Source organism: Zophobas morio, unplaced genomic scaffold (assembly GCF_036711695.1).
Source record: "Zophobas morio isolate AGI-343-1 ecotype UQ-CSIRO unplaced genomic scaffold, CSIRO_AGI_Zmor_V1 ptg000030l, whole genome shotgun sequence".
In the NCBI taxonomy this organism is placed as follows: domain Eukaryota; kingdom Metazoa; phylum Arthropoda; class Insecta; order Coleoptera; family Tenebrionidae; genus Zophobas; species Zophobas morio.
In genome coordinates this window covers 14,076,664-14,220,275 of record NW_026972135.1, presented here as the reverse complement: position 1 = coordinate 14,220,275, position 143,612 = coordinate 14,076,664, and the positions used below count along the sequence as shown (strand labels likewise).

Here is a 143,612-nt window from a genome sequence, read left to right as displayed (position 1 = left end):
TTGCTGAAAATTACTGACTGTTCATATGCCTTCTTAGCTTTCTGTAATTTGATAGATAGTTCGTTTGAGAAAAGCCTGTGAGCTACGTAGTCATTATTGCATTTTGTTCTCCGAAATTTTTTCCAAAGGGCTTTCTTTTTTGATAATTCTTTTATAAGGTTACGATTTATCCAAGGTTTATTTTTCGCTCGTTTGATAACCATCGTCTTAGTATATTTTGCTTTGAGTGATGTAATGATCGCTGTCAGGTATTTCCATTGCTCATTTGGATCTAAGTTACGGAGACAGGAGTGCCAATCAATTTGATTAATATCGCTGTTGACTAAATTGTAGTTAATACGCTTAACCACCGTTGAGTCAACGCGATTGGGGTGAGTCGAAACAAAAAATTGAATTTGGCTGCTTAACACTGCGTGGTCAGATATGCCAATTGGTGGTTCATGTTGAATATTTGACAAGAGCTGACGATCGTTTACAATAATCCAGTCTAGGAGTGAGGGGTTTGTGTTTTCTCTGAAGCGAGTTGGTTCATTGACAAGCTGTGTGAGGCCAAGGTCTATTAAGAAATTGTGATAAAGAGCTTCTGTACTGTTAGGATGATCGAGGGATACAATATGTTTGAAGTCTGGCAGATTGAAATCGCCAGTGACGATTACTTGAGAGTATTGGGTTATTAGCTCAGTCAAGACTGTAATGATATTATTGTCTGTGGTTGCGGGAGTGTCTGGTGGCCTGTAGATACATAATAATAAGAGACTGAAGGATTGTAAAGAGATGTGAAGAACAAGGGTTTCCACTGAATTAATTTCAGTGTCAATAGTTTTAATTTGGAAATTCGAAAAACAGTTTTTATTGAGGAAAATTGCGACACCTCCTCCTCGTGTGTGGACTCTATCGTTACGGTGTATGTTATAGTCGGGCGGACAAATCATTGAGTTGGGAATCGCGTTATGTAACCAGGTTTCTGTTATACAAAAAATGGAGGGTTTAGAGGTTTGCACGAAAAGAAAGAAGTCATTTAATTTTGCAGGAAGTGATGCAATATTGGTTGACATCAATGATAAATTAACGAAGTTGCCTAATTGATTCTGGGTGGGAGGTTTTTTGTGATTTTTGCGATACCGTGTATATATTTAATTGTCAGATTATCTTCAGTTAAAGATCTCTGGGCTAGTTCCGCTCGTAAATCTCGTAAATATTGTTGCTGGGTGGGTGTTTTGTCGTCTTGAATTTTGAGCTGTTCGAAACGTGATCCGCTTAGTTTGGTTTTATTTCGTAAAATGGATTTAGCCGTGAATGAGCTTGAAAATATGACTTTCGTCGGGCGAGTACGAGTAGCATTGAATTTGCCCAATCGAATGACCGAAATTATCTGAATATCATCATCAGGTGGTAAAATTGTGGACGCGACATTTTTTACTGTATCGAGATCTGATTGCTTACGATGGTCACTATCACCTGTGGGTTCCGGTATTCCACGGATAATCACGTTGTTACTCCGGCGAATGCGTTCTACTGCTTCGGCGGTGGCTTCTTCGAATGTAGTTTGGTGAATGTCCGGTGGATGAGTACTTTTTAAGTTTTCGATATCTTTCCGAAGTTTTTTATTTTCAGTAATCAGTTCATCAATACATTTCTTCATGTCAGCGACCGTGGATGTCAGGGAGCTGATAGTGGCAACTAGGTTTTTCATGGCATTGGGAACATCGGTATCTGTAGGAATCTCAGAAGAACTGGTACAACAGCAATTTTTCTTCTCGGCACAGCTTCTGTGGGACCACAACTTGCAGTCCCCACAATAAATTCTTTTTCTGACCGCAGGGGCATTGCACACAAAGCACATCACTCGTTGCACGTCAACTTCGGCGTCGGCTATTTTTCTCTCTCATCATTTTTAATATCTCGTAACCTTCTCAAGCTGTTTTTTTTTTGTTGCCTTACCCTACCTTGAATGGAAATTTGAGGAAGCATTATCATGACTAATTCAAACTCAAATAAAAGTAGAAAACCAAGCTTTACACTTAAAATGTGTTTCAAAGTAACTGAAACATTGTTCCTATTTGACCTGTGGTTAGTGTATCTTTAGATTCGGCATGCTGTAATTAGTACATGAATATAAATTTCATTATCATTGTGTTAAAGAGTTTCCCTTACCTACGCTAACTACAGATCTAAACTGAAATATTACTATGATAAATGCAAACACAATCCCTAAAATATGAAAAATTGTAGACCTTTCAATGTGACAAAATCTAGCAGCGGAGAATTTTGGAAGTAAATCTCTAGCTACCAATATTTGTCTTCTAATATTCTCATTCAATAATGTCAAAAGTTTTATTTTGCCGTATCAATACGATTATCGGCTTTCGACAAGATCCAACACAGTGTTCTATTAGAAGAATTTGACAATTTTGGCTACATCACAAAGCCTTGAATTCAGTATGGTCTTATGTGCAAAATAGTACTTAGGTATTGTTTTTGTACAGTAAAAGACCTACACACAAAAACGACCATTTTTGATCTTCGCAGTCTTTTAAAATCTCTCAGTTGTCTGCTCGAATTTGAACATTGCTGTAGACTAGAGGTTGACGTTAAAACTTGGAATAATACAGAATTAACAAATGACAAAAAATTTTCGTTAGTTAGCAAGTTTAAGCTTCCGCAGTGTTTGTCTCCTCAACTGAACGACCAAAGTTGGCTTTCTTTTCCAGCTGTGCAGTGTTAAAAAGGACGATGTGCGACAAATCTGGTTTACGTGACTATAAAAATGTTTTATTTAAACTGTATAATAAAAAGCAGTGAATTTATAACTGAGTAAACAATTTTAAGTAAGTTATTTCTGTCGAGTGCAAAAAATCCCGCAGCTCTAAACTTGGGTTTGTTCTTAGCGATCACACAAATGAATGTTCGTAATTTCCTGGTTGGTAGTGCACTATTTCGACATTCCAGGCTATACAGTAAAATTAATAGTTTTTCGTATTCTTTCAGAACTAGATCGCATAAGACGTCAGTAGTGATAATACCAACCTAAAATATGTTGTAGGTGTATAGATGCGTCATGAAAGTAAAAATAAAAAAGTTTTATAATTCTCACCCAATATGATGCCAATAGGAAGCTCCGGAATAGAATATTTATTAAATTTTCCACAGTATTTTGCAGGTAAAGGAGAGCATTACTTTTTATAAATATGTCCACCGTACTTAATGCTCTTGAAAATCCAGAAATAGTATTTAAGAGTATACTCCACCCAAATAAATAATTAAAAGCGATAACCACACTTTTTAGAGCCAAACAATTATACTTTACTTTTTTAAGAAAAGTTGAAAATTCTTCTATCGATATGTTCTGATTCATTTTATGCATGATAATGTTATTCTGGTATTGATCGCGTGACTTTATTATTTGTAAAAGTATGCACCAAACTGACGTATAGAATATATGAAGATAAGTTTCTACATACAAAAATATAACAAAAATTCCCGCCTTAACACCAAAATTTTTCAGACTGATGAAACTTCCACAAAATCCGAAAATAATTGCCCAAACTTGTGTTGTAATAAACTGATAGTAGTATCGTTTTACTTTATTTCCTCTATTTCCATACGTGGTTTTCTTTATGTTGCTCAGCAAAGTATTCCAGTGGAAATTTTTATAGGACTTTAAGATAATAAACATATAAAAATCATGAGCGTAATACACTAAAATTAAAAAAAGAAACAAAGTACACTGTATTGGTGTTAGTTTTGTACAGATCAAGCTGCTTGTATAAATATTATAAACAAAAAACATAGTCATGATAACATACATAATGTATCCAGACACTTTATGACAACGATTTTCGTTTTCATTTGGATTTGTAGCTGGAGGTGTGAGACACAAAACATTACCGCAGCTGAAATAGTAATTTCTAAGAAATTGTACTTAAACGGAACCAGCAATTCTTCCTAAAATATCTATACTACGTCTATACCTGCCGCACCGGGATAGACGATTACCGGACATGGTCATAAAAACATTGTAAGCCGATATTGAAGAATAATAATTTATGACAGGTTGCCGACAACAGACCTTCAGCACAGAATAATCATTTCCCGTATTCTTTTGAAATATTAATTTTAATGCTGGAGATAATTATTAGATATACTCAAACACAATTTGGACACTGTAGTATGGGAATAAAAACAAAAAAAATATTCTTTTTAAGCGTACATAATAAATACTGCACAATTTGCGACACATCAAACAGCGAAGCGATGGCCTATTTGCAGGAAAAAAGAAAAGATTTTTCAGTCTCGAATAACTATGCTACAGTAAAATGTTTATGTTTTAAATTTAATACCACAATCCCTTCTTCTGCACCTGTGGAAGGGGTGTTTAGTAGCGGAAACCAAACTCTGACACCAAGAAGAAATAATTTAGGTGACAATACGTTCGAAATGTTGTTAATTTTAAAAAATTCATTAAACAAAACATACAAAAATACATAAACATGTTTTCAGTTATTTTATTCGCCAAAGCTTCAAAAAGTATCTGTTTTCTTGTATCTGTATCTAGATACATTTCGAAAAAATCGAAAACAATCTGTATCTAGATACTTTTATCTTCCATCTGTATCTAGATACTTTTAAAAGTATCTGTCCCCAACACTGACTATAGGTGTAGTCATCAGGGACATCTCAAAACGTGATTGCCATGTTGGTCACCAGTTCCTACAAGAAGCACACAACAGAGATCTCACCTAGATGTAAAAGGGGCCAGTACTCTGGGGAAGGGGTTCGCTGGCAAGAATAAGGCCGTCAGCGTAGTGAAAATAAGAAGTTTTACCAGAGGTTCAACTATTTGGTGTAGCTTTATAACCTTCGAGGAAGGAAAGATCGTTGCCCGAATTTATCAGCATGCGGTCGTGACGAGGATTAACGATGTCTTTTACAGGATTCGACAAGGGTCGGAGAGGCAAATGAAGATTATGGCACTTAGGCCGCCTCATGAAGTACAACAGAGACACCGTTGGTGTTTCTGATTGGCGCGATCGGAACTAAGGAGGGGGCAGTACCGGCCCGGTACGACGCCTATGGGTTTTCTAGTATATGTGACGAAGATAGGTGACTCATCGCCGGTGACGACGGCCAGACGATGTTCGCTAAACGATGGGTGCTCCAAAACAACCCTATAAGCGGTGGGTGGGCGGGGCTTATATTTTGTCCGTTTGTTCTTAATATACGAAGTCTTCCTTTTCCAACAAGAAACTGAAAACAAGTTTAACTATCGTGTTGTTCAAGGAAAACTATACATATTGTGACTTATTTAAATAATCTTCTTTCGTTTGCCGTAAATATTGTCCAATTACGGTATTATTTACTATGCTAATCTATACATTCAATTTAATTTTCGATTTAGAAAAATGAAGTTGGTGTCATTTCCTGTTTTACTGGAAGTGATAATATGATGGTGTGCTTACTATCAGACAGATATTTTAAAATGATACATACAAATCTGTTCAAAGAACAGGTTTTTCTTGAAAAATGAAAAAATGCACGAGTTGGCTCAAATAACAAATATATCCTGTAGAAATGTATTTAAATGAATGTCATATCGTATCTCTTCCTTCTCCTTCTTTTTTCTCTGTGTTCTGTCGCCTTTCTGAAGTAACATTCAGTTGTCTGAGTATAACGTATATGAGAATATGAGAACCCCCCCCCCCACTTCCCATATATAACAAATATTAAACGTGCTTACGGGGCTTTATTTTGGCAAAATATTCTATGCCGTTTTCAACTTTTGCCGTATTTAAAGGAGTTGTAGAAGAAAAGTATATGTTTTAAGTTGATTACTAAAAAAAATTACTATTTTAGACATGTTTTAAGTTTCTTGTTGTCGAAATAAGTCTACACACACTAAAAAAAAAAGGCAAATTGAAGCCCCGCCCACCCACCCCATCTCAATTGTGATGATTTTTTTTATGCATCGAGAGCCAGGGGACTGAGCTTAACTGCAAAATTTATTTCTCTACGAGAAATCAAAAACATGTTTTAGAGTATCGTGTTGTTCAAAGAATACTCTATATGTTAAGGAAAAAATAAAGCCGAAGATTAGGCCCGCCCCGATCTCAATTCTCAACTGTGATGAATTTTTCATTCGTTATCAGATCGAGGGGCGGGGCTAAATTGCAAAATCGATATTTGTCTACAAGAATTTACCATTTTAAATATGTTTCTTATTCTGAAAAGACAACTACGTACGTATATTAAGAAAAAAGGCAACATATACGGTCGGGAGCAATCCAGGTAATGGGAGAAGTGGAGTCTAGTCAAATCCAATCCGTCCAGTCAGAGTTATTCTGTATATAATCGCTGTGTAATTCGTCGTGTAAATTTGAGTTTCTAAGAAATAAATTGTTGAGTTTTACCCACGCCGATTTTTCAATTACCGGTCATCTTAACAATGACGTAAAATATTTAATTCCTTTCCATCTGTAAGGACATGGCAGACAGATATATCAGTCTTTGTACTTCTGCTTAAAGATGCACTCCTGTGGTCCAGTTTATATTATAAGATATTTATCTCCATAACAATGGGACCCTGCTATATAATGTTAAACCTATGGAAGTCTGTATGTATAGGCACTCTCAAGTAGACCAATCACTTTATATTTTATAATATTCTATACAAAAATTTCAATATCTTCCTAAATTTTTCTTTAGTAATTTGTATGCTGTCTTTGCAAGACTGATATCTATACAGCTGATGCCTGCTATAGGGATCGAATTGAAGAGTCCCTTCAGTTGAACTCAAAGGAAGTATTTGAAATGCATTCGAAAAAATTTCCGGAAATAATCAATGCACTCGGGGTATTACAAGTGAAAATTTTATTTAATTGTTTGACACTTTTAGTGCTTATCGCCCTAAAGATCTTGTTAAACTAAACCTGGGTAGTATTAAAGACAAAGGACAGTTTGTAAAGGTAACATTAGAATATACAAAAAATTAATCATCAAGAAAATTTTTAAAAACAATGATGTGTCATGATTTTAGAAGGTCCTCTACAATTATGTTCGTGAAAAATAGAGACGACTTCTTCACATTACGAAATTTGGAGACTGAAAATCTTCAGCATTTATTTACTAAACAATATGATGAAAAATCAACGATTTCGTGAAAGCTCTCGACCTCAGCGAGAAGATTGTATTGTTTTGATTTCGCCATATGAGCTTCAATACAATGTCTATGCAGCATGGGTTACTTCAGAATTGCCAAATATTGGGCATATCTCTTGCTTGTTTACATGTGCATCTCTGAATTTTACATCTCCTGCCTTCCACTGTTCTCTAATTTCCAACTTTTCTATTTCTTTCCTTGCGTATTCACTTCCATCGCAATAATATTCTATGTCACTTTGTACACTTATATAATTTTTTTATTTTAACTTTTTATTTATAACGTTTATTTAAAAGTCTGTACTCACCCCTCTCTTTCATTTTCTCTTCATACGTTACCTCTCCTATTCATGCATCCATTCTTAATTTACTCTTTTTCGTTTCCTCTCGCCACTCTCTGTTTCTTCATATTCTTTCTAACTCCATACCTCCGCTCCATATAGCAGCACGCCTTTTACTAAACCATTAGAAAGATTCTTTCGCCTTCTAATGTCTCAGCCGAATTTTTTCTCACGCATACTTGAAACCTTTTTTTTTACATTTTTTTTCCACTCATTTTGTCATTACATTCGCACTCGTAAACACAAACCTGAAATACATAAGTACTTGAAATCTTACACTTCGTCTATCACATTCTCTTTCCAGGGATATTTGCTCGTTTCCTCTTCTTCCTCTATTCATATGGATCATAACTTTAATTTTAGCTGCATTCTTCTCTAGGCCCTTTCTATTCACATACTACTTTCCTAATACTTTCATCATTTCTCTCAATTCTCTTTCATCCTCATCGCACTATGATTCCCTCTTCCTCGTTTTCCTCTGTGAACCTCTTCCGTTTCCGGAACGTCTTTTTGTACTCTTGTTATAATATCGTTATAGATTTCCCCATTCTCTTCACCTTTCTACTGCTTGGCATTTCCATATAAACTCTCCTAGTAATCCCTCATTTTCTCGAAATCCTTATCATCTAGCCACTATTCTGCAAAACCTATACAGGGTGACTGCGAAATATGTGCAAATATTTTAACTACGGCATCCCCCACCCTAGTAGAGCCGAAATATAGAAAAAACAAATTAAAAATCGAATGGGGCAAAACCTCCATGAACCACCCTCGATACGAAGGCACTGAGCCACCTTGTAAACAGAGTTGGAAAAACGTTCGAATAAAAACGACCTAAACACTTTCAGTTTCAATTAAAAGTAAAACCGACTTTTTGCTGCTTATCATTCGTTCATTCATTTACTCATTCATCGTTAAAGGTCAGTGTGAAAGTTTTTTGGTAATTTTGATTCTGACGGATGTTTGGTCCTTGTCACAACGATTTTACATTGTTTATTGGAACAGAAATAAGAGCAACTTAGAATGCTAGTACCTTTTTACAAGAAATGTTGAAAATGTTGTCCTTGACTAGCAATACAGGCGTCAGAGCGTCGCAAGAGGTTTGTTGATAGGTAAGAAAACACCGGAGTAGCGGCTGCCACTTTCACTTGTTGAAGCTCTTCGATAATTTCTGAACACTGTTGATTTCCACAAACGTACTGTTTCATCCAACCAATACACGTTTCTCGAAAACCGTCTCTTGACATCGTACTTGTTGACGAGTATGTGGAGTTCCATCGGACAACAAGTGAGTTACACAACGTGGACAATCAGCGGGCTCCAACCGTGCACTTTGTCAACATGGTATGGATGTGACCGTGTTCTTTGTTTTAATGTAGGATGCACTACAAGCTGCGAAAATCCAATTTCTTCTTTCTGTCCCATCACGACCACGATCGTGAGTTTGAAGTTGAATATACCATGATCTCGGAGATGCTGTACCACTGATGCAAATGTTCGCCCACACAAATTACCACATCGACACGCTCTGCATTGGAAAACTCATACACCGATTTCAACGACCGCTCGATAATCACTGGCCCTTTTCGTGTTTTTCACGTTGCGATTAAAAAAGTGCCTGATAAAGTTACTTTTTTGGTTCTTAAACCGAGCCGCCTGCCATTCATTGCAGTAATTATGTAGATCACGAAACATTACCAGCGGCGAGTAATACCAATTTACATTTAATTTCAAATAATTTTTTCTAGACACTGCTACCACTTAGGACCGTGAATTTTTGCCAGTGATATAATCATATTGTGACCTATTCCCCATTTTTTTTTTGCATGTATTTCGCAGTCAGCCTGTATGAATCCTTTTTGTATACCTAATTTTTATTCTTTGTTCTCCATCCACACATTCCAACAGAAAAGTATAATATGATCCTGTTCCAAAATGTTTTCTTTTTTTTCTGCTTTTTACTTCCCGAGCGTATGCAAAGGAATTATTGTAATCGAGTCCGTCGGCAGACTCTCCACTTTTACGTTTTCTCGATCTTTCATGACCCCTAGAAGACGAAGAAATAGGTCTCCCATTTCCGTCTGTCTGTCCGTCTGTCCGTCTGTCCGTCTGTCTGCCGTCCCGGATTTTTATTAGACAGATAATCTCCGAAAGTACTGGACCAATTATTGTGAAATTTTGTACTTATATTAGGAATATCAAGTAGATGGTGAAACGCTAACCAAAATTTGTCTAATCATCCCCACCACTAATGCGATGACGTCACTTCAAAATTGTACATAGTAAATGGGTTTTAAATTGTATAAAATAACATAGTCCTACACATGTAGTTTACGACTCCGAATTGAGTTTTTACCCGAAACGTCCAGATTTTTGGAAAAAAAATCCAAATTATAAAACAACATTTTGCAATTTAATTTTGAATCTGCTAACCCGAATGTTTTGAAATGTTGCAGATGTTTTAAAGCTATAAAGAGCATCATAAATCGTTAGTCAACTTGATGACGTCAGCTCAAAAGTTTGCCGAATAAATCCTATCTAAAATGTACAAAATATGATGAGTCTGTACTTGTGATCTATCACTCCATTCATATTTTTTGGATTTGCATATACAGGGTGACTCAAAAAAAATTAATAAATGAGTAAATTTATTTTACTGATTTACTCAGGAACTGCAAAACCGAATGCTTTGAAATCTTACAGATGTCTTAAGGTTATAAAGAGCATAATAAGTGTTTAATCAAAATATATTTGCTTATCCCCTCCAAAAAATTGATGACGTCAGCTCGAAAGTTTGCTGAATAAATCCTATCTAAACTGTACAAAATATGATGAGTCTGTACTTGTGATTTATCACTCCATTCATATTTTTTGGATTTGCATATACAGGGGCCTCAAAAAAATTAATGAATGCGTAAATTTATTTTATTGATTTACTCAGGAACTACAAAACCGAATGCTTTGAAATCTTGAAGGTGTTTTAAAATTATCATAAGCATGGTAAATTTTTGATCGAAATGTATTTGGTCATCCCCCCTAAAAAATTTATGACGTCACCACAAAATTTTGCTGAATAAATCCTATCTAAAATGTACAAAATATGATGAGTCTCTTCTTGCGATTTACCATTCGATTCATATTTTTTGGATTTGCATATACAAGGTGACCCAAAAAAATTAATGGAACTACAGAACCGAATATTTTGAAATCCTGCAGATGTTTTAAGGTTATAAAGAGCATAATAAATTTAGTCAAAATATATTTGGTTATCTTCTTCAAAAAACTGATGACGTCAGCTCAAAAGTTTGCCGAATAAATCTTATCTAGAATTTACAAAATATGATGAGTCTGTACTTGTAATTTATCATTCCATTCATATTTTTTGAATTTGCATATACCAGGTGACTCAAAAAAAATAATGAATGCGGAAATTTATTTTATTGGTTTACTCAGGAACTACAAAACCGAATTCTTTGAAATCTACTGTGAAAGAAAAAAACATAATAGGCATGCAGTCATCACGTTTCCGACAGCGAGGAAAGTACTGTCTAAACTCTTTAGACCAATTTTTAATATCTCGTAACCTTCTCAAGCCGTATTCCTTTGTTGATTTACCATTCGTTGAATCGAAATTTGGCGAAGTATCACCATGACAGATTCAAACACTAATAAAAGTGGAAAATTAAACTTCTTATTAACTAGATTAAAATCTGACTGCCGAGTAATTAAAAAAAGGATTAAATTGGAAAGCAAATTTTTTATTTCCTCAAAACACAATCAGTCTTCGTAACAGAAATTTGTTTGAATTTATGGAAAAATATGTGTTATTGTATCTTTAGATTCTGCGTGCTATGATTTAACACATGAATATCAATTTTATTTTCATTGTATTAAAGAGTCTCCCCTAAACTAACTACAAACCTAAACTGAAATATTACTATAATACACATAATCAATAATCACAATCCCTAAAATATGAAAAATTGTAGACTTTTCAATGTCAAAAAAACTAGCAGCAGAGAATTTTGAAGTAAATCTCTAGCTACCAATATTACTCCTCTAATATTCTAATTCATAATAGTGTTAAAATTTTATTAAAAGACCTACACACCGAAACGATCATATTTGATCATCGCAGTCTTTTAAAATCTTTCAGTTCTCAGCTCGAATTTGAACATTGCTGTAGACTAGAGGTTGACGTTAAAACTTGAAGTACCACAGAATTAACAATGTAAAAAATCTTCATTAGTTAGCAAGTTTAAGCTTTCGCAGTGTGTTTTTTTCCTGGACTGAACAACCAAAGTTGCCTGTCTTTTCCAGCCGTGCCCTAAAAAAATAATCAAATATAATTTCATAATCAATATTGTCATTCGTGTTATTAAATAGACAAAAATACAAATATTTGTTGTTTACGAATATGATTAATTTTTGTACTGAAAACATTTTTATCTCTAGCTTTGGAAACGCAACTCGTTTAATTTTATCCTGGAAGCGGCATCACAAGATATGGAAAAAATATCAAGATTTGTCTTTAAGGTGGAAAAGCAAAAAGAGAAATATGAGGAGAAATTAGCGAACAAGAAAATTGTATTGTTTTTATTCCCAACAAAATAGACTGCCATTACAATAAAATCAATAAGTACATAATATATGACATTTTTTCCTTATCTGGGCTGAGCCTTTTTCCTGTCCGTCCCTCCTTCACCCAAATTTTTTAACCACTCTATTCCTCCTCCATCTTCATTCAAAATTTCCGTTTAATCTTTCTCATGCCCTATCAACTTCGTACGTTCTTTCAAGTCATCTACAGTTTCTCTTTCTTCCATTTACAACCTACACAGTCTATCGTTCTCATTCAACAAGAACTTGTATTCTCTTTCTTCATTTCCACACCGGACTCTCCACCTGTTTACTGCTATTTCCAAGAGAATTCTTCCTTCCTAATTTTCTTTTGCGTCTTTTTGATTTTCTTTTTATATTGTGACCATCTTCAGTCCTCGTTCATTATCTTTCGTTATAAAATCTCTTTTTCCATATTTTCTCCTTAAGTACTTTTTTCTTTCATAATACCCTCCTCCTCCTCGTCTTCTATGTGAACCTCTTATTTTGGAATGTCGTTTTATACCCCTGTTAAAATATCCCCACAGATTTCGCCTTTTTCTTCACTTTTTACTGTATGACATTTCTGAAATCTCCGGGTACTTCCTCATTTTCTCCCAAACCTTATCATCTAGCCACGATTCTGTAAAGCTTAAACTCAAAAATTTGTATTCTTTTTTTATTCCAATATAAAAGTATGACATTATCTATTTTCAAAATCTACTTTTTTTCTGCTTTTTAACATCTCGAAACTTTTCAACCCGTTTCTTTTGTTGCTTTACCGTTCGACGAACCGGCGACGTTATCTAAAAATCCTTTGTACCCTTCATCGTCTTATAGTCTACATCACACAACAAAATCTCTTCTTTATTCTCTTCCTTCTTTGATTTTCTTTTGCATTTACCGTTTTCTTTTTGTTAAATCGTCGTGAATAAATATATTACACCACGTGTACTATTATACTACAACCATAATATTATGGATAGTTTGGAATGGTAACATTAGAAAACACAAAAAATAAATCGTCCAGAAAATTAATGAAAGTTACATGGGTCAACAATATGTGAAAAAATCAGCAAACAAAAAAAATCCGGTTTTCGTGAAAATCCTTGAACTGCATGCAGTCTTTGAGAAAACCAACTTTCAACATCAAGTCTAACGAAATTAATAGTGGTTTATTGGCTATCCAAAGATCTTCATCTTCTTTTAACAGTATTGTAAATTGCTTTTGTCTGTCAGTGTAAGACTGGTCATATTTAAATTAACAAACTATAAAATTTCATCAGCATAAAAATATATTCGGCGAGAAAGCATACCCATGGAAGTTTTCACTCAGAATTTTGACATGTTGAACAACTGTCGCTTGAGGAATGTTTAATGTGATTTTTACATTGATTGTGAAATATAGATAACTTTTAATGTGTGTATATGTATCAATTATTTTTCCATTAAATAAAAAACAAAGCGTTTGAAAAGCTTCAAGGTTGACAGACAAACACAAACTTAATAAACATTATTTACAGCGACGCGTCAATAGCGCTATAGCAATGGGAATGTCCACATTAATTACACTTTTGAAAATAGAAAATTTTTTAGGGATAGCACCATTTTCAGTAATTGGAAAAACCTCGTCTCACAAGCAGCAACTTTATACGTTACTTGTTCTAAATCTGTTTACAGTCGGAGTTTTGTACACATTTTACAGCAGAACTGATTTTTATAAACAAATCAACGTGATGAAGCTAATAATCCGAATGTTGGCAGATATTGATTTGTGTTCTATGAATTACTATGTTATCTTCGTCGCATATCTTAAAAGAAAACAGTGGGTTAAACTCTATCACAATTTGAAGAAACTCGAGAGCATAAACTCAAACGATAAAAATTCTTATTACACGTCTGTCATTATTTCCCACTCGATCTACTTTCCTGTTGTGGGCTATGCTGTTTGTTTATGGTACAAATTGTTGAAAATACGCTTTTTACAAATGTTTGGATTTGAAATGATACAATATTATCTGAAATTTGTATATAACGTTAAAATTTACGTTGTGCTAAAAATGATTCTCGCAAGATACAATATCGTGAAACTAATGCTGTCTAGAAGAGACCTCAACGTAAATATTGTGAAAAAGTGTAAACATAACATTTTCTATCTTAAAGAGACCGTAGAGATTTTTAACGAAATTTTCGGCTGGCCGATACTTTTGATTATATCTTACGCAATCGTGAGAATATTGTACTGCTTTGAATCTTTGCTTAGGAATGTCACACTTAAATCTGTCCAGTTTCTTGTGGCGGATATTGGCTTAATCGGTGTTAACTTTGTATGAGTATTTATTAAATAAAAGGACAACTTTCAAAGATTCAGTTTTCAGATCGGTGCAGTCGCTATTGTTTTTTTATGTGACGCGGTAATGAAAGAGGCGGAAGAAATTTTACAATTTTGTCATAAATTGGAGGAAAAGAATAAGGATATTAGAAGAGTAATGTTGGTATCCAAAGATTTACTTCCAAAATTTTCCGCTGCTAGGTTTTTTGACATTGAAAAGTCTACAATTTTTCATATTTTAGGGATTGTGATTACTTTTATTATAGTAATATTTCAGTTTAAATCTGTAGTTAATTTAGGTAAGGCAGACACTTTAACACAATGATAATAAAATTTGTATTTATGTACTAATTATAACATGCATAACCTGAAGATACATTATCTAACACATATTTTGTTATAAACGACAAATAAAGATTTTGTTTGGGAGACTAATTGTGTTTAGAGGAAATAAAAAATTTGCTTTCCAATTTAATCCTTTTACTTTCTGAACGTAAGCTAATGAAGTATAGTAATCGAGTCCACCGGACGAATGGCTACTTTTACGTTTCCTTGATGTTTCGTGACTCTTAGAGTATGAAAAAAGTAGTCTCCCGTTTGTCTATCTGTCTGTTGTCTTTGACAAATTTTATACGTTTGACACAAATATCATGTAGATGGTTAAACGATAACCAAACTTTGTCTAATTATCCCAACCAACAGTGTGATGACATCATCTCAAATGGGTTTTAAATTGTAATTATAAAATAACATTCTCTTACAGATGTGGTTTATGAATACGTGTTAAGTTTTTATCCAAGAATTTTGGAAAATAATCAAAACCGTATAACAATAGTTTGCCATTTAATTTTGAATCTGCAAAACCGAATGTTTTGAAATTTTGCAGACGTTGTAAGCTTATAAAGTAATAATAATATTAATAATAATAATATAATAACTATCCAACGGACAAAAGCTGGACATTTACAGGTAGAAAACAAATATTTCTTACATCGGTTAGTGAAAGATTTGAAAATATTTATAAAAATGTCAACTTCATGTTGAATCTAATGGTAGGTAGAACATGTATAATTAATCGGACAGTGCATGTGATAATTCGTTCTCGCAAATGGTGCATTAAAAGTCAACGAATTTCTCGAACTTAAGCGAGGAACGTTAAAATAAAGTCTACTTAACAATTGTGGACAATGAACGAAACCATGAACTAGCTTAAACAAAAATACAAGAGCTATATAATGACGCCTATTATACAATGTTGTTAATTCAAACTCTGTAAGAAGTTCGTTGTTAGGGTAACCCTGTGGTGGATAGTGTCTGTGCTTAATGTAATAAAGATATTTACAGACTTTTCTCTGAACTTTTTCTAAGGTATTTACATGAATTGAGTAATAAGGTTTCCATACCAGGCAACAATGCTCTAATTTACATCTAACATATGCGTTATAAAGTGCCATCAGGCAACTAATGTTTTGAAAGTCATTCGTGTTACGCACTGTGAAACCTAAAAGCTTAATTGATTGATCACAGATATAATTTATATGCGGAATAAATGATAATTCTGAATCCACTAAAACACCAAGGTCTTTAACCACAGTTTTTCTTAAGAGAATAATGTTATTTATATGGTATTCGTTTTGTCTATTATATAATTTTCGAAAAAAAGAAACAATACAACATTTACTAATATTTAGAACTAACTTATTATTCAGACACCACCTATATAATCTATCTAATATCTCTTGCAGCAGAAGACAGTCCTTAGGCTCTGATATGATTTGTACAATTTTCAAGTCATCCGCATATACATATGTATGACTAGAAGAACTAAAGCTACAAATCTCTACTATATCATTAATGAAAATAAGAAATATCAGCGGCCCAAGATTCGAACCTTGCGCGACACCGCTGAAACACTTAAAATCGGAGTGCGTAAACTCAACAATTTGTTTCTTACTAATTCAAATTTACACGACCAATCACACAGCAATTATGTATACACAATAATTTCTACTGGAATGGATTTGACTAGACTCTACTTCTCCAATTGTCTGGACTACACTGCCCCCTCCCGACGGTGGTTCCCATTTAAACAGGCGCGCGGTCCGCCTGAAAAGGTCTCCGTCACCGCTTCTAGGCTTGTTCTCCCGTAGTTATAATTTTCAGAACTACCAACTGCATAGTGATATGGCTTCCATCTGGACTTTCCCAAGCTCGCTTAAGCAATCTGTTCTCGACATGCAAGGAGTCCCATTGACCCCATAACACCTTGAGAGAAAGTGCTCGTGTGATAACTCCGATCAGCCAGGCAGTTCAATCCCATCTTCTTTCCATTTGGGGAGCGGTCCAATGACTGTACACGTCTTCCTCCTAGTCTTTTCTAAATTGAACTGTAGTCTATTCATCATCTTCTACAACCGCTTTCTTCCTGCGGTTGAACCGTGTTTTGCGTTGATCAACTTCGTCGCAGTGTTTGCAGTTCTGATAAGCGATCAATTTTGCAGGCTTCGCGTCAATACAACGCTGATTATTCAGCTTGAACTCTTCATTTCCAAGACGTAGAACTTATTTCATTGGATCAATTGCCAATCCATGGCTGCTAATCAAATCCATTTTCAAAATGAAAACATCTTTCATGCTAGCCACGAGAACCGAATGTCTAATTCTCAGCTGACCAATACAGATTTCTACCCATGTTTCACCCATGATCGGCGTCGATCCTCCAGTTACAGTTTTCAATCTGATCGTTTCGGGTATAGGTTCTACATCTTCAGCTCCTACGAGTCCCTTACGACAGTTGGACCACTACCTCTGGTGACATTTCTTATTTTCACTTCGCTGGCACCCTTATTCTCACCAGCGAACCCATTCCCCAGAGTAGTGGCTCCTTTTAGATATCGGTAAGGTCTCTATTGTGTGCTTCTTCTTGGAAGTGGTGATCGAGCATGACAATCGCGTTTGATATGTCTTTGGTGTCCACACCTACAGCATTCCACGCTATGGTTACGAAACACTTCATTGTCCCGTCTTCGAAAGAGGCCATCTATTTGCTGTAACAATTTTTCTAGCAGCTTCTCTATCTTGTCGTTTTCTTCTTTCTCTGTTTCTGCTACGCTGACTTTGTTGCACGTTCTTGAGGAACTGTACGCCGCCTCCACTATTTTGATAGTTGTAAGACCTTCTTAACTGCAACGTCGCGAAAGCCATCTACGAAGGTTTTGTCGCACTATGCTAGACGCACCATTTTTTTGACATCTGCTGCAAATTCTTGTAGAGATTCTCCAACTCTCTGTGTTCTTGTTTTTAATCGGGCAGCAAAAACTTGCTTTAAATGTTCATTCCCAAACCGCAGTTCTAGAGCAGTAGTTAAGGCACTATTTTTGCTTATATCTTTGTCAGATAAGGTTTGAAGTATCTCTAGCGCTGCACCTCGCAAAGCTGTCACCAAGGCTGTAGGTAGCTTTTTGCTCTTTTTTTCAGAGATTTTTGCTGCTTCGAACTGCTTCTTGTAAGATGGCCAAGGCGCCTGACCATAATAGGTGGGTGATTGAATTGTTCTGGGGTCGACACCACATTGTATGGACCAGATGTTGCTGCATTTTTTTATTATTTTTTCATCATTTTACTCTCCATCCGATTTTCCATAGATTGCATTCGATCTTCCATTTTGTTCTCCATTCGTTCTTCCACACATTCCACTGATTTTTCTGACTCACTCTTTAACTGATGCTTCATTGAGTCCATATTTCGTCCGACCATATTTTCCATAATTTTCATTTGTTCTTTAATACTATTTCAACCTTGTTTGCTTCCACTTCCATTTGGAATATCTCAGTTGGGCTGATTTTCTTATTTATTTCATCGTCCATCACTCCCATTTTTCCGTTCATTCTTTCCTCTCTTGATTTTATCTTTTCGTTCAATTCTTCTATTTTTGCGTTCATTTTGCGTCAATTTTTTTGTCTATTACCATTCTTGTGCCAATTTCTTTCATTTTTTTTATTTCTTGGGTCCATCTGTGCGAGCATAGCCATGATCTTTTCCTACATTGCTGAAGTCTGAGTGTCTGAGCTCTAGTCTCGATAGACATAAATCTTCCCAATTCTTGACCAAACTGCCCAGAAATCCCAGGCCTTTCAGATCCCACTTCTGACACAGAATAATTCCGGCTCGTCTGGAATGGACTTGACTAGATTTCTCCCAATGTCTCGACTACTCTAACTGCTCCCGACGGTGGTTCCCCATTTAAACAGCCGCGCGGTCTTTCTCGACGATCTCCATCACCGCTCCTAGGCTTCTTCTGGAACACCCATCGCAACATCCGCTTACAGGCTTTTCTCCGGCCGGCGTCTCCGACAATGAGTCATCATCTCCGTACATACTAGAACCCATAGACGTCGTACCGGGGTGGTGTATGGGTTTATTTCGGAACAATATTTTTAGAATTTCTTTGAATAGAGTTTGTCTCAAAAAGTTAATGAATAAGTAAATTTAATTTATGGAGTAAATTAGAAACTACAACATCGAATAATTTGAAATCTGGCATACGTTTCGAAGTTATCGCAAGTACGGTAAATTTTTATTGAATATATATCTGTTTATCCCTCCAAAAAAATCAATCCTATCGCAAATGTGGAATGTGTGCTGAGGAAAAAACCCCTGTTTACCTTATCAAATTGAAGGCGAACCCTTAAGAGAGGTCGAAAAATACGTGGATCTGGGTGTCACTATCCAAAATGATCTCAAGTGGTCAGAACACACTTCAGTAATTGTAAAAAAAGCTAACTCCTTAATATTTTTGTTATCGAAGTGTTTTCAGACTTTAACTAAAGATTCATTCTTAATTCTTTACAAATCTCACGTCAGACCCTTGTTGGAATACGCTGCCGTCATTTGGTGTCCATACTTTCAAAAAGATATTGCCCTACTGGAACGGACTCAACGACGAGCCACTAAGATGGTTAAAAGTATTCGTGACCTCCCATATTCTCAACGGCTTCAAGAACTATCGCTCAACAGCCTTTCGGAAAGACGTTTAAGAAACGATATAGTATGGACGTTTAAAATATTAAAAGGCTACCTGAAAATAGATTTGTCCACCTTATTTCACATTAGCTGCGAAGATCGCCTGCGTGGTCACCGTTTGAAATTGAAACACGAGAAGTACAAATCCAGATCCCGAGAACATTTTTTAAATAACCGAGTGTTTAATGCTTGGAATGCGTTGCCGGCTAATATTATTGATTCTGAAAGTGTCAATATCTTTAAATCAAAGCTTCTTCTGGTTTAAGCATACGTCAGCCTTATCTCTTTTTTTTTACTTAAGCATCTGAAGAACCTTTCGTGAGCCCAATAGGCGCTAGCCTCCGCTCAAATAATAATAATAATATTAATAATAATATAATGAGTGTATACTTGTGATTTGCCTTCATATTCTTAGAAGTTCTTCACACTCTAAAACTGTAAAATTACCTCGTAAGATTCTTGTAACTTTTGTACCCTTCATCTTTTTGCACAACTTTTCATATCGTATACACAACAAATTTCCTATTTTCTTCTCTTCCTTCTCTAATTTTCTTTTGCATTTCGCGTTCTCTGTTTGTCAAATCATCGTCAATAGACATATTACACTGCGTATACTAATCTTATGCTATAAATATAATACTAAAAATAAAGGACAGTATAATTAATGGCAACATTAGAAGACACAAAAAATAAATCATCCAGAAAATTAATGAAAGTTATATGGGTCATTATTTTAGAAGGTCTTTTACCATTATTCTCGTGGAAAATGGTGGCGACGTCCTCAGATTACGACATTTCGAGGTCGGAAAACTTCAGCAGTTACTTACTAAACAATATGTCGAAGAATTAGCAAGCAAAAGAAAAATCACGATTTCGTGAAAGTCCTTGAACTTCTGAAGTTTTCAAACTCCAGTCTAACGAAATTGAGAAAAAGAACAAATTTACGCCAAAGACACTTAGAAACTATAGAATGTCATTATGATTAGCATACAGATATACTGCGCGAGGAACTATATCTATGGTTTTCCCTCAGAATTTTAACATGTCTCTTGAGGCATGTTTAATACAACTTTAATGTGAGTTTTACATTGATGGTGAAATGTAAATAGCCTTTGATGTGTGTCTACGTATCAATTATTTTTTCCATTAAATCAAAAACAAAACATTTGAAACGTTCCAACACTGCCAGACAAACACAAATTTCATAAACATATTTACACCGACGCGTCAATAGCTCTATAGCAATGGCAATGTCCACATTAATTACACTTTTAACAATAGGAAATTTTTTAGGAATAGCACCATTTTCAGCAGTTGCAAAAACCTCGTCTCAAAAGCAGCAATTTTTTACTTTACTTGTCCTAAATCTGTTTACAATCGGAGTTTTGTACTCATTTTACAGCAGAACTGACTTTTATAAAAATATTAACGTGATTAAGCTAATAATTCGAATGTTGGCAGACGTTAATTTGTGTTCTCTGAATTACTATGTTATCTTCGTTGCGTATCTTGAAAGAAAACAGTGGATTAAACTCTGTCATAATTTGAAGAAACTGGAGAGCATAAACTCAAACGATAAAAATTCTTATTACACGTCTGTGATTGTTTCCCACTCGATCTACTTTCCTGTTGTGGGTTATGCTTCTTGTTTATGGTACAACTTGATGAAAACACGCTATTTACAAATGTTCGCATTTGAACTGATACAGTTTTATATAAAATTTTTATATAACGTTAAAATTTACGTGGTTCTAAGAATGATTTTAGCAAGATATAAGGTCGTGAAAATAATGTTGTTTAAAAGAAACCTTAGCGTCAATGTTGTGAAAAAATGTAAACATAATATTTTTTATCTTAAAGAGACTGTAGAGATTTTTAACGAAATTTTCGGCTGGCCGATACTTTTGATTATATCTTACGCAACTCTAAGAATATTATACTGCTTTGAATCTTTGTTGAGGGATGCCACTTCTAAATCTGTTCAGTTTCTTGTGGCTGATATTAGCCAAATCGGTATTTACTTGGTATGAGTATTTATAAAATGAAAGGACAACTTTAAGGGATTTGGGTTTCAGGTCGGTACTGTAGCTATTGTTCTTTTATGTGACGCCGTAATGAAAGAAGCGGAAGAAATTTTACAATTTTGTCACAACTTGGAGGAAAAAAATGAGGATATTAGAAGAGTAATATTAGTAACTAAAGACTTACTTCCAAAATTTTCTGCTGCTAGGTTTTTTGACGTTGAAAAGTCTACAATTTTTCATATTTTAGGGATTGTAATTACATTTATTATAGTAATATTTCAGTTTAGGTCTATAGTTAATGTGAGGGAGAATTTTTAACACAATAATAATAATAATATTTATATTTATGTATTAATCATAACATGTAAAACGTGAAAATACATTAACACATATTTTGTCATAAACAGCCAACAAAGATTTTGTTTGGGAGATTGTGTTTTGAGGAAATAAAAATTTGCTTTCCAATTTAACCCTGTTTTTAATTTCTCGGCAGTCAGATTTTTAAACTTCAGAAATGGTTGAAATTACCTGAGTCAAATAGAGACCATGCTTCAAATACTTTCAAATACCTTTTAACTGTACTAGACACGAGTTTAATTTTCCACTTTTATCAGATCATGCTAATGCCGCCAAATTTCGATGCTAATTTCTGGTAATTTCTCATTTTTTAACACTCTGAAAACTCTCGAAATGTTTCCAGGTTTGTTTTTGTTGTTTTGTTAATAAAATGAAATGGAAGTGAAAATCAATATCTCGAAGAGATAAAAAATCAAGCGAGTGGTTTTGGATGTTGACATTGTCGTGTTGCCCGGAAATAATATATTGTTTATCCATGTGATTTTTTTTATTTTGTACTTTTATTTGAACAAAGAGAATCAAATATTCCAACTACGGCGAAAGAAATGACTAATAACAATGTTTACGATTGGAAAATTTTTGGGTGTAGCACCTTTTTCAATCCACATCAAGAAAGCTAGCTCAAAACAACATGTTTACACTTTAATTATCGCAAACTTGTTTACGATCTCTATGTTATATTGTTTGTGTAACAGAACTGTGTTTTACAAAAGACTTAATGTGATGAAAAATTAATACTGCCATGACTAACAGAAGGTAGTTTGTATTCTGTAAATTACTATGCGATTTTAGCTGTATGTTTCAAGAGACAACAATTTTTTAAATTATATTATAATTAGGCTTCGTATCTTAAGTTTTTTGCCTTTTTCTACTTCAGGCATTGCAGCGAAATTTATATATTTATCCGAATTTAAAAAATTCGTCAATTTTGGGACCTAAAAATTTCTCCTTTTATTTATTTTTTAACGACCCAAAATCCGAAGCTTAATTATAATTTAAAACAATTAAATAGTATTCATTCAAATAACCAACATTCTCTTTTTTTAACGACTCACTTAATTTACGTTCTTGTGGTCGCTTTTACCGCCTGGCGATGGTTCAAAGTAATAGAAATGGAATACATTTTAAAGGGGGTACATTATGGTACTAATCTGGTATTCATGACTACAAAAATGTTTACTCTTTAAATTGTAAAATAACTATAAGAACATTTATCAAAGAGAAAGATATTTTCAGTAAGTTAGTTCTGTCAACCGCAAAAAATCTCGCAGCTCTAACCTCAGGCTTGTTATTAGTAACTACATAAATTATCCTTCGTACTTTCCTAACTGATGGTGTATTACTTCGACATTCCAGATTACATAGTGAAATTAAAAGTTTTTCATATTCTTCCAAAACTATATCGCATAAGACATCAGTAGTAATAACGACGATCTAAAATAGTAGCTATATAAATATCATACGAAAACAAAAAAAAATGTCATACCCACCCAAAGTATCAGTAAAACGAAGCCCTGAGAGAACATACCTATTAAGTGTTCTATACTCTTATGGTATAGAGAACCATCATTTCTTATAATAATGTCTAGAGTAGTTAATGCCTTGGAAAAAGCAGTAATGGTACCTAACAGAATGTTCCAGCCAAATAAGTCGTTAAAAGCGTTAACCACAGTTTTAAGATTCAAAGAATTAGACTTGACTTTTTTAAGAAATGTTGAAAATTCTCGTAGCGATATATTGTGCCACATTTTATCTTTAATAATTTTATTTTGGTATTGATACCGCGATTTTATTATTTGTAATAGTGTGCACCAAATTAATGTATAGAATATTTGAAAATACATTTCTATGTACATAATTAGAAGCATTATTCCTATTGTCACACCAAAATTTTTGATACAGGGGAATCCTCCGCAAAGTCCTAAAATAATTACCACTGCCTGGGTTGCAATAATTTGACTGTAGTATATTTTTAGTGTATTCCCTTTGTGTCTATATGTGGACTTCCTTATGTTGCTCATGAGTGAAATCCAATGAAATTGTTTATAGGACTTTAAAATTACAAATATATAAAGTTCATGAGCGTAATATGTAACAATTGAAAATAATCCCAAATTACACTGCACTAGCGTCAGCTTTGTACACAGCAGTGTGCTGGCATAAACATTATAAAGAAGAATCATAGTTATAATGAAAAACGTAAGAAAAGCAGACACTTTGTGGGAACAACTTTTTTTTTCAGTCCGATTTATTGATAAAGGTGTGAGGTACAAAATATCACCGCAGCTGAACACAAAATCGATTATTTCTAAATCCATAGCTTTCTAGCAATTGCTAATTTTTATTTGCAAAATTGACTTCTATCTGAGATATTATTCTTGTGTAGTACAAAATTGGACAGTATTATGGAATTAATAAAAGAATCAAATGTAATGTCATAATCAATATGGTCATTTCCGTTCATAAGTTAGTAAACAAAACACATTCATTTGTTGTTTATCATTCTTAACTTCCTGTGGAACTGTTCTGAAAACAATTTTATTGCTAGCTGTTGAAAGCAAACACGTTTAATTTTATTTTGGAAACGTCATCCCTAAATACGAAAAACATATCAACGTCTTTCTTATTATTGACGTCAATATGATAATTGATAATATGGTATGTGAAACTGCGATTAAAAATGCTGAGTTGATGTTACACTTTTGTTATAATTTAGAAAAATGCTAAACTCAGGAAGCTGCACTTGTTTTTGAGGGTCTTCTTGCATTCATTTAAAAAAGTCTACATGTTAGACCATGAGAGATTCAAGATGACAAGTAGTCCTAGATCGAAATAAAATTCAGATTTGCTCAATTCAACGTTTTTTTATTAAAAACGTTCTGATTATCAAAACTCCATCCATTGACTGCTAAAAGATTATGCGTCAATATGTGTGAAGTACTGCTAACATTATATAGTTTAATATTATCCGCGTACATGGCAAACGAGGACTTAATAATTTTCTTTAAATCGGCGGTATAAACTATAAATAAAGAACAAAGGTCCGAGGACGAACCCCTGTGGCACATCAGTCAAAATTTGCATCCAATTACTCAAAGCACCAACAACTTTTACTTTAAACCTACATTTTGATAGGAAAACATCAACCCACGAAGCGGATTTCCGCGGATTGGAAACCGGGACGCGTATCGCGAGAGCCGGAGGTAAAGCCGCGATCACCGCGCCCCTCGGCGGAAGAGGATTCGATCTCGAAGCTTCGAGGAGGAAGGAAGAAATGCTGTGGCTGTTTTCTTGTGTAAAAAGTGTTCTTAGTGGAGAATACAGAAGACGGGAAGGAACCGACCACCGTAAGTACCGTCTTGGGTTTTCTGCTCGTTTGTGATCGGTTTTTGAATCGCCGCCCCCGAACAAGAAACTGTACCACCGTCACCGGTTTTTTTATCGTCACCGTCACAAGTCGAAACCGTCGTGAATGCGTCGTGTGCCGTAAGATCTATATTGTCTTGTTTTCGCAGGCATTCACCACCTGAAATCCATGTCTCCGGCTTGAGAGTAATCCCGGCGCTCCCTCCCCCGGAGCGGGAGCTGGTTCCCGAGCGACTGCCACTCCTTATCGAAGGCGCCAGTCCCGGCGGCGTAAAGCTCGCCGCATAACCCTGGGTCGGCCAGACGTGATTCTTATATCAGCGGCACTAACAAGTCGACCGAAGGCTTGGCACACAGGTACGCCGCAACTATACGTTATCAGTCAGACAGACAGCACACGAGAGTAGAGGTGGACCTGGAAGAAAACCGTTTTGTAACGGACATTTTTGTAAAAGCTCTTAACATTTTTAATTATAGTGGACAGCCTAAAATCATTTTCGTTACCACTTCCCTTGAACGCTAGCCATAAGATTTAATTTTGACTTTGAGAATCTTAGCATTTATTCATGGCTTGGTAGAAGTTCTTTTGACAGTAAAAGTGGAAGAATATTTTGAAATGCAACCTCGGATCACGTTTTTGAATGAATCCCAGTGTTGTACAACCGAATGGCCCAAAAATAAACCCAGCTACTCAACTTTGCGTAAAGTTTTTGTTAGCAGATTTATAGTCTACACTGGTCCTCGTAAATGAAACCGTTCTTCCTTTGGGAACAGAACAGATCTACATGTGAACCTTGAGTACCGAATAGTCAGAGATACCTATCGCGCCAAGATATTCCAGATTGGTTAATAAATTATCATCTGAAGCTATAATTAAATCTAAAGTAGATGGGATATCTGATAGGTTCAGTTACCAACTAGTTTAAATGAGAAGATCGAACAACAATTGAGAAGCCAGACAACGTCGAGGATATTAATGTAACCAAAGATGAACAACTTGTCGTTGTTCTCAGCTAACTCAGCAATATATTAAAACAGAGTTCTGACGTCGTTAAAGATAGAGGAGGGGGGCTGTAGACACAACCCAAGATAAATTAGAAGATTTGTTAGCGAACGTTAAGAAAACCGAATCAATGCCACCAGTATCAATGTGGTCAATTACATTTACTTCAAATTCAGAAAAGATCTGATCACTAATGTAAATGTATATGCACACACCCCTACACCTTTTTCCAATGCGATGGCATCTTATAATTTTATACCCATCTAAAGTAATCAGCCTGTCGGGTATTGCAAAAATCAACCACGTTTGGCCATTAGGGACGCGATATTGGTATAAACTACAGGATTATCCATATATCTTGGGGCAAAATTATTAAAAATATTCGGCATAGCGAAGATAAAAGAGAAGAAAAAAATGATCTAGGAGTCATTCATGGATATTCGGGATACTTGGGAAGCATCGATATCTGCAGTATTTTTTACATTACGAAGGTTGTCAAGGGTTTTTTAAATTTTACTTTGCATTTTTCTATTTTTTTATTCTCCAGTGTTCCATAAGAGGATACAAGTCATGCAGTAAGCTATACACACGTCAACATTAGCAATGAACTTGTGAATTGAAGAAATAATCTTTCTCTTCACCAGCTTCCTCCAGAAATTCTACAATCTGGGCATAGCTAATAGGATATTGTTCCGTATTACTCAAGAGATCTATAGCAGGATCGAGCAAATCAGATGTAGGCGTCAAACTCTCAGTACAATCAGATTGACGCATTCTTTTTGGAGTGTCGACTGGAGCTAGTATTACAAGAGGACGACAAATCCAGGGAAGCAGATAGTTGTACGTCAGTCTTTTACCTTTTGTCTGAAATCTCGTTCCGATTAATCGGTTCATGATCTTTATCTTCCAATTTTACATTTAAAACTGACGTCGTCAAAGTCTAAAAATATCTTCTTGTAGCCCGATCTAGCCAGACCGGTATGGGTCCCGACAATATTGATATGTGTATAAACAAAACTATAGATTGCTCTTACCTTTTTGTTGAAGAAAAACTAATTTCTGTGGTCACAGAATTCACTACATTTGAGTCCGCGAACCGCAAAGAGGGGTTGCCAAAAAAAGGAATAAAACTACCAAGTAGTTTAGACTAGCCTCCTTTATTCTCCGCACACATTATGAAATCTTACATTAACCAACCAAAAAAAAAAAGACAACCTTAAACTAAATCAACACTTATGAATTTGAATAAAATAAAAGGAGAGAAGTTGAACACAACTTTACGCTCTACACTAAAAAACGGCAAAAAAAATATTGAAAACAAAAACAACCCGGGGGAGAATTTCCCGACCGATCACTTCAAATTCGAAACCGTAACTAAACTTTGTGACAAAACTTTGCAGCCAAATCATATCTTCCTGATTAGATGAGGTACTTCTTGGCCAATCACCCCATTTCGGGGATGGTTTCTCTCAGGAACATCTATCAATACGAATAAATTCCACGCCAAAGACTGACATATCTGGTGTTTATGGCTTTCGATCAAAAACGTTTCAAATTTATACCTCTAAACAACGGGATTCCACGTTATTGCTGGGTCCCATTGTATAAGGTACGTCAAACCGAAAACGTGCTCGGTCCATGGGGGTTTTAGGCAACTTTTTATGGAGCGGATGTATATTGCAGGGTAATTTAGGAATTCTGGGTAATAAGTCGGGACGGCATAATAGGTAAACCATTATCCAACAGAAATGACATCTCCGTTTTCTGGAAAAATTCCCTACAGAAAAATGCGACGCTTGCCTCTAATATGCGGTGTTTTGCACGTGTTACATTCGTATTTTAATACAAGAGGTGATGGGATGTCAATTTCGTCGTTTGGTTGAACATAGATTTGTCTACGAAAACTCAATGTGTGTTGGTACTCGTCAATAGCTGCTCGGAAAAAGGACATAGTTCAAATCGTTATATACCCTAACGCTTTAAACCACCTTTGAGAGTACATTTTTTTCTCACAACAGATCACCCGAATTTGTCGGAGAATATTTAGTATGTAGTCGTATTCATAAAATAATGGTCATTTTTGTTCATGAGTAACGATGGTCCCTGTCTGGACCTGGATTATTCTGCTTTCTATCATCTGGGGATTACCGACACGCGACAACTTTAAGTTGTGAATATCTCTTGCTACTGTACTACTGTCCGTTTCGTTATTGGCAATAAAATTTTATAGGATAGAATGAAATTTCCAAAACTATAACTGAACTGGCATTTAATGTGTTTTGAAAAATATTTAATAACCAATTGGTTTAATAAAAAATATAGCTAAAATACAAATATTGTAGAAGTGTATAAGCAGCATTTTCTTACATATTTAATTTGGTTATAATTTGAATTCTTGTATATTATAGAACCGCGACCAAAAAACAACGCCCCCAATTCTAGAATCACTGCTTACTCAAAAAGTACAATTCTCTATTTTTAATTTTTCAACACCGCATTGACTTGAGTACAGATAATTTAAAATTTACGATTGCTTCTTCGGTACACGATTCTTGCGAAATTACGAGACAAGCTAGCTAGAAATTAAGGGTTTAGTGTGAGAAGATTTTCTTCGAATTATCGTACGTTTCGGACAATTCTGTTTTATTTGACTATATATTGTTCCATATTTATTTTCGACCTGCATTTATAGGTCACAAATTTTCTTATTTAATAAGTGGGCTTCACCGTCCTTGATTTTATTAAAAGAAAAAACATAGCTGATTCTTAGAATCACACACATTGTAACAGCCGCGGACAATAAACTAAAACGTCTTTAATTAGAGATATTCATAAAACACCTTTCATTACCCCATATTACTTATCCACAACATTACTTAAATTAATTAAATATATCGATTTCACATGAGGTTACGACAACGCATGTTTAGTACTATTATCGCAATGAACATTATCGCAACTAGCAAGTCAAAGGTTTTGCCTTTTACGCCAGAATATGACGAAAAAAAGATTTTTGCGCCACTTTTCGTATTTGCGAGAATTTGCGCCATAAAGACACCTGACCCTTTCAGAGAAAACTCAGGCTCGTGTTGGTACCTACTGTATTCGGTCACACTCTTGCTAGTGACAATAGCACTATGTACATGGTCTGTCATTAACAAATGTTTAGAGCGCAATAGTTACAGCTCCTTTTGCGTATTTCTGTTCGAAATAGTTACTGTTATATTTCTGACTCTGTTTAGTGCATCAGTCATAATAAACTCGGCATTTATAAAAAAGAACAAAATTAAGACTTTGTTGACGAACCTGTTGGAACTGGATTACCTAATAGGAACGGATGGTGCTAAACTCCTTAAACGACGACAAAATATTTTAACATTTCAATTAATAACTATCCATTTGTGTCTAATTTCTTCCTACGCTTACGACATCTTTTCAAATCTTATTTCTTTTGAAGCAGAAACCGTTTTATTGAAAATTCCAGACTACATTAATGAGTACATCATGGCCATAGAGGTGTTATGCATTTGTAACTACACGTTGTCTATTAAATACAAGTTCACAGCTTTAAACTCGTCGTTTGCCAGTTTTGTGAAAAACTCTTTGGATAACGCTTCTAAGAAGCAAAGATATTCTGCGACGCTTGTAGAGCCACCGCCACTGTTAGCGACGTATCTTGAAGCTCATAACAAACTGTGCAACATAATCGATCTATACAACGAATGTTTCGGACTTCAGATTTTTGAGATACTCTTTATTGGAGTGGTTCACACTACATACACCCTTTTTTTGCTTTTGATCTACGCAAGTGGTAAAGCAAAACCTACCAGCGATACTAGCGTTGTGTACATATTAATCGTTTACGTCTACTTCTGTTTAATTTTTACCGTAAGCATATGGTGTTACTATATATTTTCTTGGTAACGTAGTTTTTAAAATTTTTAGATATTTGGAATAATGGTGACAGTTTTTTGTACAACCGCAGCCCGTGCAGCTCGACGAACTGCAACGATCTGCTACAAGCTACTGCTAAATATTTCGTTGGAATCGAAATCTTGTTATGAACAGGCTTTAAGGAAGGAACTATTATTATTTGCTGAACAAGTCAGTCAGCGTCAAGTTAAGTTCAGTGCTGGTGGATTTCTGACTATTGACTACAACACGTTGTACAATTTGTTTGGATCAACTGCAATGAATGTTATCATTTTGCTACAGTTTCAAAAACAGGGTGCTGTAAATAATTAAAGGGAAAAACCGGTACTACACTTACGCTAGTTGTCACATACCATAACTCAATTTGTCACGAGATAAATTCTAAATGTCCACACAGATTTTGATGTATACCTAACTGCGAATAAAAAATTAAATAAATAATTGCTAAATATTTTACTCTTAAGGTACGAGAAATAACAAACTGAATGATAACTGAGGAGAGCAATACTTCACAGTGATAATTAAGCCATTATTTATTTTGTAACACTTACACCTTACCAGTGGCGGCTCGTGACTATTTTGGTTGGGTCGGCCAGCAGTGAGTAACCCAAAGTTTTAAGACATAGAATACAAGAACCAGGGACCTCAAGTCAGTCATTATCTATAATTTGCTTCCTGTATGGTGTTAATTCATATAGTCCTAACAACTTGGTAAAACAAAATAAAAAATATTCTTCAAATAGGTATAAAGTAAAGCATATACTTATACAATATAAGCCATCTATAATAATAAAATAACGACAATAAACTCAAATAAAAATGAAAATAACATTCAAGTTATAAAGTAACACATTCTAACAAAAAATATAACATGAAACGTCAACAACTATTTATTAGTAAAAAACAAAATTAAAAAAGTAAATTAGAAATTTTTATAAACCAATTCAATGCGTCTTTGTTTTGTATTGGCAAAGTGGTCAATTACTTGATTATAGAACTTTTGATCTTCCGTTAAGTTTGTAAGCACTTCTTTTTCTATTGCTAAAACGAATAATTTGGATAATCGATTTTGACTAATGGAGTTTCTAGTAAAATTTGTAATTCGCTTTAAAGCTGAAAAACTGCGTTCAACATATGTTGATGTGGATGGTAGGTATATGATTAAAATTAAAGACAGAAATAATTTCGGAGGCTTCTACATTTTCGTAAGTAGCATCATCAGGAGCAGGGTTGAGAAATTAGGAAGATGGCAAAAGAGCACGGTAACTCAATATGTCAATCGTACCAGACGACCAAAGGCAAAACTCTTTTTCTGAAGTTTTTTTGAATTTATTGTCAACATCATATTCAAAAATTAAACAATATCAACAAAATAGTTTGTTTTTTGACTTGCTCCCCGTCAGCCATTCATAATTTTCATACCATGCTGTATTAATTATTAATTATTAATATGCTATTGCACCGGAGCTGACGTTATTATTGCTCCGTGCTTCGATTAAATGTTGCATGCGCGGCTCCGAACGGGTCATTTCTTTTATATCCCAGGAATTGATCATCGTATGTTAAAAGTCGAAAGTCATTATTTAATAGATGTGTAACAGCATCAAAATTTAAATCAGTTACTAATTCTCTTACTAACTGTTGTCATTGTTACTGAAATTAGAAACAAACCTAAACCAATTTCATCCACGTGAAGACTGCAGAAATTCACAATATACAGACAGCGGCCGGCCGGTGCTGGTAGTGGGGAACCGCATGGAAAAGTGCACGGCAGAAGTGGAGTGATGAAACGTAATATTGTACGGTTTCATCGCTATTGCCTTCTAACTTATACAAACAGAAGGTGATAGCGCTATAACAACTTGATGTACTGCCAAAAGGCCGGTCGATTTTAGCAGACATTTGACCAATCACTGCTGCAGGCGCGTTAATCAGAGGGTATCAGACACGTATCAGTCTTTATAGCTATTTCTCTTTAATTCCGCTAAACAGAGAGCGATAGCAGATATGACATTATTCGACGTTTATTCTTGTAGTCGGCCGGCCTCAGCTGCTGCTCCTCGCAGTAAAAATATTTAAACTTCCCGGCACGATTTGTGCTTCCGAACGAAAGTGAATAAATTAGATAACGCTTTTTGTAATTAAAAAAATAATAACAACAGTAAAATCAGGTGATTTCAAAATAGCTTTAAATTATATTCTTGCGTTTAAAATAAAAATGAATATCGTAAATTGACAAGTTCGGTGACAGACTCGGCCTGGCCTAACTGCCCCCCCCTGACGAGCCGCCACTGCACCTTACAATATTATCACTCAATATAAAAAAGATTACTCGTAATCGTATGTAGTTTTTAGAAATCAGGAACGTTATCTGAGAACTCTTTGAATTCTAAGTTTTATTTAAAAAAAAATAGTACTCTTTTTCTTTATTTTAAAACTAGACGTAAAACAATATCGTCAGAAAAAAATGCTTTACGAGACATTCATTTGGTTTGTTATCATAATTAAAGTGGTTTTATCAGTACGTGTAGGTACTTTTAGTGATTGATTAAGTCTATATAAGTTTTTTCAGATTGAAGATCCTATTGTAGAGCTTCCCAATGGAAAAATATTAGGACGCCTAGCAACAACCTATACCAATACACCCTTTTACCTTTTCCAGAAAATACCGTATGCAACTCCACCAGTTGGTGCTCTTCGATTTAAGGTATTACGTTTCGACTGGTACTTGTAAACTTTTACCAATATTTCAGGCACCTCAACCCGCTCAAACTTGGGATGGTGTCCTTAACACAACATATTTAGATGTTAGTTGTTATCAACAACAAGGTGATTTATCGTCGGATTCTGAGGATTGTCTTTTCGTCAATGTCTATACACCAACGGTATGCACATTTTACACTTCCAGTGTTAAAGCCGATGATCTAGTTTTGTACAATTGGTAGCTACCTACAAATAATGAAAATGCTTCCCTTCCTGTCATGCTCTTTATCCATGGTGGTGCATTCATTGTTGGTTGGAGCTTGCACTACCCACCGGATCTTTTTATAGACAACGAAGTCATTTTGGTTACTATTAATTACAGGCTAGGAGTTTTTGGTAAAAGATTTGTTACCTCTAAGTTAAATATTTACAAAAATGTATTTTCAGGATTCTTGTCAACAGAAGATGATGTAATACCTGGAAATAATGGACTCAAAGATCAACGCTTAGCTATACAGTGGACTCATGACAATATCCATTTGTTCGGTGGTGATCCAGAAAGAATAACTATTTTTGGTGAAAGTGCAGGTTCAGCGTCTGTAGCATATCAGCTACTGAATCAGAATTCAGAAGGTGTTGTAATTATTAATAGTTTGAAACAGTTAATATTTCAATATTCTCAGGACTGTTCAGAGCAGCAATTTTGGAAAGCGGGTCCTTTCTGTGTCCTTGGACCTATCAAAGAAACGCTAGAAGAATTGCCTTCGAAACAGCTGGAGTCCTAAATTCAACTTTTTGTACCAGCGATGATTCCAGTGCATTGTTAGAATTTTTACAAGGAGTCAGTGCAGATGATCTAGATGCAGCTGGACAACAGTATATGGAAAGTGTAAGTACTCCATGGGACTACGATGTTTCTCAAGGGATTGTCTACGCACCTGTAATTGAGGTGAAAAATCCAGACGCTTTTATCACCAAGAAAATGTACGGGCTACTGCAAGCAGGAAATATCTTAAAAGTACCTGTTATATTGGGTATTAACTCTGAAGAAAATTTACTGTTTAATCAAGGTAGTTCTCAAGATCTGATGATAAGGGACACGTAACATAGTATACAATTTCAGACCCAGTCGTTCTGCAGTCAATTTTAGAATCATGGGATAACAACTTGGATTTGATAGTACCAAACGACATGCAAATTACGAATAGTCAACAACATGCCGAGATGGCAAAATCCATCCGAGATATTTACACAAATGGTGAACCCTTTGGCACACGTTTAGGAGATGGCGTTCGAGTATGGTTACTAATTCAATCAAATAACCCATCTAACACTATTTTTTAGTATTCCACCGACACTTCCTTCAGTAGACCAGTAACTAAGCACGCAGAACTAGCGTCCGCGTTCACTGAAATTTATTTCTACCAGTTTTCCTACGATGGTTTACCTGGGCACATTTCCATCCACTATGATGGTGCTGAAAGTGTTGGCCATGCTGAAGAAATTCCATATATTTTTTGTAGTAGTATGCTTGGATGCAACATCAGCGAATTCACAGAAAGTGATACGGTTACATCTCAACGACTCATAAAGCTTTGGACAAATTTTGCAAAATATCAGTAAGTGTAACAAGTTTTTGCTGGCACTTTTAACTACCGATGAGTGTTTTTGCTTAGAAATCCGACTCCAGATTTGTCAGAATTGTTCCAGAATATTACTTGGTCTCAACTTTCAGTCGAAGGTGGTGATTTTCTATTCCTCGATATCAACGAGCAACTGGAAATCAAAAACCATCTCAAAGCAGAAGTCCTTCAGAAGTGGAACAATCTATATGAAAGTTTAAATTTTACAGATTTTGATACTTATTAATAACACAGTTTTAAAATGACCTTTGTCTTCAATATATTGGCGGTGAAAACGATCATACAAATATATTTAGAACGCAAAGGAGGAAATTGTCTAGAATCCCGACAAACGATTTTTATGAGTAACCTCATTATTGCAAATTCCTGTCTTGTAGAAATGCCGTACCCTTTTGCCAAAAGCCCGAGCTCGAAAATCACTTTCTATTTACACAACCATCAAAACCATATACATCTGTCTGTCTCGACTACCTGCGGTAATGAAAATTCGAACCAATCAAATCCCTTCAATGTTAGTGAGACACAGTGTTACACGCTTCCGAAGAAATAAGGAGTTAAACTGCTTGATTTTCACACAAAAACAGCCATATTTGTCCAAAATAAGTCTAATTTTGGCAAATGACAAATTCATTTTCCGTTACCAAAAACTCCAAGGAATCGAATGGTACAAACGCAAACTCTCTATATTGGACTATTTCGAAATGGATAAACTCGAAACATATTTTTTAATAATTAATATTCAACAACTTATGACGGCAATGAATTCTACACCTCAAAATTAGTCTAAAAATTAGATTGGAAGAAGAAGAATGAAGTGATTCATAGAGCTGGTTTTATATTCTTTAAATTGCGTTTAATTTTTTTTTATTTATCTCACAAATTTAAACAAAACAACGAAAACAGGTAAGTCGTCTCGTTACTAAAGTAACTGTATAGTAATACTTCAATTATTACCATGATGTTGCGGTAAATTCAAGGACGTTGCAACGAGAGCGGAATTTAAGTTCCTGGTCGTGATGTGTCACCCTTCCTCCATGATTTGACTTTGTTGACAGGTACAACACACAAATTACATCGGTATGCTCAAAAAACCTGCTGCATATTTACGCTTTATATCCGGTCTTTGCAAAACATGAAGTGTACAAGTGACAATCCATTTGTGCAAATGACATGAAAAAATCTACAATTTTGACTAGAAATCGTGCTTTCCGCTTTTAGAACGATACAAGTGTTGCAGGAAAAATTAACTAACATTTAATTGAGTTATACTCTAAAAAAAAAAAATCTAAATGACAGATGAATTCGCCAAATTTTTGCAAAATTTCAGACTAGAAAATCGGGAATTAACTGGTGTTACACTAATTACGCTCGTTGAAGGGGACAACGGCGTCGAAAGCGATTAATTTTTGTATAAACAGTTGTCCTTGTGAAGTTCCCAATAAAACACAAACACATGGTTTTCACTAACACAGCTAAACAAATGAGACTTGTTTCTTAATATACGTAGCTATCTTTTCTCAACAAGAAACTTAAAACATGGTTAAAATGGTACATTTTTGGAAGGAAATATGCATTTTGCAATTATGGGGTGGAGCCTAATTGCGAAATCGATATTTCCTTATGCAAATATTCCACTTTAAACATGTTTTAAATTTCATGTTGTGAAAAGAAGTCTACACATATGAAAAAAAAAAAGGCAAAATGTAAGCCCGCCCACCCGCCCGATCTCAATTGTGATGATTTTTTTATTCGCCGTGAACCAAGGGGGTGGAGCTTAACTGCAAAATACTTATTTCTTTACAAGAAATTAAAAACATATTTTTGAGTATCGGGTTGTTCAAAGAATACGATGTATATTAAGAAAAAAAGCCATAATCTAAAGCTCGCCCACTCACCCCATGTCAATTGTGATGATTTTTTTTTATTCTTATAAACTGAAAACACTGCTCATAATTTTATTCTCGTCCATTTTTACCTTATACTATATTTTTTTTTGTATTTCGGGACTCGTGGACATAACAAATAAGAAGAAGAGATAATAATAATAATAATAATAATAATAGATATATATTTGCCAAACAGCATAAGCCACAAGTAGGCAAAAGAAAAAAATACAAAATACATATATAAAAAACAATAAACAAATAAGTGTACAGATGCGCACAAAAACATATAGAAAAATATATAAACTAATTAGATAAAGATAAACTATTTTTTGCTAAACTCGAGAACAGCTTTACCTAGAATACATTTTAAGGAATCGAAGTTAAGATCACAATCTTTCGCAAATATATTAAAGTTGGAGCAAGCAACCGTGATAGGCGATCTCTTTAGGGCATTACTTCTATTAAAGGTGCAATAAAACGTGCGACTACTTCTACTTGATAAACGAGGCACATAAAAATTAAGATAATCTAAAAGCAGGGGACAGTCAATATAAAAATTATTTAACTTATATACAAAATTAATGGATGATAAGACCCTCCTTGTTTCAAGTGACAATACTCCAAAGATAGACAAAAGGATGGAATGCTCAAAGTGTCTATGAGGGTAATAACCAAAACGTTGGCGATAAAGAAATTTCAGAAATTTACGTTGGATACGCTCTATCCCTTTAACCATATAGGAGTACACAGGATACCAAATTAGAGAGCAATACTCGAGTTTAGAACGCACCAAAGCGTAATATAGGGTCTTCAAACTATCGTTTCTATTTCTAAAATCAGAACAATTTCTGTAAATGAAGCCTAAAACACGGCATGATTCCTTAATTTTAATGGTAATATGTTCCCTGAAGGTAAATTCAGTATCAAATGTCACACCTAAGTCAGTAGTTTTCGAGCAACGTTGTATTAAGTCATTATTAATGCTATAGTCAAACTGAGTAATCTGCCTTTTACGACTGTAAGATATCACCTTGCATTTACCAATGTTCAGAAACAGACAATTCTCGCAACACCAGTTATAAACTTTATCTAAATCATGTTGAAGATTTAAGCAATCGCTAAAACAATCAATTTTGGCGTATAATTTCAAGTCGTCTGCGTAGAACAATCTGTTGCTATCCATTATGTCACTAAGGTCATTGATAAACAGTAGAAACAACAGGGGCCCTAAGTTGGATCCCTGTGGTACACCAGACGTGGCGAAAAATGGCAAGGATCTACTCTGTTGATAAACAACTACTTGCTCTCTTTCAGAAAGATACGATAGAAACAGATTACACAGTCCTCCCGAAAACCCAAAGTGATCTAATTTCTTAATGAGTATAAGGAAGTTTATGGTGTCGAAAGCCTTCCGAAAATCGGTGTACAAAACATCCACTTGGCCACGCTGGTTCAAAGCTTCGGCAACGTATTGTGATAGTACAGCTAAGTTAGTTTCAGTTGATCTCTTTTTCATAAAACCATGCTGACAAGGGGAAATTAAGTTTTTAACCTGTGCATATAAGTGTTTATAAAGAATAGATTCAAAAACTTTTGAAAAATTCGATAATATAGCAATGGGTCGGTAATTCACAATATTAGTATGATCTCCACTTTTAAATACTGGACAAACTTTAACTTTTTTCCATATTGAGGGGAAGGTTGACGTTTTCAAGATTAAATTATAAATATGCAGCAAAGGTTCGCAAAAAATATTGTAACAATCTTTCACTATATAAGCTGGTACCAAGTCTAATCCTGCAGTTTTTTTATTTTTAACTTGATGTCTTCTACCTTGACAGTTTCGCAGTTTATTTTATGGCTTTGTCAAGACGTTCAATTATAACTACCATTTGTGTCTTAACTTAAAAAATTTCTCACATGTCAAGGTTTTTTTGGTAATTTTTTGTAAGGAAATATGGATTTTACAGTTAGGCGCCTCCCCTAGGGCTGTCAACGAATGAAAACTTCATTGCTATTTAGATGAGGGCAGGTATGGGTGGGGCTTAATCTTTGGCTTTAATTTTTTTTTAATATACACAATATTTTTTAAATAACACTATACTCAAAAACATATCTTACATGGTAATTTGTTGAAGAAAAATAATTTAGACTTATTTCGACAACAAAAAACTTAAAATATGTCTAAAATGGAAAATTTTTTTAGTAATCAACTTAAATCCTCCACTTTTCTTCTAAGCCCCTCTAAATACGGTAAAAGCTGAACATCAAAGTTACTATCAACGGCAACTTGGCAACGGAGCTTATAAATGACAATTTTCAGCTCCAAAAGCAACGTCAACGGGAACAGCAACTGCAACGGGAACTTCAACGTCAACAGCAAATTTATAACTTCTACTTTTAGCTGACGTCTCACACACGTAGAAGACTCGTCTCTGATTTGTTCGCTCATCACTATGACCTCGGCGTGCGTAAGCGGTAGCAACTTACCGCTTACGAGCCATGAAAATCTGTGCGCAGAAGGTGTTACTGCTGATCCGCCTGTTAATTATTAATCTCTTTAAATAGAGTGAGCGGCTCATTTTACAAACTTGAGCTCGTGTAATTATAACGTATTTTTTAATGAACTATTCCGAATAACTTTTGAGAAAGATTTTGTCGCTTATTTATTGTGTTGTTTACGTAAATACTAAATATAAAATCTTGATAAATTTAAAATCGAAATGATGATATAAATACATTTAGAGGAACTACAAGAAAACATTTCTTAGAGGAATTAAATAAAGAAAAGTTAGCTGTCTATACTCTGTAGTGCTGAAAGGATTTTATGAACATTTATTTATGATAAGTTGATAACCTCTATACATTAAAACAAATATAACAGATAAGTAATACCAGTAAGAGAGTAAAAAGTTAAATGACATCCTATAAATGTGTTTTAACATTTTATAATTTTTTTTGTTTGTTTACGATATCCAACACTTTTTAATTTTCATATTTTATGTAAAGCTTGTTTTCCTGAACACATTAATGTATTATATTTTAATTATCCAGGCTCTGTCTTCTCGCGTTCAAGCGCAATATCTTACGAAAACACACTTGTTTATATTTCGCCTGGAGTGACCATGACCGGAAACGGATTAACAAGGGCTCCAAAAATATGAATGCCTTGATAAAGGTAGAGCCTATAGGTGCAATTCTGTAAAAAATTGTAAAATTGCAAATTTCCATAGTAACGAGTTAAAAATGTTTATTTTTAGCAACCAATAAATTTTAACACATTTTGATACACACGTGCTTGTGTAGTGAGTTTTCCCATTTGAGACTCTATCGCTCACCATTATTTCAGCAAGGACACGACTCTCAATTCAAACATGCAGTGTAATACTAATAATAAAACACTGTAGTGTACTGTTCTTGAGATATGATAAATAAAAAAATATATAATAGATAATAGCAATAATAACATAAAAAGCAAAAGATTTTTGTGTTTGAAACCAAACCCTCGAAAATTTCGATTTTTTAGAGAAAATTTTGATGCTTTGGGGAAAATCTGAAGACGGATTCATAAGGAACAAGTACAGGAGTGTATTATTTTATAAAATTTAAACCTTACTATGAAAAATTTTGTGGAGTTGTCATAACGGTATTGGTGAGATGATTACAAAAATGTTGGTGAGCGTTTTACCATCTACATGACATTCCTAATGTACACACAAAATTTGGCAACAATTGGTCCAGTAGTTTCGGAGATTACGTGTGAAATAAAAATTGATACACACACCAGACAGACAGACAGGCAGGCAGATGGAAACGGAAGATGTGAAAGTAGTAATTCGTTAGACGAACTCGATTGCTATACTCCCTTTGATTACGGTCGGTAAGTAAAGGAACGCTCTAGACAAATGATGAACAAATCATGTTCTTACTAGAGAAGTAAAGTCTGCTCAAAAATAAAAATTAAATTTAACCTGTTGAAACATTACTGCACAAAAGTGAACATAATTATTATTAACCGGAAAATAGGTGACTTACATGAATATTAATTCTATTAGTTTCTACCAGGAAAGGGCGGTGAGAATCATTTAGATACTCCTAGAATGGAGTGATTAAGCAATCTGTGGAAACAAGATAAATTATTGTTTGTGATGTTTTAACTTTATATCTTGTTATTCCACCCAAAAGAAAAGATAAAATGGAGATAAAATCTTCGAGAATCAGTTTATCAGTAACGATTACTAATCAATTTAGAAATTATGAACATCATCCGAGTACTACAAATTATTTGTGCACAGTAAAACTAAGGTGGTAACTCTTTTTCGGTCGACTATACTTAATAAACTACTACAACATGTGTAACAAAACATTTCTTTATCTACTTACCATATTTCAAATGGTTTTAGCTGTATGTGTAAGTATCTTTAGTGATTACCATTTTCCAAAGAATTATTTCAGATTGAAGATCCAGTTGTAGAGCTTCCAAATGGCAAAATATTAGGGCGCCAGGCCACAACTTATACCAACACACCTTATTACGCTTTCCAGAAAATACCTTACGCAGCTCCACCAGTTGGTGAACTTCGATTTAAGGTACTGAAATATTTAGTGGTGGTATTTGATAGATGGTATATATATTTCAGGCACCTCAACCCGCTGATTCTTGGGATGGTGTTCTTAATACGACATATTTAGATGCGAGTTGTTATCAAGGCGGTTTAGAATCTGATTCTGAAGACTGCCTTTTTGTCAATGTTTATACACCAACGGTAGGTACATTCCAGGACTTCAATTTAACAACCAATGGTTTCATTCTGTGCTACTTTATAGTTACCTGCAGATAATGAAAATGCCTCCCTTCCTGTCATGCTTTTTATTCATGGTGGTGCATTCATCGAAGGCTGGAGCTTGTACTACCAACCTGATCTGTTTATAGACAATGAAGTCATTTTAGTTACTATCAACTATAGACTAGGAGTTTTTGGTAACCTGATTACTCCTGATACATCAAAACATTTCAATGATTGAATTTTCTTAGGTTTTTTGTCAACAGGAGATGAAGTAGTACCTGGTAACAATGGACTTAAAGATCAACGTCTAGCTATACAATGGACTCATGAAAATGTACACTTGTTTGGTGGCGACCCAGAACAAATAACTATTTTTGGCGAAAGTGCAGGTTCAGCTTCTGTGGCGTATCAACTTCTAGATCAAAGTTCAGAAGGTACTCCACTTATAAATTGTTCAAAAGCCAAAATTATTTCAATATTTTCAGGATTGTTCAGAGCAGCAATTTTAGAAAGCGGTTCCTTTTTGTCCCCATGGGCCTACCAAAGAAACGCTAGAAGAATTGCCTTCGAAACAGCGGGAGTACTTAACTCGACTTTTTCGACTAGTGAGGATTCGAATGCATTGCTAGAATTTTTACAGAGTGTTAGTGCTGATGATTTGGATGCAGCTGCCCGACAATATAGGGAAAGCGTAAACGATTTTATTTTTTTATATCAATGCACAAAATGACTGCATTTTTGATAGGTAAGTACCCCATGGGACTATGATGTTTCTCAAGGAGTTGTCTATGCACCTGTAATTGAGGTGAAAAATCCAGACGCTTTTATCACCAAGAAAATGTATGGACTCCTACAAGCAGGAAATATCTTAAAGGTACCTGTTATAATGGGTATTAACTCTGAAGAAAATTTACTCTTTAATCAGGGTAGTTCTTGAGATCTGATGTTAAGGACCACTTAACGTGTGTACGTAATTTCAGATCCAGTCGCTCTGCAGTCAGTTTTAGAAGCATGGGATAATGACTTAGATTTGATAGTACCAAACGACATGCAAATTACGGATAGTCAACTACATGCAGACATGGCAAAGTCCATTCGCGATATTTATACAAATGGTGAACCCTTCGGCACTCGCTTGGGAGATGGTGTTCGAGTATGGTTATTAAATTAATATCAAAAACAACCCAGCCAACACTGTTTTTTTAGTATTCTACCGACAACTCTTTCAGTAGACCAGTAACCAAACACGCCGAACTAGCATCCGCATTTACTGAAATTTATTTCTACCAGTTTTCTTACGATGGATTACCTGGAGGCATTTCCATCCACTATGATGGTGCTGAAAGTGTCGGTCATGCAGAAGAACTTTCATATCTTTTTTGTGGTAGTACGATGGGGTGTAGTTTCAGCGATTTTACAGAAAGTGATACACTTACGTCGCAACGACTTATCAAACTTTGGACGAATTTTGCAAAATATCAGTAAGTGATACAACTTTTGCCTACACCTTTTACTACTGGAAGTTTTTCTTTAGAAATCCGACTCCAGAGTTGTCAGAATTGTTTCAGAATATTACTTGGTCAAAACTTTCCGTCGAAGATGGTGATTTCTTATACCTTGATATCAACGAGCAACTGGAAATCAAAAACCACATCAAGGCAGAAGTTATTGAGAAGTGGAATAATCTTTATGAAAGTTTAAATTTTACTGATTTCGATACATATTAATAATAATAATAATAATATAACTAATTTTGAAATTAATTATCGGTCGTGTTTTGTATTAACGTTGCTGACAAAGAAAATATGAGCTTGTTTACAATTCAGTGTTAATATCAAAAGTACCCTAAACCTAGATATTAATTTTTATATTTACACTTCTTAGAAGTCCGAAACATCTATTATTCCTAAACCAATACGGAAACACTAGAAAATGAGTCTTTTGAGCACGCTCATGTTTTGGTTCACTTTGAACATGGTTTCTGGACCATTTTTACGGGAAATTAACTTAGGAAGTCGTATATTTCAAAACATTTCGGGAATGAGTTTCCTGGATCACCTCGGGCTAACTCCGCCACGGTTGACCCATTAGAAACTTCCAGAAGTAAGTTTCGTGGGTAACTTCAGCTCACTACTTGTCGGTATCGATAAGCTTTTTCTTTAGAGATGAATTTTTGAGTCCACTTCGAATGTAGCCGGTTCATCAGAACACGTTAGAGGGTGGGTTTTCTGTCTTTTATTGTAGTTGACTCTAATACCCATCGGAACGTCTAGTGACTTTCTTTTCTAAAACGACTACTTTGCACTCTCAAGACACACTGAACCCCCCGGGGTTAACTCAGATCAAAGTGAACAGGACCCCCACCATATAACTACTGAACTGAATGGAATTATATTGTTCCATTGTAGCGCATGTAGCGTTAAAATCGCCACCGTCTCCGATTCTCGGTTCAGCGTCGCCGTCTCTCCAGGTTACGTAGCAGCCCCGTTTGTGAGGAGGCTGCCGCCAGGAAGATCAATGGACGCCATCGACCGAATTGTATTTCTTTTTCTTTGATTGCTGTTTTGTCCGATAATTTCTTATCTTAGCCGTTATATTTTGATAGGGTTGTCGTTTATTCTAAGCATCCAGATTTTAGCGAAAAGTCCAAAATGTACAACAACCTTTTTACCCAGAAAACAAGGCGAAGGTCGTGGTTCCATTCTTCATTATTACCTATTATTACAAATTTAATGAGTAATTTCAAAAAATTCAAACCAACGCGGAAACAAGAAGTTGAGTAGAAACTGCGAAATTACTAATGCACGAAAAAAACTCAATAACCTTAAACAAACTACGCGTGGAAAAGAACATCCTATTAAATCCCACTAAAAAGCACATGCCAAAAGTCTTCAGATGTTCCTGGAAGAACTGAATTAAGCTACTTGTAGAAGAAACAGGGAAAGCACTTTAAATATTTGGTAAGCAATATGCTTGCTAACGTTTTATGTGAAAATAAACCTTTCAAGAGTCACATTTTATCTGTAACTGGTCGTTTTTAGAAGTAATGAACATCATCTTACAACGTTAAGTTGTTTGTGCAAAGCAAAACTAAAAATAGTGAAAATTTGTTGTAATAAAATTTAGAACATCAATGGCTCATCATTATAAAAAAAGGTACCACTATTGATTTTGTATTGACTTTGACACAAAGTAAAAGTGACGTGAAAGGTTGGCCGAGATGTGAGCATGACCGTATGTCAACGTCGCACGTTGGACCGAGTGGTGCCGATGAGACACGTCTGGCCAGTCCTGGCGATGAGGTCGCTTTTACGGCATGGAGGTGGCGCCTTCTACAGGGGTGGTTGCTCGGGCGTCCGTTTCCTCTATGGAGAGGGAGTACTGGGGTACTCAAAGTCGTTTCTCCAGAAGTCCCATGAGCGGCCGCGATAGAAATAAATAATACTAAGGTTAATTGTTAAAAAATGTACGGTCTTTGTTCCTCATCAGGTAATAACGGCTAAAATATCGGATTAAATATCTAACAAAAGAAACATGAATAAACTTTAATCGCGGTGGTCCTACGCTCTCCCTGACGGCGGCTCCTCACTGAACGGGGCTGCTTTGGATCCTGGATAGACGGCGACGCTGAAACGGGGATTTAACAATTACGATATTCAGCTTATCACGTGAGTTTTGGGTGGTACATGCAAACCCCAACTGGGTTCTTACGGGTCAGTACGATGACTGGTGCCACTTGTGTTAAGTATGCAATGATAATTTACTTGATAACAGCGCTCAATTTGAAGTGTAGCGATAATGAACTCTTTCATGTTCTTTATAAATAACACATTTTAGATGTCTGTGTTTGCTTATAAAGATAAAGTTACTTACAAATCTTAAGCACATACAAATAAATACATCCCTTTTTTAAGTATAGATATCACCAAGCTTCATAGTCATAGGTTTTTAAGGAGATGACAGTATAAAGTGTTAACTAGTTAAATTGAAATCATATTTCCTCTTGATTACGCGTCATGGTAGATCTCTTTTCTCTTTTTGAAACACTTTATTTGCTGGTCGAAATTCGGTTATGAAAACAAAATATAAGTGCGTATTTCTGGAAAGGGAAAGACGGTCTTCAGTTATATTTCTCGTCTTCTTTAAAATTTATTATTGCTATTAAATTTATTATAAACTCCATTGACTATACTAATTAAAACACTAGTGTACCCACCAATGAATCAACAAATTAGAAAGCGCTATTTCATTGACCACCACCACACCCAACAACCAACAGGCGCAGTCAATATTAGCAGTGGAAACAAGACTTGCAGTTTACAAAAAAAAGAAGAATAACAGAGCTATAATTATTGTTAGTGCCGTAAAGTTTGTAATGTAAACACAACTACTTACATCCCATTAAACAGAGTTACGTCGTAGCGATGTTAATGCCACTTAACTCTGTCTACGACCTTGTTAACCGTTACATCCCAAACTGCGTACATTTGCTTTCCCTGTGTGCTATGTAATGTAATCAACAGTCACCCATGCTTGTAACATACTGGTGACATCCACACTGTTTCAGACTAGAGACGTGCTCGCTGGTACATCATCATAACGTTGTGTTAGTATGTCGCTAGATTCTCTATATTTTGATGTATCTGTTACGTTTTATTTTAAACGCCAACATAACGTATTAAATGGACATAGACGTTACGTATATGACTCTCAGTATATTTTAATAACATGATCTATGCGATATGAATAGGCATTTCAAAAAGTCTAGTTACCATTTAGGGATATGGATATGGAGAGTAAAATTTAGAGCTTACAGCAAATTATTATTTTATTCAATGTTTGAAAAAATATAATATGTAATAAGTAATAAAATACAAAAATTAATATAAATTCATAACATAAATAAATAAATATATATATGATTTCCTAATTCGAAAATAATACAATATAATTTACACTTAAAAAAAGATACAGAAACTATAAACTGTCGTTGTTTTTTCTTTCTTCAGGTGTTGACTAGAATGTCGTAGCCACTCTAAGCAGCGTTGTTTTACTTTTTTTTTTTGCGGAATGGGTGTAACCCGGTCTAGCCAGACCGGTGTGGGTCCCAACAATATTAGTGTGAGAATAAACAAAATGATTGCTCTTACCTTTTTGATGGCGGCGTCGACACCAGGTCACATAATTTCACTGTTAAAGTCGCGAACCGCAAAGAGGGGTTGTCAAAAAAACGGAAGAAAACTACAAAGTAGTCTCGACCAGCCTCCTTTATTATTCGCACACGTTTAGAAAATTATTCAAAGCAAAACACAAAAACAAAGACAACCTTAACTATGAACACAAACTGAATTTAAATTAAAAGCTGACAATTTAACACAAACCTACACAAAAACACAAAGATCAACCCGCAGGAGAAGTTCCCGACCGACCACTTCAGAACCGAAACAGTAACTAAATTTTTGGACAAAATTTTGAAGCCAAGTCGTACCTTCCTGATTAGAGGGGGTACTTCTTAGCCAACCACCTCCTTTCGGGGGCGGTTTCGCGCCGGGGGCAATTTCCCACAGCTTTGACCTAAAAAGCGAGCAAGGACTTTGAGCGGGTGGTCTGTCGGCAAATTCGTCCAATTCATAGAAATATTCTTCCCGTACAATCGGCTTACAACAACAAACATAAGTTACAGATGTACTCTGCGCCCATTGTAAACGGTGAGAATTTCCTATCTCGAACCCTAATAAAAATTACCCCGCTTCGGAATTTGCTAGCCGATTTCTTCGGCCCATGCTCGAGGCGGCAATGCAAAACACGCCTCTACAAATCCGGAAGCGAGACAATCTGTCCGGCCGAAACTAAAGCTCTTTTCTCAAAAAAACCCTATTACTATTTACAATTATCAAATCTACAATCAAGGAAAATCATCTATCTCTACGAATAAGTTCCGCGCAAAGACTGGCATATCTGGTGCTTAATGGCTCCGATCAAGAACGTTTCAATTTTATACCTCTAAACGATGGGTTTCCACGTTATTGCTGGGGCCCATTGTATAAAGTGCATCAAACCGAAAACGTGCTCGGTCTATGGGGATTTTTTTGGGAACTTGGGTACGGACGGATATTGCAGGGTAATTTCGGAATTTTGGGCAGTAAGATGGGACGGCGTAATAAACCATTATTCAACAGAAATAACATCTTCGTTTTCTGGAAAAGTTCCCATCAGAAAAATGCGTCGGTTGCCTCTAATAAACGCGATGGTTTGCAAGTGTTACATCACCCCTTCCTTAAGACGAAACAATTTTTTCCCGATTATTCGAATAAATTGATGAGTTTCCTTTACAATAACCTAACATCTACAAAACTCAGGGTCTCCTTGAGTTTCTAAACAAGCGCGTTTCCTTGTAAAACAGTTCGTTCACACGATCCTCTGAGTCTATCGACTTAGCGCTAACTCTGTCACTTCACAACAACGTCACTCTGCACAAATGTCCATTTGCATGAAGTCCAATTCTCCTGCTACACTATTGAGTAGGTGTAGCCAGTCTGGGATAAGCGAGTCGTCCAGACTCCAGGTTCAGCAATTGTAACCATGCTGTTCCGTCCGGTGGTCTCAGTGCGATCGAGACAGTCCGGGAGACTCCGGGCGAGTTCCGGGGGGACTACGGAGAGTGGCAGATGGATCCGGGGCAGTTCCGGGCGAGTCTGGGTAGACTCCGGGTGAATCCGGGCAGAATCCGGTAGAATCCGGGTGGCTCCGGGCAAATCCGGGTTGGTTTCCGGGCAGTCCGGGTGATTCCGAGTGCGACGTCCAGTGATTCCGGGGTGGCTTCCAGCTATCCTGGCCTGATGTCGGGCGACTCCGGGCGATCCAGTGGCGGGTGTTGCTGTAACAGGATAAAACGCGAGTATCCGTACTTCACGAATTTCGACACTCTCACCTTTTCACCTCGCTCCACGGCGAGGAATTCCTTCTCGGTCCCAAACTTCCCGTTCTAGGCCTGCGATTTCTTCTGGATACGGCACTCTTCCATGGAAACACTGTCTTCGGGCTTCCTTAGCGCTACGGGGGAGAAATGACGAGAGGAAAAAAAAAGAAAAAGAAATTGATTGGGGCTTCAGCACCTGCAAAAAGACTAATTAATAAGTGATCCACAACATTTATATACGACTCCTGCTAATCCATGGTTGGTCATCTATTGGTCCTTGACTTCGTACCTGAAATCCGTTCTACTGGGGGCTCATGCACCTCAACTACTACCTCGATGCTTGAACTACGGGAGTGTTACTAATTACTACGGTTTCCGGGATTTCTATGGATTTCGCAGGATTTGCTGGTTCAATGATGGGGGACTTGCAGGGCTCAGAAACAAGGGGTTGTGTGACTGGGGGCGGCAAAACAAGTATGTCGTCTAGCATGCGTCTACGATTACGTGTTTCCTTAACTTTTACGGGGATATTAGCTAACTGGTCGGACACTTCTTCATTTGCAAATGGTACGCGATACGGTGGTTTCGTGATGGGTGAACTATCTCCAGTGTCGATCCTATGTTTCCAAATTTGTCGCTTCCCAAGTCCGACTAGCTGTGTAGATATCCGGATATGCTTCCACAACTTTTACCAGTTTCTCTCGCTCGTACCGTTGCAAGTGCGATCCGCCAACCTTGCATAAAATTCCGCGACTCTCCCTTCCTGGGACCGATTCAGACATCGTTGGTGTTTCAGCTACGCGCACAGAGGTCATCGTGCAAATGGGTGTTTGACGTGAAATGGTCAGAGGTGTTGGAGTTGTGTTCAGAATTCTAACGACGATTGTTCTTACGGGGTTTTCGGTGGATTTTGGTGGTACAATCGCCAAACTTCTAGCGACGTTAATTCCAGGGTTTAAATGGGGAAATGGTTCACAAACTACGGCGCCTGCAGGGACCCGGGTGTTTACAGAAACGCTGTAGTCGCAACCGTGAAAAGCAGGTATTTCCAGGTCTTCTTTCACGCCGATGAGATTCGGATGCTTTGAGCTATTTTTCGAAACCTCGCGAATCGTGGGGCCAGCCCTCGAGTCAGCGGCGATCAAAAGTGTTCTATTGCAGGTTTTCGGTTTGTCGTTGAATTCCTTCGGGCTATTGCATAACTTTTCTATTTTACTGATTGACCTCCCAGACTCGTCTGTTAAGCTGCTGCTGTGGTTTGCAGCAACCGAGTGCGGTACCTTACTGTGTACCAAAAGTGGCAACTCAGCTCCACCCATACTCAGCTTCCGGTTCTCAAAATCTATCCGCGGTTTGATCTTCTCTAAAAAGTCTAATCCAATTAAGCCATCAGCCTCATAGTGTAGTTCGTTCCCGCAAATTACGAAATTGTGCTGTACCGTGTTCGGTCCTAATTCGAAGATAACTTGCGACTCGTCATAGTTTTGTAAAATGTTTCCTGAGATGTCCGTCAATCTTGTGCTGCTGCTCATAATCGGTAAAACGGACTGTTGAGAAATTAATTGATTCGGGTGTTAAAATATCCAACGGAAAGTGGCGAAAGATGTTTGTGTGGAACGACTAACTTGAGTGAATAGTGTCGAAATAGAGAACCAAATCAGAAAAATCCCAAAAAAAAACTTCTGTGAGAACCTGCTGAGCGCTCTGTTCCAGACGCTTGTGGAGTGAGTGGCGAGAAAAACACTAAATGACTTCTCGTAATCTGGATGCTATCGGCTAGCACCACGACGAGTAGGCGACTCCTAAATTCCTGGCTATCCAGCCATTTATTTTCTAAATGGATCTCCTTGACCCGCGAAATGAGTGTCTAGGTTTCCTCAAACGCGCGATCAGACACTTTGCCTAACTTCGGGGATTGTGCGTCCAGACCCTCAGTCCGATGCTTCCTTCCTTCCCGACTTGATTTCTTCGGTTCACCGATCTTCACCTTTTCTTCTTCGAGCTTGCTGCCCTGATCTTCCTAATTCCGTGCCTCTTAACTGAATTGTGCCGACCACAATGTAACGAACATTACCTAATTTATAATTTCTACCTACCAGCGCTACTTCAGCTAAACGTTAGAAATGAGGGAGAGAAAAAGAGAAGTTTTGTCACATGCAACACATGCACAATAAAAGATAATAATAAAGCATTAATAATTATCGCATTCTCAAAATTTACGGCGTTTCCGTACACCGGTCAAGGCTCCGATTGGCGGCTGCAATTGAAAAATATGATCTGATTGGCGGTACTTATTTCTCGAATTTAAATTAAACTTCCCTTCAACTACGTTAATTGATAATCGGCTGATTTGGAGGCAAAAATGAAAGAAAACACGCAAAACAAAAAAAAATCGATTTAAAAAAAAATCTGGCCCAAAATTTTCCAATTTAAGTCTAATAAGATTCTAAGTGGACTTCCTAACTGACCTAGTTTTCATTAACTTTTACTTTCGAACGACCCAAAATTCTTATGAATGGCTTTAACTCACAATAAGCCTACGCTAGACTTTACGATAGGGTACGTTGGCAGCGAAAGTGTTACAATGGAACTAATCCGGGTACTAACAACTACCTGCCGTTTGGGTAATATTCTGATCCCTCTTAAATTTTATTACTTTATTCCGCCAAAAAAAAGAGAACTTTTGTTTTTCAACTAAAGAAAAAGAAATTTACGCACTCTTACGTTCCCGTACTCTACTGCATGCATTAACGTACAACCTGTTTTACTCCTCGTTTTTTAACGACAAGCCTCGACTTGCCGGAGTTACTGAACTAATACGAAGTGGTGGTTAACATTTCGGAATTTTTCAATCTCATTTTGTGACCTGATGCGCCTTTTCGAGCAAATCAATTCAAAAAAAAAGAATCGAGCAAATCAAGGAGAGAAAAAAAATGAAAAATGTGGTTTTCTGTTTATCTACTGTGGCTACAACACTTTGATGAAAAAAAAAGAAAGAACACCAATCAGTATGGTTTCTCTTTTAGTTTAACTTGGCCTTATTTCTTGGATAGAACTTTTGGTAGGTCTTTGTTCTTAAAAACTTTTCTCAAACAAAACAAACAAAACAAAAAAAAATGAAAGCAACTTGTGGGCTATTAATAATTAACTCATTAGCGTGACAAGAAAAATGAACTGAACGAACTAAAATGAACAACGAAAGGACTCTAGCACCTAACATTGATGTGATTCGTTTAAATCTCTTTAGTTATCTGAAAATTTCTAGAACATAAACTTGTTGATATCGTGTTTTTGATCAACTTGAAAATTAAGGAGAAAATTACAACAAACAAACAAAAAAAAATATATATTCTAGCTTCAAGTTCTTTGTGTAAATAATTTCTACGTTTCTCGTTTGATTAAAACTGTGTCCTGCAATTTTGTTTAGAGCAGTCTCATGCAACCCTCAAATTTTGATTTAAAAACTATCCTATGCACATCTGAGCTTTACTTTAGTGATGCCACATTAAAAAAAAGATTAAATCCTTTGTACAATCTCATGCACATTTAAAGCTTACTTAAGGCAATCTCGAGCAAATGAAAAAAACAGATTGTTTAAAGCAATCTCAAAATCAAAGTTTATCTAAGCAATTTCCACACTTGCAATTTGTTTAAATCAATCTCATTTTGGTAATTTGTTGAAAGCTATCCCACAGGTATAATTTGTTTGAACTATCCCGTTCTCGTAATTTGTTGAAACTATCCCACTTCTGACACCATTTAATTTGTAACCCGGTCTAGCCAGACCGGTGTGGGTCCCAACAATATTAGTGTGAGAATAAACAAAATGATTTCTCTTACCTTTTTGATGGCGGCGTCGACACCAGGTCACATAATTTCACTGTTAAAGTCGCGAACCGCAAAGAGGGGTTGTCAAAAAAACGGAAGAAAACTACAAAGTAGTCTCGACCAGCCTCCTTTATTATTCGCACACGTTTAGAAAATTATTCAAAGCAAAACACAAAAACAAAGACAACCTTAACTATGAACACAAACTGAATTTAAATTAAAAGCTGACAATTTAACACAAACCTACACAAAAACACAAAGATCAACCCGCAGGAGAAGTTCCCGACCGACCACTTCAGAACCGAAACAGTAACTAAATTTTTGGACAAAATTTTGAAGCCAAGTCGTACCTTCCTGATTAGAGGGGGTACTTCTTAGCCAACCACCTCCTTTCGGGGGCGGTTTCGCGCCGGGGGCAATTTCCCACAGCTTTGACCTAAAAAGCGAGCAAGGACTTTGAGCGGGTGGTCTGTCGGCAAATTCGTCCAATTCATAGAAATATTCTTCCCGTACAATCGGCTTACAACAACAAACATAAGTTACAGATGTACTCTGCGCCCATTGTAAACGGTGAGAATTTCCTATCTCGAACCCTAATAAAAATTACCCCGCTTCGGAATTTGCTGGCCGATTTCTTCGGCCCATGCTCGAGGCGGCAATGCAAAACACGCCTCTACAAATCCGGAAGCGAGACAATCTGTCCGGCCGAAACTAAAGCTCTTTTCTCAAAAAAACCCTATTACTATTTACAATTATCAAATCTACAATCAAGGAAAATCATCTATCTCTACGAATAAGTTCCGCGCAAAGACTGGCATATCTGGTGCTTAATGGCTCCGATCAAGAACGTTTCAATTTTATACCTCTAAACGATGGGTTTCCACGTTATTGCTGGGGCCCATTGTATAAAGTGCATCAAACCGAAAACGTGCTCGGTCTATGGGGATTTTTTTGGGAACTTGGGTACGGACGGATATTGCAGGGTAATTTCGGAATTTTGGGCAGTAAGATGGGACGGCGTAATAAACCATTATTCAACAGAAATGACATCTTCGTTTTCTGGAAAAGTTCCCATCAGAAAAATGCGTCGGTTGCCTCTAATAAACGCGATGGTTTGCAAGTGTTACATGGGTCTTCATTGTAATTTGTTCAAAAATAAAAACTGTAATAATTATATTTATTGCAAAATAATACCTTTCATGATATTCATTGTTTTTGTCCCAGCCATTCTGGAATTTTCCTACTGAACGAACAAGCTACAGCAAATTCGGTGAAAAATATTTTTTTAATACACGCCCCACATTGTTCATTTTCCCATTACCACCTATCTGGGACAATAGCAGTTCCTGAAATAAGAAAAAGTGTATATTTTTATGTGTTTATACCGAATGACTGTGAAATAAGTTCGAAAAATAAAACCACAACATCACGAACTAGAGAAAATTTTAAATAATTTCTTTTATCTAGTCCTAATTCAGGGGAAAAAATATCAAGATCGACACCTCATTCAGTGCCATTATTTGTTTTCATCTAAGCAATACACAGTAAAAACAAAGAAAAAATTTAGTCACAATGGAAACTGAATAAATCGTTGCCGCATCATTGACATTTAACAAGATGTTCCGTATTTGTTTCTTGAAACTGGAGCAGTAATTTAGTTACTTTGAATGTATAACATACAGGGTGCTTCACTATAAGATTTTTCTGCAACCCACTATGTATGTAACGTGTTAAGCGAAATGTGTCATGTTTAGTAGGTTCCTAAAAAGTGTTATAGTATTGCAGGCATCTACCTGTATATAATATCAAATATTATGTTATATGTAGGTACATATAAATTTATTGTATTTTTTTAACTTACAAAGAAACCTGCTTGTTGTAGTAGGCAAAGATAATCTTCTAATTCCTCAAAATTTGTTTACCTGTGGTCTGGCGGCATATTTTCTATTACTGTTTTCTTTTTGATTTGTCAGATTTGATGACGTTTTCATGTTGGAGATTTGTTCACTCGTTTCCTTTAGAATTTCTTTTGTTTCGTACATATTATTTGTATTTGTTTCAAGTCTAAAGTAAAATTATGTTCATTAGCACCTAGTTCATAAAAAATTGCAGTAACATACCTTTGCAACATTTTATGCAAAGCGCCTCACTTTCAAAAATAATCACCGTAAGTATTTCAAAATCAGCGGGAGTATCTTCAGTGATTAATGGTGGTATTTCCAGCTTATCTGAAAAAACTGTTTTTGTTATTTACGTACAGTTATCAAAAACAACAGAAACACATAAAAATTAAAACGATTACTTCATTAGAATTGTATTAACTTACCTAGTATAAATACACCCCACACTGAATGGCAGAAATTTTCACAAAACTGCATTAAAAATGAAGTGAGTTACGGATCCACGAGAAAGGTTCGGTGGTTGTGAACCAAATGGCCAAATGGAATTCGAAAGCTTCATTGTGAGTGTGAAGTGCAATAAACATAAATACTGAAAAAAGGGATCGTCGGACTGCACCTCCCAAACATCTGGTGGATAGTAAATTCAGAAGTTGAGCGTTAATTTTTCATTAGATGAAATAAATTTAATAAAATTAAAAATTAACCACTCTCTAATATTTTTGGTACCCATCATCGCCTTATAATTGACCAGTATAGTGAATGACGCGCGAAATTTGAACTCAGTTCATAACACGAGACCCGTATTTCAGTTCCCCGTGTAATCCTATGGGTGAAATCGAGGCGTCATTTTAACGCTTAAATTCTAGCATTAAAGTAATTTTCTTATATATTCCACTACTTGTACCATGAAGACTGATATTTTTACTGTTGATCTTGACACCAAACATGAACGGAACCGGTAGTATTTAATAAATATTTAAATTCAACTTTTACCACTACATTTGCCTCGAACGTATGTCGTACAGTGGTTGATACTTCAATTGAGTTCCCCCTCCACATAAATGGCTTTGATTTTCACATGCTACAGATACGGTTGTGAATTTAAAATAATACATAAAGGAGATCTCATATTTGCAAATGTTTTTAGTCAATTGCCAAATTTTGATTTAAGAATCATCATCAATCCCAAGCTTTTTTCTTTTCACACATTTTTGCTAGAAAAGGAAAAACTTAACATTCCTGATTAAACAAACCTTTCATGTACAAGTAAAAATCACTTTCATTTTAGTACGAATTGGGTCTGAAACACCCATTTAAAAAAAAATCACAATTTAAAGAACAATTTATTAAAAAAAAAAAATCTACAATAAATAATTGCACTTCCTAATGCAAAATCTGATTCACTTTTGGTAAAAAACTGGTCCACAAACTGTCGTCTTGATGGTCCATTTAAATAGTCCTCAGACACTAATAGTTCTTCGACACTGTGAAGTAGATTTTCTTGAGATCTTCCTGGTTTAGAGTCCAATAGCCAAAGCAGTGCTTCGCTGTGGTGCTTCGCTCCCATCAGTTTGTCGTAAGCTTTCATGAAGTTGTACCTCAACATTAGCTGTTTTTAGGTTGACTTGGGGATTAAAAGAATTTTCGGAGATCACAGCTCTGACCTCAGCTGATTCACTTTTCTTCAGATGTACGTCCCAAGAACGCAAATCACTGGTCAAAATACATACATTATAACGTCTATGTAGGGCAGATGTAGCCATATGGTGACATACAAATACACCTCCTTGGGTTTCACATGTTGCCTCTCTTAAGGAATATCTATGCATAATAAAACAAAATACCTCATAATTGTACTTGATACAGAACTTTTATCAATATACCTTACATTAACTTACCATAACTTTGTAATATCCGTTCGCAAAACTCCCGCACTGTCAGTGTCAGATTTGGAAAAAATGACCTGAGTGTACTCAGTGGTGAGATGCGAAAAACCTGTACAATATGTTGCAAAATTGCAATCTAGTGACAAATTAGTAACTAAAAATAACTTGTCAAATAAAAATGTCAAAAGCACTTTAACTGAAGATTTTTATCAGTTTAAGTAAAGAAAGAGTATGACACACGAACGATAACGAAAGCTTTTTTTGAATAATATATATTTTTGACCTTACTGTTCATGTCTACGCTTCTGGTGGTACAATTTGTTTGGATTACTGACAAGTTCTTTAAACACATTCAACACTTCAGCAAATCAAAAAGGTAAAATAGTTAATAAACATTTGATTTTTCATTCATTAATTTTGAAAATTTGAAATTCAAGGCGGTAATCATATAAACTTAAAAATCTTTTAGAGGATTATTTGTCATACCAACAAAATGTCATTCTGACAGTGCGGGAGTTTTGCGAACGGATATTACCTGGTTATTTCGCATTCTAGCTCGAATAAACTCTTCAAGCACATTTAATTTAATTCAGTATACCAATCAGTGGCGGCTCGTCAGGGCGGGCCAGGTAGGCCAGGCCGAGTCTGTCACCGAACTTGTCAATTTGCGATATTCATTTTTATTTTAAACGCAAGAATATAATTTAAAGCTATTTTGAAATCACCTGATTATACTGTTGTTATTATTTTTTTAATTACAAAAAGCGTTATCTAATTTATTCACTTTCGTTCGGAAGCACAAATCGTGCCGGGAAGTTTAAATATTTTTACTGCGAGGAGCAGCAGCTGAGGCCGGCCGACTACAAGAATAAACGTCGAATAATGTCATATCTGCTATCGCTCTCTGTTTAGCGGAATTAAAGAGAAATAGCTATAAAGACTGATACGTGTCTGATACCCTCTGATTAACGCGCCTGCAGCAGTGATTGGTCAAATGTCTGCTAAAATCGGCCGGCCTTTTGGCAGTACATCAAGTTGTTATAGCGCTATCACCTTCTGTTTGTATAAGTTAGAAGGCAATAGCGATGAAACCGTACAATATTACGTTTCATCACTCCACTTCTGCCGTGCACTTTTCCATGCGGTTCCCCACTACCAGCACCGGCCGGCCGCTGTCTGTATATTGTGAATTTCTGCAGTCTTCACGTGGATGAAATTGGTTTAGGTTTGTTTCTAATTTCAGTAACAATGACAACAGTTAGTAAGAGAATTAGTAACTGATTTAAATTTTGATGCTGTTACACATCTATTAAATAATGACTTTCGACTTTTAACATACGATGATCAATTCCTGGGATATAAAAGAAATGACCCGTTCGGAGCCGCGCATGCAACATTTAATCGAAGCACGGAGCAATAATAACGTCAGCTCCGGTGCAATAGCATATTAATAATTAATAATTAATACAGCATGGTATGAAAATTATGAATGGCTGACGGGGAGCAAGTCAAAAAACAAACTATTTTGTTGATATTGTTTAATTTTTGAATATGATGTTGACAATAAATTCAAAAAAACTTCAGAAAAAGAGTTTTGCCTCTGGTCGTCTGGTACGATTGACATATTGAGTTACCGTGCTCTTTTGCCATCTTCCTAATTTCTCAACCCTGCTCCTGATGATGCTACTTACGAAAATGTAGAAGCCTCCGAAATTATTTCTGTCTTTAATTTTAATCATATACCTACCATCCACATCAGCATATGTTGAACGCAGTTTTTCAGCTTTAAAGCGAATTACAAATTTTACTAGAAACTCCATTAGTCAAAATCGATTATCCAAATTATTCGTTTTAGCAATAGAAAAAGAAGTGCTTACAAACTTAACGGAAGATCAAAAGTTCTATAATCAAGTAATTGACCACTTTGCCAATACAAAACAAAGACGCATTGAATTGGTTTATAAAAATTTCTAATTTACTTTTTTAATTTTGTTTTTTACTAATAAATAGTTGTTGACGTTTCATGTTATATTTTTTGTTAGAATGTGTTACTTTATAACTTGAATGTTATTTTCATTTTTATTTGAGTTTATTGTCGTTATTTTATTATTATAGATGGCTTATATTGTATAAGTATATGCTTTACTTTATACCTATTTGAAGAATATTTTTTATTTTGTTTTACCAAGTTGTTAGGACTATATGAATTAACACCATACAGGAAGCAAATTATAGATAATGACTGACTTGAGGTCCCTGGTTCTTGTATTCTATGTCTTAAAACTTTGGGTTACTCACTGCTGGCCGACCCAACCAAAATAGTCACGAGCCGCCACTGATACCAATTGACTTTCACTACATTATTTGACTGCAAAGAATTTTCTCTGTTCACAATGCATTTCCGAACGTCAGCAAAAAAAAATTGGTAATTGCCCCTATTGTTAACACATGTCTTTCTGTCATTATTAATAACAAATACAAAAAAAAAACAGGCCACAGACATATACATATAACCTAATGTGAACTAATATCACAGAACTAATATCACCCAAAAATTGATTATGATTGTTTGTTGTGATTAAAGTACGAAATCAACTGTCATATTTTGGGGATTTTCACGATCTAAACGTCACTGGTACCGCAAAATATTCGCGTTCTTTTTCTTTCCCAAGGGTTTCTGGATTTTTCGTTTCGCTCATGCGCAAGACGTTAGAAACGATGTACGTTACTTCGATGGATAGAGTTGTTTTTAATTTGCAATATTTCTTTAACAGAAGCTTTTTATATAGTTAAACCTTTAGTAACAGGAAGATAATTGTACAGTCTTTATCGCTTGTAGCATGAACTAGTTAAGATTTCTACCTATGCGGCGTATTTTGTCTGTAAAATCAAGCCCCCATAAGAAACCCATAGTAGAATTTTTGAATTATGAACTGCCGCGCATTCTAAATTCTAACCTTACTTTACTGGTCAATTGTCTTTATAAAATCAAAATTCGACGAATGAACTCTTCAAAACCTCGTCCCGTTTCAGGGACAATGGACAAAGAATTTTTATGACTTTGTTTGTGTCGTTGGGTCTTCCCTATATTACCCCACATGTTCTATTTATAATTTGCCAAGCAGGTACTTACAAAATAACATTTCAGGTGAAGAAGTTTACAGAAATAATTTTTAGAAATTATTACAATTAAAAAAACTTGTCTTTTGGTGTATTTCTAATAAAGCCGTTGTATTTTTCGCTCTGAATATAATTATTAATTAAGCATTACGAACTCACTGACGAAGGCCACTTTTTAAAGAATACGACGACCCACATCTAACTGACCATATAATCTTTAACAATAAATTTCGAATAATACCATAGTGGTTTTTTTAAATTTTGATAAGGTGTTGTAAAACTATATGTGAATCGCCATATCTGATATGTTTCGCTTTCTGTCTTCATTCCAGACACTGTATTTACGTGAGCAAAGGATGCCGTACGTGGGATTTTAGGGGCGGAAGCGTATACCTGCTTAAATACTGTAAATACAGTGGTGTCGAACGAAGACAAAAACAGAAACATACCCGATGTATTGGTATTATACATACACTCTATTACCGACATTAAAAAAAGTCTACACTATTTCGTCATATCTGCTGCTTTATTATCAGTTTTCAGTTAGCTACATATTGGATATGAAATGAAGTGAATTTTTTGAGAAAATAATAATTTAAAGATCAACCACGAAAATAATCAATTATAATTATTCATTATACATTAGCAGTTTATTTTAGAACCCAAGATTACATTGGAAAAATCTAAACTTTTGAAAATTTTATGTTAAACAGATATACCTATAACTGAGTACGAAGTCAAAATTAGATGATCAGTTATTGTTTCGTATTCAAATTATTATTTATTTTCCTTACGATCAAAATGAAGAAATTATTTAATTAATTTTTATTTTAGAACGATATCGCTGACCTTGAAATAGATTCGTTTTTTAACTTCGATTTTTTTCTTTGTGTTGCTTTTGTTGCCCATCAACATATTTTGCATTAGAATCAATGAAATGATGAAATATATGATTTTAGTTTTCGAGCTTATTTCAAAATTCTGTATATGTATAATTGTTCCTTTTCGGCAGTGACGCATAGGCAGAGGTTAAAAAATAATGTCTTATTACTAGTCTTAATGCGTGTTACCTGTTGGATGGAACATTTTTTAATTCTGATGATAAACTACCTATATGCATTAAGTCTGTTGTTCTGTTTTATAAAGCGCAGGTCGTTATGGACGTATAAAAATAAAATTATAAATAAATATAATTGCATGGAAATATAATACGAAAAAAAATATTAAAAGCAACTCACTATTACGTCATCTCACTTGTGCAAGATTTAAGACAGGGAAGAAATTTCTTTTTTTAAGACTCAGCATCTTTTGTTTATGAATATACTATTTACTTGCAACAAAAACATAAATAATAAATATAAAATAGAGCTATATAATACTCGATATGTATGTTTTTAAATGTTTTTTGGTGTTGCCTTGTCAGAAACGTTAATTTTCGATTTGACATGCCATTTTGTAAAATGAATGAAAAGCACTTTACATAATTAACGAATAAAAATAAAACATTCCGAAGCATGTATATATATTAATCAGATATCTAGTAACTACAGTTAACATTACTTATTGGTTACATAACCGTAGTACTCCATTGTGATGTTACAAAGCTTACCTACCAACTATATCGCTGCGACACAATAATGAGATATCTAGTAAATGCAGTTAACATTAGGTGTTAGTTACATGACAGGAGTACCACAGTGTGATGTTTAAACGCTTATATACAAGCTATATCGCTGCGACATAATAGTGAGATATCTAGGAAATGTAGTCAACATTATGTGTTGGTTACATAGCATGAGTACTCCATTATGATGTTATATAGCTTACGTTCCAGGTATATCGTTAAGACATAATCATGCGATGTACTCATTGTTCTCTTGTGACTACATACCTGTCACGTTAATGTCACAACTGTGTTTACTGGGCTAAATCTCAAGAGAATCACTGCCTACTCAAAAAGTACGATTCCCAATTTTTAATTTTTTAACACCGCATTGACTCGACTACAGATAATTTAAACTTTACGATTGCTTCTTGGGTACACGATTCTTGCGAAATTACGAGACAAGTTAGGTATAAATTAAGAGTTTAGTGTGAGGAGATTTTCTTCGAATTATCGTAGAGTTCGAACAATTCTGTTTTATTTGATCATATATTGTTCCATATTTATGTTCGACCTGCCTTTATACGTCACAAATTTTCTTATTTAATAAGTGGGCTTCACCATCCTTGATTTTATTAAAAGAAAAAAACATAGCTGATTCTCCGCATCACACACATTGTAACAACTGCGGACAATAAACTAAAACGTCTTTAATTAGAGATATTCACAAAACACCTTTCATTACCCCATATTACTTATCCATCACATTACTTAAATTAATTAAATATATCGATTTCACATGAGGTTACGACAACGCATGTTTAGTACTATTATCGCAATGAACATTATCGCAACTAGCAAGTCAAAGGTTTTGCCTTTTACGCCAGAATATGATGAAAAAAAGATTTTTGGGCCACTTTTCGTATTTGCAAGAATTTGCGCCATAAAGACACCTGACCTGTTCAAAGAAAACTCAGGCTCGTGTTGGTACCTACTGTATTCGGTTACAGTCTTGGCATTTACAGTAACACTATGTGCATGGTCTGTCATTAACAAATGTCTCGAGCGCAATAGTTACAGCTCCTTTTGCGTATTTCTGTTCGAAATAATTTCTGACTCTGTTTAGCGCATCAGTTATAATAAACTCGGCCTTTATAAAAAGGAACAAAATTAAAACTTTGTTGACGAACCTTTTGGAACTGGATTACCTAATGGGAACGGATGGTGCTAAACTCCTTAAACGGCGACAAAATATTTTAACATTTCAATTAGTAACTATCCATTTGTGTCTAATTTCTTCCTACGCTTACGACATCTTTTCAAATCTTATTTCTTTTGAAGCAGAAACCGTTTTGTTGAAAATTCCAGATTACATTAATGAGTACATCATGGCCATAGAAGTTTTATGCATTTGTAACTACACGTTGTCTATAAAATACAAATTCACAGCGTTAAACTCGTCGTTTGCTAGTTTTGTGAAAAACTTTTTGGATAACGCTTCTAAGAAGCAAAGATATTCTGCGACGCTTGTAGAACCACCGACACTGTTAGCGACGTATCTTGAAGCTCACAACAAACTGTGCAACATAATCGATCTACACAACGAATGTTTCGGACTTCAAATTTTTGAGATATTGTTTATTGGAGTTGTTCACACTACATACACCCTTTTTTTGCTTCTGATCTACGCAAGTGGTAAAGCAAAACCTACCAGCGATACTAGCGTTGTGTACATATTAATCGTTTACGTCTACTTCTGTTTAATTTTTACCGTAAGCATATGGTGTTACTACATATTTTCTTGGTAACGTAGTTTTTAAAATTTTTAGATATTTGGAATAATGGTGACAGTTTTTTGTACAACCGCAGCCCGTGCAGCTCGACGAACTGCAACGATCTGTTACAAGCTACTGCTAAACATTTCGTTAGAATCGAAATCTTGTTATGAACAGGCTTTAAGGAAGGAACTACTATTATTTGCTGAACAAGTCAATCAGCGTCAAGTTAAGTTTAGTGCTGGTGGATTTCTGACTATCGACTACAACACGTTGTATAATCTGTTTGGATCAACTGCAATGAATGTTATAATTTTGTTACAATTTCAAAAACAGGGTGCTGTAAATAATTAAGGGAAAAACCAGTACTACACTTACATTAGTTGTCACATACCATAACTAAATTTGACACGAGATAAATTCTAAATGTCCACACAGACTTTGATGTATACCTAACTGCGAATAAAAAATTAAATAAATAATTGCTAAATATTTTAATCTTAAGGTACGAGAAACAACAAAGTGAATGATAGCTGAGGAGAGCAGTACTTCACAGTGATAATTAAGCCATTATTTATTTTGTAATACTTACACCTTACAATATTATCACTCAATATAAAAAAAAATTACTCGTAATCGTAAAAATTTTTAGAAATCATGAACCTTATCTGAGAACTCTTTAAATTGTAAGTTTTATTTTTAAAACTAGAAGTAGTACTCTTTTTCTTTATTTTAAAACTAGACCTAAAACAATATCGTCAGAAAAAATGCCTTACGAGACATCCACTTGGTTTGTTTTCATAATTAAATTAGTTTTATCAGTACGTGTAGGTACTTTTAGTGATTGATTTAGTCTAAATAAGTTTTTTCAGACTGGAGATCCTATTGTAGAGCTTCCAAATGGAAAAATATTAGGACGCCTAGCAACAACCTATACTAACACACCCTTTTACCTTTTCCAGAAAATACCTTATGCAACTCCACCAGTTGATGCTCTTCGATTTAAGGTACTACGTCTCGACTGGTACTTGTAAAATTTTACCAATATTTCAGGCACCTCAACCACCTCAATCCTGGGTTGGTGTCCTTAACACAACCTATTTAGATGTAAGTTGTTATCAACAACAGGGTGATTTATCATCGGATTCTGAGGATTGTCTTTTCGTCAATGTCTATACACCAACGGTACGCACATTTTACACTTCCAGTGTTAAAGCCGATGATCTAGTTTTGTACAATTGATAGCTACCTACAAATAATGAAAATGCTTCCCTTCCTGTCATGCTCTTTATCCATGGTGGTGCATTCATTGTTGGTTGGAGCTTACACTACCCACCGGATCTTTTTATAGACAACGAAGTCATTTTGGTTACTATTAACTACAGACTAGGAGTTTTTGCTAAAATATTTGTTACCATTAAGTTAAATATTTACAAAAATGTTCTTTCAGGATTCTTGTCAACAGAAGATGATGTAATATCTGGAAATAATGGACTCAAAGACCAACGCTTAGCTGTACAGTGGATTCATGACAATATACATGTGTTTGGTGGTGATCTAGCAAGAATAACTATTTTTGGTGAAAGTGCAGGTTCAGCGTCTGTGGCATATCAGCTACTGAATCAGAATTCAGAAGGTGTTCAAATTATTATTTGTTTGAAAAAGTCAATATTTCGATATTCTCAGGACTGTTCAGAGCAGCAAGCGGGTCCTTTCTGTGTCCGTGGACCTATCAAAGAAATGCTCGAAATATTGCCTTCGAAACAGCTGCAGTTTTAAATTCAACTTTTTGTACCAGCGATGATTCCAGTGCACTGTTAGAATTTTTACAAGGAGTCAGTGCAGATGATCTAGATGCAGCTGGACAACAGTATATGGAAAGCGTAAGTACCCCATGGGACTACGATGTTTCCCAAGGGATCGTCTACGCACCTGTAATTGAGGTGAAAAATCCAGACGCTTTTATCACCAAGAAAATGTACGGACTACTGCAAGCAGGCAATATCTTAAAAGTTCCTGTTATAATGGGTATTAACTCTGAAGAAAATTTACTGTTTAATCAAGGTAGTACTCAAAATCTGATGCTAAGGGTCACGTAACCTAGTATACAATTTCAGACCCAGTCGTTCTACACTCAATTTTAGAAGCATGGGATAGTAACTTAGATTGGATAGTACCAAACGACATGCAAATTACGGATAGTCAACAACATGCAAAAATGGCAAAATCCATTCGAGATATTTACACAAATGGCGAACCTTTTGGCACACGCTTGGCAGATGGTGTTCGAGTATGGTTACTAATCCAATCAAACAACCCATCTAACACCATTTTTTAGTATTCCACCGACACTTCCTTCAGTAGACCAGTAACTAAGCATGCAGAACTAGCGTCCGCATTCACTGAAATTTATTTCTACCAGTTTTCCTACTTGGGCACATTTCCATCCACTATGATGGTGCTGAAAGTGTTGGTCATGCTAAAGAAATTCCATATATTTTTTGTACTAGTGTGCAAGGATGCAACATTAGCGAATTCACAGAAAGTGATACGGTTACATCTCAACGACTCATAACGCTTTGGACAAATTTTGCAAAATATCAGTAAGTAAAGCAACTTTTGCAGGCACTTTTAACTACTGATGAGTGTTTTTGCTTAGAAATCCGACTCCAGGTTTGTCAGAATTGTTCCAGAATATTACTTGGTCTCAACTTTCAGTCCAAGGTGGTGATTTTCTATTCCTCGATATTAACGAGCAACTGGAAATCAAAAACCATCTCAAAGCAGGAATCCTTCAGAAGTGGAACGATCTATATGAAAGTTTAAATTTTACAGATTTTGATACTTATTAACAACGCAATATTGAAATGAACTTTTTTTTCAATATATTGTTGGCGAAAAGGATAATACGAATTTATTTACAACGCAAAGGGAAAAATTGTCTAGAATCCCGATAGACCACTTTTATGAGTAACCTCGTTATTGCATATTCCTCTCGTGTAGGAATGGCATACTCTTTTGCCAAAAGTCCGAGCTCCGGGATCACTTTCTAGTTACTCAAGCATCAAAACCATCTACATCTGTCTGCCTCGACTATCCGCGGTAATGAAAATCCAAACCAATGAAATGCCTTCAATTCCCTTAGTTAAACTGCTTTATTTTCGCACAACGACGGTCACATTTGCCCAAGATAAGACTGACTTTGGCAAATGACATACCCTTAAGTAAATGAAGGGTGGGTGGGGGGGTAGGGTAGTATTTACTAAAATAAGACTGATTTTGGCAAATGGCATACCTTCTAAAACAGTAGAGGGTGATGCACAAGATAGTTTTCCTTTACCAAAAAGCTCCAAGGGATCGAATGGTACAAACGCAATATTTTATTAATCCAAATCCAAAATTCAACAACTTGTGACAGCAATGAATTATACACTACACAGTTAGTCCAGAAACAAGATTGGAAGAAAAAGAATGAAGTGATTCATGTAACTGGTTTTATATTCTTTGGTTCGTTTTCTTTTTTATTTATGTAACAAATTTAAACATACATCGAAAACAGGTAAGTCGTCATTAAAGTAAATACATAGTAATACTTCAATTATTACGATGATGTGGTGGTAAATTCAAGGACGTTGCACGAAAGCTAAATTGAAGTTCCTCATCGTAGTATGTCAAACTTCCTCGCTGATTTGACTCTGTTGCCAGGTATAACACACAAACCACATCCGTATGCCCAAAGAACCTGGCGCATATTACGCGTTTTATATCACGTCTTTGCAAAATATGACGTTACAATTGAAAATCCATTTGTGCAAATGACATGAAAAACCAGACAATTTTGACTTGAAATCGTGCTTTCCGCTTTTAGGACGATACCTGTATAAAATATAAGTGTTAGAGTATGCTCTATCAAAAATTTTAAACAACAGATGGATGCGCCAATTACTACACTAATTACGCTCGTTGATGGGGACAATGGCGTGGAAAGGGATTCATTTTTGTATAAACAATTGCCCTTTGGTGAAGTTTCAAATGAAACTCTACTACGTACCCTCTCTGGTTACAAGCACGTAGTTTTCATTAACACAGCTAAACAAATGAGACTAAGAAATGTTTTTAAAAATTACCTCCGTTGTCTTATGAAACTCTCTAAAACTAAAGAGTGTTTTTTTTTTCGATATTCTCTCAGCGGTTTCCCGGCTTCGTTTTTTTTTTAACGTGAAATTTAATTTTTCAAATAAGGACACCACACTTCTAAGGATCACAGATTATAAAAATGGAATTGTAATCTCCAAGCCATAGGAACGTTGTCGCGGAAACTAACAAGCGAAACGCCATTTCCTGGATAGGTATATTGTTACGTTTTTATAGAAAGTCTTAGGTCTTTGTTTTTTGTAAAAACTTTCCGTAAGCGGCTCATTTTACAAACTTGAACTCATGTAACAATAATGTATTTAAGCGTATTTTTTAATTAACCCTTCTGTACAACTTTTAAAAAATATTTTTTCTACCGCCCACGTTTTTTGGTTTTCTAATAGGGCTATTAACGCACGCAAATGACGTCACAGCAGTTCGTTAATACCGGAAAGGCGTTCTTTAATAGATCTGGTGTAATTTAGATCGGTAAGATTGGTAGCCATGACGAGAAATGTTAAGTGAATGTCAGTGGCAAATGTAAACTTAAAATTTCCCATGTTTCCGGATGCGTAACTTCTTCGCAATACATTTTAACCAATTTTAAATTACAAAAACTCGAATTGATTCGAATTACAGTTGTTGTTGTGAAAATTCGAACGTCAAATATTTCGTGGTTAGTGTCACACCAACCCATCACCAACCACGACAAAAGTCCCCAGATAAAAAAAAATGCAAATTTCAATTAAATTTTGGGAAAAAACGTGTGTGGTAGAAAAAATAGTATAAATAACTCGTTCATAAGGCCATTGAGGCACTCATCCTTTATATAACTCGCGGCTTCGCCGCTCGTTCTATAAACTTGGATTCGTGCCTCAATATTTGCCTTATGAAACTCGTTTTTTAATATACTATTGTCGCTTATGTATGGTGTTGTTTATATAGATATACATCATGTCTTTTGACATCTATCATTTTTATCCAACTTTTTTTTAACAATAGCATATACATTTTCTTTCCGATTTTTGTAGAGCTTGTTCTTCTAAATTTATTAATTTATTATACTTTAATTAACCATACCCCGCCATTTCGCGCATTATGTTACAGAAACACACTTGTTTATATTTCGCCTAGAGTGACCATAACACGAAACGGATTAACAATTGCTAAAAAAATATGAATGCCTTGATAAAAGTAGAGTCTACAGGCGCAGTTCTATAAAAATTTGTTAAATTTAAAGGGTCTTAAATTCCAAATTTCCATAGCAAAGAATTAAATTCGTAAATCTGGTAGCAGTAATAACATAAAAAACAGAAGATTCTATGCGACCTTCGAATCGTAAACGATTGTTACGTTACATGTTGAACCCAAACACTCCGTTCTGTCGAGAAATAAAAATTAAATCCAAGCTCCTAAACCATTAGTGCACAAAAGTGAACTTAATTATTAACATTACCCTAAAATAGGTGGCTTAAATGGATATTAGTTCTATTAGTTTCGACCACGAAAGGAAATTGAGAAACATTTAGATACTCCTGGAGTAATTAAGCAATCTGTGTGCATTATATTCTGTAATGTTTTAATTTTATATCTTGTTATTCCATGCAAAAGAAAAGATAAAATAGATATCAAATCTTTCGAGAATCACATTATCAGTAACGATTACTAGTCACTTTTAGAAATTATGAACATCGTCTTAGTAGTGCAAATTATTTGTGCAAAGTAAAACTAAAGGTGGCAACCATATTTCAGTACATTATAATAAACTGCTCCGACATTATCAGAAAGACATGTCTAACAAAACATTCCTTTATCTTCTTACCATATTTCAAATGGTTTTAGCTGTATGTGTAAGTATTTTTAGTGATTACCATTTTCCAAAGAATTATTTCAGATTGAAGATCCAGTTGTAGAGCTTCCAAATGGCAAAATATTAGGGCGCCAGGCAACAACTTATACCAACACACCCTATTACGCTTTCCAGAAAATACCTTACGCAGCTCCACCAGTTGGTGAACTTCGATTTAAGGTACTGAAATATTTAGTGGTATTTGATAGATGGTATACTATCCTCAAACATATTTGGCGTTTATGACTTCACACCAATTTGACTCCCATTATAATTCAATAGGCCGTCACAACCGGATGTCTTAAACCCGCTCACCGATACCTACCTGAAAAGACCTTTTCGACGTGCCAGGGACGGTCGAGACGCGAAGGACCGGACTCAGAGTAATTTTGTTTGTTAAAATTTTCAAATTTCAAAATTTCCTTACAGAACATGATTTATATTACTTTGAAGAAAATTACACAAAGACACAATTATTAGAAGTGTTACACACTCGAAAATTTGAGAAACAATATAAAATAGATGCTATGGCGCGAGATCGGGGATTTAGGGTGATTAGACTTCCGCCGTACCATTGTATATTTAACCCCATCGAACTAATCTGGTCGCAAATGAAAAATAATATAAGAAGGAATAATACGGCACCAAAATTTAGTAGTGCAACAATTGACATAATTAGGGAAGAAGCTTCCAAAATAACTGCCGAAATGTGGGCCAATTGTGTACGACATTCCACAAAAGAAGAAGACCGTACTGGTCTGGTACAGGGCACGGTTGATAACACCGTTAATTATTAATTTAGAAGAGTCGAGTAATGATGACAGTGCCTATTTCGATCAATAAATAAGCAGTAATAGTTAATAAGTAAATAGTTGTGCTGTAATAAAAAATGATTGAGGACAAAGTTACTTTGTTTTTACTTAAAATAAAAAACTCGAAAGGCGCAGTTGTCGGTAAATGCAAAACTCAGTCCTGCCCTGTGCTTTTACCAGAAAAGGTCTTTTCAGGTAAGTATCGGTGAGCGGATTTAAGACATCCGGTTGTGACGGCCTATTGAATTATAATGGAAGTCAAATTGGTGTGAAGTCATAAACGCCAAATATGTTTGAGGATAGTATATATATATTTCAGGCACCTCAACCCGCTGATCCTTGGGATGGTATCCTTAACACGACATATTTAGATGTGAGTTGTTATCAAGGCGGTTTAGAATCTGATTCGGAAGACTGCCTTTTTGTCAATGTTTATACACCAACGGTAAGTATATTCGTGGGCAATTTAAAAACCAATGGTTTCATTTTGTGCTACTTTATAGTTACCTGCAGATAATCAAAATGCCTCCCTTCCAGTCATGCTCTTTATACATGGTGGTGCATTCATTGAAGGCTGGAGTTTGGACTACCAACCTGATCTGTTTATAGACAATGAAGTAATTTTAGTTACCATCAACTATAGACTAGGAGTTTTTGGTAACCTGATTACTCCTGATACGTGAAAACATTTCAATAAATGCATTTTCTTAGGTTTTTTGTCAACAGGAGATGAAGTAGTACCTGGTAACAATGGACTCAAAGATCAACGTCTAGCTATACAATGGACTCATGAAAATGTACACTTGTTTGGTGGCGACCCAGAACAAATAACTATTTTTGGCGAAAGTGCAGGTTCAGCTTCTGTGGCGTATCAACTTCTAGATCAAAGTTCAGAAGGTATTCCACTTATAAATTGTTAAAAAGCCAAAATTATTTCAATATTTTCAGGATTGTTCAGAGCAGCAATTTTAGAAAGCGGTTCCTTTTTGTCCCCATGGGCCGACCAAAGAAATGCTCGAAGAATTGCCTTCGAAACAGCGGGAATACTTAACTCGACTTTTTCGACTAGTGAGGATTCGAATGCATTGCTAGAATTTTTACAGAGTGTTAGTGCTGATGATTTGGATGCAGCTGCCCAACAATATAGAGCAACCGTAAACGATTTTATTTTTCATATAAATGCACAAAATAACTGCATTTTTGATAGGTAAGTACTCCATGGGACAATGATGTTTCTCAAGGACTTGTCTATGCACCTGTAATTGAGGTGAAAAATCCAGACGCTTTTATTACCAAAAAAATGTACGGACTTCTGCAAGCAGGAAATATCTTAAAGGTACCTGTTATAATGGGTATTAACTCTGAAGAAAATTTACTCTTTAATCAAGGTTGTTCTTGAGATCTGATTTTAAGGACCACGTAACATGTGTACGTAATTACAGACCCAGTCGCTCTACAGTCAACGTTAGAAGCATGGGATAATAACTTAGATTTCATAGTACCAAACGACATGCAAATTACGGATAGTCAACAACATGCAGACATGGCAAAGTCCATACGCGATATTTATACAAATGGTGAACCCTTTGGCACACGCTTGGGAGATGGTGTTCGAGTATCGTTATTAAATTAATTTCAAAAACAACCCAAGTAACACTGTTTTTTTAGTATTCCACCGACAATACTTTCAGTAGACCAGTAACCAAACACGCCGAACTAGCATCCGCATTTACTGAAATTTATTTCTACCAGTTTTCTTACGATGGATTACCTGGGGGCATTTCCATCCACTATGACGGTGCTGAAAGTGTCGGTCATGCAGAAGAACTTTCATATCTTTTTTGTGTCAGTGCGATGGGGTGTAGTTTCAGCGATTTTACAGAGAGTGATACAGTTACGTCGCAACGACTTATCAAACTTTGGACAAATTTTGCTAAATATCAGTAAGTAATGCAAGTTTTGCCAGGACTTTGTCCTACTGAGAGCTTTTCTTTAGAAATCCAACTCCAGAGGTGTCTGAATTATTCCAGAATATTACTTGGTCCAAACTTTCCGTCGAAAATGGTGATTTCCTATATCTCGATATAAACGAGCAACTGGAAATCAAAAACCACATCAAGGCAGAAGTTATTCAGAAGTGGAATAATCTTTATGAAAGTTTAAATTTTACTGATTTTGATACATATTAATAATATAATTAATTTTGAGTTTAATTTTTTGTAGTGTTTTGTATTATTGTTGATATCAAATATGAACTTGTTTACCATGCACTGTTAGTATCAAAACTATCCTAGACTTAAACAGAATAAATTAGACATTAATTTTTATATCTTCACTTCTTAGAAGTTCAAAATGCCTATCATTCCTAAACCAACATAGAACATTGGAAATATTTAAAATTTGTTGGAACCTTGGCTTCTAAATAGCTTACTTTTTGGTGGGGAAGATTTGATTTCGTGCATTCAGAATCTTTTGTGCAAGTTCATATTTTGGCTCACTTTAACCCGTTCTTACAGGACATTAACTTGGGAAATCGTATATTTTAGAACTGTTCGTGGATGAGTTTCCTGAAATACTTCGGGCCAATGTCGCCATGATCGATCCCTCAGAAACTTTCAGGTGTGAGTTTCCTAGCTCATTTGTGTTCACTTCGGGCATGGTAGGTTAATCAGACTGTTCTGGACGGGTGGTTTTTTGCGCGAGTATCGACAGGTTTTTTTTGAGGTGAATTTTTGAGTCCAAATCGAATATAGCCGGTCCATCAAAACACGCCACGGGGTGGGTTTTCTGTCTTTTTTGTACAGATGCTCACTTTTTCAGACCACGTTTCTAAAACGACTGCTTTTTCCGTTTTTTTTTTGTGTAGGTACTGCTTCTTTGGCAGTTTTGTACATGTAACCACTTTTATTGATTGCTTTTCTGCGAGCAACTGCGTTTTTTGCCCCTTTTTGTGTATGTTCTCTTTTTTCTACATAGTTTGTATATGTGGGCACTTGTTTCGTCTGTTTTTCGGAAAGAAACTGCTATTTTGGGCAAACGACTGTTGTTTCCACTGCTTGTCTGGAAACGGCTGGTATTTTCAGCTGTTTTCACTTCCGGGGTCAACTGAGGTCAAAGTGAACAGGACCCCCACCATACAACTACTGAAGTAAATGGAATTATGTTGTACCATTGTAGCGCATGTACCGTTACTCTAGGTATCCAGATTTTGGCAAAAAATCCAAAACGTGTAACAACATTTTTTACCCACTGACAATGCGAAGGTTTGGTGGTTCTGTCCCTTCATTATTACCTGTTATTACAAGGAACGTATTATCTGAATCAAAGGCTGAACGCTGTGTTAATGAATAATTCTAAAACATTCAAACCATGGAACAAGAAGTTGACTAGAAACTTTTACTACCAAAGTAGTAATGCACAAAAACCTCAATAATATTAAACAAACTAAACGTAGAAACGAATATTCTTTTAAATTCCACTAAAAAGCGCATGCCAAAAGTATTCAGATGTTCCTGGAAGAACTTATTAAGCTACTTGTAGAACAAACAAGAGAAGCACTTTAAATCTTTGATAAACAATACTTATGTTTACTAACGTTTTATGTGCAAATACACTTTTCAAGTGTTAGATTTCATCACTATATCAGTAACGATAACTGGTCGTTTTTAGAAGTTATGAACATCAACGTCAAGTTGTTTGTGCAAAGCAAAACTAAAAGTAGTGAAAATTTGTTGTAATAAAATCTAGAACATCAATGAGTCTACATTTAATTCGATGAGCTTTATGCGATCGCTATATTTAATAACGATAACAAATAATAGCATTAACAGGAAAAGTAAAACCAGTAAACAGCCTCTCACTTTTCGACGTTTTTGGATCATTGGAAAAAAAGACAAGAAACCAAAAAACAAAACAAATGGCATTACATTCTGTTGACATGTTCTTTATAATACCACAACACAAAATAAACATTCTTGCTGAAAGATTCTCGTTTTACAAGAGATAAAGGAGGAAATGTCTTCATGACTTAATTATAAAGAAACACACCAAGGATGTTTCTTATTATATTAGTATATTATTATTTCCAACACAAATAGTACACAAACATATCAATGCTAAATATTTATTAAATGAATCAGTTGTGACAAAACCCACAAGGATCGATATCTCAAGTGAGGATGTGATGTACACTACTTATGTTCACAGAAATACTGTACATATGGCAGTTTGAGCCTGTATCCATGCTATTGATTTTGACACAGCGTAAAACTGAGATTGTACGCGATTTATGTGAGCATGACTAGTGCCAATGGGACACGTCTGGCCAGTTCTGGCAATGAGGTCGTTTTTCCGCCATTAAGGTGGCGCCTTCTACAGGGGTGGTTTGTTCGGGCGTCAGCTCCCTCTATGGAGAGAGAGTACTGTGGTACTCAAAGCCGGAGAAACGCTTCTCCAGAAGTCCCATGAGCGACAGCGACATAAATGAATAATACTCGGGTTAATTGTTAAAAAATGTACGGCCTTTATTCATCATCAAGCCATAACGGCTAAAATATCGAATAAAACATCTAACAGAACAAACATGAATAAAATTAATCACGGTCGTCCTACGGTCTCCCTGACAGCGGCTCCTTACTGAACAGGGCTGCTTTAGATACTGGATAGACGGCGACGCTGAAACGGGGACCTGACAGAATCGGAATAAATATTTTCTTTTTAATTTACTTCAGCGGTACTAAATATTGAATATAATAATTTACTTGATAAGAGCACTCAAATTGAAGTGTGGCGATAATGAATTCTCTCATATTCTTCATAAATACACATTTTGCATGTCTGTGTTTACTTATACTCTTGTAAGGATAAAGTCACTTACAGATCTCAAGCACATAGATATAGATCCCTGTTAAATATTCGATTTCACAAAGTTTCATAATAATCATAGGATTTTAAGATATAGCAGAATAAAGTGAGTGATTTAACACAGTGAAAGAACTTTTGTGTCAAACAGTTCGCTCTATATGTTAATAAGTTGAATTCCTCTTGATTACGTGTTTTGGTGGACCTCTTTCCCCTCTTTGAAATTATTTGTTCTTCGCCTTACTTGTCGAAGTTCGGTTATGAAAGAAAATATACGTACGTATTTCTGGGAAGGGAAAGACGGTCTTCAATTATTTATCTCCTAAAAAAGGACTATGTATAAAGTAGGTACTCATAGATTTTAGAAAAGTTAGAAATGTTGGTTATCCACGCGTAATTCTTGACATCCGACTTTTTTTTTAGCATTAGACAATTAGACATACTGGATCATTTCCATAGAGCTGAGAAACGCAATAATTTAATATTCCATTAAAAATTATTCTTAGCGGGTATGATAAAACGGACTTACAATCGTAGAGAATGAAGGAAATCTGCTTAGACATTGATTTCAATACTTCTTCTTCACTTATGTGACCCCTAACATATAATTCTTTAGTATTCAGACAATAATTAACTGACCTAACATTTACATTAGATATGGAAAAGGATTTTTAAAAATGGGAGGCAAAAGTGTCGACAATTTTTATGGATCAGAAATGAGCTGTATCTTGTAACTCATAACACTAGGAACGAACGTAATGCTATTCAAAGTGTTTATGTGTGCTTAAAAATGTTTAGGATTAATCTTAAGGTATTGGTTTGCATTACTCACATAAGTTTTATATGCTGTTTGTATTTTACTCTTAAGCATAAATCGCAGTCTTTTAGAGACTTGCTAATCCATAGAAGTACCAGTCTTTTTAAATTTTAACCAAGCTTTATATTTTTCGTTAGTAAACATTATAATGTTCTTGGTGAGTTATCTCTGATATGAGCTAAGAGTTGTTCCTTAAGAAGAGAATATGTTTATTAAATATTTCATAAATTTACCAGCAACAGCAGCATCGACGTTATCGAAATTGTATAAGTAAGACCAGTTTACACTAGATAATTCACTATATATCTGGAAAAACAGCTTTCCTGAAATTTTAACCACACAAATTAGACACAGAGAATGTAGTCCTTCACAAAGAAGAAGACCACTAGCTTTGGCTAGCGTATAAAACAAGATCTAAGCTTCTCCCTACGGAATTAGTCAGTGGACTAAATTGAGAGTCAAAAAAGTGAATGAAAGATTCAAAGGAGGTGAAGACAAATGAACTCCCCATTTGACAAGGCCATTTAACCAATTAAGCGATATTAAATTCATTCAGAATAAGAACATCACATCAACATGTTTAAAATACATATGTAATACTAATAAGATTAACCTCATTGTCACTGGCCTAAGATTTAAATTGTTTGTTTCTAATACAGTCCTTCACAAATTGCATTATTTGCCGAAAATTAAAAATTGCCTAAATTGATGCTTCCAATTATTTCTCAAATTAATGCACTTACGAGCTTTTAGAATGGTTAACGAAAGAATTTAATCACTTGTCAGTGAAGCGATCCAATTTTTCTGTTAAAAGTGTCTTGGATTTCATTACATATTTTATTCACAATCGGTTAGTAATGTGTTACTTTAAAATTCGTAAAAGTTTGGAAGTGGGCTATTACATACTTTATTTCCATTTCAAGGATGGAAAGTAACATATATCACTTATCTGTTACTTACCACCTTTGAGATGGAAGTGAATGTCACTTTCAATCCTAAAACGTAAAAATTGCAATGCTTGTCAAGTTGTAAATGTCAGAGTCGCCGCCTCCCCAGGATCTGAAAAAGTCCCGTCTAACGAGAAGTCGCTGACAAGAAGATCCAAGAACGCTCTTGACCGCATTGTTTTTTTTTTTTTGTTTGGGTACTGTTACAACCCAAAATACGGGCTGCACTCGACCTACGCTATTTTTCCTACGCGGGCGGCTTACCAATGCTAAGTGTTCCGTATTCACCTGGGGTCGGGAGGAAGTAAAGAAAGCTTAAAATTAACAGTTTAATTATCTAGGTTCTAGGTTAATTAACATTAGATATTAAGGAAATATACTAAAGAGTGTGTTGAGAATATCACTTCCTCAAGCAATACGACCTACTTGCTAATTACAAGATTATCACTTATCTGACGTCCGATCGTCCGCAGGATGAGGTCTTCTTTGGTGAACCAAGATTTCTTATCGCGCCTATTGTTTAATTCACTCCAGTAGGAAAGTATGGTCTGAATCTATGCTCCGCTGCTCGCACTGGTTTTGGTATTCGGCCTGATGGTATGGCCGATTACAAAATGGCCGTCGCCGCCATCTTGGTGAAGTGATTACCAGGAACTCTCCAGCCTTATTCCCGAAGGTGAAATACTCCGTAGTGTTGCCGTTACGGAAGGGAGAATACTTTGCTCTGCTTTTTCGTCGAAATCCTCCGGAAAGGAACCCTGGTCCCCTCCTGTAAGAAACTTTAGCTTCCGATCCCTGACCTTCGTTTTTACTTACGCTTAATTGGTGTTATGCCGATTCTACTTTAATCCGTCGCCTTCGACGCTGGTTCCGAAATTGAACCTACAGCTACTTCGCCACTTATCGGTCACTCTGGACCCTGATTTTACCCAAACTCACAGGGAATTATCGCGGGCGAACGCTGCTAAGAATCGACGTGTACTCGCTCGGAGTGTCGAAGGGAGAAAGGGATCGACGAGTCCTCCGAATCGAAGAAATTATCGACGCGCTTAAAGACATGCGTGGTACGCGCTAAAATACTCGCATCGTTTACAGGGTCGCGTTAATACAGGTGGTATGTGAACATATATTAAAATATGTTACAGTACCTACTGTTTTATTTGATAATTTCTTATTTTAAGCGTTATAACATAGTAAGGAATAAGACTGCACGTTTGTAAACTTGAAGCGGAGTTATTTCTGTGGCAGCCGCTCACGAGACCTCTGGAGAACCGTTTTTCCAGTTTGGAGTACCCCCGTGACGCAAAAGCGACCTCATCGCCAAGACGGGCCATTTAGTTTTCTGAAATAGAATATATTTGTCGATCTATACTTTTTATAGATATACAAACACGTTTAACAAAAAGAACAGCGAAGTAAATGTTTAAAACAATATTTTCAAAACGTTTAAACGAAAGACGAAATAAAACGTCGAATAGAAGCTGCTTCTTGAGAGGAATATTTTCTTAGGTTCCTCAAGGAAAGGAAAATGAGAAGCATCGAGATGGTCCTAGAATAGAGGAAGTATGTAATCTCTGGAAACAATATAAACACTCGAAAATTGAAAATGTGCTTTATAATGTTTGATACTTGAGAGCATTATCATTCTATATAAAAATAAGACAACAGGTAGTCAGTTTTTAAAATTGTGAACATTATAGAAGAAGAATTAGTTATAGATAATATTAAGATAATTGTCTTACAACAGAAAAAATGTACAAAACAGTTGTGTTTCTTGTTACTATTATTAAAGTGGTTTCATCTGTACGTGTAAGTTCTTCTCTTATCAACACATTTGAATGAAATTATTTCAGGTTGAAGATCCGATAGTAGAACTTCCAAAGGGCAAAATATTAGGACGCCAGGCGACAACTTTTGCTAACACACCTTTTTACGTTTTTCAGAAAATACCTTACGCAACTCCACCAGTTGGTGCACTTCGATTTAAGGTACTACATTTCTAGTAGGATTGCCATTTTTTTCAGTAATTCAGAATTACCAACACAAAAATTTGGTTCAATTATTTATTAATAGCGGCCCGTATTTCAGGCACCCCAACCTGCTGAACCTTGGGAAGGCGTTCTTAACACAACGTATTTAGATGTGAGTTGTTATCAACAAATAGGAGATTTCGAATCTGAGTCCGAAGATTGCCTTTTCGTCAATGTTTATACTCCAACGGTACGCATATTCTAGAATTTCACTATTTTTTCAATTCTATAGAAATCATTTTATAGCTACCTGTAGACAATGAAAATGTCTCTCTTCCTGTCATGTTCTTCGTACATGGTGGTGCATTCGTGAGTGGCTGGAGCATGTACTACCCGCCTGATCTCTTCATAGATAATGAAGTCATTTTAGTTACTATCAACTACAGACTAGGAGTTTTTGGTAACCTGTTTACTCTACCCATAAGTCAAAACATGTCTAAAAATGATTTTTTAGGCTTTTTATCAACAGGAGATGAAGTAATACCTGGAAATAATGGATTCAAAGACCAACGACTAGCCATACAATGGACCCACGACAATATACATTTGTTTGGTGGTGACCCAGAAAAAATTACTATTTTTGGCGAAAGTGCGGGATCAGTTTCCATTTCCTATCAGCTACTAAATTTAGATTCCGATGGTATTACTTGTAAATTGTTCAAAGCAATCACAATTCCAAAATTTTCAGGACTGTTCAGAGCGGCAATTTTACAAAGCGGTTCGTTTTTGTGTCCATGGTCTTACCAAAGAAACCCTAGAAGAATTGCCTTCGAAACAGCAGCAGTTCTAAATTCGACCTTCTCTAGTAGCGACGATTCGAATGCCCTGTTAGAATTTTTACAAAGTGTTAGCGCACATGATTTAGATGCAGCTGCGGAACAGTATTTGGAAAGCGTAAATGACTATAGTTTGAAAAATTAACAAAATAACTGAATTTTTTTAACAGATTAGTAACCCATGGGACGATAATTCTCCTAAAGGCATCAGCTACGGAGCTGTAACTGAAGTGAAAAATCCGGACGCTTTCATCACTAAGAAAATGTATGGGTTACTTCAAGCAGGGACTATTTTGAGGGTACCTGTCGTTATGGGTCTTAATTCCGAAGAAAATTTACTCTATAATCAAGGTAGTGAAAACATTCTGTGCAGGAAAATAAAACGACTATTGTGTTAATTTCAGACCCAGTTGCTCTGGAAGCAGTTCTAGAAGTATGGGACGACAATTTAGGTTTGCTTGTACCCGAGGACATGCAGATTACGGATAGCGACGAACTTCCCAGTAAACACAGTTGTGATATTGACGTGACAGGTACGTACTCACAAAAGAACAATAAGTACATCGCATGATTATGTCTTAACGATATACCTGGAACGTAAGCTATATAACATCACAATGGAGCACTCATGCTATGTAACAAACACGTAATGTTGACTACATTTACTAGATATCTCATTATTATGTCGCAGCGATATAGCTTGCGTGTAAGCATTTAAACATCACACTGTGGTACTCCTGTTATGTAACTAACACCTAGTGTTATAGTGAACCAAGAGGTATAAGGTTATATGGCCATCATAAAATTAGTTGACCGCAAATAAATACCCCATTTGTGTGGTTCGCACTAAGCTTACCGGTTGGCAATAAATCATCTTCTAAACATTTCTTGCTCATATTTAACAGGGCCGGCTTTCAAAGCGAGTGGTTATTTCGGAACCCTCAGCGGCTGCAGGTAGCAAAGAAATAGTGGAGTGGTGGATTTTCATATTTAGTGAAAGCCGCCCCTGAACGAAACCGCAAGAGCCGGTCGAGCTGTAGTGGACTCGTTATTTACGACTCTAAAACCTTTTCTATTGTAAACAACTTAACTTCGACACAATGGGATAATTTTATGATGGCCATATAACCTTATAGCTCTTGGTTCACTATAACTGCATTTACTAGATATCTCATTATTGTGTCGCAGCGATATAGGTGGCAGGTATGCATTGTAACATCACAATGGAGTACTACGGTTATGTAACCAATAAATAATGTTAACTGTAGTTACTAGATATCTGATTAATATATATATACATGCTTCGGAATGTTTTATTTTTATTAGTTAATTATGCAAAGTGTTTTTCAGTTGATTTTACAAAATGGCATGTTAAATCGAAAATTAACGTTTCTGACAGGGCAACAGCAAAAAACATTTAAAAACACAAATATCGAGTATTATATAGCTCTATTTTATATTTATTATTTATGTTTGTGTTGCAAGTAAATAGTATATTCATAAACAAAAGATGCTGAGTCTTAAAAAAAGAAATTTCTTCTCTGTCTTAAATCTTGCACAAGCGACATGACGTCAATAGTGAGTTGCTCTTAATTTTTTTTTTTTTCATATTATATTTCCTGTAATTATATTTATTTATAATTTTATTTTTATATGTCCATAACGACCTGCGCTTTATAAAACAGAACAAGAGACTTAATGCACATAGTTTATGATCAGAATTAAAAAATGTCCCATCTACCAGGTAATACGAATTAAGACTAGTAATGGGACATTATTTTTTAACCTCTGCGTATGCGTCACTGCCAAAAAGGAACAGTTATACATATACAGAATTTTGAAATGAGCTCGAAAAATAAAATGATATATTTCATTATTTTATTAATTCTAATGCGAAATATGTTGATCGGCAACAAAAGCAACAAAAAGAAAAAAATCGAAATTAAAAAACTAATCTATTTCAAGGTCAGCGATATCGTTCTTAAATAAAAATGAATTAAATAATTTCTTCACTTTGATCGTAAGGAAAATAAATAATAATTTGAATACGAAACAATAATTGATCATCGAGTTTTGTGTATTGACTTTCGCACTCAGTTATAGGTATATCTGTTTAGCATTACATTGGAAAAATCTAAACTTTTGAAAATTTAATCTTGGGCTCTAAAATAAACTGGTAATGTATAATGTATAATTAATTGAGTATTTTCATCGTTGATCTTTAAATTATTATTTATTCAAAAAATTCACTTAATTTCATATCCAATATGTAACTAACTGAAAACTGATAATAAAGCAGCAGATATGACGAAATAGTGTAGACTTTTTTTAATGTCGGTAATAGAGTGTATGTATAATAACTAGAGAGCGGAAAATATGCAGCAAAATTTTGGGAAATATGATCATATAACATGCATCAAATTTATGCAAATATGCAATAACTTTCTTAATATATGCAGAGATATGCAGTTGTACATGCTCCAAAAATTAAAAAAAGCGTAATAACCGAACTAAATTTATTTACAAATTGCAAAAACACCTTAGCTTTTATTACAAAAAAATACATAAATCATATTGCAAAATGTTTAATTAGATCTCACTGACAAATAAATGACATTTTTTAAGATCATATTCTTATACTCAAAAATAAATATAGGTAAACAGAACGAATTAAAAAATAGTAGTAATCGACTATTTAATTACTATTTTGGTAACAATATATTTTTAAATATTTTGCGAAATATTCTAACAAAAATTTTTCCGGTGATTCTAAAGTATGTATTTGTAAATAGAAAAACTGCGTACTTCGTCCACAGATGTAAAAATACTTATCGGATTAGAGCAGGCACAACAAAACACAGTTCCTTCTTGAAGACTAAGTTCGGGAAAAGGTTTAATTCATAAATTAATTTGAGTTATCTACATATTGACACACATCTCTATCGCTTTAAATACTTAAATGCAAACTCACGATGAAAAATAATAGGATAACGTCCCTTCGACCACCATAAAATATATCATTAATACACTTAAGTAACGAACAAAAATATTGAAATGAATGGTATTTCCAAAAGTAATTAGGAGCCAAATTTACCTGGAAGGATGGCTTAACACCCAAACTACTATAAAACCCAAACCTTTCCCAGTTATTTGAAGCTCAGGACAATATTTTCAATATGATTCATGAAATTTCGTTTTTCTAGAAAAATGCCGATCGAATGGCATTTTTTTTTTCAAAGTGGCACAAAAATTGATAAAAATGCAAAATATGCACCCGTTACGTGAAATATGCAGCAGAAGGCAAATATATGCAAATATGCAATTTTTTTTTTATAGCTGTATTCATTTTTAATTAGCATGATTCGTTCACATATTAATAGAGAGCGGATTTCTGTCGGGCTAGACAAGGCCAAACTCGGGACGGCTCGTACGGGATGGGAATTCATTGCAGTTACCGGCTGCATTTCGTTTATTTGAGATTAGAATAACGCTGCTTCGTTGCACTCTGCTGTTAATTCCAGTTCTCATTTACTTAGCCGTTTGATTAATAAATCGTTAATTGTATTTATGGAATAAAGTGACAATTAAATTCAGTGATTACCTATCACCCGCTACTGAGTCCCGGCGATGCAGCGCGTCCCCACCTATAATCGTGACGTAGCTCGACAGAAATCCGCTGTCTACATATTAAATATCAAGACTTATATACAAAAAATAACGGATATGCAAATTTCATAAAATCCGCTCTCTAATAATAACCAATACATCGGGTATGTTTCTGTTGTTGTCTTCGTTCGACACCACTGTATTTACAGTATTTAAGCAGGTATACGTTTCCGCCCCTAAAATCTCACGTACGGCATCCTTTGCCCACGTAAATACAGTACCTGGAATGAAAACAGAAGCAGAAATAGTTTTACAACACCTTATCAAAATTTAAATAAACACTATGGTATTATTTGAAATTTATTGTCAAAGATTATATGGTCAATTAGATGTGGGTCGTCGTACTCTTTAAAAAGTGACCTTCGTCAGTGAGTTCGTAATGCTTAATTAATAATTATATTCAGAGCGAAAAATACAACGGCTTTATTAGAAATACACCACAGACAAGTTTTTTTCATTGTAATAATTTCTAAGAATTATTTCTGTAAACTTGTTCACTTGAAATGTTATTTTGTAAGTACCTGCTTGGCAAATTATAAATAGAACATCTGTAAGGTGACCAGATTTCAAAAGTCCGAAATCGGAACATTAGTTTCCATTTCCATCGTAATCTGATATATAACTGCTTTAAAAATTTTTAGGTGTAATATACTAACAGTACTGACATCTGCTGACATTTAAAACTGTGCTGACAACCGTATCGATACAAGTTTTGTTCGCAATTTTTCACAAAATAAAATTACTATTCATGAAAATTAGTGATTTATCCGAAGATTTATCTTTATTCTTATCAGATTTATAGAAATCGGAACATTCACGGAATGAATGTTTTAATCGGAACATTTATTGGACGAAATTTGAAATCGGAATTATTGGAATATTGAAATCGGTACAGTTCCGATCAAATGGGAACGTCTGGTCACCTTAAACATCTGGGGTAATATAGGGAAGACCCAACGACACAAACAAAGCCATACAAATTCTTTGCCCATTGTCCCTGAAACGGGACAAGGTTTTGAAGAGTTCATTCGTCGAATTTTGATTTTATAAAGACGTTTATAAAGCGATATGGGTAGCAAAAAAACTAGAGAGTGGTTAATTTTGAATATTAAATTTATTTTATCTAATGAAAAAATAACGCTCAACTTCTGCATTTACTATCCACCAGATGTTTGGGGGGTGCAGTCGGACCTTTGTTGGTTTGGTTTGTCTATGAGTCGGACGATCCCTTTTTTCCGTATTTATGGTTATTGCACTTCACACTCACAGTGAAGCTGTCGAATTCCGTTTAGCCATTTGGTTCACAACCACCGAACCTTTCTCGTGAATCCGTAACTCACTTCATTTTTAATGCAGTTTTGTGAAATTGTGCCATTCAGTGTGGGTTGAATTTACACTAGGTAAGTTAATATAATTCTAATGAAGTAATCATTTTAATTTTTACATGCTTCTGTTGTTTTTGATAACTGTACGTAAATAACAACAACAGTTTTTTCAGACAAGCTGGAAATACCACCACATTAATCACTGACGATACTCCCGCTGATTTTGATGAACTTACGGTGATTGTTTTTGAAAGTGAGGCGCTTTGCCATAACATGTTGCAAAGGTATGTTACTGCAATTTTTTATGAACTAGGTGCTAATGAACATAATTTTACTCTAGACTCGAAACAAATACAAAAAATATGTGCGAAACAAAAGAAATTCTAAAGGCAACGAGTGAACAAATCTCCAATATGAAAACGTCATCAAATGTGACAAATCAAAAAGAAAACAGTAATAGAAGATATGCCGCCAAGACCATAGGTAAACAAATTTTGAGGAATTGGAAGATTATCTCTGCCTACTACAACAAGCAGGTTTCTTTGTAAGTTAAAAAAATACAATTAGTCCAGTCAAATTAGCGATCAACCTCGGAATGAGAGATAATAAGCTGAATTTTCGTATATACCTTCATTTTAGCGTTCTAAAAGTTGTCTCAAAAGTCTCATAAAATCTCGTGTCTGCGTCGTAAGTTATTCAAGGTTAAAGGTCAAGAAAAACATTATTTTGCGATTATCTCGGTTTCTATTGCTCTAATGATATTAACACTTATTATCATAATTGTAGACCACAAAATTTGGGACAAATTTTATTTGAAACATTTTTTGATACACTTAATCGTTTTTGAGATAGAGGGCAGTGGGCGCGCAGCGTTCATCCATACATACTGTAATGCAATCAACCGTAAATATCTGTGAATACTACCTTGAATTTTGAAAAATTTGTATTATTTATCAGTTAATACATTGCATTTAATAACATTTTGCATATTTTCAATACATTTATTTAATGATACTTACCTACTTTGTGTAATTAAAAACTCTTTAAATGACATATTTATTGTAGGTATATCTTAGGTTAGATTATTATATATCTTAAAGTTATATTAATGTTTTCAAAGTAAATTTTAAGGAAGTAAAACGAGTTAATATATTTTAATTTTATCTTTATTCAGCAGCTGTACATTTCTTACGATTGAAATTGAATTGCAGTGAAAATCTATAAATTTTTAATAATTTAAAGAACAAAAGTATCAATTTTCTTCTTCTTCACCGTCATCTTCTGGACGTTCGGGAATTTCTGTTTCATCGTCGTCATCTTCGGTGCCCTGAATTGTTGTTTCCAGACCTTCCAGTTATAATCATGATAGAAAAATAAGTATTTAAAAACTTACACATTTTAAAGATATAAATAAATTGAGATATACAATAAATATTTCATTAAATGAGTTTTTAATTACACAAAGTAGGTAAGTATTATTCTATGAATATATTGAAAATATGTAAAATGTTATTAAATACAATGTATTAATGGATTAATAATACAAATTATTCAAAATTCAAGGTAGTGTTCACAGATATTCACGGTTGATTGCATTACAGTACGTATGGACGAGCGCTGCGCGCTCACTGTCCTCTATCTCAAAAACGATTGAGCGCGGGAAAAAATATTTCAAATAAATTTTGTGCTCTACGATTATGATAATAATTGTTAACATCATTGGAGCAATAGAAACTGAGATAATTGCAAAAAACTGTTTCTTGACCTTTGACCTTGAATATCTTACGACGCAGACACGAGATTTTATGAGACTTTTGAGACAACTTTTAGAACGCCAAAATTAAGGCGTATACAAAAATTCAGCTTATTGTCTCTCATTCCGAGGTTGATCCCTTTTTTATGCTAAAATGACTGGACTAAATATATTTATATGTACTTAATATGTACTTACATATAACATAATTTTGGATATTATATACAGGTAGATGCCTGTAATACTATAACACTTTTTAGGAACCTACTAAACATGACACATTTCGCTTAACACGTTACATACATAGTGGGTTGCAGAAAAGTCTTATAGTGAAGCACCCTGTATGTTATACATACGCGGTGACTTCCAAATAGATTCGGAAAAAAAAATCCTTTAATTGTCACACGGATTCAAAGTAATTAAATTGCTGCTCCAGTTTCATGAAACAAATACGGAACATCTTGTTAAATGTAAATGATGCGGCAATGATTTATTCAGTTTCCATTGTGACTAAATTTTTTCTTTATTTTTGCTGTGTGTTGTTTAGATGAAAACAAATGGCACTGAATGAGGTGTAGATCTTGATATTTTTTCCCCTGAATTAGGACTACATAAGAGAAATTACTTAAAATTTTCTCTACTTCGTGATGTTGTGATTTTATTTTCCGAACTTATTTCAGAGTCACTCGATATATACACATAAAAATATTTTCTTCTTTTCTTATTTCAGGAACTGCTATTGTCCCAGATAGGTGGTAATGGGAAAAAGAACAATGTGGGGCGAATATTAAAAAAAAAAAACAGCGAATTTGCTGTAGCTTGTTTGTTCGGTAGGAAAATTCCAAAATGGCTGGGACAAAAACAATGAATATTATGAAAGGTATTTTTTTTGCAATAAATATAATTATTATATATTTTTTTTTTGAAGAAATTACAATGAAGACCCATTCCGCAATAGAAAAAGAAGTAGAACAACGCTGCTCGAGTGGTTACGGCATTCTAGTCAACGCCTGAAGAAAGAAAAAACAACGACAGTTTATAGTTTCTGTGTCTTTTTTTAAGTATAAATTATATTGTATTATTTTCGAATTAGGAAATCATATATATATTTATTTATTTATATTATGAATTTATATTAATTTTTGTATTTTATTACTTATTACATATTATATTTTTTCAAACATTGAATAAAATAATAATTTACTGTAAGCTCTAAATTTTACTCTCCATATCCATATTCCTAAATGGTAACTAGACTTTCTGAAATGCCTATTCATATCGCATAGATCATGTTAATAAAATATACTGAGAGTCATATGTTTGCGATGTTGCGATATATACGTAACGTCTATGTCCATTTAATACGTTATATTGGCGTTTAAAATAAAACGTAACAGATACATCAAAATATAGAGAATCTAGCGACATATTAACACAACGTTATGATGATGTACCAGCGAGCACGTCTCTAGTCTGAAACAATGTGGATATCACCAGTATGTTACAAGCATGGGTCACTGTTGATTACATTACATAGCACAGGGAAAGCAAATGTACGCAGTTTGGGATGTAACAGCTAACAAGATCGTAGACAGAGTTAAGTGGCATTAACATCGCTACAACGTAACTGTGTTTACTGGGTTACAGAAATGGGAAAATCCATTCGAGATATTTATACAGACGGTGAACCCTTTGGTACACGCTTGGGAGATGGTGTTCGAGTATACTTACCAAAATAAATTAAAGTGACAACGTGCTAATGTGCTTTTAGTCTTCCAGTGACACTTGTTTCAGTCGACCAGTGACCAAGCATGCAGAACTAGCATCCGCTTTCAATGACATTTACTTTTACGAGTTTTCTTATGATGGAGCACCTGGCAATATTTCTGTACACTACGATGGTGCTGAAAGTGTGGGTCATACTGAAGAACTGTCATATCTTTTTTGTAGTAGTATATTAGGGTGTAGCTTTAGTGAATTTACAGAATGCGATACACTTACATCGCAACGACTCATCACACTTTGGACAAATTTTGCAAAATATCAGTAAGTGAAGGAAGTATTTTAGAGATTTTTATCACTGATGGTTTTTTTTAGAAATCCAACGCCAGAAATGTCAGAGCTGTTCCAAAATATTACGTGGCCAAACCTTGTTGTCGAAGATGGTGATTTTCTTTATCTAGATATTAACGAAGAATTGGAAATTAAAAACCATCCCAAGGCAGAAATTATTAGGAAGTGGAATAGTCTTTATGATAGTTTGAATTTTACTGATTTTGACACTTACTAAAATATAGTTATAAAGTTGGGGAGATCTAAACAATTCTCTATTGGAGGATTGTTTATATTTAGCACGGAAAAACAAACATGAGTCATCGTTTTAAGTTGATTTAATAAATATGTACTTACTAAGATTTGGATTTTTATTTGTTATTAATACGTTACTTTATCTTTATATAGTAGTAATTTTATATTGTTCTGACTCATATGCATGTTATCTAATACTTGAAATGAAATCATTTGAAGGTCACGAACAATGGCACTGCCAACACGTGAACACCTCTATTAAAAAAAAACCAGAGGCATAAATAATACACCTGTATATTATAGCGCATATTGCAATAAAAAGTACGGACAATGAAAAATATATTTAGGCAGATAACGAACGGGAAGAAATGGTCTTCAGCAAGAATAAGCTTTAGTTTCAAGTGTTTGTTTATTTATACATCGGAAAAATGTCACGTAGAAATTTGTTTGTATATACTTAATATAACTTTTTAGTTATGAAAGTCTTATTAATATTATCAATAGATGCAAAATAAACATGAATAGATAAGCACCACTGACTTATTTAGATGATTATTTTGTTAACTGTTCTTATCTTAGTTATTTGTAAAAAAAAACTCAAATTATTGCCAAATTACGTAAATCACCGCTTTATGGTTCATTGTCCTTGAACCGGAATCCCCAGACAAGCTTTGCGTGATGTGTTTATGCTAATTAGTAGGAATAATGTGAATAAAAAGCGCCAGTAGATTTTCCTCAAACAAACTGAAAACACATACACGAAACAATGTGCTTTAAACTGTTAAACAGCTATTTAAGACTGGGCAAATTTTTCGCTCTTACTCCTCCTTCCATTGAAACCTACAAAAACTCAAAATTCCGTCAAATTCATCAAGTGTTTATGATTCTACTCACCATTACTTGTGTCACGATATCTGTGTATTTCAGAAATTTCTATTTACAATACAATCTTGCAAAAATAACAGTGTGCCTTCTTACCGATTTTGTGCTGTGTATTTTTTGTTGTCGAGTAGTGTTTGAAACATCTAAAGTGTCACAATGGGTTGAATTAATTAACTGCTTAAAACAAACAACCTGCTTATTAGAAGAGACAGACAATAGTAAAGAACAACGAATGCAGTGGAAATTTATAGTGCCTCAAGTGGTTTTTTGGATTATCGCAATTTATATAAATGTTTACTGGTTTACTATTTTGGGAGTCCTAATATTACAACAATACGGATTCGAAGTTTTGCAAAATTATGTCCAGTTCTTTTACACCTTTTATGTACACACGATTATAGACATGATTCAACGGAGATATAAAGCTTTGAAGCACCACTTCGAAAATAGATTCGTAGCAAACGACAAAAATTTAAATCAGATGGGGCATTATGCTTGCATGTTGAAGGAGACCATGAACACATTTAACAGTATTTTTGGATGGTCTTTATTTTTATTAATCACTTTTACCACTCTTCAGTTTCTTAATTATTTAGAATATAATCTCCACAGTCAAGAATTTGGAACAGAAAATGTGACTCAGACTATAATAGCACAAGTTCTAGCTATCCTTGCGTCCTTCGTAGGTACTAGTTTCTGTGTATTTTACGGTTTTAACCAGTTTGTTGTAGATACCTACTAGTATGTTGCTTCTAAAATGTGACAATGTGATGGAAGAATTTGAGGGAATTGTTTTTTTGGTATCGAAGTCCAGTACAAAACTTATAGATCCACGAATAAGGGAAGAAGTAGATAGATTTGGTAACATTCTTGCAACAAACCTTCCCCACTTTAGTGCAGCCAGATTTATTTTCCTTGGGCGAAATACACTATTGGGTATATTTGGAACCGTTGCTACGTTTTTCATAGTTGTAACTACCTTTGAACCCAAAGCAAGATCAAATATTCTTGAAACAGCAGCGAACGTTTCTCTCCCCAGGACGTAAAAATTTTATTTGAACTAAAACAGTTGTAAAACCAACATCGAACACAAATTTATTATAAACTAGCTGACCCCGCGAACTTCGTTTCACCTACAACTTAATTTTGAATCTGCAAAATCGAATGCTTTGAAATCTTGTAGATTTTTAAACATATGATAAGCATAATAAATTTTTATTCAAAATATATTTACTTATCCCCTCCAAAAAATTGATGACGTCAGCCCAAAATTTTGCCAAATGAATCCTATCTAAAATGTCCAAAATAGGATGAGACTATACTTGTGATTTATCATTCCATTCATATTTTTTAGTTTTGTTTATAGGGGATGTCTCAAAAAAATTAATCACTGAGTCAATTTATTTTATTGATTGAATCAAGAATTGCAAAACTGAATTTTGAAATATTGCAGACGTTTTGAAGTTACTGTTTGACATGGTAGGTTTTCAATCAAAATATATCTGTTTATCAAGCTCAAAAACTTGAAGACGTCATCTCAAGATTTTGCCGAATAAATCCTATCTAAAATGTGGAAAACATCATCAGTATATTTTCGTAATTTATCATTGCATTCATATTTTTTAGATTTGCTTTTACAGTGACTCAAAAAAATATATGGATCACTGAATTTATTTTAGTGAATAACTCAAGAGTTGCAAAAATGAATACTTTGAGATCTTGCAGACGTTTTAAAGTTATTGTAAGCATGGTAAATTGTTAAGAATATTTATTTATTCCCCCCAAAAAATTGATGGAATGGCTCACTCGATTTTCGCAGATAATTTTGGGAATACAATACAGTTATTTTTAGTATTACACTGCACCAATCCAAGGTGGTATACGTGTTGATAGTAAATGTTGATTAGGTCATCACAAAATTGTGTGAAGAACAGACTCAACTCGAAAATGCTGAATAGGTTTCATTATACTTTTGGTGCCAAAGAAGTTCTGTCGAAACAACGTTCGATCAATTTTTTGACAATGGTTGATATAAATAAAACTCAGTAGATGCTCATACTCGAAATACGAAGTATCTACTCTACAAAATATTTCTAGTTTTTCTAGATGATACTAATACTTCAGTAAGTAACAGTTGATGCTCAAGTAGCATCTCGATACAACAAAAAAGGACAACAGTGACAGTGTTCAACCATCAAGGCAAAAATCGAGTCACCAAAATATAAGTTAGCATGGGGTAGAGACCTTAAGATGGGAATCTCTATGGCCAGTGTTAGAAAAAACGCACTGCACAATTTATGCATAAATAAAAGTTAATTACATGAAAAGTTTTCGATATTCCTGCTCCTAATGTGTTTTTCAAACTGAATGTACCTTTTGACGACGTTCCACGTTCATGAAAGTCACCATGTTTAGTTAAAATTCACTCTTATAACGATCCTACTGGTTTTCTAAACTGCTTTACAGACAGCTCAGTTATTTGCCACGCCGATGCTCTTTTCTAGATTAAATGCTCACAAAACGCGTAGATGTTCAGTTTGTGTCCGGGGAGATACAATGTTTCCACGTAGGTACTCAGTACATAGAGTAGATGCTCAGGTATATAAGAGTAATAATGAAGTAGGTACTTCGTACTTCGAATATGAGTATCTACTCAGTTTTATTCATACCACCCAATGTCTCGCTTCAATGTTTGATTATGTTAATTATGAACACAACGCTGATCAACTTCCATATTCGAATTATCCATGAAATAAATCATTGCCGTTTGCACCTGAGGTAGTTCGTCGCACATTTGATTGACTTCGTGGACCTATGTGAGCTTGTCGTCTTCTCGGCATTTTAATGAACTTCATAAAACGACACAGAATTATTTTCACAGTCAATCAAATCTGTAAATTTTGTCTTGAGAATTTTAAAATATTGAAAACTTCAAATTAAATCCTCGAATAACGGTAGGTAAAGTTTGAGGTTTTGTCGAAACCAACAAAGTGAATATAGGTAAAAAGAATGACAGATCAAAATGAATAAGAAACTTTCGCAATGTGTAATTAAATTCACTTTAACTAAGACTTTTCTTAAAATAAACGACGTTTTTTTTTACGAAAAAACAAAGAACGATTTGAAATGCAATATACTTTTCACAATCGCACGGAAGAATTAGTTTTGAATGACACGTCAGTTAGACGACAGGTCCGTCAGAAACTATTGAAATTAATTCGAAGTGGCGATTCCCATACAAAATTTTTAGAATTTTTTTATTTTTTGACTGTTCTTTTAAGTTATCCTTATTTTTTTTATTTATAAACCATCCCCGTAATATAAAAAAAATTTCAAATCGGTCAAGCCGTTTTTGAGTCTTAGCGAGACTAACAGGAACAGCAATTGATTTTTATTTTATAAACGATTAAAAAATGGGGGTTGGTGGTAGAAAGGTAAAAATTTAGGGTTATGTATATTTTTTGTTGCCAAATGTTAAAAAAACAAAAATAAAAAATTTTGTCCAAAAAATAGATACACATTTTTTAGGGTGGGATACCCTTATCACTTAGGGGTTTAAAAAATAGTTTACAACTTATTGTCAGACCTACCGAATACGCATAAAAAATTTCATACAAATCGGTCAACCTATTTCGGAGAAGTTCGGTTACAAACACTGTGACGCGAGAATTTTATACATAATGCATTATTATTTTAGAACAAATTTCATTACCATAAAAAAGGTTATACTGACTCGACCTTAAAAGATAGACATATGCTGTCGCGGACTTTTCTTTAGATCTTTTAGAGGGGAACAATTTCGTCATACATGATTTTCACGGAACTTTAACCGTTTAAGCAGCGTAAGCAACGGAAGCTGTCAAAGGAGGAATAATTTTCCCGTTTTTCCGAATTTTTCATTGCTACTTCGCTCCTAATTATCGTAGCGTGATGTTATATAGCCTATATGTAGATATGATACATGGACTATCCAACACAAAAAGATTTTTTGAATTTGAACCAGTAGTTTCTGAGATATGCGTATTCAAATAAACAAAAGCTTCAGCTTTATTATATAAGTATAGATTATGTTATACATATTATAAATATAAGCGAACACTGATATATTCTAAATATTCGTATGGTTAGAAAACAGCGAAGAGTGTGATTTTTAACGAATATTTAAAACGGATTTCAAATGAAACTACAATTTCACCCACAATATTTTTGCCGATTTGAGTAATTATTATCGGAATGCGAAATACACACGCAAGAAAAATATAAATTACACTTTTCGGTTAATCAATACCATACTTTCTTTGTTTGTTAATTTCATGTATGTGTGGTTGAACCCTAGTATTACAAATTTTGGTAAAAATTTTAATAATACCTTTGTCATAAAACTGGGAAATATACATTTTTCATGTCCCGCATATGTAATATTATTGTTTGAATGAATAATGTGAATGTAAGATACATATTGGGCTTTATCAGCGTAAAATAATCCTCTGTTTTTATTAGAGTTTGTACATTTTTTAAATGTACAATTTTTTTTTGTCTATTACTTTTAAAAATAGGTCTCATTTGTGTACACGTCTCTATATTTTATTTTAATACAAACTTTTGGCTGTAATATAAAATAATTATGTATATATCCTGCGATTTCAGAATAATGAAAACATTTGTAAATATCAAGTGATGTATATATAAAAAAGACTGGTGTTATGTTTTGCTATAAACGTAGAAAAATATTGTGATATTCCAAACATCCAGACTTATATTGACATGCGAAATTAAAAAAAAATGATTTTCACTATGAACGTCTATCAAAATGGAACCCTACAACATTGTGTTTGTTTTTTTTTGTGGCCGAATGCATTCAGATGCAAAGTGGTGGACTCCAAGGTTGGAAAAATACCGCTAAATAAAACATAAAATACCTATATGGAGGACACCAAAACTCTTATTCCTCCATCCTGATAAAAAAAGCAGCGACTAATTTGGGCAGGTTTAAGACTTCTTATAGTTCTCACCTACAAAAAAAAACTTGCCTAACTTTCCCATTGAAATCAAATCAAACGTTCTGAAATAATCAAATATTTGAATATCGCAAAATATAAAATAGAAAGTCTGAATTAAATTAACTGAATGGGAATACACACATTATTACGGATGTATGGCGGCAAATTTAAATTATGGAAACAGGGTATTACATATAATTGCAAGGAAGAAAAACGAACAAAACTAAATTATGCCACACTTTGTCAACAATTCAAACTAAGAATTTACGTGACGTTAAATTATGCCACACTTTATCAACGATTCCAACAAAGAATTTATACGATGTTAAATTATGCCATGGTCCAAGTTACTGCTTACTTAAAACATTAGCTTTGAGAGTTTATATCGTGAACTGTCCCCAGCTTACCCCAAATAAACACATGATAAATAAACACAAAATGCAGTTCACTATATTATGAATTCTATCGCACATTCCACGGTCGTTTTTCTCAAAGTAGGACAACGTTTTGTTAATTTAACGGCCGTAAATGAACTATTAGCAATCTTGTGTCAGGAATTAAGAAGTGTTATTATAATGTAACACTCCTCTCGCGGAAACCTGTAACCCATAGAGAGCGCGTCCCCGGGTGGCGGATTGGGCAATGCCGGACCCGGTTTTCCGGTGGGTAGGAGGGAAATAAAACACCTCCCGCTGACCAACAGGTGGGGCAGAAGGGGCTTCTAAGCCGTAAAGAAGGCAATCCTTCTAGAAAAAGGAAACTTCGATAACAAAACCCTGGTCCTTCTAGAAGGGGGTTGGGCCATCGGGCTAACTCCTCGATACTCGGAATAAGGAACTGGAACAAAAAACAACGAAAACTGCAAAGAAAAGGGATAATGATTTACGCAATATGGAACGTACAAGGACTCTCTCGGAAATCAAATGAAATAATATCGGGGCTAAAGAATATAAAAGCAGATGTCGTAGTGATAACAGAAACTAAAAAGAAAGGTAATGGCTTCGAAAACTGGGGACACAACGACCACTTCTACAGCGGCGTACTTAAAGATCAAAGAGCCCAGCAAGGAGTGTCCATTCTAATACGTACAACACTAAGAAAATATATTACCACTTGGGAAGCCATCAACCAACGATTTATAAAAATAAACCTTACAATTAAAGGATATAAAATAACAATATTGGGAGTATATGGTATAAACGATGACTCCCTCGATAACGTCAAAGAGGATTTTTTCGAACAACTGAACGACGAAATCAACCGAATAGGAACATCGAGAGAGATCATTATTTTAGGAGAGCTAAACTACCGAATCGGACAAGAAGCCAACAGCTAAGTACTTGGAAATAGATTATTAGCGATATGTGCACAAAACAACTTACGAATACTAAATGGCTTTTCTCAACACCGCAACATACACAAATATACATAGACACAGTCGACCCGAAATTTGAAGTCTATAATCGATTTGTCAGACAAAATACTAAGATGAAGATTCAGGATGTTAAGGCATGCAGAGGACCATCGTGCGGCAGCGATCACTACCTGCTCAAAATCAAAGTTGTACGAGCAAATAAAAATGGACAAGTACCTAGGGATGAAAATAACACAGGACGGAACTCAAGGCAAAGCAACAAAAGAAAGGAACTCGTAAGGAAGAAAAGCCATATCCATGATAAATGGAATGCTATGGGATCCGCATGTCTCAAAAGTGAACAAACACCGAATATACAACAGCATTGTGAAGAGCATCGTCACATATAGAAGCGAAGTATGGCAATTAAAACAAAACACTGAGAAAATGCTACTGATAACGGAGGAGGTCGACAGGTAAATCGAGGAAGGACATAGTACCAAATGACAGAATTCGAGAAATCATGGGGGTCACACATACAATAATTGACGACATCAAAACAAAACAGTTGATCTGGTATGGCCATCTACAGCGAATGGCTGAAAATAGACTTCCAAAACAAATTTTGACATGGACACCACACGGAAGAAGGACAACAGGGACACCTAGAAGCAGTTGAGAGGAAGGAACTGATAAAGAAATAAAAGAACGAGATCTACCAGAAGGCCTCTGGAGAGACAGGGAAGAATGGCGGTTAGCAGTCGGAAGACGTCGTAGAACGTTTTGAAACCGAATTATATAATGTAACACTCAATTATAAGCATCCAGAAACCTTATTTATAACTTGATAAGCAAAAAGATGAGTCCTGAATAAGTAAATCTCAGGAAATATTCTAGCAAGTGTTTAATCTGAACAATCTCATGACTGTTCAATTGTGTACGAACCAGTAACGATTAAAATCTTAACATGAACTGTGAATTTACAGACAATAAACCAAATTTACACCACATGTTAGCATCGGTCGAAAATTCACAGATTTGTCATTATGTTAAAAAATATTTTATAATGCATTGCCGGGGAGGGGCACTATTTTCAACATTTATTCTAATATCGAACCTATCATTAATATAAATTTAAAAAAAAATCTTATATACTCTTCCCACTAATTATATATTTGAAAAAGTGAAGTTAGATTAGACGATCGATGACAGCTGTCGTCAATCATAAATTTGAATTTCAGCGCAGCCATACTTCAAAAAAAAAAGAAAAAACAATGTCAACCTGATGAACTTTTTAAATGAACACCATTGTGTAAAGCACGATATAACATATAAAAATTTAGTAAACATAAACATACAAGGGAAATAAATTAGTGTCGCTCAAATTCATGATTTAGTATTTTTTTGTAATTTTGTGAAATAGGTTTTAACCGTCTTGTTAAACCGCATATTAGAATAGTTATGCTTTATAAATAACTTTTCTTGAAAACTAAACCAGTATATAAAATTTTAAACAAGTTTGAATTTCAGAAAATTTGTGACAACTAAAACATTTTATTTGAGGTAGGGTTAGCAGTATCGAAGTGTAAACAATGAAGTATGTATACGAATTTGCAAATTTGCCCACTGTATATAAATAAATATTTTAAATATGAATTGAGGAACAGAAAATTATAATTGCTGAAATCAGTAGCGGGTACATCAACTGCTAAGTGGTATTGACCTCGTATTCACTTTAGTTTAGGAGAACAATAATTATGACAGTGGCTAAAATTAGTCATACTTAAAAAGCACGTTACTCATAGTTTCCAGTTTTATCTACTATTAATATGTTACATCACCTGAATTATAGCAGCAATTTTGTTTTATTGTGACTCACGTGCATGTGATCTAGTACTTGAAAATAAACATTTTGTTAAATCTCAATGGACAGTTTTATATTGACACAATTGATATATAATATAAAATCTCTTGCCTTGTTGTTCTAAATCAGTAAGAACAATGCAGTACAAAACCTTTCTTCTACTTTTAATTTTGGTCACTCATACTTATTGTGTAAGTAAAAAAAACTTGAAATAATAGATGTTGTAAAAACTGTTCTTTCAGGCTGAAAATCCAATTGTTGAATTACCGACTGGAAAAATACAAGGTCGCCTAATAACCACTTTTGCAAATAAAACCTACTATACTTTCCGGAAAATACCATATGCAACTTCGCCAGTAGGATCCCTTCGATTTAAGGTAGAACGTAGTAACATTCAAATTTATAAATTATTTTAACTGATATGTTAGGCACCACAACCTGCTCAAAAATGGGATGGTATTCTTAATACTACATCTATAGACGTCAGCTGCTACCAGCTTCAAATCAATCAACCTTCTGATTCAGAAGACTATTTGTTTCTTAATGTTCATACACCAGAGGTATTATTGTAAATACATTTTCATACATTTTCATTTTTGACGTCTTTTTAGCTTCCTGAAAATGATCCGAAAGTTTCTTTTCCTGTTATGCTTTACATAAACGGTGGTGGATTTATGCAAGGATCTAGTATATTTGCACCACCAGATCTGTTCGTAAATCATGATGTCATTCTAGTTACTATTAACTACCGTTTAGGAGCTTTTGGTGAATTTCTACAACTCTACAAATTTAACAAAATTACTAATTATGAAAATTTTCAGGATTTCTTTCAACAGAGGATGAAGTAATTCCTGGAAATAATGGCCTGAAGGATCAGCGTCTTGCAATACAGTGGACTCATGAAAATATTCACTTATTTGGTGGAAATCCAGAAAAAATAACAATTTTTGGACAAAGTGCAGGCTCAGGTTCAGTTGCCTATCAACTACTTAATCAAGAATCATCGGGTTTGTTCCTTCGAGTTTCTACGAAATTAGTTATTATAATTCCAAATTGTAGGACTTTTCGCAGGAGCGATTTTAGAAAGTGGTACCTTCTTGTCTCCTTGGGCTTTACAGAGAAATGCTAGACAAATAGCCTTCCGCACAGCTGCATTATTGAATTCATCCTTTTCAGCTAGTAATGATTCCACGGCGTTGCTTGACTATCTACAAGGTGTTAAAGCTGAGGACTTGGATGCAGCAGCCGAACAATACGTACTAAAAGTACATGCGTAAGATATTGTATAGTCTAAAGTGTAATTACGTTTAAATATCCAGGTAAGCACCCTGTGGGAATATGACAATCCGCAAGGCTACTTTTATGTGCCTGTATTAGAAGTAAAAAACCCTGATGCTTTCATTACTAGAAAAATGTATGGACTTTTAAAAGCCGGAAACATAATAAAAGTACCAATTATAATAGGTTTTAATTCTGAGGAAAGTATAGCCTTTCACCAAGGTACGTAAATTAAAAGTGTTTGTAACTGTTAATTGAGTATTGTTAGATCCCAGTGTTTATCAGTCAGTCTTGGAGGCATGGGATGCAAACTTAGATTTGATAGTTCCAATCGACATGCGAATTACTGATCCCGAAAAACAATCAGAGATGGCACGTTCAGTTCGAGACATTTATACAGAGGGTGAACCTTTTGGAAATCGTCTCGGGGACGCTATTAGAGTAAATCATTTTTTAATTATTTGTAATTCGTCTACGAAAATATTGTCATTTCAGTATGCTAGCGATAACGGTTTCACCAGATCTATAATTAAACATGCCGAATTATATTCTGCTTTTGCCGAAACCTACTTCTACCAGTTCTCGTATGATGGAAAAACAGGTGGTATTTCTGTACATTACGATGGTGCTGAAAGTGTTGGTCACAGTGAAGAAGTTTTGTACCTATTATGCAGTGGAGAGGGTTGCAACTACAGTAAAGTCTCAGAAAATGATAGTATTACATCAGAACGACTGATTAAACTCTGGACCGATTTTGCTAAATTCCAGTAAGAATGGAAACTTCACAGTGTATTTTGTTTTAACTAATGTTTTAGAAATCCTACACCAGAAGAGTCAGAACTGCTACAAAATATCACTTGGCCTCCACTTTCGGTGGTTGGTGGAGATTTTCTGTATCTTGATATCAACGAAAATTTGGAAATCAAAAATCACCCAAAATCCGCAACTTTTGGTAAATGGAATGAACTTTATGATGCTTTGGGTTACAGCGATTTTGATACTTACTAATTTGAACAATCCATGGATTCGCCCATTCATGTTATAAATTTATGTATCTCCAGAGGCTTTTCAATAAATATTATCAAACATAACAAAATGAAACTAATTCCGAAATTTACTTTAAAAGCATGTGCTGAAATTGTTACTTTTCCACCAAAGTTAAACCCACTGTGTATGGTGTTGATGTTCGCTGTTCGTGTACAGAAATACGGTCGTACTTGAATAGAATTTATTTTATCAACATAACAACTTAAAACTAACAATAACGAGTTGGACGCGACTCGGGACACAACCACTTTCGTAGACCACGCGAATGAAAGAGAGCGAGCGTCGGTTTATTTTTCCCGTGTTTCTTGTTCTTCGGGTATCCTCGTTCATCCCGAAGTGATTGTCCAATCCGGCGGCAGGGTAATGTTGCCTAACTTTTAGGAGCATGATAATTGCATGCCCACAATGGTATTGCTCTATCCTGTTGGGAGAAACCTCTATGGAGTTCATCATCTTGCTTGTATCTTTCTCGAGTTACTGAACCTTGTCAAAATAGAGGTCCATATACTTATATTAGAGAAACTGCTGACCAATACATCAATCTTCTGGGAATGCAGTGAGTTTTCGAGAAATAAAAGCGGATTTTCAGAACACTAAGGTCTAAAATTGCACGAGCTGACAAAATCAAAAATATTTAAGCAAACTTTATCACAAAAGGATGTTAAATCCAACATTCTCCTCTTAGTTCCCACAGATGCAGGTAAAGGTCTTATTCTTATTGAATGTCCTGATCTGAAATATTCTCAACGATTTATATCTCTAATCTAAAAAGGATCTGTCTAGATATTAGTATTTATCTAACATCAATTGGACGATTACTTTTAATAATTGTACAAGGTTTCTATAAATTATTATAGTCCCAGTAAGTCTATCAGGTTTAACTCTAAATACTAAGTGCCCAAGAACGGATGACAAAGACCACCCGCATCTGTATAACCGGTTGCCTAAATGCTTCATATCTTTTTAAAAAATAAAACTAATTCATTACAATAAAAAGAAACAAATTTATTGCGGTTAAACATCACAGTAAGTGATGAAAATGTTCACCATTTTATTCAATGCACATGTTCATTCTCTTTTTAATTTCAAAAATATTCTGTAACTTCCTTTCAATTCTGCTCAAGTCTTCGACGAGATTTATCTTTGTTGACACTGCCAGTTCGAACAAATCTGTTGATTACATCTCTAATGTGCGCCTCTAACGATGTTCCTTGAATTATTGAATCAGGGTATTTGGACAGATATTCTTGCTTACAAGCGGTTACAGGATACAGCCACTCTTTGTTTCCGAAGTCCCATTGCGATAACAAGACATAACGATGAAAGAATTGTCTTATTCTTGTTCAACAGAATAAACCATTTTCACAGAATTCGACCACCAAGAGTTTTGAAAACGATTGTTTTGTTGTTTTGAGCTTGGATCAAGGAGAATTACTGTAATTCGCACTTGAAAAACGTTAAACCAATAAAAACGACGACTTTAATTGACAGGTTACAACTGACATTAGACATTAATGTGAGAAGGGAGAACTGTCATAATGAGGCATATCAACGGGCGTAATTTGAGCGAAGCGGGAGTTTTGAAATCCATGGTCAACTATGCCCTTAGAATCATTTATAAAAGCCCTGTATATTGTTCAAATCTGTGATATTTTTGTAGTCATATTATATACAGGGTTTCTATAAATGGTTATAATGTTGAAGTAGGTTATGGAAACGTGCCGCCTCTCATTTTTTTTAAACTTTACTAAATGCCCAAGGACTTACGACAAACACCACATGCATCTGTATAACTGGTTGTCTAAATTTCTAAATACTTCATATCTTATTAAAAGATAAAACTAGTTGATTTTAATAAAAAAAAAAACAAATTTATTGCGGTTAAATATCACAGTAAATGCTGCAAATTTTCTTCAAGGCACACGTTCACTCTTTTTTTAACTTCATAAATGTTCTGTGACATCCTTTCGTGAATACTTTGGACTTATTGCAGATTTTCATGTTGCAAAAGGCACTCCTACCTGCTGAGGAAATCTTGTCAAAGATATTATTATTATTAATATTATTATTACTTATTATACGATCGGGCAGAAGCAGCTGTCTGTTATGCCCGCGTACAATTTCTACTATGTATTGTATCGAACACTCTATTTGTTATAAAATACTGCCTTATGGTGGAGTTAAATTTACCCTTCAAGAGTTTGAAATTATGACCTCTAGTCCTGGTGTAACAATTTAAACTGAATAAATGTTTAATTGGAGAGTTCACGTTCGTAAGTGCTTGAAATGTTGCAATAACGTCTCCTCTTACCCGTCTTTCAGCAAGCGTTGGCAGTTTCATTATGGATAGCCTGTCAAGATATCCAGGCCTATTTCGTCCAAAGGGTAATCTTGTTGCTCGACGCTGGACATTTTTTAGTAAAGTTACATCCTTCTGTAACACTCGTGTTCAAACACTATTGCCAAACTCTATTATGGGTCTTACATAAGTTTTGTATAATTTAACAGCTACCGTAATATTTGTACTGTCGAATGCCTTACTTAGCATGTATACCATCTTGTTAGCTTTTTTTGTGATATGCATAACATGCTCTAACCATGAAAGTTTAGACGTTACCAAGATACCTAAATCTAAATATGATTCTGATTTTTTGAGTTCCGCACCTCCCATGTGATATGTGTGCAATTTTTAGAACCTAGATATAAAATGGTACACTTGTCTCTATTTAATGGTAAAGCCCATTGTTCTGACCATTTAAGAACAGCTGAGATGTCATTTGTCATAATAAGCTGATTGCAACTTTCATTATAAATTTTAAGATCGTCCGCGTACATTGCAAAGTAAGAGTTTATAGAGAACTTTAGGTCAGCGGTATAAACTAGAAAAGTGGACCAAGTACCGACCGTTGAGGTGCACCACTAATTACTTGAACTGCAGCACTCAAAGCACCTCCTATTTTTACGTTAAAAGAGCGATCAGTAAGGAAACCATCGATCCAACGAAGAAGTTTACCTTGTATTTCAAAATGTCGTAACTTATATAATAAGTATCGTCTAGGCACACGGTGGAAGGCCTTCGGAAAATCAAAATATGCCACATCAACACTTTTGCCCATATCAAGAGCCCGGGTCCACTCATCAAGGCAGCATAACATATTGGTATTTATAGATTTTCCCGCCCCAAAACCATGCTGTTCACATGGTATGATATTGCATTCCATAAGAAAATTCATCGTTTTATCGTAAATGATCGACTCCATAATTTTTACCACAACAGAATGTTAAACTTACAGGTCGATAATTTGACGCATCAAATTTATCTCCCGCTTTAAAAATAGGAGTCACAGTCTCTGTTTTCCAATCAAGAGGTAATACACCTAATTCAAAAGATTGATTAATAAGTATGCAGATGGGACGAGAAAGATTTGTAGTACAACTTTTTAAAAGTTTGGCGGTAATTTTATCAGAGCCTGGAGATTTTGTAGATTTTAATTTAAGAAGTTTTTGTAACACAGTTTCTTCAAGAAATTGTAGATCATTCAAGCGTGCTACATTTGAGGGAACATTCATGACTGGTATGCTATTTGGTTCATTTGTAAACGCAGCAGCAAACGTAGATGCGAAAATATCCGCTACCAAACTCTCGTCATCGACGACACAACGATCTGTATTTCTAAGCTGGGGCGTTCTAACCGGAGCACCTAAGCTGGAACGGATGTATTTAAAGAAACTCTTTCAATTTTTATCATCTGCAATACGTTTTTCATATGTGATCCTTGCCTGCCTGATTACAGAAGAGAGATGATTCGAAAACGATCGATGAGTTATATAATCAGTAGTATCTCCAGTTCTTTTAAAGTTCCGCAAGAGTGCCCGCTTCCTTCTAATTAATTTGAGCATCTTGCTATTAATATGTGAGGATTCTGCTCAAGTCGTCTCAAATCACCAACAACTTCCTCAGATACTGACGGTCTTCCAGGAGATTTATCTTTGTCGACACTGCCAGTTCGAACAATTCTATTGATTACATTTCTAATGTGAACTTCTAATGATGTTTCTTGAATTTTCAAATCACAGTATTTGGCCAGATATTCTTGCTTACAAGAGGTTACAGAATACACAACTTCTTAGGTATTTGTAAATTTATTATTTTAGAAATATTGTATCTCTTAGATAACATAGTTTCTTAAAAAATATTTTCTAATCTTTCGACGAACCCTGTGGTCGGTAGTCACGATGAGGTTTTCGTCGATATCTTAGTCGCAGTTATGACGTATATTTGTGCCCAGCCTTCAACCAAATAATGCCTCTGAAAACCCTCTTAGGTGGTCTTTACGAAAAGGTCACTTTCACTCCACGGGGCTTGGCGACTTACCCTGAGGAGTTGCTCGGGCGCCAGTTCCCTCTCCAGAGAGGGAACACGTGGGGTACTTTAGACCGAAAAACGAATCTCCAGTGGATTTCGTAAGAGCCGTGACTCCGATTATACTTAAAATATTCGGCTTGTATTTCCTGCTACCAGCTTCAGAAATAAATAAGAAAAAAGAAACTAAATAAAGGCAGAATCGTTCGGCAAATAAAAAGAAATGAGAACTCGGTGAAGGTCGTGTGACCTCCCTTGCGGCGTATCCTTACTGGACTGGGCTGCTTCGGTTCCTGGGGGGTCCGTGTTTAACGACTCTTATCTGATATTCTTGAATTATAATAAGTGTTTTGTAATTAATTTTATTTGCAAAATAAAGGAAAGCTTTCCGGGATTTACGTGCTCCATATTTTGATTTCAACATTTATGAGACCCATTTTAGAATACATTTGCTTAAAATGCTGGATGCTCCAGTATGTCCGACTGACCCATCTTTTAAATGTAAAGTAACTAATCTGCAAAACTAAAATGTAGGCACTTAGTTCCTTTCTTTATTTTAAGAATAGTTAAACTTAATCTTATTATGTAGCATATTACTCATTGTTTCCAATTTTATTTATTGTTAATACGTTAAGTGATCTTTATATTGTAGCAACAATTTTATCTTATAGTGACTCATGTGTATATATTTTAAATCTCAATAGACAGTTTTATATTTACAACTCTATCAGATAAGACTTGATGTCTTTCTATTTTTGCATCAGTAAGAACAATGTGGTTCAAAACCTTACTTCTTGTTTTAGGTTTCGGTACCCTAACATATTCTGTGAGAAAGGAAAATACTTTAACGAATGTGTATTTACCTTAAAAAATAAAATCTTTTTAGACAGAAGACCCAATTATTGAGTTACCGACTGGAAAAATACAAGGCCGTCAACTAACTACTTATGTAAATAAAACTTACTATACTTTCCGGAAAATACCATACGCAGCTCCACCAGTAGGATCCCTTCGATTTAAGGTAGAATCGTAGTAACTTTAAAATTGATAATTATTATTATAATTAATATGTTAGGCGCCACAACCTGCTCAAAAATGGGATGGAATTCTTAACACTACATCTATAGATGTCAGCTGCCACCAAATTCAAATCAATCAAGCTTCTGATTCAGAAGATTGTCTATTTCTTAATGTTCATACACCAGAAGTATTATTCTAACCACATTATCATATCTCACGATTAACTTGTTGACTATATTTTAGCTTCCTGAAAATGATCCAAATGTATCTTTTCCTGTTATGCTGTACATACACGGTGGTGGATTTATGCAAGGATCTAGCATATTCGTACCACCAGATCTGTTCGTAAATCAGGGTGTCATTCTAGTTAGCATTAACTACCGTTTAGCTGCTTTTGGTAAATTTCAACAGCTGTACAGATTTAACAAAATAACTAATCAAGAAAATTTTCAGGGTTTCTTTCAACTGAAGATGAAGTAATTCCGGGAAATAATGGCTTGAAGGATCAGCGTCTTGCAATACAATGGACTCATCAAAATATTCACTTATTTGGGGGAAATCCAGAAAAAATAACAATTTTTGGTGGAAGTGCAGGGTCGAGTTCTGTTGGTTATCAACTACTTAATCAAGAATCATCGGGTTTATTTGTCAAGTGTATAAGAAATTAATTGTATTAATGCTAAATTGTAGGACTTTTCGTAGGAGCAATTTTGGAAAGTGGAAGTTTCTTATCTCCTTGGGCGTTACAGAGGAATGCTAGACAAACAGCATTCCGCACAGCTGCATTTCTGAATTCATCTTTTTCGACTGGTAATGACTCCATAGCCTTGTTGGAATTCTTACAAGGTATTAAAGCTGAGGACTTGGACGCAGCATCCGAACAGTACTTTCTAGAAGTACATAAGTAATATACTGTGCGACCTAAAGTTGAATCACATTTTAAAATATCCAGGTAAGCACCCTATGGGATTATGACGCTCCGAAAGGCTATCTTTATGTACCTGTAATAGAAGTAAAAAACCCTGATGCTTTCATCACGAAAAAAATGTATGGACTTTTGAAAGCCGGGAACATAATAAAAGTGCCAACTATAATAGGTTTCAATTCTGAGGAAAGTCTGACCATTCACCAAGGTATGTAAACTAAAAATGATATTTGTTTATATCTATTAACTAATTGTTTTGTGTTAGATCCCAGTGTATTTCAGTCGGTGTTGGAGGCATGGGATGCAAACTTAGATTTGATAGTTCCCACCGACATGCAAATTACTGACCCCGAAAAATATTCAGAAATGGCACTTTCAGTTAGAAATATTTATACGGAGGGTGAACCATTTGCAAATCGTCCAGGGGACGGCATTAGAGTAAATAATTTATTAAATGAAGTTTAATTCGTCCAGATGAATATTATCATTTCAGTATGCTAGTGATAACGGCTTCACTAGATCTATATTAAAACATGCCGAATTATATTCTGCGTTTGCCGAAACTTACCTCTACCAGTTCTCGTATGATGGAAAAACTGGTAATATTTCTGTACACTACGATGGTGCTGAAAGCGTCGGTCACGGCGAAGAAGCTATGTACTATTTGTGCAGTTTTGAAGGTTGCAATTTCAGTAGAGTCTCAGACAGTGATGGTATTACATCAGACCGACTGATTAAGCTTTGGACTGATTTTGCCAAATTCCAGTAAGATATCCAATTTCATAATGTACTTTGTTTTAGTTAAAATTTTAGAAATCCCACACCAGAAAAATCAGAACTGCTACAAAATATTAGTTGGCCTGCACTTTCGGTTTCAGGCGGAGATTTTTTGTATTTTGATTTCAACGAAAATTTGGAAATTAAAAACCATCCAAAATCTGCAACTTTTGGTAAATGGAATGAACTCTATGACAGTTTGGGTTACAGCGATTTTGACACTTACTAATGTACTGAACAATGCATGGATGCGCACATGTCATAAATTCATGTATCTTAAAAAGTTCTTATAAAAATATCATCCTACATAACTGACTGAAACTAATTTCAAAATCCACTTTAAGATAGTGAAGCGAGTACTAATCATGCAACAATGGTTTCAAATCTCAATGGACTTCACGTTAACTGGAAAACAGCATTTGTTAAGCACATTTAAGTTAATTTGACGTCCTTAGCATGTAAATTTATGGGATTAATCACTTGTGACAATTTTTTCGCGACAATTAGTCCTAATCGAATTTTATCACTGAAAAATGCATTATTTCCAATCTTCTTTCGAGTTTTTCTGACCAGACCAGAAAAACAGATATAGGGAACAAGAGTTGGATTTTTCAAAGCACTCGGTAGAGTGCGTAAAGGCCGCCTTTTGGTCAAATTTAAACATTTTGGTACCCACGATTATCTACTATCTTGGGTAAATACATTTCTCTATAATCGAACAAATCACGTCTCCCAGGCTGGACGACTCGTTAAAATTAGGATTGGTACCGAATTTTTCTTTTCTCCTCTTCAATCAATTAAATTTATTCAATCAAGGTTACATCGTCAATCGAATTCTCCATCATATAAAAAAAACATATGAAACACTGCGACGAAATTCCTACGGGACGGTGACGGTCCGGAATTTCGCCGATAACGTGTGGGGGTGGCGTGTCTCGGTGCTAAGCCTTCGGCCGACTAGTGTCACTGAGGTAGAAACACGTCTGGCCGATCTAGGCTTATGCGGACACCTTTACGCCACCGGGGTTGCTCTCAAACCGGAGACACGAATCTCCAGGTGGTGAGCGGCAGCGAAAAAAGAAAATAAATTAAAACGGAAAGAAATATCTTACAATAAATCGGGTTTATTCCCTGCAACCAGCTACATAGCTAAAATAATAAATATTACAGCTAAAAGCAACTTAAATAATTACAAAACAAATTAAATAAACAAAAAGAATAAGAATAAAACGTCCGGCACGGTCGCTTCCTCCTGGACGACGACTTCCTTAACGATGGGCTTCTCTTGGAGGTGGGGGCGGCGACCTTGAAACGGGAAATCGCGTGGGTATGGTACGGCGATCTGGGCGGGAGCGCGGTGGCGAAACACGACACGTGCTCGGCGGTTTCGATTTTTGACGATGACGACAAAGAACCGGTGACGGCGATTCAAAATCGATACGCACACAGGCAGAAAACCCAAAACGGTATTTACGGTGGTCGGTTCTCACAGGGCTCTGCACTTCAAAAACTCAAACTCACACTTATGGGGAAAACGGCTACAGCACTTTTTCCTCCGAATCCTTAAGACAGCATTCCCTTCTTCCGTCGGGGCGGCGTGACGATCGCGAATCTACCTCCGGTTCACTCGGTACGCGAAAATTTGCTTCGTTAAAATACGTTCAAATCATAATGATGTCGTTCGGTACACACTTCGTTATGAGAGGAGTGTCTGAAAATAATGTTCAAATTCAGTTCATAGAACAAAAATTGCAACAGAATAACAGTATAAAATCCCCTTTTCCTCTTCGAATTCACCAAGACATTTATTTTACTGGTAATGTTCAAAGTAAAACAATGTTTAAAAATAGATCGTGTATAAAAAATCACACTTCAACTCTCAGTTCTATCAGTTTAATGTATCACGTCAGCTTTATATAACACCACTTTTAAGAGATGATCGTGTTATCTAGTACTTAAATATATTTTTTTGTTAAATTTTAAGAGACAAGATTAGAATCACAACTTGGTTTTATATCATAAGTTCACATATGTTTGTGATATTTAATCAGTAAGTAGGTCATAATGTTGTGCAAAACTCTTCTTCTCTTTATAACTTTGGGGACAAATTTGGGTAGCCAGGGTTATTCTGTGAGTAAAATCACTAAAATAGCAGTAGTCACAAAATTAATGGGTATTTTTTCTAGATGGAAAGTCCAGTTGTTGAGTTACCTAACGGAAAAATAGAAGGACTCCAAGTAACCACCTATGCTAATAAAACATACTACTCTTTCCAGAAAATACCATATGCAAGTCCACCAGTAGGAACTCTTAGATTTAAGGTAAAATCGTTACTAAGTGCAAACTTATAAATTATAAATATACGTGACATCGTAGGCACCGCAACCTGCTCAAAATTGGGATGGTATTCTTAATGCTACTTATTTAGACACAAGCTGCTATCAATTACAGATTAATCAAGCTTCTGATTCAGAAGATTGTTTGTTCGTTAACGTCTACACACCAGAGGTATTTCTACATCTGTATTATCATCACCCCTTTATATTTCTAATTTTATTATTTTAGCTTCCTACAAATGACCAGAATGTGTCTCTTCCTGTAATGTTTTTCATATACGGAGGTGCATTTCTTCTAGGTTCTAGCATCTTAGCCCCACCAGACCTCTTCGTAAACAATGATGTCATTCTAGTTTCCTTCAACTATCGTTTAGGGGCTTTTGGTGCATTCGTACAATTCCAAAAACCCAAAATTAGTAATAACGATAATTTCAGGCTTCCTTTCAACTCAAGACGAAGTAATTCCTGGAAATAATGGCTTAAAAGATCAACTACTTGCATTACAGTGGACTCACCAAAATATCCACTTATTTGGTGGAAATCCAGACAAAATAACAGTTTTTGGGCAAAGCGCTGGATCTGCTTCAGTTGCCTACCAAATGCTTAATCAAGATTCGGTGGGTCTGTATTTGTTCAAACTTCTGAACCATTCATTATTATTTTAACTATAAATTGCAGGACTTTTCGCCGGAGCAATATTGGAAAGTGGATCATTTCTATCGCCTTGGGCGTTCCAGAGAAATTCTAGACAAATTGCTTTTAACACAGCAGCCATCTTGAATTCAACGTTTTCAAGTAGCAATGACTCTGCGGCTTTGTTGGAATTTTTACAGGGTGTTGCTGCTGAAGATTTAGATGCAGCAGCTGAACAGTACTTAATAAACGTAACTAAGAAAGTTGAAGCATTAATTAACTTGCAAGTAATTTTTTAATAATCTAGCAAACCACTCCGTGGGATTACGCCGTCTCACAAGGCAACTTATTTGCACCTGTAATAGAAGTGAAGAATCCCGATGCTTTCCTTACTAGAAAAATGTATGGACTTCTGCAAGCAGGAAATATCATAAAAGTACCAGTTATGATAGGCTTCAATTCTGAAGAGTCTTTACTTTTTAACCAAGGTATGGAAATTAGGAAGTTTTACTTGTTAGTAATACTAATCTCTAATTGTCTAGATCCAGCTGTTTTCCAAACGGTCTTAGAGGCTTGGGATGCAAAGTTAGATTTGATAGTTCCAAATGACATGCAAATTACTGACTTGGAAAAACACTCAGAAATGGCACTTTCAATTAGAGATATTTATACAGGTGGTGAAACTTTTGGAATTCGTTTAGGGGACGGCATTAGAGTAAATACTTAAATAGAAAAAAAAGTGACCTAGTATCAACTATCATTTTAGTATTGCAGTGACAACTCTTTTACTAGATCTATAATTAAACACGCTGAATTTTACTCTACTTTAGCAGAAACGTATTTCTACCAGTTCTCGTACGATGGAAAACTGGGCAATATTTCTGTTCATTATGATGGTGCTGACAGTGTTGGTCATTCTGAAGAAGCTTTCTACTTATTCTGTAGCGGATTAGGCTGTAACTTCGATTCTTATGTTCCAGAAAATGATCGAATTACGTCAGAACGCTTGATCAAACTTTGGACCGATTTTGCTAAATTCCAGTAAGATACACAAGTATAACTAAGTTTTATTGTAATGAGTGTTTTAGAAATCCTACACCCGAAGTATCGGAATTGTTACAAAATATTACTTGGCCCCCACTTTCCGTCGTTGATGGAGATTTTCTATATCTTGATATTAATGAGAATTTGGAAATTAAAAACCACCCCAAATCTGCTACGTTTGACGAATGGGATAAGCTTTACGAAAATTTGGGCTACAGCGACTTTGATACTTATTAACTTGATTCTTGGTTCAACGGGCTAGATTTTTTATATTAGCTAGATCTGTATAATATTTTCATATATGTCAAGTCACGGGCAACCAAAAGATTTCAGATTATAATGGAGTATAGATGCCTTTAATTAAAACCTTCTCATCTCTCATTATTTGTTCCTATATAAACAATAATAGTTTAAATACATTGACATAAGAAAAAACAGAAGAAGTTGAATGTAAGTACAAAATACTTGACAGATATGAAGAAATAGATAAAGAAAAGAAAATTCTGTCCAATCTTTTCAGACAAAATGCTGTCAATTTTCAGAATCTAATCGTAGTGTTCAGAAAATGTCAATGTCAATCAACGTAAAATAAGAAATTATTATAATTATAAATGTTTCTGTTTTAAGCCCTATAATTTAAAATAAAAATACGGATCGGTATAATATGACGTCATAAATCTTTTAGAGGGATAAATATTTACATCGTCCTTACTATGTCCAATGTAATCTTGGTAATATTTATTTATTAAAATATAAGGTTCGAATTTTAAGCAAACGGGAGTTTTTTTATTTTTTAGGGTACCTAAACGAAATCGCAATATTGTTACAGTTAGCAACAACTAGTTGCAAAACCGATTTGCTCTTTAAAAGGAGGTTTAAATGATGCCATGTATTTCGCAAGGGAATGGCGAAATGTTTGGGTCAGCTAAATCGATTTGGAGAGTGGCAAGTCTACTTTAAAGGAATTATTACGGTAGTGAGTGTCGAACGGGCTAAAAAAAAGTGTGAATGTGGATTGTGTAGACCTTTTGAAAATGTGACAGATATAATGTAAGTATCAAAGCAATATACCGCGTGATCAGAATGACTGAGTCTATTGGCAGTACTTTTTACACGGAAATGTAAAATTTTCTTGCATTTATGTTGGCATAACAGAAGTAATTGTGTGACAAATGTCAGTCGCGATATGCGATGAATTTAGGTAATGTTTTGGATATATTTTGAAAATTAAAAATTCCAACAATCTGTCAATCTTGACAGCTGACAACCGGAAATTATAGAAAATGTGATACCAATTTCAGCTAAAAATCCAAAGTCAGTTTGTTCGCCATTAAGTTTTCGTCTTTATGGAATAAGTGACGATTAAATTCACTCATTATCACCCGCTACTGATTCCCAGCGATTCACGCCTCCCCACATATAATCGTGACATAGCCCGACACAAATTCATTCTCTAGTCATTTCTGATCACGCGGTAGTAACTTCTAGCTAGGCCAGATAATTAATCTTTAGAACAATACATAAAATAATTTAATGAAAATTTAATTCACTGTTGTTTCGACCAATCAGAGGCATTTATTCTTCCAACTAACAACAAACTATTTATGGAAATTTCACACGTTTCCAAGGAACGACATTTAAAAAATTATTTATTGGGATTAATCAATCATATCAATCAAATAGTTTTGGAATTATCATATTTTTATCTATAGTTTTTTTGTCATTTTATAATATTAAAAAAAGCTCAAAATTTGTTCAGAATGAATATGACAACTGCAGCTAATTTTTCAGCGTTTGACTTTCAAAGAGCAAACTAAGTATGTATTGTAATCGAGTTCATCGGGCTACCGCTACTTTCGTAGTTTCTGGACGTTTCATGCCCTTTACCGAACCAAAAAGTAGGTCACCCTTTTCCGTCTGTCTCTTTGTCTCCCTGTCTGTCTATCTGCCGTCCGTCCAGATTTTTATTAAATAGATAATCTCTAAAACTACCGGACTAATTGTTGTCAAATTTTGTAATTATGTTAGAAATATCGTGTAGATGGGAAAACATTTATTAACTAAAATTTGCCTAATCATAACTAGGTACGAACAATGTGACGACATCTCGTCAATTTATTTTTTTTTTGTATAGCAATCTTTTATACAAGTATAAACGGAGTTTCTGCAAGGTTGTTACTTTATTACGTAAAGAGTCTTCAGACTCGTAATGTAAAGCAAATTTAAAAACCATAGCGTGACGGAGAAACACTGGTTTCATCTAAAACTGCTGGGGGAAGAAAAAAGTCAGACGGGTTTGAAAATCACGTTTTTAAAGAATAGTTAGGTCGAGAAATACAACGCTATAAAAATCCTGGCCTTTGCAAATAATATTTTACAATACAATGGATCGAGAAGTTGTTTATACAAAACTAGCTGACCCCGTGAACTTCATTTCACCTACAATTTAATTTTGAATTTGCAAAATCGAATGCTTATAAATCTTGCAGATGTTTTAAACATATGATAAATTTTTATTCAAAATATATTTACTTATCCCCTCCAAAACATTGATGACGTCAGCCCAAAATTTTGCCAAATGAATATCTAAAATGTCCAAAATAGGATGAGACTATACTTGTGATTTATCATTCCATTCAAATTTTTTAGTTTTGCTTATAGGGGGTGTCTCAAAAAAATTAATCGCTGAGTCAATTTATTTTATTGATTGAATCAAGAATTGCAAAACTGAATTTTGAAATATTGCAGACGTTTTGAAGTTACTGTTTGACATGGTAGGTTTTCAATCAAAATATATCTGTTTAGCAAGCCCAAAAACTTGAAGACGTCATCTCAAGATTTTGCCGAATAAATCCTATCTAAAATGTGCAAAATATCGTCAGTACATTTTCGTAATTTATCATTGCATTCATATTTTTTGGATTTGCTTTTAGAGTGACTCAAAAAAATATTTGGATCAGTCATTTTATTTTAGTAATAACCCAAGAGTTGCAGAAATGAATACTTTGAGATCTTGCAGACGTTTTAAAGTTATTGTGAGCATGGTAAATTGTTAAGAATATTTATTTATTCCCCCCAAAAAATTGATGGAATGGCTCACTCGATTTTCGCAGATAATTTTGGGAATACAATACAGTTATTTTTAGTATTACACTGCACCAATCCAAGGTGGTATACGTGTTGATAGTAAATGTTGATTAGGTTATCACAAAATTGTGTAAAGAAAAGACTCAACTCGAAAATGCTGAATATGTTTCATTATACTTTTGGTGCGAACGAAGTTCTGTCTAAACAACGTTCGATCAATTTTTTGACAATCGTTGATATAAATAAAACTCAGTAGATGCTCATACACGAAATACGAAGTATCTACTCGAATATCAAATCAAAATATTTCTAGTTTTTCTAGATGATACTAATACTTCAGTAAGTAACAGTTGATGCTCAAGTAGCATTTCAATACAACAAAAAGGACAACAGTGACAGTGTTCAACCATCAAGGCAAAAATCCAGTCACCAAAATATAAGTTAGTATGGGGTAGACACCTTGAGATGGGAATCTCTATGGCCAGTGTTAGAAGAAACGCACTGCACAATTTATGCATAAATAAAAGTTAATTACATGAAAAGTTTTCGATATTCCTGCTCCTAATGTGTTTTTCAAACTGAATGCACCTTTTGACGACGTTCCACGTTCATGAAAGTCGCCATGTTTAGTTAAAATTCACTCTTACAACGATCCTACTGGTTTTCTAAGCAGCTTTACAGACAGCTCAGTTATTTGCCACGCCGATGCTCATTTCTAGATTAAATGCTCACAAAACGCGTAGATGTTCAGTTTGTGTCCGGGGAGATACAATGTTTCCAAGTAGGTACTCAGTACATAGAGTAGATGCTCAGGTATAGGTATAAGAGTAATAATGAAGTAGGTACTTCGTACTTCGAATATGAGTATCTACTCAGTTTTATTCATACCACCCAATGTCTCGCTTCAATGTTTGATTATGTTGATTATGAGCACAACGCTGATCAACTTTCATATCCGAATTACCCATGAAATAAATCATTGCGGTTTGCACCTGAGGAAGTTCGTCGCACATTTGATTGACTTCGTGGACCTATGTGAGCTTGTCGTCTTCTCGACATTTTAATGAACTTCATATAACGACACAGAATTATTTTCACAGCCAATCAAATCTGTAAATTTTGTCTTAAGAATTTTAAAATATTGAAAACTTCAAATTAAATCCTCGAATAACGGTAAAGTTTGAGGTTTTGTCGAAACCAACAAAGTGAATATAGGTAAATAGAATGGCAGATCAAAATGAATAAGAAACTTTCGCAATGTGTAATTAAATTCACTTTAACCAAGGCTTTTCTTAAAATAAACGACGTTTTTTTTTTACGAAAAAACAAAGAACGATTTGAAATGCAATATACTTTTCACAATCGCACGGAAGAATTAGTTTTGTATGACACGTCAGTTAGACGACAGGTCCGTCAGAAACGCCAACTATTGAAATTAATTCGAAGTGGCGATTCCCATACACAATTTTTAGAATTTTTTTATTTTTTAACTGTTCTTTTAAGTTATCCTTATTTTTTTTATTTATAAACCATCCCCGTAATATAAAAAATTTTTCAAATCGGTCAAGCCGTTTTTGAGTCTTAGCGAGACTAACAGGAACAGCAATTGATTTTTATTTTATAGACGATTAAAAAATGGGGGTTGGTGGTAGAAAGGTGGAAATGTAGGGTTATGTGTATTTTTTGATGCCAAATCTTAAAAAAATAAAAATTAAAAATTTTGTCCAAAAAATAGACACAATTTTTTTAGGGTGGACCACCCTTATCACTTAGGGGTTTAAAAAATAGTTTACAACCTATTGTCAGACCTACCGAATATACATAAAAAATTTCATACAAATCAGTCAACCCATTTCGGAGAAGTTCGGTTACAAACACTGTGACGTGAGAATTTTATACATAATGCATTATTATTTTAGAACAAATTTCATTACCATAAAAAAGGTTACACTGACTCGACCTTAACAGATAGACATATGCTGTCGCGGACTTTTCTTTAGAACTTTTAGAGAGGAACAATTTCGTCATACATGATTTTTACGTAACTTTAATCGTTTAAGCAGCGTAAGCAACGGAAGCTGTCAAAGGAGGAATAATTTTCCCGTTTTTTCGAATTTTTCATTGCTACTTCGCTCCTAATGATCATAACGTGATGTTATATAGCCTATATGTAGATATGATACATGGACTATCCAACACAAAAAGATTTTTTGAATTTGAACCAGTAGTTTCTGAGATTAGCGTGTTCAAATAAACAAAATCTTCAGCTTTATTATATAAGTATAGATTATAAAATCAATTGGTTTCAAATATAAATTTGAAAAATAATCGGAAGATACTTACAGAAAAGCCATATGTAGTTGCCAAACATGAAGTTCCTGAATATTCAAAGAAAACTATTTTCCAGGATCACCGGGCCAAGTATGATATTGCTTTTGATCCTAAATTGACGCAGAAACAGTTATGGGCCTTATTTGAAGCAATTATGTATTTGTAAATGCACCGATCAGGTATGAAACTGATACATTAATAGCACATAAAGGCGGCATTGCTGTGTTGCAATTGCCACCTTACCATTGCCACTACAACCCAATTGAGTTGGCATAGATACGTGTTACTCACTTATGGATTGAAGTTTTGGACCATTTTACGCCACAAATGTGGCACACTAGCATTCACCACTGTGAAAAACTAATATAAGCAAATTGGCGAAAGAAAATGGGCATCTTAAGTCCAGAAAACACAAGTTGATGAACCTGAAATGAACAGTATGAACACCATTTTTCAAACGGGGCTAGTTTATGAAGCTCTTAATGTTTCGATTTGTTTTAATAAAAGTTTTTTGTTAACTTTTCAATCGCGTCGTGTCAGTCAGTTCAAATTCAAAATAATCCCACCACGTCAGTTCATCTACACAATAATGTTCCCGACATTATTGCGTCAAAAAGTTGCGACGTTGGTGGTTTTTTAATTAAAATAGTTATAGAATAGACTGTACTTAAATTGATTTGCAAAAAAATCTCTGAAATTAAGTAAAACATGTTTATCATGTATTTAAAAGTGCTGTGCAAACGAGCATTAATAATAATAATACTGTATCTTCGACTTAGTGCGCCTTTTTTAACCACCCCGTATAAACGACTTTTCAATAAAAAAGAGTAACATGAGCTTTTATTTCGGATAAATTGCCTAACATAGCGGGGATAGAATCGTTTTTCGAACATAGGGATTCTACATCTAAAAATAGAAATTTGGAAATATTGGCTCCTCTAATTATTTTAGAATAACACAAACAACACAATTTGTAGCAAATAAAAAACTGTATTTAAACTATTTTTTATTCTTTTTGTAATATATTGTTTGGAAATAAACCCAAACGCTGCCGCGGTACGACGTCTATGGATTTTCTAGTATGTGCGGCGATGATGGGTGACTCATTGTCGATGACGGTGGCCGGACGTTCGCTAAAGTAAAGCCTGGAAGCGGAAGTCGGGACGGGCAATCCAGAAAAACCTCGACTGGGGAACTTCTAGAAGGGAAGTATAGCTTTAAATACAGGCCACCCTCGGAAACGGTTACTATTCAGCCAATTCAGTCCGCGAGAGTACAGTCGTTGCGCCGGATTTATTTTGTACATACATTTACTTTTTTACGGCAGACTTAAATATAACAATTTTCATTTAATCGTTTCGGAATAAAAGGTAACCCAATGATATGATGACTCAATATTCCAACTCATACATTTATGCTACCGCCACGATATTGGGTGGTAGTAATCAAGAATAAGTGTTAATTTTCTGTACTCCAATATCGGTAGGTTCGTAAGTTAACTTTACCATTTTAAGTACAACTATTTTTACTTACTTTAAACATAGTTTTGGGCATAAAATTTCCATTATTAAATACCTTATTTGCTACCTTCGCGATGGTTTAAAAAAACTTTATCTTCCTTTCTTAGTTCTTTGGACGTTGTTTCTTTAAAATTTTTGAACCGCAGTAAAATGCATCCCCAAATTCTTTCCTTTATTTCTCGATGACACGAATGCATTTTTATCCTCGGCCACAATAAAAAAACATTGTTGCTGGTCCTGGAATTTGTCGGTTTGGGTAAAGTGCTGCAAACCTTGAAATTTCCCGGACTGACAACCCGTCATACTACCATTTTATACAGTTAACTTCCTCCTCTGTGCTTTAATATTTCATATTGTTTTATAAGTATAAAAGGCGCAAAGTTCAGGAATTAGTGACAAATGAGCAACTGTATATGAATTGTCTCATTTTATGTCTAATACCATAAGATGTTATACAATAAAACGCCTAAACGTCTCTAAAACTATGAACACTGAAATGTGGAATAACTGATTTTGTTGTGAAAGTATTTTTTGACATCTTTTGTTTCTACTCAGAGATTGCAACTGAAGTTGTAGTAATAAAGATAGGCAAATTTTTTTAAAAACCCTACCACATAAAACGATCTGTGAATTAATTTCGTATACCTACTATTCATTTATTTCACTCATTGAGCGTGGAACTGCTAGTGATCTTGTGTTTAAAAAAAAATAGATTCAATTTAACTATAAGTATATTTAAAATAGCTAAACAAAAATCAGTGTTATAAGAAAGAATACCACTACTTATGCTTGTGAGAGTAATATAATTTATAGTATAGAAGCACTCATATTATAAGATAATATAGATAAACTTTAATTTCTGAAGAGAACATTGTACAACCCATTTTAAGAAAATTACTTTTTTTTCTTTTAAATAGATAACAAATTTGAAAGAGTGTAAAAACTTTACACTAAGTTGTCCACTTAAGATACTACAGTTATATAAATTACCAAATAACAAACACCTCATTCAAACCACTACAAACATGGACACGAAACTCTTGGCCATTATCAGCATCTGTTCATGCTTAAATTTCGCAGTAAGTACCAAAATCACATGTTAATTTAAATTCAAAAAACTAATTATTTTCAGATTGCTGACCCAATAATTCAGCTACCAAATGGTAAAATACGTGGTCGGCAGGGAGAAACGTCTCAAGGTAACACCTACTACGGTTTTGAAAAAGTACCATACGCTGCACCCCCTATCGGAAAACTACGATTCAAGGTACCATCATTCCTCTAAAAATGTGTTAACACAACGTTATTTTTAAGGCACCACAACCCCCAGAAACATGGGACGATATTCGAGACACCATCGGCCGTGACGTTTCGTGCTACCAACAATCCGCAAACGGCGACTTCGAGTCCGAAGACTGCCTATTCGCCAACATTTACACCACCGTTCTTCCCAGCGAAGACAACACCACCACCTTACCAGTGATGTTTTTCATGCATGGTGGCGGCTACGTCGGCGGTTCAAACATGTGGGAACAACCCGAAAACTTTCTTGATCATGGAGTCCTTGTGGTCGTCATTAATTACAGACTGGGACCTTTCGGGTTTCTTTCAACCCAAGATGAAGTAATTCCTGGAAACAACGGTCTGAAGGACCAGCAGCGTGCAATTCAATGGACCTACGAAAACATTGCCTTGTTTGGAGGTGACCCTAATATGATAACGATTTTCGGGCAAAGTGCGGGGTCATCCTCTGTGACTTATCAGCTGTTGAATAGAGGTATTGAAGGCATGATACGGGGAGGAATTTGCGAAAGTGGCTCTTATCTGAGCCCATGGTCTTATCAGAGGCGTGCAAGAGAGATAGCGTTCGCTACAGCGGCGATTTTGAATGACACTTTTCTCACAAATAACAATTCCGAAGATTTGCTTCAGTTTTTGCTGACTGTGTCGGCTAAAGAGTTGGATGATGCTTCAGATAAATATCACGATATTGTGAGTATGAAGGTGTTGGTAAATAAAATTATAATGACTTTATATACCTATATAGGAAACTCCTGCGGACCTTGAATTGTCACAAGGATTCTATTGGGCTCCTGTCGTAGAAGTGAAAAATGAAGATGCATTCATGACTAGAAAAATGTACGGGTTGCTTAAGGCTGGCAACTTTATTAACGTACCTATATTAATGGGGATTAACTCAGAAGAGATGCTGTTTAATAATTGGGGTATTTTTGTACAATTGTTAACCAGAAAGCTGAATATATAATTTTAGATCATGACAAGATGAAAGAAACTATGGCTATTTATGATGAGCATCCTGAATGGTTAGTACCCAAGGATATGCTCATTACCGATGAAGACAAACTTTTGGAAATGGGACTAGCTATTAAAAAACTCTACACCGGTGGAGAACCGCTTGCTGACCATCTCGGTGATGGAATCAGGGTGAGTTTCATCTTTGTAGTAGGACGCAAGTTATAACTCAACAATGTGAAAATTTAGTTCTACAGTGATAATTCGTTCACAAGATCAGTGATAAAGTATGCCGAGATAGCATCACAGTTTTCTCCTGTCTATTTCTACGAGTTTTCGTTTGATGGTCAAATCGGAGGTTATGATATTAATTATGAGGGTGCCGAACATGTTGCTCACAATGAAGAACTCAACTATATTTTTGGAGATTCCGACTACCACGAATATCCAGAAGCGGATCAGTTAACTCAGCAAAGAATGATAAAAATTTGGACAGATTTCGCTAAATATCAGTGAGTATTTTCATTTTAGTCGTTAGGTACTTGAATGAAAATATTTCAGAAATCCCACACCAGAACCCACGGAGCTCCTACAAAACGTAACATGGCCTTTGGTGAATACTGAAGGAGGAGATTTTTTGTATGTCGATATCAACGAGAATCTTGAAATTAAGAATCATCCAAAAGAAGAGACTTACACTGGATGGAACGTGCTATATGACAGTTTAGGTTATGATGATTTTGACACCTATTAAAGTCAAAGTGTAATGAACTTGCGGATTTTGACAATTAAATATGTCTAATCGGTTGAGGTAGTTCCTTCATTTAAGAAAAATACTGGCTTTAAAAAACACAATTGTACCCACTTTCCCCTACTTTAATCTCCGGATTAGCACTATCACTGTGTAAACTCTTTTCTCACAATTGTCTTAAAATTCAGCAATTGGTTAATATTGACTCAAGAAATGTTTATCGTGTCACTGCAGAAGTTTACAATAAGATTAGCGCCTAAGATTTGCCATATTTTATTTAGGTTTTTAATTATGTACAAATCTTGCTCGTCTACTTCCTTCAAAACAACACCACAGGAAAAGTTTCAGCTGTTTTAAAACAGCATCTTCATTCAATGTCAAATCTACTTCTTACTCCTATCTGTAAACTTTGTCCTCAAGTTTCATACAGTTTTCTTTTTTCTGCATGTTCTTCCGTAAAACAATTATTTGCAAACGCCATTCTTTCATTGTTTACATCATTATTCATAATCCGTTTTTTGCATTTTTCATCTACTTTAACATATGCCAAAATTCTTTCCATTGCAATCATTTCAGTTTCTAGTTCTGTCCATTTATAAATTCCGCGTTTAAAAAGTTCTATTAAAATTATAGTTTGAGATAAAACTAGACTTCCATCTCCAAATTGCTGGTGCGCTGAAAGAAGAGTTTTAATTTATACCTAGATTTATACCTAGAAATAAAACAAACTTACCATTGTCTACAGTCAAAAAAATTATAACGATTATTGTCATATAACCAGCGCAGACAAGATCCATCAAAAATGCAAATGATTTTACAAGACACTGAAAGGTAAAATATGACGAATTGTTCAAATCTAGGTGTTGTTCAAATTCATTTTGCAGTTTTTCTTGGACTTGGGAAGCACTGATTGTTGCTAAACCGTTCAGATTTGAGTAAATGTAATCAAGTATAGGACTTCTCGCTGAAAAACAAAATTAACGATAGAGTTAAAACGGGTTAAAAGTCTTACTGGAAGCTTCTAGTCGTCTAAAATTTCGCAAAGAATAAAGACACCATCGTCTAAGTATAACCAGTACGCAGAGTAAAAGTCCGAGTGGTAAAAGACTAAATCCACCTATGTGTGACATAAAAATAATAAATCCTAACACCTCCAAGAAAATCTAGAAAGAAAACAACAGTGTTGTATGCAACCACAGAATGTCAATTTCTTACTTGTAGCAAGTCCCTATAAATGAAAATAATTGAATCGTCTATTATGGAAAGATCTTTCGAAAATCTGTTTAAAATGTTTCCTAAGAAAACTTTTTCAAAGCACTCCATTGGAAAGTAGACAATACTTTTACACACCATTCGATGCAGACGAATTGAAACTTTTTTAGTAAATACAAAGCATATCAAGAAATTTGTAAACATTGTTGCTGCTATCGCTATTGTCATAATTCCATAGACTTGGAACAGAGATTTTTGACTTTCTTGACTACTTGTCTCATTTAACTTGTGGGTTATGTTTGTGCTTTCTTCTAAATAAATCCTTAAAAATTGTCCTTGATAATCGTCTTTGGTAAATGATTAACTTACCATAGAGTGATTAAATTGTCAACGTAAGTTTTTTCTATTTCAAACAATAGAAACATACTGAAGATTACTAACAAGAGCACTACACTTCCTCCCAGAGATAAATATTTTTGGTATATCTTGAAAGCCACCTTTTTTGAATTTATGTTGTCTTCGAATGTCATTTGGTTTCTTGGATTCTCAATTATCAATTTACATTCCTCATTTTCTAAACTCTGTGTATCACCTAATTCATAAATCTCGTCGTCAAAAATGTTTCCAGCTTTTCCAACGCACTTGTCATTTTCCTGCAGAGAACTACAAGTGTGGGTTGCAAAAATCACGATTTTGTCTTGAAGAAATTTGTGCCAATTGGAAATTAAATCGCTTGTATCGTCACCAAATTCTGTTAAACAATCGTCAAAAAAGTAGACCTGGCTTTGTCTGTAGATAGTTCGCGCTATATTGATTTTGGTCTTCAAGGATTTATCTAAATTTCTACCGTCACTGACCACCATCGTCGAATCTCTATCTTTCAAAAGTTCTAAGTTTTCAAACAACTTACAAACTTCTAAAACTTTCTGATATCGATTGTCTTCGTATTTTTCTCCAAATACGATATTCTGACGAATCGTGGAGCTGAACAACCATGGTTTCTGACTTGCGTATGACATGTTCTTGTTTTCGGTCATACAAGTCTTTAGCAAAGCTGATACGAAAATGTCTCGTTTGCAGTTTGGTAAATCTGGCAACCAAGTCAGTCCTTTGTGGATCTTAAATTTCTTAACATAGATGTTTGCAGCTTCGTCTTCGTTCTTCCTGTGTCTTTCTACGTCGTCAAAGAATGTTTTAAATCGTCTTATGATTGTTATCAGCTCAGCTGCTTGACAAACAGCTTGTGGAAACAGAGTACCAAAGCTTTCTGACAATGTGGAAAAGCCACTTATAATAAAGAGAAGTGTGTCGATCGTCATGGAGTAACCAAACAAGGTGTAAACAACGAGAAAAGCGTATAAGGATCCTCTTGTAACGACATCAGCAACTGTCAGACTGAAAGCTTTCAAGTAGAAGAGTTTGTGAATCGTTTGGACTTCTTTTCGTCTAATGTTACAAATAGCATCAAGGCAGTCTTCTGGGTCTATGTTTGTAGTTTCAATTTGGGTTAAGGTTTCTTGAGTAGATTGTAGTCGTTTCTCTGTTTTTTGAAACATTTGCGTTTTCTGATGGGCAACATTTTCAGCGATCAATCCTAAAAAATTATTTTTTTTGTTAAGGTTCCACAGAAAAGTGCATTAGTACCTTGAATAGGTACCATCAATGTGATAAAAAATATCGTAATTAGAATAAGAGGTCCTGCTTTTCGGTAAAGTATGTAAGAAATACTGAGTAACCTTATAGGTGCAATCCAGAGCTCGTTTCCACAATCTATGAAATTTTCAATCACTTGAACGTCTTTAGTAAAGAGAGTGATTATTCTCCCGATGGAAATATCGTCAGTGTGGACGAAAGTCAGAGTTAGAATTCTTCTATAAGTAAAGGACAATAGTGTTGTGCGTACTTTAATGCTCAGGCCTTTCAAAAAAAGAAAATAATTCTGGTTGAAGATACTTTGTAGTAAACTGAAGATTATCATAAGAACAACATAAAGAACGACATGAAGTTTGTTTGTTTCTTTTGCTGAAAAATAAGACAGTAGTTTTTCTACAATGTGGGGTTGAACGATTCTGTAAAATTTAATTTTGTGATAATGTAAACACACTAATTTACACTGTACTTACGTAAAAATTGTATCAGCTAGGAATTTCATGAGACCAAGACTTAAATAACACAGGCCGAAATATTTCGCGATAATAAAAATTATTCCGTTTTTGCTGTTCCATTCACGCTCTAAATTGCAACGCAACTTTTTCGCTTTAAAAGCTGGAGGTACTTCGTATAAATCGTCTTCTGTGAAACTCTTTTGGTACCCTCCTCTTAACAATTTAATCGCGTAGCTGAAAAAAACTCTCATGTGGAATTACAATTTTGACTGGTGTATCAAACTTACCAGAAGAACACTCTCGACAAGACAGCTGCGGCATTATAGGGGTGATTGATTCTCTGCTTTTGCGGTTGGTGTTCCATTGTGAAATGTTACGATTGTTTCAGTAAACGGTACAGAATTGTAGGTAATAAGATTAATTATAGCACTGTTTTTGTAAAAATATTTTTGTGGTAATTATGTGATATCGTCATTAGTAACTAAATTATGTGTACAACACACTAAAACGTTATTCGACTCATAAACAAAAACATGTTATTTTATTGGCAGGTACAATTAAACAAGATAACTGTTGTTGATTTTACAGATATACGCTTAGTAAAATGAAGTATAGGAAGTACCTGTTAAAGACGTGCATAAACAACAATGAATGGAAAAATGTGGCTAGATAATCTTATAAAAACTGATAAAATAGAGTTCAAATGGGGACAAATTTTGTCCAGAAACAAATTATTATGATATTTATTTATTCTTAACTTGGCAGAGTTCATTTATTTAAAGTTCTCCTTTACTTAAATTGTATTACAATATTTTGCATTTCCTGGCGAAAAAAGTAAATTTGAGCCCTATATAAATATTACACCACAAAATTGCAAACGCAAGGTTTTTTTAATTTTTGTTAAACTTACCCACAGAATAGAACTTATTTCTTGTATAGGTACGCTTATTTACTCTTGGTGCAATACGCACCAGCTATTTCAAAAAAGTATTCCAAAGTTTTTAGACAGATCTTTCGCCCTCTGTGAAGCCTTTTGACATAAAATGTAAAAACTGATTGTAGAATTAGAACTGAAATAAACATTACAACTGAATATTATCTTACACATTTCAAATAAGATCCCCTTAGCGAACCTTTGAGTTGACGTCATAAAAATTTTAGACATTATCTACAGACATACTTTAGATAGGGTTTATAGATAGAATGATAGAAGCTGCTGTAGTAGAATGCTCTCATAGCCCTTGGTCGTCACTTTTGTTTTGATGGTCGCGTCTTAAATAATGTAACAAAACATGACAGCTACCCGTACTGTCAATCGTATCGTAAGCCTTCTTGGTAAAGGTAACCACATTTCGTCTATAGACCTTAGGTCAGCGTTTTGACAAATCCCCTTGACAGCTTCTAGCAAAGAAAAAACCTTCTTCCCCGTACCTGGTAGAGGCCCATTCCAATTTACAGTTGTCCCGTTCTGTCTACGTAATGCCGCCCAACTTCAACAAAGGCTCATGGACGCGCTTTTCGGTTTACGTGACGAACTGTGTATTTTTCTCTATTTAAGTGTTATTATTGTTATTAGTAAGACTTTTGAAGAATATGAGCAACTACTCAATGATGCCTTCTTTATTTTATCTTCCGCCAATCTTACGATTAACTTAGATAAATGTCGCTTCTTTCGAGATTCTCTTAAATATCTTGGGTATATCGTCGATTCCTCGGTTCTGCACACTGATCCTGAGAAGGTTGCGGTGATGGTCAACTACCCCACGCCTAAATCGACTACCGAAATTAAGCGTTTCGTAGGTTTATGTTCTTGGTACCGTCGCTTCATCAACCACTTCTCTAGTCTTATCGCCCCTATTAACGAACTCCTAAATGGAAAACAGAAACGCCAAAGAATCACGTGGACAGAACAAGTTAACGCCGTGTTCAAGGAGATAAAACATTTAATGTTTTATGATAAAATTTTTATTTTCATTAGTTTTTATGATTCCTTTATCTTTTTTTTTTGATTTTATAAAACATGCTTTATCATCTGCTCCTGTTGCAGTTAACCCAGACTTCTCTCGTCCGTTTACGATACAAACGATGCTTCTGATAATGGCCTCTGGGCAGTACTTACTCAGAACTTCGAAGACGAAGTAATCGCTTACGCGAGTCGGTCCTTATCTAAAACCGAACGAAATTATAGCGTAACTGAACGAGAATGTTTAGCCTTAGTTTCCGCGCTTGACAGATTTCGTCCATATGTGGAAGGTACCCATTTTGCGGTAATAACTGACTACTACTTACTATTGTGGCTAAACAGATAAAAGACCTGGCAGGCAAACTCGCAAGATGGAGTGTTAAGCTGAACCAACGTTCATTTGACCTTGTCCACTGGAAGGGCAAGTCCAATATAGTCCCGGACGCTTTATCTCGTGCTTCTCCTACCTCCCCTGAAATTTGTTCATTAACGTCAACTTATCTGGACGTCACGATTGACGATATTGACCAAGATTATGCCCGTTTTTGCGAACGCATTATAGCTAACTCACAAAAATATCCTCAGTGGAGGGTAGAAAAACCTTCTATCTTCAAAGATCTCTCTTCTAAGACATCACTGCCGAGCAACATCCCTGAGTGGAAATTCCTAGTTCCTAGGAGCCAAATACAGCACATACTAAAAGTCTGTCATGACGATCCAAAGTCAGCCCACAAAACACTCGAACGAATCACGACACTCTATTATTGGCCTAAGATGGGCAAAACCATCTATCGTTATACACAATCTTGAAAAGTGCGTCAAGCTCAAAAGGCACCTCATGTGGCGCGCACCGGCCTAATGGGTAAGGAAAAAAGTGTTGCATTCACTTGGTAAATAATTTCTGTCGATTTAAGACGTCCTCTTCCACGCTCTTCTAATGGATTTACCTATCTTCTCGTCATCGTACACTGGTTTACTAAACATCCCATTCTGTGCCCATTGCGAAAGGCAACCAGTGTCGCTGTTACTCAGTTTGTACAGGATAATGGAAAACAGTTAGTAGGGCAAGACTTTCTCAACTTATGTCACAATCATAAGGACCAAAAGGTTTGGTTCACCGCCAAATACCATCCCCAGTCGAACCCAGTTGAAAGGTACAACAGAGCTATAAATACCACGATCAGGATCCACAAATGCCACAAAAAATGGGACTCCGAAATCCATAAGATAAGCTATGGAGTAGAGTCTTTCCGTGTTCCGGTAAATTTTATGGTAAGGTTAAGAGAAATCCAGAAACCCTTTTCGCCTGTGATCGTAGCGTATATGCATAAGATTTAGGTTATCTGAAGGATATTTTCGAAAAGGTTATAGCACGCTTACATAAGGCCCATTCCCGTTATGAGCACAACCTTTGAAAACGAGACGCTGAATTTTTTATAGGAGGTAAGGTCTGGAGGTACAATAAGATGGTATCCGACGCTTCGAAAGATTTCTCGCAGAAATTAGCACCCCGATATATTCTTTGCGCCGTACATCGAAACCCCTCGAAGGTGTCATATGAGTGGGTTGATTCTAATGGTCTAAACATTGGTATTTGCCACATCAAACACTTAAACACTTAAAGCCTTATACTGGATCAATAGGTTCACCGTCTGATGATCCTGCCTCGAGTTAGTCTGTTTCACATTCCGTTAGAGTTTGTTACGTTAATTTCACTCCTCTGCAGAATTTGACACTTTCCCAAATTTCTTCAGCACTCACTTGCAATCTGACGTTGGAATGTATGCTTTCCAACCGCATGGTATGCGTAGTTACCGCCTCTTGACTTGGAGAGGAAGTTAGCAAACATAATTTAGTACGCAGATATTTTAAATTTATTGTAAGTATTTTTAAGTACAATCCTAAGAAGAAAATGTTCGGATATTAAATCCCATTTTCTTCCTCCCAAGGGGGGGGGGGGGAGAGTGTAACATTAAAAAGTCTCAACTAGGAACCTCGGATGATTTGTTAAGAAGGTGTCCCCAGTACGAAGGTGGACGCCCGGTTGCTAACAAGCGGTGGTACCGAGGCCCAGAGGTGGCGCCCTCGAGAGAGGAAGGCGCTGCAGAGAGGGTAGAGTGCGCAAGGAGGAAGGTGGTGCGATGAAAAAGGTGCTGCGAGGTGGCTTAAAGGTAACTCACGGAGTAGTTTGGTTCGGTTACGCCATTAGATGCCCCACAACGTTTTTCTTGAGTTGAAGTCAGAAAGAAGGAACCCCCAGCAGCCACCGTTACAACGCCAACGCCTACTCGTGCCGAACTAACCCCGCGGTTGTAAGTCTGTAGAAACCGTCGAAGTGGCACCCAAACCCAAGATAACTTCTCCTCAGTAAGGAAAAAGACTCTCCACACAACCCAATAGCTGCCGTAGCCTTACTGATGTAGATTAACGCGACAAATTATCTTGATTGACGATTTGGTCTACCAAACTTTTGCTTGCCAAGTAAATACACTCTGATAACCTAAACTTCCTGCCTTTTAAATTTGACCTTGAAACATTTTGAAAGGCCCGCGCAAAATTTAAAAATTCAAAAGTTGGGCCTTGGCTGTGATCCTCTAACAAATAGGAACCTACGTTGTGTGTTTTTTTTTTGGTTTTGAAAAATGGCGGGAAGATGTTCTTTCATACAAGTGAGCATATACTGCATGTGAGTTGAGAGCGCAACAAATAATAGACAAAATTGTTTTGGAGGGGGGAGTACGGCACCCCCCTCACAGGAGGAAAGACGCTACGAAGATTTACTCCTCAGCGCAAAAACCCCCTTTTTGTTTTATTCCCGGACATATTACATTTCAAACACCTTAAGATATATGAAAGAAAAACACTCGCGAATTGACAGACATACACATATGAAAAACGAACAAACGGAAATTCTATACATCTGTTTGGAATCAATGCAAATATTTGAATATCACAAATTTAATAAAATAAAGCAAAAACTGAATCAAGTAACTGGATGCAAATACACACGTTATTACAGGCGTGTGGCGGTCGAACAAAATATATATCAATTTCATTTACGAGCACAACAAAATACCCAGAGGGGGCGGTGTAGCGCGAGTAGAGGTTGGGACTCCTGATCGTCACTGTTCTCCCCCCACGACGGTGATTCTATCTACACCAAAGCCTGCTCACACGCACATCTCCATTACGAACGTGCCCTGCGAAACGAGGCGGTTACGATCGCAGATCCGTAGTTGGGTCTCGGCTAACACGAAACCGGCAGCGTTAAAAACCCGCGATCGCCCCCTGACGCTATACAAACCCACGGACTTGTGCAGACGACGCGATCAATCCCGTCAGTCTGAGAAGGAGTGGCGCGCCCCACGTACACTACGAGTTATGTGTTATTTACCTACAATTCCATTTTAAAATATTCAGTCTCTTATAACTCTGATGTTAACAACAACTGAACAAGTGTTTCAAAGAGCAATAAACAACGTTTAGATTCGCCATACAATCTTCTGAAATTTTAAACAACAAATAAAATTCTTATGTGAGATTAAAGTTGGACATCAAACTATTTATGGGATAGAAACATTCATCAACAAAGTATTTACAAAACAAAACTTAGCAAGGATTTATGAAACAAAAGATCTGGTGTGAAATAAACTTGTACAAATAGAAATATTATGTGAGGTTAAAACCGTCGAAAATGAAATTTACGTTCCATTAAAATTATACAACAAATAAAATTACTGAGGTTAAGATTGTGAGATTAAGAAATATAGTATGAGGTGGAAAATTGCAGAGTTAACAAAATCTACAGGAGATTAATATTCGCCACACTTTATCAACGGTTCAAACAAAGAGTTTACGTTACGTCAAATTATATCATGATCTAAATGATTGGTTACTTCAAAAATAATTTACTTTGAGAGTTTAAAATACCACGAACTGGTTACCCCAACAAAACACATAATAAACAAACACAAAAATATCCAATCATCGCTCCGATGAATAAGCGTCTCGGGGATGTAAATTTTAAAATCGTTGCGAGGAATTGCCTCGATCATCATGTTAACGATGATAACCACCTAAGGGAAGAAAATATCATAACCCCCCCGCCAGTTCGCAGTATAATGAACTTGTTTAACTGCCGTAAATAAACTATTAGCAATCTTGTGTGAAGAATTTACAAGTGTTATAATGTAACACTTACGTATATGCAGCCAGAGACCTATTCCTAATTAAACATAAGGCGTTTTTCCTGACTAATAAGTGAATTTCATGAAATCTTCTAGCAAATGGTTTATTTAAATAATCCTGATTGTTAAATTGTGTTTGTTCTAGCTGAGTATTAAGAAAAACTAGCTTGATTGGTGAATTTACAAACAATGAAACAAAATTTACAGCACGTGTTCGCGTTCGACCGGAAGTCCGCATTTCTCCGATTAAAAGGCCGCAAGAATTAACCGCGCGGGTTGGGGACAACTGTATCATTATGAAAAATACGTTTGATTGTCATTAAACAAAGGCTTCCTACCGTTTTGTTAACTACCAAACCAACTAATTTAAACCTAGCGCTTACCACGTGGTTACACTCTCACAGGCACATGCAGAATGAAATCATTCTACGCCATGCAGCTTCTCTCTACCAACCCTCTAACTGAAATCACCCTAGCGCTACGTGCTGCCATCTAACTCAATGATCATGCAAACTAACCCCTAAGCGCTACGTTCATTAGACTAGACATGCATATTTGGTTGCTTATGTTTAACGATTTCCTTTTCGTGATTTAAATTCGGTCACCACAACACATTCGATTATTGGTAATTCTGGAACCAAAGATTACATTTTTAGGCTGAACTAGTTTCCCGATGTCTTTTTTGATCTATTTTGAGGCAATTCTCTTTGAGATGAAGCCATAACAACTAATGTTAGGAAGGTTCACTTATAGGCAACGGTCGATATTTCAGCATTATTTTACTGGTTGCCTGCTCTTTAATGAAACACCAATTACCTCTTTTCAGGTAAGCTTATCAACCAAGAAGTGCTCAATCTGAAGAATAACTAAACTTCATCTAACAATGCTAGAAGTTCACACGAGTGCAACACATTCGCTCGGTTATCGAAGCGAATGTTAGAGTCTCTTAGTCTTTTAATGCTTAACTTTAAAGCATATGGATGAATACATAGTGTCTTCAAACTCACATATGTGTCTCATTTGAGTTCAAAGAAATGTAAGGATAATTTAAAAAGGGGTCGTTTCACCAACCCACACGTGAATTTGGAAACTCCAAATACTTAAAACTAACTGCAGTATGCCTATAAGTTTCACAAATTCTACAGAAAATGATTTCTTGTCCATATAGGAACTTTCTTCCACGCTTCTCTGGCGTCGAGTGATGAAATCGTTAAAAATTACGACAAGATTTGCTAAAGACAACATACTGATAGCTTCTAAAAGACTCTCGAATTTGGGGAACAGTTGATGCATCAAAATCCGTGGAATTTTAGATCCCTCTAGAACCAAAACCTCATATATTTTTTTTTAATCAGTTCACGATTGTTCACAATTTTGTTAACGTAAACATAAAGAACAATAATCGTTTCAGGTAGATTAAAATAAACAGTACATATCTTGGAAATATACCAAATGTTATGATAAGCAGAAATGTACGAGTACTATACTCACCGTTGTGATATTATCATCTAAAGTTCGATATAAAAATAACTGTTATCAACAACCATACATATATTTTGTTTCTGTTCGTGCAGTTAGTGCATAACCACTACAATGGATAAATATATGTTAATACTGGGTCTTACTCTCGCACAAGTTGTAATTTCGGTAAGAAACTTCATTATTATAACAACAGCCTTCGTCGATAACTCTATTTTTGACTTATAAAGACATCAGAAGATCCTCTGATCCAACTACCTGATGGACAAATACAAGGTCGCCAAGATGTAACCTCTGAAAATAAAGCGTACTACGCTTTCGAAAAAATACCATATAGCGCTCCACCCATAGGAGATCTACGATTCAAAGTAGGAGATCATGCGTCAGCCAATTTAAAACTTACAAAGATGTTATAGGCACCACAACCTCCTGAACCGTGGGAAGGTATACTTAATACTACTCATTTAGATATTTCGTGCTATAACATGAAAATGATGATGCGAGCGATGCCGGGTGTTGATCAGTCAGAAGATTGCCTTTACCTTAATGTTGCCACGCCGAAAGTAATTAACTAATCTCAATCTAATTAACTACTAATAACAATTAATTTGAGAATTTTAGCTTCCATCTGAGGGAGACGAAGAACTTTTACCCGTCATGGTTTGGATCTATGGAGGAGCGTTCATGGGAGGATCTGCTACAAATAATCCACCCGACCTGTTCGTGAATAACGATGTTATTTTAGTTTCCATGAATTATAGAGTGGGACCTTTTGGTATCGATGGCAAACACATAGAATTTTGCACATTTAACTAAAAATAAATTATAGGTTTCCTGTCAACACAGGACGAAGTAATACCAGGCAATGCTGGTTTAAAACTATTAGCTCTAAAGTGGACTAACCAAAACATACACCTCTTCGGAGGAGATCCTGAAAGAGTTACCATTTTTGGACAAAGTGCAGGAGGTGGTTCTTGTGCATATCAATTGTTAAATCAGGAGTCATCAGGTGACGCTACAAATTTTAAAACTCCACAAGCCCTTAATTCTTTTTGGAACTTCAGGTTTATTTCAAGGTGCTATTTTAGAAAGTGGAACTTTCCTCAGTACAGGCATGTTCCAACGAAATTCAAGAAAAGTAGCTTTTGGAACAGCAGCAACTTTAAACTCTACTTTTGAATCTAGTGACGACTCTCAAGCGCTACTTGACTTTTTGCTGACGTTGGATGCTGAAGATTTGAATGAAGCAGCAAATCAGTACAATGCAGCTGTAAGTTAGTCTTCCTAACTAAAGAGACTTGCTAAAACCAGTTCTAATTCAGTCAAGCAACTCTTGGGACGATTTAACAGAACCAGGGCGTCCTTACGCACCTGTAATTGAAGTTAAAAATCCCGATGCAGTTCTAACTCGGAAACAATATGGTCTTTTAAAAGCTGGTAACATTCTGAAAGTGCCAGTTCTTATGGGTTTTACGTCTGAAGAAAAAATCGGACCGTATCAAGGTTTGTGTTCTACATGATTTGGACTTGTGTTATTGTATGGTCTTTAGATCCGGAGAGTCTTGTCGATATTGCAGCAACGATAGACGAAAATCTAGATGTTATCGTTCCTGCCGATATGCAGATTACTGATGCGGATAGTCTCACTGAAATGGGACGTCTAATCCGAGAGATATATACGGGAGGAGAAACATTCTCAAATGACTTAGGAGGTGCTGTTAGGGTACGTTTATGAATAGACAAGTTTTGTCTAAAAAAGTCAATACATTTTGTAGTACGGCAGCGATACCTTTCTCAGTAGAGCAATGATTAAACATGAGGAGATTTTTTCTCAGTTTGCCGAAACATATTTTTATCAATTTTCATATGATGGAAGTTTTGCTCATAGTGAATCTCCTTATGAAGATGCTGGCAATGTGGGGCATGGTTCAGAACTAAGTTATATATTCTGCAGTGGTACTAGTTGTACAGATAACAGTTATCCAGAAGAGGATTTGTTGGCACGTCAGAGACTGATTACCTTGTGGACTAATTTTGCTAAGTACCAGTAAGATTTGAATATATTTTAAAATTTTCCTAAAATTTGTACCTCTGTTTTTTGACTAGACATCCAACTCCAGAGCCACTAGAACTGTTGCAAAATGTTACTTGGCCTGCTGTTTCTACTGAGAATGGAAATTTCTTTTATCTGGACATTGGGGAAAATCTTGTTGTCGAGGATCATCCGAAGGGAAATGCTTTTGCTATGTGGGTTGCGCTATATGACAGTTTAGGTTATGATGATTTTGACACGTACTAGTATATGTGGTAATGAAATTAGATACAGAATTATAAAAATGTTATCCCATATCTACAAAGAAGTTTTATTTAATTTTAGGCACGTTTTCAACCTTGAAATTGTAGTCCACCAATTGTTTGATGCAAACTTCAGTTATCATTAAGGAAAATTTTGATATTTTTTCATATCCAGGGGCCCTCTCAGGTCAAAATTAAACGAAATGTGTTTTGAAATCTAACAAAAAATATTTTCTGTACAGGTTTACGAGAAATTAAGATTGGTAAACAACATATAAATGTACTTTTGTCTACCGATTAACGCAAATGACAATATTGATCACATTGAAATTGCATTTGAATATTTTATGATACCCAAAATATAGTGTTAAATGTTGTACTCTACAAATACAATCTTTCAAAGAGAAGTCAATTTCACAAATAAAAAATAGCTACTACTTCAATTGCTGAAAACTATGGAATTAGAAATAATCGATTTTATTTTCAGCTGCGGTAATATTTTGTGCCTCACACCTTTATCAACAAATCGGAATCGAAAAAAAAGTTGCTTTCATAATGTGTCTGCTTTCCTTATATTTTTCATCATAAGTATGGTTCTTATTTATAGTGTTTATGCAACCAGACTATTCTGTACAAAACTAACATTAGTACAATGTAATGTGGGATTATTTTTAGTTCTTGCATATTACGGACAATTGATTTATATATTTACTAGCTGTTACCCGCAGCTCTGCTTGCGTGGATTTCGCAATTAGGACACATTATTTTTCATCTCCTTATTTATTTGTTGATTTCAATTTATATTATTTTTTAAGTTTGTGGAGGATTCATTAATAATAATAACAACATATGTATAAAAGTTTTTGTCCTGTCCGGCTGACTGATTCATCAACATAACTACTGGAGCTATAAACATGAAATTTGGACAAAAGTTTTCTTTCGTAATGTGAAACAAAACTATTCTAACAAAAATATAATATAATAGTAACTATACTTAATACATATATTCTATTTATTTCAATTACGGAAATAAAAAATTATAACAAAGAACAAAATTAATTTGTTACTAACAAAGTACTTCTTTGTATACCACATTCGTCGTAAGCTTTCCATGTGCTAGAATTACCAGACGACTCGCGGCACTCACTCTGGAACAGGCCACATAGAACTGTCCATGAGAAAAACAGTCTTCCAGCAGGTCTATTCCGGCCATTTTCAATGTTTGACCTTGTGCTTTATTGATAGTTATTGCGAAGCAGACCTTCAGGGGGAACTGCAACCTTTTGAATTCAAATGGGTATTCTGACGGTATTAAAGGTATTCGTGGTATGAATACCTTTTCCCCTTGAGCACATCCCGTGATTATCGTGGCCTCTACAACATTCCGGTGGAGAGCCGTTATTTGCAATCTGGTGCCATTGCATAACTTTGGAGGGTTCAGGTTCCTTAATAGCATAACTGGTGCGCCAATCTTAAGTGTGAGATTATGAGGGGGAAGACCAGCTGGGTTAAGCGTATTTAAAAACTCGACTGGATAATTTATAGCATCATCAGTTTGTACTACCGAATCCATGGATTTATATTGAATTTCTTCTCCTTCAAATGATTTTAACAAAAGATCGTTAATACCAGCCGCTCTATCATTTTTGGGAGTCAAAATAGCACGTTCGCATAACCAGTCTATGGGTTTTGCCTTGAGATTGATGATGTCGGGGTAAATTTTGTTGGTTAGTTCTGTAAGAGATTCTACTACCGTAGCCAGAGTTGGTGGTATAATAATCTTACCATCAACTGTAGGGTAATTTCCATCTCCTATTTGAAGCACAGTCTGTGCAAACTCACCAACGGTAGCATCATCTCCTAAAAGTACTCTCATATTTGTCTTTAAGGCGAGCTTCTTAATTTGGGGCCACAAATACGATGATTTTAAACATGACCTCACTTCATCGGCTCGTGTTCCCCTTGGTACGACGGGTAAGGTTTGTCGAAAGTCTCCAGCTAAGAGAACCGTAACATCAAACTACTATTTTCTCTTATATCTCGCAGAGTTTTACTGAGAGCTTCTACGCCTCCTTTACCCATAAAGGAGGCGTAGAAGCTCTCAGTAAAACTCTGCGAGAATGCACTATGGCCCACCATAGTGCATTCATCCCATACTATAAGTTTTGTTTCTTTCAAGACTTGCGCCATATTGCTCTGCTTTGAAATGTTGCACAGAGGTGTCTCTACACGCATTAGATTTAAGGGTAATTTAAAAGCAGAATGCGCTGTTTTACCGCCATCCAGCAACGTGGCTGCTATGCCAGAAGAAGCAACTGCCAAGGCTATCCCGCCATTTTTTCGTACTCTAGCCAATAATAATTTTAAAAGAAACGTTTTACCCGTGCCTCCAGGAGCATCCAAAAAGAATACTTGACCAGTGCCATTCTCGATACTATCTAAAACTTGGTTGTAAATTTGATATTGTTCTGTATTTAATAAACTTTCGTTGTTGGATACTACTTGAGCCAATAAAAGTGTGTCATAGCTAATCTCTCTGAGATAGTCTCTGTTGTATGACTTCTTCACGTCTTACAGGCTGAGGCAAACCATAATACTCTAAACATTGTCCTCCTAAAGATAAAACCGTACCTTCAATGGAAATCAGACACTTGTTGTACACTTCATTCATAATCTGAACACTGTCTTGACACTCTGACTGCACTTGACGTTTATGTCCTCCGACAGACTGTTTTTATATTTCTCCCATATACTTAAAGCGTCTGTTACTTTGCAAAATATCAACAAAATTGAGAACAGGTCTCGTAGCTTAAAAGGAGAATCAGTAAGAGCAGCTTCTTCCATTGTAGCATTCCACTGCTTGTCATCTTCTAGCAAACCCAAAGATTTACATGATTACTGGTATGTGGGATAAACGACACCATCAATAGTTTTTAAATCCGAGCATGATGTTGGCCCTCTCACTTGATGAAGAAGAAGACGAAGGTAGTAACATTCGGCGTTATTAGGGTGGACGGTGTAGCTTGATCTTTTTTGACTCCCGGCCAACCATCAACATTGTTTCCACGTTTTCGTCTCTCAAATTTAGTACTTTTCGACACATAGTATGAAGGGACTTCAACATAGAGAAGGGTTTTTGCAAAATTATCCGTTTTGCAAAGATCAAAAAATGCTAGAAGAGTAGTTTTCTGTGGATTATTTACCTTTTCAGTCACATTATTGAAGTCGTTAGGATTAAAATAGACACGCTGGCCATTTTCCAAGTGCACTGCGAGATGAAAAACAGCTAGAAATCTTTCATGTATAGGAAAGGCCAGGATTCTCCAAACAGCTTCAGAGCTGCTAATATATCGACCACTTTCATATAATTTGACCTCATCATTGTCATTTTCAAGACCAAATGAGGCTTGGTCGGATCCGTTATTGACGTATTTGCATATATATTTAATAGATTTTACAGAGTTACAATACTCGATGTTGATGTGAGCAGCAAAAGTTCGAGACAAAACTGGATTATACGGTACCACCCATCTATTAACTAGGGTTACACCATGGATTTTAACCGTGGATCCACCATCCGCGGGACCTCTTCGCCGATATTTATATATATAGCATCATAATCTCTTTCCACATTTAATTGCGTTACATCCTCTGGAAGTTGCTTTGATCATCTTAAAAAAAAAGCGTCTGACGAAGGAGAACTCGACGGGGATACGGTTAACAGCGTCCTAAATATGGTCTCTCCAGATTTCTCCCAAGATTATATGCAGCGCAACCTGAGGGTATGGACCGAGAATAGTATAGAGGGGGAGGTTACTTCGGACGCCTTACATACCATTGAGAGTTTGTCGACACCAGTTACGCCTTTGGCCTCCTCTCCATCGGTTCCTCTTCTTCAAATTCAGGGGGACCCCATTAAATCCATCCTCACTCTCATGCAGGATGTCGTTAACCAACAGCATCATCAAAGACATCCCATACGGCAATGGATGGGCAGGATTTCGGCAGACAATCCAGACTCGTGGGCCGAAATTGCCGAGGAAGCCTTGCTGTTATTTTTTCCATTTGACGAGAGAGCGAAGACAAGACCTGTGAAGGCCAAACCTCCTCCTGCTACTCCAAAGGTCTTAAATAAAAATCAGAAGAGGACAGCTGAATATAAGAAGATCCAGGATATTTACCAAAAAAATCGAAGACTCCTGGCAGATAAAATAGTTTCTGGAGAGCCCCTAGATGTACCCCCCGTATGGCCCTCAATGGAATCCGTCATGTTGGTCCACGGTCGAATGTTTCAATCTGCGTCTCCTCCTGATGACCACGCTTTTGTCCCTAAATCCTCTTCTCTTCTTCCGCAGGATTTCTCCCTTATTACTCCGGATGAGATCGCACAGTCGAAAAGGGGGTGGCCAAAATCAGCTCCCGGCAGCGATGGAGTAACGGTCTTGGCTGTGAATCGCTGCAGTAACAACCTGTTAGCGATACTATTTAACATCCTCTTAATTAGCAGGTACCAACCACTCGACTGGAGGCGGATGAGGACTGTCCTGATCCCAAAACCAGGAAAGAACAGATCCGACCCCACCAACTGGCGTCCCATCACGATAGGTTCTTCCGTCCAGCGTCTTTTTCATCGCACCCTTGCTCAACGCCTCACTAACATGACCAGTTTGAATCCCAACCAGCGGGGTTTCACGAAGACCGACGGTTGCCTTGCCAACTCCCTCGTGTTGGACAACATGGTCAACGATAGGACCCAAGCGAGGCTAGGTACGAGCGTGATGTCCATGGACCTGCGCAAAGCTTTCGATTCAGTATCGCATTTTTCTATTATGAGAGCTTTGCGTAGAGTACAGGCGCCTACCTACCTAATTGGGTATATAACAGCTACGCTCACTTCTTCCTCCACGGTGTTCAGCGTTGGCCATGAGGTTTCAGTCCCTGTTAACATCAATTCGGCAAGGTGACCCGATGAGTCCAATCTTGTTTAACCTAGTTTTGGACGAGCTGGTTGACGATCTCACTGCTTCGGATCTGGGATGTCCGATGGCAGGCGGGGTGCGATGCTCGGTGTTAGCGTTTGCTGACGACATCGTCTTGCTGGCGGAGAACGAAAAGAACCTGCAAGTGTTGGTAGACAAGTCGGTTAAGTTCTTTGGTTGCAGGGGCATGGAAGTCAATCCTACCAAGTGTCATGTGCTTGTGAAGAAGAGAATCAGGGACGCTGTCATACCGGTCACAAGGACCGACGTTAATATTCAGGGAAGAGCGGTGACGCACGTCTCGGACCTTAATCCACTTCGGTACCTTGGGTACAAGTACGGTAGCCAGGGCCAGCTGAAGCCATGCCTCACCAACTACCCAGTCTGGCTGCAGCGTTTAGTGGCGCTGCCATTGAAGCCGATGCAGAAGTTTTCGCTCCTGAAGGGTTTCCTTTTGCCCAGAATCCTTCACTCTCTGATGGGGACGAGGGTTACCAAGGACCTGTTGGGGAATTTAGACAGAATTAATCGGCAGTACACGAAAAAGATTCTTCACTTACATCTGCACACTTCTAATGAGCTTATCCACGCCCCCGTAAGGGAGGGCGGATTAGGAGTGTGCGAGTTGTCGATTTCCGTTCCCCAAATACTTCTGCGTAGGCTGGATGGTCTCAAGAATAGGGCGGCTGAAGATGTCGTGGTGTTGGCTATGCTGGCGTCGAGACGTATCGATGCATTCAGGATTCGACTTCGCAAGATGCTCGAACACTTTCCTGAGGGTGGCCACAAACAGTTAGTAAGGCAAGGTGTGTTTTCAAGGGGATTTACCGCTGCGAGCCAGGATTCGTCGTCGCGATCTTGGGTTGATACCAAGCCAGCCGGATGGAGCGCCGGGGATTGGGTACGGGCGATCCATTTGAGAACGGCAAACCTTCCAACGGTAGGTATTCCATCAAACCCCGTAGAACTTAGAGCATGTCGCGGTGGGTGTTCAGCCTATGAAACGATATGTCATATACTCCAAGCGTGCCCGGTGGCGCATGACGAACGTATATTTCGTCACGACGCCGTGGTGAAAAAAGTGGCGGCCCATTGTTCACGGCAGGGATGGAGAGTGGAAGAAGAACCGCGAGTCCGGCATGAGGACGGAACTCTCTATAAGCCGGACCTCGTAATCTTCAAATGTCCCACGCAAGCGGTGGTAGTCGACGCGCAGATCAGCTGGGAAACGGGCCCGTCCATGCTGCATATCTGGAACAAAAAGAAGGCGGTATATTGTAACGGCAAATTTTTGGCGGCCGCCAAGAAGAAATGGCCAGATACGGAGTTCTCATTCCACCCAGTCATCCTTGGAGCTAGGGGTATCTGGCCAGCTTGCAATTCTTCCACAGAGGCCGAACTGAACATCAAGGCAACCCTCAAGCGGAGCTGCGTGGCCTCCACGCTAAAGTGGGGCTGCTCAGCCCACAGGACGTTTATCAAGAGGGTTTGGAAGCTTCCATCCACGCAGCGCTTCCGGCAGGCCGCCAACAATATACCTACAACATCTAATTAGTTTCCATCCCCTTCTTTTTCTGTTCGTCGCTACTTTAACCGCCACTTACCACTCAAAAATTTCGTTCGCCACACGGGGAGCATCGCCTGGGGATCGCATTCTGGGGTGAGGACACTTCGGTTTCTGAGGCCTGGAGATCCCGTATGGACCCTCGGGATTGGTTTCCTACAACAAAAAGGGAGATTAGCAAGTCAACTGCATATACTGAGGAGCGCTTACCTGATTGACGACGATCCTGTGTGAGATCTAGCCGGGATGCCAACGGAGCGACGAACACTGAAACAAAGAAGCGTATTAGGATGTATTTTATAACTTTCTTAAACTATCTTAATTAAGAGCCTAACATCTACATCTTAATATTACTAATATCTTATTTACATCTTATTTACATCTTATTAGTAATCATCATATTTATCTATAATATCTTAAGAGCTAATACCATAACTTAATATCTAAGATAAATCTAAATTTTAATCCTAATTTACATACTAATTTACATCCTAATTTACATCTTAATTTACAACCTAATCTACATCTTAATTTACATCTTAATCTACATCTTAATTTACAACTTAATTTACATCTTAATCTACATCTTAATTTATATCCTAATTTAATTATATTATTTACATACTTACATCAACATCTTAATTAATAATATCTTAATCTTAAAGATTAATACTTTATAAGTAGTGTACTAAAACTAACATCTTAATTGTATTTTATATACAGTCCTCCCTGGAGGTTTTTCTTTATTAGGTACTATAAGTTAACAATGTACATTTATATAGGCCTAGAGATTTAAGAACACCTTTTTACTTGTTTTCTACGCTGTAATAGCATTTTAGCATACTTGAAAAACAAGAAACGCTTTATTTGTATTCCTGTTCGTGCATAATAAAGTTATTACTAGCCGTCGTCGCCTGTTTGGGTTTCTTTCAGGAGAATTCGAGGATATTTTTTGCTACAGCAACCTCCTTTCATACACGGGGATTTCCTCAAATTTCCGCAGGGCCCATGGATCATATTGGTTTTGATAATTTTATAAAGGATAGGATCCTTTTGAGGATCCGGTATCTCCGCACAGATAACATTATCTATATTAACCGCAGAAATTCGCTGCTCCAACCACAACAAAATGTGGATGTGTGGAAGACCTCGCTTCTGCCATTCAACGGAATACATAAAGCAACGCACTTTTCCAAACAAATTTCCTTTTGTTAGCAGTGACATAATTGCTTTAACTTTTAAATGAAATACCTGTGCTATAATGTCATGACGATCGTGTGGCTTTTGACCAGGCAGCAATGCATCTGCAATATCTTTCCATTGAGGATTGCATGTAAATGTGATGAAAAGGTCAGGGCGACCGTAATGGCGTACGTAGGTCATTGCATCTTGAGTTCTTTCATGCATATATCGAGGTGATCCAGTAAACGGTGAAGAGAGTACCACCCTATTACCAAGTTGAGTAATATCGGTGTCCTGCCTTCCTATCGCATCTTTCAAATGTACATAACTATCTGCTCTGAGGTATGCTTGGTTGTACCTGATATAATTCAATCTTTCCGTTTCTATTTTCGCATACATATCAACTAAATATTGACTAAAAAGAGTACGGTAGTATAACAATCGATTTTCGTCTTCTTCTCTAACCATGATGCGATATGAATAAAAATTTAGCGCCGATATGGTTTTTTGAAGAGATGTTTTTGTTTTAGGATCATATTGCGGTATGTCAATAGAGTAACCATCCTCACCATAACAAAATAGGAGTGGGTATTGCAGGGCGTCATATGAGCGGTGTAACTCGCTGATCCGATGCAATTTGTTATCGTGATTTTGTAAAACGATATCTCGCTTGTCGAACTGCTGTCCGACTATGACTAGAGCAACTTCACTCGTTGTCTGTGCATTATAACGGCCTATGTGAGCATTGGCTGGTTTTCTATCAGCGTGAATAACGACTTCAAATTTTTCACAATCTTCGGGTACTTTTTGAAGAGTTGTTTTCAGGTCCCTTATATATGAATTTTTCTCGTGCAACATCGCTTGCAGTTGTTTGACCAGATTTGGTTTCACACCAGAGAAATTGCTGCATCTCAAATTTGCCTCTCTCTCGTCTTCACCAATGAAGTAAATTTGAAGAAATTGAGGATCTTGTTGGGGCAAGGGTAATAAGCTATCAACCAAATGATAAACCTGTCCCTGTACTTTAAACGTGGGCATAAAACCATCTTCCATTATTTTCTTAGCTCCAAAGGACGTCACCTGAAAGCAACTGTTATACTTTCTAATACCATCCATAAAATGAACCTGCTCTGGATGAAGACCCATAATCAAGCTGTGAAGAGGCTCTGGCAAGGGTTTAAATGTTGGAAGTTGCACTTTACCACCGGCGCAACACATGCCAGGAGCTTCTTCTTTCCACTTATAAGCAAGACAATGTATGCATTTGTGAGTCATAGCACCTAGGGCAACAGTTTTATCAGTTTCATAAGCTAATTCAAGATCATACATCATTCCAGACAAAGCTTTAACTTTCCACTGAAGCAAATTTCATGCCTAAAAACACTTGCTCTATGAACATCTGGATTATTTTGCTGGTAAGTCATCACTGCAGCGCGGTGAGCCTTATAACCTCTTATCTTCTTTTTACGCCGGTGCTACTTTCGGAGAGCGGGTCCTTCTCGTGGTGTTTGCACTTACCTTGGATTCAACTTCGTTGCTAAACTCTTCCTAACCAAAAATAATAGGGCGCCACTCAGTCGTTATGGTGGAAAGGAGGGTTGGGGGGAGTGAGACCACCCAACTTCACCAATGCTCTTTTTATTTAATATAAAATAAATTAAATCGACTAATTAGGTACATTATAAAAAAACTATGACTTGAAATCAAAAAAATGTGGTGGGCAGGAGTTCGGTTGGTTGTAGCGTTTAGCAGTCCATGAACGCGGTTAATTTACCTCCAGGTTGGCGGTTCGACAGACTTACCAGGATGACAGGATGACACCTCTCCTTGACACTAACTTTTCACCCCTTTTTCGTGAACAACGACACCCCAAAACTTCCGTGTCTTTTTCTCTCGACCTTCTCTCGTCGCCGTCTCCAAACCCCAAAAACCACGCTCTTCTCGAACCTTCCATCTCCTACCCCCCTACTCTCTAAATGCGCGCGCTATTTAAATCGTGGTAACATTTTCATGTTACACTACCCCCCTCCTAAAAGAAAAAAATATATGACGTACAACGAATATATTTTTTAACAAAAAGAAAATTCCGGAAAAACCTCTAATGAAATAAAATTGCAACACCTTATTACAAAAAAATATGTTGTCGGGAACACTTTCGCTTTCGTCTTTATAATTGGGTAACTGCGCGTACCGAACGGTTAATAACACAACGGGTATTAACTGAAAGTCATATGAATGACGCGGTAAAATGAAATGTTACAGCCGGGAAAAGTCACAAATTGGGTAGGTCGCAAATCGGGTTTCGAAAATCATTCCAACAATGAAAACAAAAAGGAAAGAAAGAGAAAAGAAAAAAAAAACTAAACTGAAAATTGAAAGTTAACAAACCGAAACTAAAACTACTAACCTTGGGACTCGACGTCGGAATCTTCGGCCGACATAAAGGGTTTCAAGTCCTTTATGTGCCAAACACCTATATTTGCGTTGGATTCATCCACCAGCTCATAAGCAAGCTTAGACAACTTTCTCCGTACCGTACACGGAACATAACGCGGTGCTAGTTTCTGGGCGAACGCTTTGGATGCGTTGGACAGTACTTTATTCCGTTTCCACACTCGATCACCGACAAAGAATTCAACATCGCGCTTCCGTAAATTGTACGTTCTGCTGTTCCTAACATAAGCCTTATTCAAGCGCTTCATGACCCCCTGAAAAATACTTT

General features: G+C 35.6%; 14 protein-coding genes and 1 pseudogene across 14 annotated transcripts; 12 read left to right on the top strand and 3 right to left on the bottom strand.

Annotated features, from left to right (window-relative positions):
* Window positions 1–32,567: 32,567 nt before the first annotated feature.
* Window positions 32,568–34,724, top strand: LOC135139098 (esterase FE4-like). The gene is made up of 9 exons (XM_064069187.1): window positions 32,568–32,653; window positions 32,705–32,839; window positions 32,886–33,017; window positions 33,078–33,231; window positions 33,283–33,468; window positions 33,519–33,905; window positions 33,959–34,131; window positions 34,180–34,454; window positions 34,512–34,724. Exons 1-9 carry the CDS (start codon window positions 32,600–32,602, stop codon window positions 34,702–34,704), a joined length of 1,689 nt encoding a protein of 562 aa, XP_063925257.1. The 5' UTR covers window positions 32,568–32,599; the 3' UTR covers window positions 34,705–34,724.
* A 5,903-nt stretch (window positions 34,725–40,627) lies between these two features.
* On the top strand, window positions 40,628–42,914 carry LOC135139102 (carboxylic ester hydrolase-like). Its single transcript, XM_064069192.1, has 10 exons — window positions 40,628–40,769; window positions 40,820–40,954; window positions 41,005–41,130; window positions 41,192–41,345; window positions 41,400–41,585; window positions 41,637–41,842; window positions 41,897–42,077; window positions 42,132–42,304; window positions 42,358–42,632; window positions 42,686–42,914. The coding sequence occupies exons 1-10, from the start codon at window positions 40,716–40,718 to the stop codon at window positions 42,876–42,878; spliced, it is 1,683 nt and encodes a 560-aa protein (XP_063925262.1). The 5' UTR covers window positions 40,628–40,715; the 3' UTR covers window positions 42,879–42,914.
* An 18,882-nt stretch (window positions 42,915–61,796) lies between these two features.
* LOC135138636 (gustatory and pheromone receptor 32a-like) lies at window positions 61,797–62,537 on the top strand. Its single transcript, XM_064068614.1, has 2 exons — window positions 61,797–62,180; window positions 62,238–62,537. Exons 1-2 carry the CDS (start codon window positions 61,797–61,799, stop codon window positions 62,535–62,537), a joined length of 684 nt encoding a protein of 227 aa, XP_063924684.1.
* Window positions 62,538–62,920: 383 nt separating this feature from the next.
* Window positions 62,921–65,035, top strand: LOC135139097 (esterase E4-like; annotated as a pseudogene).
* A 2,956-nt stretch (window positions 65,036–67,991) lies between these two features.
* LOC135139101 (juvenile hormone esterase-like) lies at window positions 67,992–71,189 on the top strand. The gene is made up of 10 exons (XM_064069191.1): window positions 67,992–68,161; window positions 68,212–68,346; window positions 69,298–69,423; window positions 69,482–69,635; window positions 69,690–69,875; window positions 69,927–70,132; window positions 70,186–70,366; window positions 70,421–70,593; window positions 70,647–70,921; window positions 70,975–71,189. The coding sequence occupies exons 1-10, from the start codon at window positions 68,108–68,110 to the stop codon at window positions 71,165–71,167; spliced, it is 1,683 nt and encodes a 560-aa protein (XP_063925261.1). The 5' UTR covers window positions 67,992–68,107; the 3' UTR covers window positions 71,168–71,189.
* A 6,165-nt stretch (window positions 71,190–77,354) lies between these two features.
* On the top strand, window positions 77,355–87,442 carry LOC135138635 (juvenile hormone esterase-like). The gene is made up of 11 exons (XM_064068613.1): window positions 77,355–77,411; window positions 77,456–77,590; window positions 77,691–77,822; window positions 77,879–78,032; window positions 78,087–78,272; window positions 78,321–78,526; window positions 78,579–78,759; window positions 78,813–78,911; window positions 86,800–86,873; window positions 86,924–87,198; window positions 87,250–87,442. The coding sequence occupies exons 1-11, from the start codon at window positions 77,355–77,357 to the stop codon at window positions 87,440–87,442; spliced, it is 1,692 nt and encodes a 563-aa protein (XP_063924683.1).
* Window positions 87,443–94,218: 6,776 nt separating this feature from the next.
* LOC135138634 (uncharacterized) lies at window positions 94,219–94,677 on the top strand. Its single transcript, XM_064068612.1, has one exon. It carries the CDS (start codon window positions 94,219–94,221, stop codon window positions 94,675–94,677), a length of 459 nt encoding a protein of 152 aa, XP_063924682.1.
* A 1,984-nt stretch (window positions 94,678–96,661) lies between these two features.
* On the top strand, window positions 96,662–98,942 carry LOC135139100 (juvenile hormone esterase-like). Its single transcript, XM_064069190.1, has 10 exons — window positions 96,662–96,750; window positions 96,802–96,936; window positions 96,988–97,119; window positions 97,171–97,324; window positions 97,381–97,566; window positions 97,619–97,824; window positions 97,879–98,059; window positions 98,106–98,278; window positions 98,333–98,604; window positions 98,653–98,942. Exons 1-10 carry the CDS (start codon window positions 96,697–96,699, stop codon window positions 98,843–98,845), a joined length of 1,686 nt encoding a protein of 561 aa, XP_063925260.1. The 5' UTR covers window positions 96,662–96,696; the 3' UTR covers window positions 98,846–98,942.
* Window positions 98,943–103,981: 5,039 nt separating this feature from the next.
* LOC135139099 (carboxylic ester hydrolase-like) lies at window positions 103,982–106,280 on the top strand. The gene is made up of 10 exons (XM_064069189.1): window positions 103,982–104,073; window positions 104,134–104,268; window positions 104,323–104,454; window positions 104,511–104,664; window positions 104,721–104,906; window positions 104,958–105,163; window positions 105,220–105,400; window positions 105,458–105,630; window positions 105,686–105,957; window positions 106,006–106,280. The coding sequence occupies exons 1-10, from the start codon at window positions 104,020–104,022 to the stop codon at window positions 106,196–106,198; spliced, it is 1,686 nt and encodes a 561-aa protein (XP_063925259.1). The 5' UTR covers window positions 103,982–104,019; the 3' UTR covers window positions 106,199–106,280.
* A 1,630-nt stretch (window positions 106,281–107,910) lies between these two features.
* LOC135138024 (esterase FE4-like) lies at window positions 107,911–110,363 on the top strand. The gene is made up of 10 exons (XM_064067844.1): window positions 107,911–108,099; window positions 108,156–108,290; window positions 108,346–108,477; window positions 108,535–108,688; window positions 108,741–108,926; window positions 108,984–109,189; window positions 109,246–109,426; window positions 109,481–109,653; window positions 109,705–109,979; window positions 110,027–110,363. Exons 1-10 carry the CDS (start codon window positions 108,034–108,036, stop codon window positions 110,217–110,219), a joined length of 1,701 nt encoding a protein of 566 aa, XP_063923914.1. The 5' UTR covers window positions 107,911–108,033; the 3' UTR covers window positions 110,220–110,363.
* Window positions 110,364–110,963: 600 nt separating this feature from the next.
* Window positions 110,964–119,972, top strand: LOC135138271 (carboxylic ester hydrolase-like). The gene is made up of 8 exons (XM_064068210.1): window positions 110,964–111,032; window positions 117,838–117,999; window positions 118,053–118,187; window positions 118,235–118,912; window positions 118,968–119,145; window positions 119,193–119,365; window positions 119,423–119,685; window positions 119,735–119,972. Exons 2-8 carry the CDS (start codon window positions 117,946–117,948, stop codon window positions 119,925–119,927), a joined length of 1,674 nt encoding a protein of 557 aa, XP_063924280.1. The 5' UTR covers window positions 110,964–111,032; window positions 117,838–117,945; the 3' UTR covers window positions 119,928–119,972.
* Window positions 119,973–120,181: 209 nt separating this feature from the next.
* On the bottom strand, window positions 120,182–123,778 carry LOC135138269 (probable multidrug resistance-associated protein lethal(2)03659). The gene is made up of 8 exons (XM_064068209.1): window positions 123,529–123,778; window positions 123,260–123,475; window positions 122,781–123,205; window positions 121,506–122,730; window positions 121,140–121,458; window positions 120,937–121,087; window positions 120,658–120,888; window positions 120,182–120,599 (listed from the first exon to the last, which is right to left on the bottom strand). The coding sequence occupies exons 1-8, from the start codon at window positions 123,603–123,605 to the stop codon at window positions 120,340–120,342; spliced, it is 2,904 nt and encodes a 967-aa protein (XP_063924279.1). The 5' UTR covers window positions 123,606–123,778; the 3' UTR covers window positions 120,182–120,339.
* A 7,161-nt stretch (window positions 123,779–130,939) lies between these two features.
* LOC135138284 (juvenile hormone esterase-like) lies at window positions 130,940–133,211 on the top strand. Its single transcript, XM_064068223.1, has 10 exons — window positions 130,940–131,038; window positions 131,101–131,238; window positions 131,287–131,433; window positions 131,492–131,645; window positions 131,700–131,879; window positions 131,935–132,140; window positions 132,193–132,373; window positions 132,421–132,593; window positions 132,646–132,917; window positions 132,977–133,211. Exons 1-10 carry the CDS (start codon window positions 130,985–130,987, stop codon window positions 133,167–133,169), a joined length of 1,698 nt encoding a protein of 565 aa, XP_063924293.1. The 5' UTR covers window positions 130,940–130,984; the 3' UTR covers window positions 133,170–133,211.
* A 1,020-nt stretch (window positions 133,212–134,231) lies between these two features.
* Window positions 134,232–135,836, bottom strand: LOC135138633 (ATP-dependent DNA helicase PIF6-like). The gene is made up of 4 exons (XM_064068611.1): window positions 135,734–135,836; window positions 135,442–135,633; window positions 135,220–135,390; window positions 134,232–135,163 (listed from the first exon to the last, which is right to left on the bottom strand). The coding sequence occupies exons 1-4, from the start codon at window positions 135,834–135,836 to the stop codon at window positions 134,232–134,234; spliced, it is 1,398 nt and encodes a 465-aa protein (XP_063924681.1).
* A 3,892-nt stretch (window positions 135,837–139,728) lies between these two features.
* LOC135138632 (uncharacterized) lies at window positions 139,729–142,219 on the bottom strand. Its single transcript, XM_064068609.1, has 5 exons — window positions 142,016–142,219; window positions 140,960–141,970; window positions 140,610–140,863; window positions 139,919–139,975; window positions 139,729–139,864 (listed from the first exon to the last, which is right to left on the bottom strand). Exons 1-5 carry the CDS (start codon window positions 142,217–142,219, stop codon window positions 139,729–139,731), a joined length of 1,662 nt encoding a protein of 553 aa, XP_063924679.1.
* Between the last annotated feature and the right edge of the window lie 1,393 nt (window positions 142,220–143,612).

Coding starts and splice junctions, on each gene's coding strand:
- LOC135139098 (XM_064069187.1), top strand. CDS start 32,600: ATGCTTTACGAGACATTCATTTGGTTTGTTATCATAATTAAAGTGGTT. Junction 33,232..33,282: donor TTACAGGCTAGGAGTTTTTG/GTAAAAGATTTG, acceptor ATGTATTTTCAG/GATTCTTGTCAACAGAAGAT. Junction 33,469..33,518: donor ACTGAATCAGAATTCAGAAG/GTGTTGTAATTA, acceptor CAATATTCTCAG/GACTGTTCAGAGCAGCAATT.
- LOC135139102 (XM_064069192.1), top strand. CDS start 40,716: ATGTGTAACAAAACATTTCTTTATCTACTTACCATATTTCAAATGGTT. Junction 41,586..41,636: donor TCTAGATCAAAGTTCAGAAG/GTACTCCACTTA, acceptor CAATATTTTCAG/GATTGTTCAGAGCAGCAATT. Junction 42,078..42,131: donor AAATTTACTCTTTAATCAGG/GTAGTTCTTGAG, acceptor ACGTAATTTCAG/ATCCAGTCGCTCTGCAGTCA.
- LOC135138636 (XM_064068614.1), top strand. CDS start 61,797: ATGGCCATAGAAGTTTTATGCATTTGTAACTACACGTTGTCTATAAAA. Junction 62,181..62,237: donor ACTTCTGTTTAATTTTTACC/GTAAGCATATGG, acceptor TAAAATTTTTAG/ATATTTGGAATAATGGTGAC.
- LOC135139101 (XM_064069191.1), top strand. CDS start 68,108: ATGTCTAACAAAACATTCCTTTATCTTCTTACCATATTTCAAATGGTT. Junction 70,133..70,185: donor CCCAACAATATAGAGCAACC/GTAAACGATTTT, acceptor CATTTTTGATAG/GTAAGTACTCCATGGGACAA. Junction 70,594..70,646: donor GCTTGGGAGATGGTGTTCGA/GTATCGTTATTA, acceptor CTGTTTTTTTAG/TATTCCACCGACAATACTTT.
- LOC135138635 (XM_064068613.1), top strand. CDS start 77,355: ATGTACAAAACAGTTGTGTTTCTTGTTACTATTATTAAAGTGGTTTCA. Junction 78,527..78,578: donor CGGAACAGTATTTGGAAAGC/GTAAATGACTAT, acceptor TTTTTTTAACAG/ATTAGTAACCCATGGGACGA. Junction 78,912..86,799: donor GGATAGCGACGAACTTCCCA/GTAAACACAGTT, acceptor ACTGGGTTACAG/AAATGGGAAAATCCATTCGA.
- LOC135138634 (XM_064068612.1), top strand. CDS start 94,219: ATGATTTACGCAATATGGAACGTACAAGGACTCTCTCGGAAATCAAAT.
- LOC135139100 (XM_064069190.1), top strand. CDS start 96,697: ATGCAGTACAAAACCTTTCTTCTACTTTTAATTTTGGTCACTCATACT. Junction 97,120..97,170: donor TTAATGTTCATACACCAGAG/GTATTATTGTAA, acceptor ACGTCTTTTTAG/CTTCCTGAAAATGATCCGAA. Junction 97,825..97,878: donor CCGAACAATACGTACTAAAA/GTACATGCGTAA, acceptor TTAAATATCCAG/GTAAGCACCCTGTGGGAATA.
- LOC135139099 (XM_064069189.1), top strand. CDS start 104,020: ATGTGGTTCAAAACCTTACTTCTTGTTTTAGGTTTCGGTACCCTAACA. Junction 104,074..104,133: donor TCGGTACCCTAACATATTCT/GTGAGAAAGGAA, acceptor AAATCTTTTTAG/ACAGAAGACCCAATTATTGA. Junction 104,665..104,720: donor CTACCGTTTAGCTGCTTTTG/GTAAATTTCAAC, acceptor GAAAATTTTCAG/GGTTTCTTTCAACTGAAGAT.
- LOC135138024 (XM_064067844.1), top strand. CDS start 108,034: ATGTTGTGCAAAACTCTTCTTCTCTTTATAACTTTGGGGACAAATTTG. Junction 108,100..108,155: donor TGGGTAGCCAGGGTTATTCT/GTGAGTAAAATC, acceptor TATTTTTTCTAG/ATGGAAAGTCCAGTTGTTGA. Junction 109,654..109,704: donor GTTTAGGGGACGGCATTAGA/GTAAATACTTAA, acceptor CTATCATTTTAG/TATTGCAGTGACAACTCTTT.
- LOC135138271 (XM_064068210.1), top strand. CDS start 117,946: ATGGACACGAAACTCTTGGCCATTATCAGCATCTGTTCATGCTTAAAT. Junction 118,188..118,234: donor TCGGAAAACTACGATTCAAG/GTACCATCATTC, acceptor GTTATTTTTAAG/GCACCACAACCCCCAGAAAC. Junction 119,366..119,422: donor ATCTCGGTGATGGAATCAGG/GTGAGTTTCATC, acceptor GTGAAAATTTAG/TTCTACAGTGATAATTCGTT.
- LOC135138269 (XM_064068209.1), bottom strand. CDS start 123,605: ATGGAACACCAACCGCAAAAGCAGAGAATCAATCACCCCTATAATGCC. Junction 122,731..122,780: donor ATTGATGGTACCTATTCAAG/GTACTAATGCAC, acceptor ATAATTTTTTAG/GATTGATCGCTGAAAATGTT. Junction 121,088..121,139: donor TTTATAGGGACTTGCTACAA/GTAAGAAATTGA, acceptor TTTTCTTTCTAG/ATTTTCTTGGAGGTGTTAGG.
- LOC135138284 (XM_064068223.1), top strand. CDS start 130,985: ATGGATAAATATATGTTAATACTGGGTCTTACTCTCGCACAAGTTGTA. Junction 131,434..131,491: donor TTAATGTTGCCACGCCGAAA/GTAATTAACTAA, acceptor TGAGAATTTTAG/CTTCCATCTGAGGGAGACGA. Junction 132,918..132,976: donor ACTAATTTTGCTAAGTACCA/GTAAGATTTGAA, acceptor TTTTTTGACTAG/ACATCCAACTCCAGAGCCAC.
- LOC135138633 (XM_064068611.1), bottom strand. CDS start 135,836: ATGAATGAAGTGTACAACAAGTGTCTGATTTCCATTGAAGGTACGGTT. Junction 135,634..135,733: donor TTTGCCTCAGCCTGTAAGAC/GTGAAGAAGTCA, acceptor TATTAAATACAG/AACAATATCAAATTTACAAC. Junction 135,164..135,219: donor AGGAGGCGTAGAAGCTCTCA/GTAAAACTCTGC, acceptor CGGTTCTCTTAG/CTGGAGACTTTCGACAAACC.
- LOC135138632 (XM_064068609.1), bottom strand. CDS start 142,219: ATGTATGATCTTGAATTAGCTTATGAAACTGATAAAACTGTTGCCCTA. Junction 140,864..140,959: donor GTCATGACATTATAGCACAG/GTATTTCATTTA, acceptor GTTGAATGGCAG/AAGCGAGGTCTTCCACACAT. Junction 139,976..140,609: donor CAAACAGGCGACGACGGCTA/GTAATAACTTTA, acceptor TCTTTGTTTCAG/TGTTCGTCGCTCCGTTGGCA.